Source organism: Tympanuchus pallidicinctus, unplaced genomic scaffold, assembly GCF_026119805.1.
Source record: "Tympanuchus pallidicinctus isolate F22 unplaced genomic scaffold, pur_lepc_1.0 scaffold2, whole genome shotgun sequence".
In the NCBI taxonomy this organism is placed as follows: domain Eukaryota; kingdom Metazoa; phylum Chordata; class Aves; order Galliformes; family Phasianidae; genus Tympanuchus; species Tympanuchus pallidicinctus.
This window is the reverse complement of record NW_026294721.1, coordinates 40,932,947-41,055,276: the sequence shown is the minus strand read 5'-3', so window position 1 is coordinate 41,055,276 and position 122,330 is coordinate 40,932,947. Positions and strand designations below refer to the sequence as shown.

The window sequence follows — 122,330 nt, the reverse complement described above, 5'->3', positions numbered from 1 at the left end:
TGCTTTTGTCCCCATAGTTCCTTTGAGGCAAACATTAGAAATAATTTTTGGGAGACAAGGAAATGTCACCTAAACTTCTTCAATGAATACTTTAAGGAAAATTTTCCCTACATTTTTCCCCACATCATTACACTATAGCCTTTAGCATCCTTAAGAAGCCTTTACCTTTTTGGTGACAAGAAGTGCATCTTTCTATACACTGGCCTTAACACCGGTGTGCTGCCTCCTTCCTCCACTGTCAATATGCATGGTGTATCAGTTAGCAGAGATTAGAAACTTGCTTCCAATTGCTTGGCTTCATTTCAGTGTCTTACAACAGGCTTTATGCACTCCAATTAGCAGTAGCTCACTGAAGGAAAGCCACTGACTTCTGTAACTCAATGGCATGATTAGCTCTCTGCCAATCTCAGCACACATACTAATGCCCAGGCAGCAAAGCAAGCAACAAAGCAGCATCCAAGTTAATGAGAGTCCTCGGAGCATGGACAGACAGCAAGTTTCTGTGCAATTTGCTGTGGCTTTAAGCTATCGTGCCACTTCATGGACAAAACAGAGAACAGAGAGTGGATGAATGAAGGGCAGGTGTTGATACCCTGTACTTTGCAGCAGTGTAAGCTCACTCCATGTCCTCACTGAATTTCAACTGAGTACATTACTGACAGCATTTTTTTAATCCCCCTCTGAGAACACATCCAGACTAGATAATGGGTTGTAATTTCACAGAGTAAGATCAAGTAACCACATTATCAGAAACTGATCAGCCAGTAAATAGTGAAGAACAGAAATACAATAAAGCACAGCCATTTTCCACAAATGGCAGCAGTATAAGCTGGCAAATTCACACTCTTACAGCCGAGATGGAATGCATCTTTCTTTTGTGCAAAACCAGTATTTGCAATATGAAGTTGAAGTTACTTGGAACAGTTTCAAGAAAACAACATGTTGTTTCAAATGTGCAGTTTGCAATGATGCTGAAGTGCTCAGAAAGACTCATTCCTTTGAATGGAAAGATTCTGAGGTTCTGAACAATTAACTCCTGCTTTGTAATCCTAGTTTTTATCTGAAGATCGTGGTGTGGTTGGTCTTTCATTACCTTTGAAATGTTACGTGTTATTTCTTCTCATACAAGAAGCCAAACCTTTCTTAGTATTTTTCATTTCAGGGCTTCATGAATCAGGTTTCGGAAGTGTCTGTCAGCATAACCTCCTTCTTTTACAAACTTCCAAGCTTTCAATTTAGTATGACATTTTTAATATTCAGTCTCAACCTGAAGATTAATCTTGAGCTAAAAGAAAAATGATCAGTCCTTTACTTTCACGTTCATTTTTTCTGACTGAAAAAATGTTTTTGTGACATTTTTCTATCAAATGATTTTGAGAAACAGAATTCCGAAAAACTTGGTGTCAGGCAAGTGAATAAAAGATGATTTTATTTATTTCATTCAAACTGCTGTTCCCTGCCAGTTTTTCTCAGGCTTCAAGTGTTTGGAAAAACATTTCCATGCAGCAACATTAAAAAGCAAGGGAAAGCATGCTCATCAAACTGAAATACTGCTTTTTGTCTGCTTGTTTCTCCATTTATTTCCCTTGTTTAGCTTCTTCTGCACAGCTAAAGCACTTGCCTTGGTGCCATTCTCAACAGGACCCTGATGAAGGGTTGGCTATTAGGTAACATTTCTCCTCAGCAAGAATGGTGATGCAGTGGCAAGGGCTGCCCATGGAAGTGGTGCAGTCGCCATGCCTGGAGGTGTTCAAGAAATGAGATGTGGCACTGAGGGACGTGGTCAGGGGGCATGGTGGGGGTGAATTGTGGGTTGGACTGGATGGTCTGAGAGGTTTCTTCCAATCTTAATGATTCTGTGATTCTAAGGAGTGTCCGTGCCCAAACTCTAATAATATTAATGCCTTTTATTTCATGGTTTTGATATTATTTCTGTCAAAGCTGTACCAGAGATCAAGATCTCCCTTCGTTCATCTTGTTTAAAACAATACAGGAAATCTATCATATTTAAGGCACTGTGAGAAACCTGCTCACCTGCAGAAAGATGTTTCACCTGGGATCAGATCATTTTTCAACTAGGACTGGTTCTATTCTGCTGGCAGCAGAAAATGTCATTGACATTACCCACAATTTGGCAGCATCTCCCACTCAAGATTACCACCTCATCAGACCTCTTGGCACACATGAGGATGGAGCCTGTGGAAGCTCCAGACATTCCCTCACTGCCTTTGTTAATGACAAACAGACACAAACAAGTGTGCATTATGGTCTTACACCACACAGCAACCTGGAACAAGCTGAGAAGAACAGGGTTTTAGGAATCACAGAATCATAGAATGGCTTAGGTTGAAAGGGACATTAAAGCCCATCCAGTGCCCAACCCCCTGCCTTTGGCAGGGTTGATTACCACTAGATCAGGCTGCCCAGGGCCCCATGCAACTCGGCGTGGCACACCTCCAGGGATAGGGCATGCACAAGTTTTGAACATGTTGCCTGGAGAACCTGTTTTAATCTTGAACTCCACGGGGAAAAAAAAAAAAAAAAAAGAAAAAAAAAAAAAAAAAGAAAAAACAGTTTCTATGAGCTCCCAAAATGTTTCTGTGGCTTCTTGCAGAACACCTGTACTCCTAGTGAGGGAACCTTTGTTGCTGAGACATCCCTGATTATCTATGTCTTGTTTTATCACAACCAGCATTTACACAGAAGGATAAAAAAATTCAGAAAATTTGGCAGGAAGAAATGCACTAATTTGTGTGAAGCTAACAAGGCACAGACTTTCCTTATCCTGTAGCAAATCTGGAAGGAGAGAGGCTTGATGTTTGCATTAGTTAGCATATGACAACACAGCGGTAAGCTGTTTGGCTATTAGGATTAGTATACAGTTGCCACAGTGGACTTCCAAACCTTGACAGGAGCCAATATGTAAGCTAAGGATGGCCAAAAGCCAGCACTTGTCATTTGACACATTAGGACAACAGCATGTCACTCAACACCTCTGGAATCAGAGTTTCAGTTTAACAGCTCCTGGTCAGAAATGACTGCAACCAGCTTGCAAACGATTTCCGGATTTGCTACCATGAGGTTACATTGAGCTGTCAGAATTATCACTGCTCTAACAACAACAAAAAAATTGCCGGTGCTGCTGTTAGGCTTACTGCTGTCTCTGCAAAGCATTCTTGTAATTTCTGTAGCCATTCTGGAGATAGGGTCACATAGACAGAGGTGGCAAGGACAGCCTTAGTGGCACCTAACAGCCTAGGAAATGGAATGGATAGATTACAGGTAGGTTATCAGCATGCTTTGACAGGACAGAAAAGCAAGTGAGGTCCAGGGGCACCTCTGAAATTGGTATAAAATACAGCCACTGGGTAGAAACAAAGTCCTTCCTCCATATATGAAGTACTCTAAATGACTGAAGGTGCTGGCTTTATGCAAAGGTGAAATGAAGGAAGATTGAGGAGCAGTGAGGTACAGCTTTGTTTTTTCCTTCCAGACCATCAGCTATTCTTTCATATTTCCAGCACCTCAAGCTGTCAGATATCTGGCAAATGATGCAGATGTATGAGACACAGTTCTTGTGTGAGGCTCTATCACACTGACCGGCAGAGATAAGTTAACAACGGTCATGCATTGTGTGTGCAACACAAAGCCACACTTCACCTACATATTCTGTCTCTCTTTTTCTCTCCCCAGAGCTGCAGAAATCCATGGGCATCGCTGCTGTGCAAAAGATCCTGCTCCAATTTGTTTTCTGCTGTGACTTTCCACTGAGAGCAAACCAAGTACAAGCATCCCACTCAGAAGTCTCTGCCAGAGCCCTTGGCACGATGTCATGCCCAAGAGGAATAAGCTGTGCCTGTAAGTCTCTTTATAGACAAAGAACCTGCTTTACTATTTTTGCTGTCAATACGAAGGAATAGAGTTTGTTCTGAAAAAGGCTGGTTTTTCATGCAAAAGTACAACAGCTAAGAACAGACACAGAAAATAAGTAGTAAAGACACTTGATCACTGTCTGCTGTAGTTTTTCTTTGCAGATTCAGCTAGTGCCAAGCTTCCAGCAGTAGTGTGAACTGTTGGTGTATACTGTTCAGTAATTAAAAGATGGACATTTTGCAAAGCCTCAGGTTGGACAGAATCTTATGGGTTGGAAAGGACCTCTGGAGGTCATCAAGCCCAATCCCGCTGTTAGTGCAGGTTCCCTGCAGTAGTTTTCTTAAGAGCATTTGAATTCATAGCATTTACAGCAAAGCAGACTGAGCACTGGTATATGAATTTGTTGCAGACTAAGCACGGGGCTGCCTGAGCAGGAGGAACCACAAGCTCAACCTAGGAATATTTCATTCAAAGCTCTTCCTTAGCAGACTAACACTCACTTAAAATTAAATTACCAGGAATTCTGCAGACAAGCCTGGCATGTCCCCTGTAGCATGAATCCATGCCAGGCTGAATTCACAGGCACAGACCTGTGAACCTCTCGAATCAGGAGACAAGCTGGGCTCCTCAGGCCCTTGCCTTAAGTTAGTACAGCTGAGATGCTGATAAAGGAGTCAGGTGTCTCTACTAGATAAATGCTTAATGGGTGTTTCAATAATGCACTGTGTAGCACCAAAGGGCAAGTTCTGAGCCAAAAGTTAATTGTTTCCTACGTGGTGCTCTTCAGACTTTGTGAGACAGGATTTTCAACACTGACAGATTCTTACCTGGAAATACCTTTCTAGCTCTCTACTAAGAAACACTACCTAAGAAGGCAAAATCTTCAGCAGCAGCATGTTCCTCATTTTCAGTAGTTCTATCAGCTTGGTCATAAAGAAGCTGAAGATTTACTTGTCTCCCTCCTGAAATCCAGTGACTGATAGCAACAATACAGGACAATATAAAAGTGCCATTGAAGCATCTGTAGCTACTTAAAACAATAGAACAAGCAGAAAGTCATTAGTAAGACTACTAAAAACCCCAAATTAAATTATGTATTTCTCCCCTGAGGAAAATGGGAGATTGAGCACCACTATTCCATAGGCAGAGACCATCTGGGCAGAATTTTGAAAATCGTAGCAAGTGCTCTGGTGTAGACTAGGCTTTTGGCCAGAGGGTGCTTACCAAAAACTGAAGCCCTCAGGGGACTCAGCAGCATCTGACCTGGAGGTTGAGCTCAGAAGCAATACAAACCAACAGGAAACTATGCAGCAGCGGTCAGAAGAAGCTTGGTTTGGGTTGAATAACACCAGCATGTTTATGCCCTTTAGTAGAAATGTTGAAATAAAACACTAAATACCAAGTCCTCTAAAATCTAAAAATGATAGTAACATTTTATGGTATAAAAGGGTTAGAGAGATTTTAATTCAGTTATTTTTAAATGCCTCGTTCAGACATTTTTAGCATAGGAATTAATAAAATATGGCTCTTCACACCATCATGCCCAGGAGGCTGTGTTCTGTACTCCTCCTACATAGATGGTGATAGAAGGCAAATCAAAGCATCTAAGTAAGTCAACTTCTCTGAATTAGCCTGGGTAAGAAACACTGTAAGGTAGAAGGATTAAGGTTAGAAAATCTGACTAAGATCATCCAATCCTACCACCAACCCAACACCATCATGCCCACTAACCATGTCCCTCAGTGCCATATCTACCCTTTAACATGAAGTTGAGTTTGGGCTTGGTGGATATTTCTCTAAATGTCTGACAGCAGAAATCCATAGGGAATGAAGGACCTGATTTGATCAGTGCATGGCATAAATTAGGAGATTAGCAGACTTCTCCGAAAACATATGCAGGATCCCAAGCTGGACATAAGCAGAAACTGCACCTGAGGTTTTCTTAAAAAACTTTCCAGTAGCAGAGAATTCCCACGAGACTTGAGACAAGTTAATTGCCCTGTTCTCAGAGCAGTCGATATATGTATGCCTGCCACAGAGCAAAGGATGAGGCTGCCTTCCAAAGCTATCAGTCACACAAGGTTACTTTTTGCAACTGTACATGCGTACATCTCTGTTACCCCCAACACATTTCCTGTCCCTCCTTAGTGGGCAACCAGGATCAAAATCTGGTCTTTCATTTTCAGCACACAGTCCAATTAACCATAAATAAATATATAAAATAAAAGCCTATTTTGAGAGCTCATTTTTAAAGATGAATACCTACAGGTTTTTTTCCAAAGTAAATGATTGGATTAGGTTTAATTCATCTGCATCAAAGTCCATGACAGTTGCTATATGAGAGACAAACACAATTATCTTTACAAGAATAAATGTAATGAAATCCTAGCTTTCCCTCTTTAAAGTAACACACTCCACAATAAGCGCAGATTTTGGCAAAGCAGCATTCCCCGCCACACAGCACATGTTTAATGAAGGTACTCCTCAGCTGTTTGTTGCTTAACTGAGCCAAAATGAAATGAGCTAACAGAATTGCTAAGGACTCCTCGTCCATTAAAGTGGAAGCCTCTTCTAAAGAAAACACTTTATAGCTCCAATCTAAAAAGTTTGTCAGCTTATGGAAAGGACCGACTGTTCTGTCTTTTCACAAAGCAATGAGAGCAGGAAGCGATAGCCATAAGGAATTCAGAGGGATTTGTGGTCAGCTCTGCCATTGAGATCACTCAGACCAGATGGATCTGCACAGCCTCAGGATCTTTCCCCCTGCCTTGCCACATCTCAGCCATCACCAGCTTTGGCATGGGTGCCCTGAAAGAAAGCTAGTGGCACTTGTGTACCCTGCCATTAATAAGCAAGGTTTTAATTTACCTATTAAAAAATTACAATCTAGAAAGCAGACAGAAAGCCATTTTATTAACTAAATGGAGTATTTACTCAGGGTTGAATAAATGACCCCAAAATTACACAGTCCATCTGAACTCAGAAGGGAAGCCTTTTAGTTTCAGGAAAAAAAAAAATCAAGACCTTTTTGCATGGAAAATCATGTCATTGGAACAGTATGCACTGCAAAATGGAGCTTTAATAGTCAATAAAGCCAGAAAAAGACGGCGCTTGCTACCTCATAGCTAGCAGGTTTTCAAATTATGGAATTCATCTGTCACACTCCACTTAGCATATCTGTATCACTTCACCAAGTACTGCCACCATCAGATAGTTATTTTAATAGTAAAAGAGTAAATGAATAGTGTAAAGGGTAATAGAAAGGGGGAAAAAAAGGAGACAAGAATTAAATCAAGATTTTATCTCTTTTTTTTTTTTTTTTTTTGCTCTGACACTGAAGGCTGAAGATTCCTCTTTAACTTGTCTTTATGTGAGGAAGAATGTAAAAAAGGAGAGATGTATTTAACAAGGCGATTTACTCTGTTCAAGAGAAATCCTCAAGGTTATTTTGGTGGCAGGTGTCCAAAGCTTGCACTGCAGAAGAGTAGGTGTGCATGGAAGAGTTTACTGCATGAGTACATGATTTGTAGAAGGCTAATCAAGCTTGGTCTGATCTCCAGAATGACCGGAGACATGCCCTTAAAAGTCAGACTGCATTTTTACAGCCCTAACTCCCTCTAATAGATGTATAACATCTGCCCTCTTATATACTGCTGTTGTGTACACGGCACCACGTTTACTAACTGGAAAATACGCCTGTGTGTTCTTCACATCTTCCCACAAACCTTTCATAAAGGGTACCTATTGCATAAGAGATTATCTGAATTTTTCAGATCTGATCATTATTTAACAGAACAAGAAAGTGTACATTCAGGGAATATAAAAATGTTTTATTCACTATCTTCAGCTAACTCTTATTTTTCCTCTATCTTAGTAATGGAGTTAATACGCTTGTACAATTATACTCAACATAGTATTCCACGCTCCACCTGCAGATGTATCTTTTTGTCTTTGAACTATCCACAAAATGCATTAAATAATCACCATAAGCCATCTTTTGTTGACAACTTTCATTTTATTGCCCTAAATTATTCATATAAATCCAACACCATATCACCGTATTATTACAGGAAAGCAATTAAGGTAGACTGTGTGATTTGGAGAAAATGGAATTTCTTCTGTTGCATACAGTAGGTGGTTTCCATTCCCTATTTAGGTCACAGTCAGAAAATATTGGTCAGAAGTTTGCAGATATAGTTTGAGGATGGGGTAGAAGCATTGATACTTTAGTAGGGTAGGATAAACAGCAATATGGAGACACACTCTTGCCTTCAGCTTTAGAGCATTTATACTTCAAGACCTTATCTAATTGGGATGCAGCCACTTCAGAATGAAGAGATTAGCCTCCCTCAACACCTGGTTTAATTAAGCTGTGTTGAACCCCTCCCACAACACCTGGTTTAATTAAGCTGTGTTGAACCAACTGCATCTTGAGCTTCTTAGAACTTTGTTTGCACAGTATAAATTATCTTCATCACTCGTGATTTCATTTTTTCACAGATGGAAAAGAGAGCACCCAAGGCTTCTACAGCATTGGTTAACAAAGTTATCACCCTATAAGTTTAAAGAGAATGCCAACTTTAACACTGAACATTGCCCAGCCATGTGTACTTCCATCCTTCATTTTATCACATTCACAACTTTGCACTTAAAGGAGTACTGCAGGGCAAAGTTGAAAAGAGACCATTCAGGTGTCTCAGACATAGCCCTCGGAGTTAGACACAGCCCCAAGAACAAAAATTAGTGCAATTCATCCATGACACATATAAGATGAGCATGATTAAAACATTGAGAACAAGTAACACTCCTTTAACAGAGATATAGACTGAATTTCAGGAACCAAAGCATTCACTGTGTCTCATGACACCTGGAGAGCCAGTGGTAATGTAATACATTTGACTCAAATCAGACTGAGAAAGAAAACCAGCTGGCAGGTGTGAGGGCACTAATAGGCTCTGATTGCCCTAATCAGCCCCTCCTGAGGCAGCCTCCGCCCATGGTCCATGGCTCTATAGAAGTCTGAACCCTCCCCTTCTTTATAAGTGCTGTGTTTGTAGAGGGAGTGAGGTTAGTCCTGTTCTTGGCTGTACTTGAGGTGCTTGTCTTATGTACTGTTTCATTCTTATGTGTTTGCTTGAAGGCCTCTGTGTTGTTGCTGTGGCTGGTTGCTGTTGCTTGCTCTCTTGTGCTGCTTAGCAGTGCAATTGCTCAGGAGAAGCTTCTGTGACCTGTTTTCCTCGCCTTCCTGATTGAAGCAGCTCTGTTCTTACTGCACTCTGCTGTTGGACTCCTGTCTCCAAAGTAAGTACCCTGTATTTTGTACTAAGATTTTTTTTTCTGCTGGGTGTGACTTAATGCCTCTTACAGGGCATCTGCGTGTGTGTGTCAGAGCACTATCTATAGTCTCTGCATCGTTTGATAGACAGTCTTGGGTTGCTTTGTGTTCCTAGTGTTCCTATGAGTATCCCTGGATTGCAAGATGGCAGAGGGTCTTTAAGAGAAATCACCAATCTTGAAAAAGTCTTGGGTAAATACGTAACTTTAGGAAAGAAGAGGATGTTTACATGAAGGTTTTGTTCTGTGTATGTGCTGTTATTTCTTTCTAGGGAAAACAAGTGATGGGAAAAGATTCTTTGGAAGGTGTAAAGATCTCTGGTTTTGTGCTCTTCCTTGCATTTACTTAGCTTTAGAATTATGAGACAGTCTGACAAATCTGATGGAGCACTGATTCCATCTCCTGGTCTCAATAAGGAAAGTCAGAATTTAAATAAGATCTTATTGCCACAGTGAAGCTTACTAAGTCTCTTTCTCCTTCTAAACATCAAATTAGAGCCAAAAGGAATTATAAAGAACAAATTATGAACTGTGTTTTTCCCCAGAGTTTGTGAAATTGTACGAAGATCAGAAATTGATCAAGCTGGCTGCGTGAATTTATTTTAGGACCTCGGGTCCTAGGATAAAATTTGACTTCTGTTGCATTGAATTCAATTACATTTTCACACTGATTGAGAGGAGCAGAATTCATTTCTTGGTGCCTTGCCAAAATAACCATATTCTGACTTCAGTTCTTAAAACTAAGTTGCTGTACTTCCACAGTGATGCTATGAATAACTTTCTTGAGTAGGTGTTAGTCTGAAGGATCTTATATGAATTTCACATCACTTATTAAATTAACTAGAGATTCAGAATGATGGTATTTTTTCTAAGCAGAGCTATTTTAACATTAGATAAATACATTGTGGGAGGTGTTCAGTTGATGGTCAGTCTTTGTTGCTGAACTGCGGTCAAGTCCTAGATGTGTTGTGCTGCTTTGCAGAAAGATCACGTGTGAAGTTTTTTTTCTCTAACTTTCTCACTCAGCTTCAAAATTTGAGGTCCAGTTAAAGACAGGATCTCTCACTGTAAGTGCTGCTGGGGTTTTCAAACAACTTTGAAAAGCTACCTTCCACCAACACAAAGGGAGGAGATGCTTGTGTGTGTAGATGAAGTCGTCAGCATCAGGGCAAGAAAAAGAGGATGGAGTGCACTGTTTTTAAGTGAACCAAAAAGGGTGGTCATAACTAACTTAAAAAGCACTAGAATATCTTTGTTTGATACTAAAACTGCTTTTGTACTGTGAGAGAGCTGGTTTATTGAGGGTTTTTAACTTGACGGGGGTGAAATATGGGGAAGGTGATCTGAAAACGTTATCTTGATATCTTGTTGTGTTTTGTAACTGATGATTTTGTCTTGGTCTTGTAAGATGACTTTGAGAATACCCTTCACTGCTGTGGAATGCAGGTATAGCTGGAAAAGCACTTGAAATTATCCAGTGTTTCTGATAGGAATAACTTTCTGCATGTCTGACTCTTTCCGGTCCTTCATATTTCTTACGGATTCTTGGTGACTTCTGTAATGGAAATTGCATGTGGCATGTCTTTCACACTCATAGATTTATCAAGGTCAAGCTGACAAGTTTTCTTTTCCCAGCCTTTGACTTTATGTGACAACCTGTACTAAGTCTTAGCCACTTCAGGCAGATGACTAGACACATCCCACAAGACCAGGGATGCTTTGTTACAGTGATAAAGTGGCTGTCAGACTGCTGGTGTTAAGTGCTGCTCAAAATATACAGAAAATAATGGGGAACTAACATAAGAATTATAATGAAAGGGGGAAACTTCAGGCTGGATCCAAGCACTGCTAGGAGCTTGGTGACCTTATAGAGAGAACTGTACAAATTCAATTCATTTGACTCTGCATCCCAATGAAGATCAGTGCTGTTTTTCAGGGATCAGTGCTGGCACTGATCACAGAATCATAAAATGGCTCTGGTTGGAAAAGACCTCAAAGATCATCAAGTCCAACCACAACCTAACCATACTACCCTAGACTGACCCTTTTCAATTTCTTTCACTGACAGTGGGATTGAGTGTACCTGCAGCAAGTTTGCAAATGACACCAAGCTGTGTGTTGCAGTCAGTGCACCTAAGGGATTTGATGCTATCCAGAGAGACATAGTCAGGCTTAAGCAGTGGGCTCAGGTATTTTCATGAAAGCCAAGTGTAAGGTTTTGCACCTGGGTTCTGGCAACTCCCTTTGTCAGTACAAGCTGGGGAATGTAAGGATGGAGCACAGCCCAACTGGAAAGGACTTTGGGGTCCTTAGATTCCTGTTCCTTAACAGTACAGAAAGAAGTTAAAAGACATTATCAAACTCTCTCTCTCTCTCTCTCTCTCTCTCAAAAAAAAAAAAAAAAAGTAATCTGTACTTGCTATTCAATCTTTATCCTAAATCTATATCAAGACGGTTCCCTTTCCTTTATGAAAGCTCAAGTAAATGCTCTCAAATACATTTCAAGAAAAACTCCTGTCTTGACTGTTATGACAAAGGCTTTATAGTTTCTTGCTTGCGTCATTCTTTCCCCTCTGAGTAGTTTAGATCAAATCAGCATAAAGACATTTCCTTTGTTACTGGAAATTACTCCAGTTTGCCTTTACACTGAAATGTACAGCAACAACAACAAAAAAAAACTCTAAAAAGACTAAAGCTTATAAGAACTATTTGTGAATGTCAGATATTTGCAGATGATGTTGATGAACTAAACAAGTACACAAGAATAAGCAGAGAGGACAGGCTAACAACACCAAAAAAGCCTTCAAAGATCAAGAGGTTGAAGCTGAGACAGATGAACAATAGTGGAAGTATAAGCTGCTAGGGCACAACCAGAAGAGGTATGATGGCTACAAAAATGACAGTGACCCTCTTCTAAATTCCCTAGCTTACATGGCCTCTCAGAGTAGGTTCTACTTGCAGTGTGTTGCTTTTGTTCCCATGCTACTATTTGGATACAGAAGAGTGGTGGCTACTGAGTTTACAGATGAAGTACAGAGAGGATGGTCACAGAGAAGCAGTCTGTTTCTCCTCTCCTGAACTACCCTCCAATCTTCCACAGAACTTGCTTTTACTCTGCTCAGTCAGTTCCAGCAGTAGTACTCGAGGACTAAATTCTCACTTAATTGAGGAAGGCTGTAGAGCTTTACTGCTGCAATTGTTTAGCAGTTATGTTTCCTGAAGCTGCAATTATCATTGTTAATGCAATTCACTGGGTAATGGAGGAAGTCAGAAAAGGATATGCTTCAAAAACCTCTCAGGTACTACTTATTAATGGCGCTTATTTATGATGTTCCCACTCCTCTCCTCCGTTGTTGCAGGCAGAATTCAGAGTTCACCTTGGTTTAGACCACCAACTCATCTTGTGCATTTGAAGGAATAAGTACTGCTGGATGAGGGAACAAATGCACAAATTAAATAAATGTAATTACAAAATAAAAGCAAGAAGTTTTCATTTTTTGGATCAAACACTGATATGCATGCGAAACTGTTAGCAAGTGCACTTTGGATTAGGTAAAGCATTAATGCCTGTGGGATTTAGGCCTCTACCAAATTCAGGAGTCATTTGGTACTCAATTTATATTGCTTCCATTTTTTTTTTCCCCACTTTGTTCTCATATGGTGCATAGATTCAAGCCCTTGACTAGCAGCTGCTCCTAAGACAGGTGCTCTGCACATTTCATCACGGTCCCTGAAACCTTTTAATTTCATAATCTAGTCAGTTATACTTTCCATTAAAATTCTGTGTAAGAAGAGCTAATGTTTCAATACATTCTTCACAAAGTCATAAAACCAAACAGACCAGCAAGTTGTTTCTGTCTGTGGCCTATAACTATCTGCAACATTCACTGATGTGTTTACAACTACCTATAGATAAGTGGCATATCCCCTCACACTTGTCTTAACCTCCTGCAGCTCCCAGCAAATGTTTCTTTGATATCACATTGGATCATAATTTTGTTAGTTAGAGGGTATGAATTAATTTCCATTTTCTCTGTAGCAAAACAGAAGATGTCTTTTTTCAGTAGCAGTTTATTGCTTTGCTGCTTCTGAATTGGATGGACAAATTCTTGCAGTGCATGAATATGTGCACTGCATAAACCAGCTGCAAACATTCTGATAAAGATGAAAATACCGGGTAAGGAGCGTTTGCAACTAGTGGAAAAGGTTTAGTAAGGCAAAGGTACTTGTGTTACCAAATTTGCTGAAGGAAAGAAAAAGCCGTGAATTATCGAAGTAATTTCTGGGATTAAATTTGTAAAATAGAGCTTTCCTGGTATAATTATTTTGTATGTCCTCATACAACGCCCACTCAATGCTGTAGTGTTAGATTCATGTAAAAAACGAGTACATTTAAGATGTAAAACAACACTGGCCAGAACGCGTTTGAAGATTTGTGTTCATTTGAGGATATTTCATGCTTATGCAAGGGTGCCATCAAGCGGTACAGGAGGAGAACTTGGTAAAGAGCTGATCCTCTACCTTGAATCTATTAAATACAAGAGACTGTGTCTCATTAACTGGAAATAACGAGAGACAAATATCTATATACACTACTGTAACACGGCATGAGATCCTCCATATTTCTTCCATTGCTTCTTGCCATGCCGGAGCTGAAAAGCTTAGAAATGTCTCAGGGATTAATTTGTGGGGATTTAGCGAAGAAGAAAGTAGCTTCCATCAATAAGGTATCTCAGCATCTCAGACTTGAATACATTAATACATATGTTACTACGAGGAAATGTTTCACTGTTGTTTGGGGTTTTTTTAATGGTTTTTGTTTTTTTTTAATGCCAAGGTAACCTAAGCACGCACACAAAACAAAGAGCTGTTAAGGCTCTTTTATGCACAGTAAAATTATTAGAAACTGCTTGCCCTAAGTGTCATTACGAATATGATGCTAGGTGGTCAGAACATATGGGAGGTCTGCACCAGTAAACAAAATCAGTTTCTCCAGCTCAAGATGAGTGGGTGGTAGGAGCAGAATAAAGCAGATCTGCTAGTTCTCATGCTAGTCTGGCTTAAATAAGCTTTTAGCTTTAATATATAGCTACATAAATATGTATACACATATAAATACACAAATACAGTGCTTATGAATGACCACTGCATTTTCAGCTTTGGTAGAGCTGAGTAGCAGATACTACCCCATGCAGAGCTTGCTGCTGGTGACTGCACTTGCTCCAGATTTTTACAGCATATGTGTGATGCATCTGAGATGAATGCAGCACAAGTATAATTGATTTCCTTTTGCCCAATATTAACTGAATTTTTTTAATATTTGCTGAATGAAACAGTAAAACTCTTGAGCAAGCATTCAGTATTTTAATACAGCCCTGAACCATGAATAATAAGGCAGCTTTTGCTAACATTTGGTGATCCTTAAAAGGGTTGAGACCGAGATACCTTCCAGACACAAGGTGTCTATCTCGTAACCTTGAACTCTGCTCTCAAGTTCTTCCCTGCTTTGTACCTGCTGAAAAATAAATGTCAAAAATATCTGCTTCCTCTGATGACAAAAAGTAATGTAACTGTTATACAGTGAGACAAATACTGTGGTTATTGGGTAATGTTAGTGCAAATAATAGTGCATATGTTTGAAATAACAATGGGAAAAAGGCCAAGAGAAGAGAGTTAAAAGCAATAATTGACATACTCAATTATTTTTAAATCAGGACACACGTTATCTGCTCTGCTTTCCATATATTGCTTAACAAACTCACTAATGGGAAATGGCTTTGAAATTTTTGTCATCAGCATAATTAGCTTTTATAATAGCCCTAAGACTGGTGCTCCAGACCCTTCACCTGCTTCATAGCCCTACTCTGGACATGTTGAGGGCCTCCATGAGTTTCTTGTAGTGAGGGGGCCCAGAAATGAATGGAGTAGTTGAGGTACCGAGTACACAGAGGTGATCGCCTCCCTGCTCCTGCTGGCTACGCCATTTCTGATACAAGCCAGGATGCCACTGGTGGTCTTGGCCACCTGGGCACACTGCTGGCTCATGATCGGTTGGCTGACAAGTAACATCTGCAGATCGTTTTCCTCTGTGCAGCTTTCCAGCTATTCTGTTCCAAGCCAGTAGCAATGCATGCGGTTACTGAAACCAAAATGTAGGAGCCATCACTTGGCCTTGTTAAAGCTCATCCTGTTGGCCTCAGCCCACCTATCCAGTCTGTCCACATCCTTCTCCAGGGCTTTTCTACTCTGCAGTACATCCAATGCTTTTTGCAACGTGGTGTCATCTACAAATGTAGTGAGGGCTCTCCCTTATCCAGATGATCAAGCAAAAAGGCCTCTAGAGGGCAGTGGGTGTGTGGAAAGATGCTGTGAAGCCCCTGGGTTTAATAGAAAGGGCTTTGGAGGCCTCTGAGGCACCAAAATGAACTGGGGAGCCCTGAACTGAGCAGAGACAGACTTTGGAAATGCTAGGGATGTGCTGAATGGCATGTACAAGTCCCTGGACAGAGCAAAATAGTAAATGACAGGTCGCTGGGAGGTGGTGAGTGAGGGCTCCCCTCTCCTGAATGCATATCTTGTTCTTTTTCCTTCTCTCTGCCTCTCCCACGTGCCAGGCACACCAGGTCTGGATGAATACAAGGCAGTAATTCGTACTGCTCGAGGTCACGTGCTTTGTGCATGTGATCCCCTAAGATCATTTAGTCCTCATGTGTCCAGCTCCTAGCCTGGCAACCCTGTACTACAATGGCAGCAGCTGTGCCCCTCTCTGTGGCCTGGCCCATGGCATGGGGAGTGTGTTGTGCAATACTGACAAACAGTATGACACCGTGCTTAATTTGCAAGGGAATCATGCCAGTTTCCAGTACTTACAATTTGAAATGACGTTGTATGCAGGAATATGATGCCAAATGTGATGCGCATCAAGTAATACTTTGTAAAGACAAAATTGCAGAACTGAAAGAAGTCTCAGCTAAATATTTTTTTTAAAGTGTGAACTCAAATAGATTCTGTGATAAAAGCTATTTAAGTGATAGAAAATCTGACTGAAAGAAAAAATTCAATGCCATATCTCCATGGTAAGTTTATTAAGCAATATATGGAAAGCAGGGCAGATATCATGTCCTGATTTAGAAAAAAATAAAATAAAAATGCTTTTTCTAAAATCAGCTTGTCTCACCAGCCTGCAGCCAGATGAACTGAAGAAACAGGAAATTCTCTGGAAAAGAATTGGAAAGAAAAGCTCCTAATTTGAAGTTTTGCACTGGTGATAAAAGTACTGGCATAACAGTTAAGGCTTGGCATCTCATTTTTGTTAGAGGTATTGATAACAAATATAATGTCACTAAAGAAATGGCTTTTTATAGGTGCCACTGAAAGACAACAAGATTATGATATGAAGAAAATAAATTGAAGGGATTTTCTTTAGCCTTTGTCAGCATGTCTGGTATAGCTACTGATGTTGCCCCAGTGATGGTTTAAAAAAAAAAAAGGAATTAGGAAATTAATAGAAAATGAAGAAGCCTGGTAATTCATTTTTGATGCAATATCACTGCATCAGACATCAAGGCATTTATGTGCAAAAGCTTTAAACATGGATAATGTCACACAACTCATCATCAAAGCTATGAATTTCATGAAGGCCAAGGGACTGAATCACCACCAATTCTGGGTGCTCTTTGAAAGCACAGATGCTGATTACGGGGTCATCATTTACTTTTTGGAAGGAAAGTGGATAAGTTGGGTAAAATGCTGAACAGGCTTTCTGTTTTGAGAAGTGCTGTGTTTCAGACAATAACAGCATTTGAAGTGAAGCTTCAGTTCTGGCAAGCTCAAGTTATGGCAGATGATGTTATGCTTTTTGATACATTGGCTGAGCACAGTCCTGTGAGCAGTGACAAATATGTAGATGTGTTTAAATATACATGCAGGAATTTGAGAAAAAATTTCAAGTTTAAAAAAAAAAAACCTCTCTTTTTGCAGTTCCCCTTTCAGTCAATATGTATACATGTGTGGCAGATTTTGAAATTGAATGTATAGAGTTGTATAGAGTTGTGCTGCCAGCCTGCGCGCACAGAGCCGCGGCGAGCCCGCCATCGGCCCACACGGTCGGTGCTCACAGCACTTCTGAGCGGGAGCTCCGTTCTTCCCAAGGCTTTGCTTAGAGTCGGTGCTCTAGATATAAGTGGTTCTGCTGCAGAGCCTCCGCTAGGAATCCTGTTAGCGTGGCAGAGCATGGTTCTGCTGAATTCTCTGCTCCATGCGCTGTGATAGCATGGCAGCAGGGAATGGGGGCTGCAGTGCTAGGCTGCGGGTTGGGCATGCTGGGAGTGAGTGTTCCTAGGGGTCTCCTCCAGCCTTAATGACTACATGGTAATGCTCTCATATCTGCTGGAGTCTTATTCTCCTTATTAGCACCTGTATGGAGCTGAAAACAGAAAAGCAGAGTAAATGCTTGTGTAACACAAACCAGTGAATGCTGCTTCCATTGGTTGAAAGGCTAAGGAAAATATCAGGCTTTGCTAAGGCTCCAATTGGCTATATTGGCATGCTATATAGTTTGTACAGTTTGGGAAAAGTGGGGGAGGAGGAATAAGGAGATTTGACTACTGGTATCGTTAACAGTAAAGCACATTGCGTGCTGATGAGCATTCGTATCTACCAAAAAAGTGCAAGTGACACGAACAAGTCATCAGAAGGCAGTGGAAAAGGAAACAGTGGATGCTACTTCCCAGTAATGTATTGTTGAAGTGTCTCTGTTTATGGATGTAAACTAGCCCCAAATGGATGTATGTTTATGGATGTAAAATGGCCCCCAAGTGAGGCTAACAGTCTCTACAACCAGTGAAGCCACTGTGCTAATAGGTAGGAAATCTGGAAGGCGGAGGAGTGCAATCTCATAGTAGCAGAATGGAAATCACCCACTTCTGTCTTGGAAAGGATGGAGATGAATTAAATTGTCATTTCATTTACCTTCTTTTCCTTTGATCTGCTCTTTAGTCATCTTAGTGCAACTTGTAAGGCTTCTTCAATTTCCAGTTGATTTCGTAACAGTTAATTGAGCAATTAACTGCATGCTAACTTAGTGATTATCAACTGTGTTAATTTTGCAAATATCTGCAGATCTAAGATGTTACATCTGCATTCTCAATAAGGCATTGTTTGGATATTACAGAATTGTTCTGCACTTGAACTAAATATTTGATAGGCAAATTGTAGGATTAGACTTCGTTACACTGAACTCAGGCATTATGCTTCTTCGTTCAAGCCAAGTGCCTAAAGGTGTCTTTTGTCAGTCAAGTCAGAGACATCCACGTGCCACTTTAAGCTTAACCAAATAGCACACTGCCAGGTATTGAGAGCTTTGGAGCACAGCCCTGGGTTGGAGCCCAGGGCCCATATATGGAGTCTTTCATATTCAAATAGCTGAAGCAAAGCTGTACGCTGACCATGAACATCACAAGTTTTCAGTGGTTCCTCTAGTTTGAGGAGAACAGACAGGCTAAGAATGTTTCCTGTGATTATGTGCACAAGCCTTTAACTTCTGCTTCCACCATCTGAATAACGCTCCTTGGATAACATCCTCGTACTTCCAGCAGATGGGTGGCCACCACACTTGGCCCTGAGTGGGAAAAGGGCAGAAGATGCATAAGACCCCAGATGGGTTTGGAAACCTGCTCTTGCCTGTGTCAGCAGAGACTCTGTGCCAAGGCACTAATACAATAGCGTCCTGCCCCACTGAGCGTGGGCACAGCTGAACATGAGCATTGGTCAGGGAGTGCCCAGGCACTGCCCCTGTGCTGGTGCAGCTCCTCCTCACGGAGCATTTTGGGGCACAGCCCCCAGGAGGGGGAGGCAGCCCAGCAGCAAAGGGATGGCCACGGCAGCTGAGAAATCTCTCTCCCTGGGCCATGCCTCCCTGCCGTGACCTTCCCCACTTGCTGGGTGTCCACAGAGTCTGCGACATCACAGAGCCATCACTGACTGTACTGTGGGGCACCTGGTGTGTTACCAGATCTTCAACTAGGGAATGTGCAGTGCAGTGCTCAACGTAGGGATCTCCCTCGTGTTTATGCTCTGTGAGGTTTTTCTGTTCCCTGGCAGCCTTGGCCATCCTGGCCACCCTCATGTGGGACACAACTCCTGAGGACATTGGCCAAATCTCCAACCTGTCCTACCCACAGGGCCACCTTTTGCCCTCCTCTACCCAGCTGGATGTAAGCATGGCAATCATGGAGGTAGTCTGTAGGAACTACCCAGCCCTGTGCCTGCTTGGCGGGATGTTGCTTATGGCCATTTTTCTATGTAGCACAGCCAGCAGGAGATGGAAAGATGTGAGTGACACAGGTCAGGCTGGCCCAATGGTGCAAGACTGCTGTGACCAGGGGCATGGTCTTGTGTCAGTAATGCGTGGGACAAGGAATAACAGCCCCTTGTGCCCCTGTCCCTTTCATCGTGCCCCGTGCGCTGTCATTTTCAGGAGATGAGCCTCCTACCTCCACCTTTTGCCAGGACTCACAGCTACAGCAGGAACTCCTACAATCTCTGTGAGGAGTTATATGGATTAGAAGCAAACGTCATCCTACTGCAGAAGATTGTGAGGAGGCTGCTCCTAAGCTACCCAGAAGCTGGTAGAACCAAAGCAAAGAAGAGAAAGAGAAGTGGAACTGGAGGAGCGTCTCTTCTCTGCCTGCGTGCCCATCCAGAGCTCTTAAGTGGTTCTGGAATGGAATCGAGATTGATCTATATGAACGGAGTGAGGGCACTTGAGCAATACTAATTACTGACTTGTATTCATGCTGACCTGGTGTGCCTGGCACATGGGAGAGGCAGAGAAAAGGAAAAAGAACAAGATATGCAAGCAGGAGAGGGGAGCCCTCACTCACCACCTCCCAGAGGCTCTCTGTGAGCAATGGCCCCATCGGCAAGTGAGACCCACAGGTTTGTCTACACCGAAGGAGCTCACAGTGGATGTCTGATGTGGCATGCAGAATGTCATTTTTTAGACCTACGCTCAAGTCTTTATCATGACGTTTGGTGAACCAAAGGGGCCTCCAGTTGCCTTTCTGTGCATAGCAGTTGTCTCTAGAATGCCTTGCAGTTTGTCAAGTTCCTCTAAATTCATCTTGCTTGCACAACACTGCTCTGATTGCACTTATTTTGCGCTCGGGGACCTCCAAGTGCCTTTCTCTTTGGCCTCAGGATTATCAGTGTTTTCCTATGCTTGCCAAGGACCTGTGATCTCTTTTTTTTATTTGTCCGGGGGCTTGCACGTGCCATTCAGCACATCCCTAGCATTTCCAAAGTCCTTGTCTGCTCAGTTCAGAGCTCCCCAGTTCATTTTGGTGCTCCAGAGACTTCCAGAGCCCTTTCAATTCAACGTAGGCTTCACAGCATCTTTCCGCACAGCCACTGGTCCTCCAGGTGTCCATGTGTTTGATTATCTGGACGAGGGAGTTAAACATGCCCTCGCTACATCTGTAGGTGACACCAAGTTGGAGGAAGTGTTGGATCTACTGCTCTTTTCAAATGTTATGATTTGGCAATAGATGAAAGTACTGACATTACGGACATGGCACAGTATATGGATTTTTGTCATTGATAACAAGTACAGTGTCACTAAATCCCTTCTCTTTCGCTCAAGATTTCCGCAGGTGCTGCCGCTAAGCAAGGCGTTATACTGACCGCGGTTCTCGCCGGCGGTACGGCCACTGGCGCGGCGGCCGACACGAGCCCCGGCGGGCACGGGGGGACCGGCGCCACGTGGGCGGTGCGGAGGAACGGCCGCCTCCCGGGGCGGGGTTTTCTGCGTCGTGGCTTAAGTCGGCGCGGGGCGGCGAGCCGGCGTGCCGCCATGCCGTTCCCGGTGTTGTGGGTTCTAGCGCTGCTGACGCCCGCCGTGGCGGCGGTGACGGAGCTGGGAGGCTGCGGACCGTGCGACGCCGCGCGGTGCCCGGCGCTGCCGCCGCGGGGCTGCCCGCTGGGCCGGGTGCGGGACGCCTGCGGGTGCTGCTGGCAGTGCGGGCGCGGCGAGGGCGAGGCGTGCGGCGGCTCCGGCTTTGGCGGCGGGCGTTGCGCCGCCGGGCTGGAGTGCGTGAAGAGCCGCAAGCGCCGTAAGGCGAAGGGCGGCCCGGGCCCCGCCGCCGCCTCCGGCCCCGCCGCCCCGGTCGGCGTGTGCGTGTGCAAGAGCCGCTACCCGGTGTGCGGCAGCGACGGGCTCACCTACGGCAGCGGCTGCCAGCTCCGCGCCGCCAGCCTGCGCGCACAGAGCCGCGGCGAGCCCGCCATCAGCCAGCGCAGCAAGGGAGCCTGCGAGCAAGGTGCGGGGCATGGGGTGGGCGGCGGCGTGGAGCGGGTGTGACGGGGAGCTGCTCGCTTTAGGGCTCCGCGGAGTCCCGGTGTCCCCTGCCCGGAGCCGCAGGCAGCGGCTGCCTTGCTGTTAGGCTTGAGTCTCATTCCAGTAGTAGAAAGCGGTGCGGCTGTTCTCTCTTGTTTTCCAGCGGCGGTGTAAGCGGCACAGCCCCGTGTTAGTGCTTGTCGGTGTTTTGCCCGCGGCTCATGTTGTAGGATGCTCTTGCACGGAGCAGAGGGGATGGATTCAGCAGAGGAAGATTGCGAGCAGTAAGAAAGATAAACATTCAGCTTAAATGGATGTGAAAGTCTCAGAAGTTAAGAGCCAGCATTGGTGTCATTGTCTTACTGTGGTTTGCCATTAAGACAGGTGGTGGATTTCTTCTGAGTTGCACGTAGCTGTCAGTGCTCACAAGACTTGTGAGTGGGAGCTCGGTTCTTCCCAAGGCTTTGCTTAGAGTCGGTGCTCTCGATAGAAGTGGTTCTGCTGCGGAGCCTCCACTAGCAATCCTGTTAGCATGGGAGAGCGTCGTTCTGCTGAATTCTCTGTTCTGGGTATCTGTGTTAACAGATATCTAACGTCCTCTCACAGTCACTACAAGCATGATCTATTAGGCAGGAGGCTTCTTCTGACTTGCCTGCCTTCAGCAGCTCTCACAAGCCTTCATTCTCTGTTCGTGACACTGACAGCTTCTCTGAAGAGGGCCTCAGTTGGGGACAGCACAAGCTGCATCCCTTCTTTGGAAGAGGCCCCTCTGAGTGTGCAGATGTGCAGCAGGGCATATGTATGGCTTAAGAACTGCTGGAATGTACTCCAACAGTATTGTGCAGTGCTATCAGTAAAATGTCACTCTGGGCAGTGACTCTCCTTTTGAATCCCACTATTGGGAGAGCTCTCTCAGGGGAGAGAGCAGAGCAGGAAAAGCGTGGGCTGCTCAGCAGTGGTCCAGCAGAGCCTGTTCTGTTCAGCCTTCTTTTGGCTGCGCAGTCCTTTCTTGCGCTGCTGTCCTTCTTCTGGGGGTATGTGTTGTTCTGTGGCTTGTAACTGAGGCCAGGATTCAGCCCACTCACCTGATGCTTTAGACATCTGGAAGTACTTGGTAGTTCAGAGGGGCTCACAGCAATTAAAGCTGGGAAGGGAAGGAGAGGTGACTTTTGAAACAGTGGCAGGTGATGACATCCATCCCATCAGGCCCTGATGGTACAGCCCTCTGGATAAAAGATAGCACTTTTCTGAATTCCTGGAAAAACGTAAATGCTGTGGAAGGTGGAGCTCTAGCATGCAATCCCTGGGCTATCAGCTTTGTGTCATTTGGGAACAAGAGGGAGCAGCCTTTCAAGTCTGAGTAGAAATCCAGAAAAAACATGTTTGTAGCAGACTGTTATTTATAGGAGTTATTTTTGGTGGGGTTTTTTTTGAGGGGGGAGGGAGGGGAGGGTGTGGTTTCATTTTTTTTATGTGTATCAAGTCAGGGGATGGGGGGGGCTTGCTTTTTGTTTAGCTTTGCTTGTTTGTTCATCCTATTTGAAAGTTTGTCCTAGGGAGGAGGAAATGGAGAGCTCTGACTGCTCTTGGCCTTCATTGTTGTCAGCAGGAAGGGAGGCAGCTGGGGATGGGGCATCCAGCGGAAGAGAGGAATGCGTCTGTTGTTAGGTGCTCACCTTCACCCACCCTTGCACCCCATGCTTAGGGTGGGGTAGGCAGTTAGGAGACAGGACACAAAGGTACAAGTGGGGGAAAATGCTGCTATTCTGTCCTTTTCTCCATTCCTGCAACTGTTTGCCCAAACCTCACCTTGCAAGTAAAGTGCGAGTGACCTAAGAGTCTTGAAACGCATCCTTTGTGATGATCACAGGGATCAGCTGCAGGCATGTAGAAGACTCAGGATCCTACTTCTTGTTTAATTGGGATAGCATCTCGTACTCGTTCTTGCCTTGTCTCCCTCTCTGTCCCACGTGTACCAGGTATTCAGAGAGTCTGAAGGAAATACGCCTCCTGAGGGGGTCAGTCATACTGATTTACTATAGGCAGCACTATGTGGACATAGTAAGCCCACTTATTTAACTTTTCTTAAATGCTGGTTGACTCTCTTGAACAGTCTAATTTTAAGGCATTCATTAAGTATCTTCCTTCCAGAAGGAAGTATTACAGAGCAAGCTTTCATCTCTGCTGCGTGACCACTTCTATGTGTGCTAAAGTTCAATTTGAATAGTAATGTCCAACAAAATTTCCCAGACACTGAAATGTGCAGGAAGTACCACTTGAATACATACATTGGGTTTCACAGAGATTTATTTGTAGAGTAAAACAGCCTATTAGCAAAGAACTCAGAAGGAATTATGAAAGGCTTAACATAGAAAACTCTACTTAAGATGCCCAGATTTCTCAACAACGGATTTACTTCCAAGGAGCTAGAAGTTCATTAAAATGCTATTTGACAAAGCTGACAAAATACAACTCCAGCTTGCCTACCACTGGGTTTTCTGTGCAACACTCTGCAGTTTTTGCTTGCTATTCAACAGCTGGGAACAACTTGGGGAATGAGCCAGTTCTTGGCTCTACATAGTGTGCCTTGACCTTGTCCTCGTGATTCTTTTTCTGCTGCTTGTTTTCCAGACATCCCTAGTCTGACGCCTGTGTCCTTTGTACAAAAATAATGAACCCATGCAGAAAAAAGGATTTCCGTAGCAGCCAGAAGTTCCAGCTGGTGGGTAAAGGAAGTCAGCTGAGAAGAGTTTGAGAGGATGCAGGCAGCCGTCCCTATACTGGCACTTGGCAGGTGCAGGGATCTGACCAATCCTCCCTGGAATGGGTTGCATAGGGGCAGGACCATTGAAAAGGGTTTAAGAAATGGATGTGTGGGAGCCTGCAGAGCTGCTCTGGGTGAGCAGCCAGCAATGGTGAGGCGCTCCTTGTAGCTCCACTCATGCTTTGCCCGTGAAAGGGCTCTGAGTTGGCTCAGAGGCAAACTGACATCACACAGGTGTGCAAGGATGCTCAGGACAGACTCATGACTTCTTTAAATTTTGGCTGCAGTTAATTTTTCAGTGCGTGTGCAGAAGCAATTTACAGGTAGCTAGGACTCAGGACAGCTGTGGTACTTACTGCCATGCAGAGCCACTTGCTGCAAGGAATTAGGATTGTATGGCTCATCTCATGCCAGGCAGAGCAAACCGTCAAAGCGCAAACTCCTATCAAAATGGGAAAAGGCTTCTTGGCATGCTGATCTCTCTGAGCTGAAAAATACCAGGCATGCACTGGTTGACCAAACAGTGCAAGAAAGAACAAATCTCTCTGTGTCATTCTTATCATTAGCTACCAGCAGATGTCTGCTTGAAGGGGCATGTTGTGACTGCTGGAAGTACTGCTTCATTTCACCCCAAGAATGAAGTCTCTGATACTGGTTTCAGCAGGGTCAAGATTTCTGGGTTGCTTCATTGCGACTGTCACAGATTTTTCCTTCCACAGTGGAAGCCAGTCGCCTTGCACAGACACAACACAAAGCTGGGCTTCAGAGGATGGTGTTTGTCAGGGAATTGGTGCTGGTTTGGACCTTGCTGCAAATGCTCCATGAAGGTAAAAATGCAAGGGCAGATAAAACAGAATCACAGAATGGCCAGGGTTGGAAGGGTCCTCAAGGACCATGAATCTCCAACCCCCCTGCCACATGCAGGGCCACCAACCTCCCCATTTTAAACTGTGGGGCTGCCCAGGGCCCCATCCAATCTGGCCTTGAACACCTCTACAGGGCATCCACAACCTCTCTGGGCAGCCTGTTCCAGCACCTCACCACTGTCATTGTAAAGAACTTCCCCCTGATACCCAACCAAAGTCTCCCCTCCCTCAACTTAAAACCATTTCCCCTTGTCCTGCAGTTATCAACCCTTTCAAAGAGTTGACTCCCCTCCTGTTTGTAGGCTCCCTTTATGTATTGGAAGGCTGCAATGAGGACATCCCACAACCTTCTTTTCTCCAGGCTGAACAAGCCCAGCTCCCTCAGCCTGTCTTCATAGGGGAGGTGCTCCAGTCCCCTGATCATCTTCGTGGCCTTCTTCTGGACCCTCTCCAACAGCTCCCTGTCTTTCTTGTACTGGGGGCTCCAGACCTGGACACAGTACTCCAGATGGGGTCTCACAAGAGCAGAGCAGATGGGGACAATCACCTCCCTGTCCCTGCTGGCCACCCCTCTTCTGATGGAGCCCAGGATACCATTTGCTTTCCGAGCTGCAAGGGCACACTGCTGGCTCGTGTTAAGCTTTTCATCCATCAAGACCCCCAGGTCCTTCTCTGCAGGGCTGCTCTCAAGGACCACTCCTTCCAGTCTATATGGATGCCTGGGGTTCCTCCGACCCAGGTGGAAAAACCTTGCACTTTGCTGTGTTGAATCTCATTAGGTTCACCCGGGCCCACCTTTCAAGCCTGTTGAGGTCCCTCTGAATGGTATCCCTTCCGCTACACCCCCACAAACTCATGCCACTTGACCTCATCAGTGCCCTGGTGCCCCATAAAGCTGTATCTGCTCTGCGAGTGGATTGTAGCTGAGTTCTCACAAGTTGCTTTTAAATCAAGAAACATAAATCTCTTCTGCTGGCGTGTTTCATCCAAATTCAGCTGTTGAGATTTTGACATCAGTTTTCTAATTTTGAGGCTTTTATTTGTTGTTTGAAGGTGGTTTTTTTTTTTAATCCACTCACAGAGTAGTGTAGAAACAGACATGTTTGGGAAAGAATGCTGGGAGGAGACACTTTTGTCACGGATATTGCCTTGTGTTCTTTTGATACAACGGCATTAAATTCAAAAAGCTTCCAAGTTTCTTAGGTACCAGAGATCATAGTTCGTATTATATCACATTCTGCAAGCAACTCCTCAGGATTTGTGCTTTTTAATTAACAAGTGGCTTAGATTTAGTCCTTTCCTACCGTTCTTTCTTCCCTAGGATATAAAGGACTTAAAATAATAGCTGCATTTTGTGAGTTTGTTCTTCTTGCTGGTGAAAGAGGATTAGGTAAGGTTTTGCTAAGAGGTTGAAAAATGAACTAAATCCCCTCATTCTCATGTGAAGTTGGTTTGGGTTTCTTTGGTGGGGGCCTTGTGGCAGTGGCCTGCTGCCCACTTTCTCCCACCACAAAGACGAGCATTGAATTTGTGGGTGGATCTTGTAAGCATCATCATGCTGCATCCACAGATTGTGTGGCACAGCAGGTGCACAGTGTGGCTGCATTGGGGGTTTTAGTGTGCTTTAGGGCACAGAGTGAGGATGTGATGGGGTTTGGCGTAGTGCTTGCTTTTCCAGCACTCTGTGCTTTGGGATTTTGAGACAGCAGGGCTGAAGTGTTGTGCTTGTATTTTGAAAAATAATCAGTGACTCTGTGGGTTTCTTTCCCACTGTTGTAGATCAGCGACCTTAATTCCTCCTTAACAGGCGTTTAGTTGTTTGAAAAGTTTTGGGTTCAATGGAGTTTAATACACATTAAGTTTTTATGGTTGCGGTGCTAAAATCTTATTAGGAAGTCTGTTTAGTGTATTACTCAGCAGCTCAGCATATAAGCTGGTATGCTTCTAGGAGAGCACCAGTATGGCTGGGACTGTGCAGTGTTTCCGCTGTCCAAGAGGGATCCCATGTTTTACCTGTGTCTTCATTCCTAATCATCATAGAAAACTAAAAATCAGCAGGAAGGAATGATTTCAGATCAGCAAATTCCTTCCCACGTTTGTTTTTCTGCTGGAAAGGCATGCTGTGTTTAAAAAATGCGTTTAATCCATTGTTGGACTGAAGTTCTTTGAGGTTCATACTAAACAGGAGATTATCAAGTAACGAGTCTAATCAGGTTGGACTTTTCAAAGCCCTGAGTGCTTTACTGTGAATAAATGCTGCCATGCCTGATTTCCACATCTCCCAGCCCTCATAGTGCCTAACAAAAAGGCTTCTGGGAGGAGGTGAAGGTGATTTCCTCTTCTTGTGCTAAGGTGGGCATCTCCTTTGGGCTGGGCATTCTGTTCTCAGAGCTCTTGCTTTAATTCCTTGGACTCTTCAGGGCCTGGTACAAGGAGAGGGAGAAGTAATATCTGAAGGAGGTCAATAAGGATGCTTGTAGTCACACAGGCACTCAGGGAATGGGGAAGGACAGAAAATGCTTGTACTTCCCATCTGCTATTGCCTCTCAGTGCTTTGCCCTGAGAAGGAGCTGCTAAGGGCGTGTGAGCTAGAATTAGCAAATGCTGCTTACAGAAGGTTCCCCTTCTCCATATAAAGGAATTTTGAAGGGAAAATACTTTCCCAGCGACTCAAGAGGTTGTATCAGTCTGTTTCAGGCTTGCAAGAGGTTGCAAGCTGTCTAGCTTTTGCTTTGTTGTTGCAAAATGAGTGTTCCCAGTCTGTATCTTATCCAGGGCTCCAGCAAAGCAGTGCAGCACTTGGGGGGGCTGGCTGGGAACCAGGCTGACACCCACGCTCTGATGTGTGGTACACTGCTTCATGTTTTAGTGTTCAGGGCTTCCCACACACATCTAAATACCAGGGTCCTTAGTGTTAGCCCCATGCCCGTTTTTTGTCTTCAGTGCCATACCTGCAGCTCCTTTGATTTTTATCAGTGGAGTTGTTGCTTTGGTTGCTGGTGCATGGTTTGTGCATTAACAAAGTCTGGGTCCTTTTATCTTAAAGAATGTGAATGTTTTGCTCAGAGAGGCAAAAGCATGCAGGAAGAGGGAGTGTCTAGCTGGATTCCCAGCTGAGGCTTGGGAAGGACAGCCAAGCCCACCAGCATGTCTGATCTTTGCTCTCAGACAATTTAGTGTGAGGTTTTTGGTGCTGACTGTGGAAGATCAAGAATTTAAAAGGCTGAACTGCTGTGTATTGACTTCTAGACTTTATGAAGTATCTTCGAGACTTCTCTGAAGGCCTTACTGCCTCACAGATTGTTCCTTGTGAGTTTGGAGTGGCCCTGTGGGCTGTGAGGCTTTGCTTCCCCTGTGACCAGGCACTTGCCCCTTGGTGGCTGTGGGATTGTCCCTGTTTTTGAAGGTGGGGGCAGAGCAAGTGGCAGCCTGGTGTGCTTAGTTCAGTTGTGGGCCCCACACTGCAAGAAAGTCATCGGGGCTTGCAGTGTGTCCAGAGAAAGGCAACAGAGCTGTGTCTGGAGCACAAGTCTTATGGGGAAGACCAGCTGAGGGAGCTGGGGATGCTCAGCCTGGAGAAGAAGATGCTCAGGGAGACCTTATGGCTCTCTGCAGCTGCCTGAAAGGAGGCTGTGGTGAGGTGGGATCCGACTCTTCTCCCTGGTAAAAGCAGTAGGCCAAGAGGGAATGGCCTTATGTTTTGCCAGGGATTATTCAGGTCAAATATTAGGAAACATCTCTGAAAGAGTGGCACAGGCTGCCCAGGGAGGTGGTGCAGTCAGCATCCTTGGAGATGTTTAGGAACCATGGACTTGTGGCTCTGAGGAAAGTGGTTAGTGGATATGGTGGGGATGGGCTTGGACTGGATGGTCTTAGAGATCTTTTCCAGCCTCAGTGATTCTGTGATTCTAGAGGTGGTGGAACTGAACTCCACACAGAGGGAGCTTCGGTGACCCCGAGTAGGAATGCGCCATCCTTGTGGTGTGAGTAAGGGATGGATGGGCGGGCTGGGATGGGAGCTTCATCGAGGGAGTCACAGGCTCTGCCATATGCTGCTTTAGAAGAAAAGCAACTGAATAATAACCATGGGGACTCCTCTCTGATTGCTGACATAATGCAGATCATCAGCTCTCTGTTACTGGCAGAACAAACAAGCCCCGCATGCACAGGCTCCTCGCCCAGAGTGAATGAGCACAGTGCATGGGCTCTGTATGTAAGCCCTTTCCCGGGCCAGAGAGAGCTATTTATCTTACAAACAATGATGAGAGCCACCGGGAAATGCCTGGAGTGCCTGTGGAGAGCAGCTGATGTCTATCAGCAGTTTATGGTGTCCTGTCAGCCAAGGGAGCGCCTGTGCATTCAGGGTAAGAAGCAGCAGGCTGCACTGCATGCAGCACAGAGCCTCTGGTGGAAAGCAGAGACCACTCAGCTGGGCTGATGTCTCCATCATCTGGGCTTGGTTCTGCTCTCAGTGACTGTTTTCATCAGCTTGTGCAACCTGCAAGTTCCCAGCCCAAGGGAAGCATACAGAGGAAGGTTCCTTTTCATGGGCAGTCCTGTAACTGGAAAAACTGGAGCTCAAAGAGGCAGGATGTAAGGTAGAGAGCATTCTTGCTGGCACGAATCAACTCGTGTTCTGTACGAGGTGGGATCGTTTCCGGTTCCGCTGAGCACACGGTGGCATTGCTCTGTATGTGAGATCCTGTAAGCGAGGGGGGTCACTTAAAAGAGTGAACGTGTTCACATTGTCTGGAGACCATGGAAGGCTCAGGCATTCCCTGCCTGATGTCTCGTTGCAGGGTCCCACTTCTCCTGCCCATTCCTGGGGTAGGGGCTACTTAGGGAGGCTGTGGGAGAGAATGTGATGTGGTGTCAGCTCACGGAGGGGGTGTAACTACTGCTGCATTACTGCAGTCTGTTTGTGACTGTCTTAAATCTGTTGACTTCTTGGCTTTTCTTGTTTATTTTTAATGGAGGATGAAGCCCAACTCCAGACCTTTGGAAATCTGGATTAAAGTAAAATATCCCAGGAGACCAAACTGACTCTTCCCACGGCACTGTTGCATCTTTTTAGGATCTTTATTCCATCTTGGTCTGAGGGCTGTCTCAGATGGAGACAGAAGCCTGTGAATGCTTCCCGTTCATTTGCAACCAAAGACAGAGTCTCACATTCCTCACCATTAGAACCAGATATGCATCCTAAGCTTGGGGCTGCTCCATGATGGCCAAGCTCTTACATGCTTTGGCTGCTGTGCTAAACCAGCCAGAGCTTAGCCATGAAGTGAACCAGTTTAACAGCGTCTTGAAGTCACTGTCAGGCTTTTAATGTAAGATTCAGGGTCTCTTCATTTCTGCAGTGGCAGATTGTGGCAGATTTGTAGCAGCTGATTTGTGGTTTTTTTCTGTCTGGTGGAGAACTCCAGCAACTGGTGATAAAGAGGAAGGTGTTATACTGGGATGAATGTAGCCCTTCCTGCTGGGCAGCCTTGAAATCATCCCTGGGAAGTGTGCCTTGCAGTCAGGGGACTTTGGATGGTTGGAGCATCACGTGTATTTTGGGAGGTCCTTGCAGGGTGTGAGGTGAACTAAGCAGCCTGGAGACTTGCTGAGCACCCCATTGTTTAAGGGACACCAGAAAAACAATAGCTGATGTCCTGAGGAAGTGGCTGTGCTGAGAAAGAGGAGCAGAGTGTGTGACCTGTGGTGGCCCTGTTGTGGGGACAGCTGTGACTTTGAAACACCCCTTTCCTGGCCCATGCCCAACTCTGCAGCAGCACGGCGAGCAGTAGGTTAAGCTAGGTAATGAAGCACTGAATAAATCATTCGCTCAGCTCACAGAATCTGTTCTGTACGAGTGGATTGCAGTATTTGTGAGGAAACCTGGTACCTGGCTTACCTTATTGATTGTATGATGTGGTTTTAATGGTCTGCAAAGGGTGCACAGATAGCTTCTGTGCTGCTGCCTCTTGTTAAATGCAGGAGGACTGGGATACGTCTGTGAGGGTGGATGTGGGCTGCTGTGAGATAGACCTAAATGCTGCTCTGGGGTAGGGTGCATGTGCAGACTGGGGGCAAGGCCTCTTTTTCCACAGGAAATGCTTTCTAGTGAAGAGAAGCCTACCTCTTCAGTGCAGAAGGGGAAAATCAGCTGTGTTCTTCAAGCTGTCAATAAGTGGAAATAAACACGATGGGCTCCATTGGTCTGCACTTCCTCTTATGGGACATTAATAGCCACATTTTGCAAAGTAGCAGTGGTTCCCCCATTAAAGAGGGATAAAACAGAAACACAGTTCTTTCCTTTGTGGGATATGGGTTATGTCTCGGATGTTTTCCAGCCTGAGGGGTAAACATCTCTTAGGCAGAGCTGCAAAACAGCTTTGCTCACGTCAGGCTTTGAAAACAACTCCTCATTTAATTTTAACCAGAAGTTGGCACTCCCTGAGGAAAGCAGAGCTCTGTACTCACCCGGTTCTTTCTCAGACCCCCTCCTGGGAGAGCTGTGCCACCCTCTACAGCCAGCCCCCTTTGGATGAGTGTTGCACACAGGTAGCCTTGGATTCTGCTAGCCAAATGCCACCATCTGTGCTGCTTATTAAAATCATGCTGGGAGAAGATAGCAGCAGAGCAATCTCTGGCATGGGAGAATAATTGAGACCCTTCTGTTTCCCAGGAAGTTTGGAATGAAGGTCCTTTTTCTCTGTGGCGTCTGTGTTGAAGTTGCACTTGGTAACCACGTGGTACACAAAGATGGCACACCAAGCAGGCACCCTCCTCACCTTGTCCTCAAAACCCATCAGAAGTGACAGGCCCCAAGGCAGAGGCCTTGCAATCACCCAGTGCTTAGAATTGTTTCTTCCTCTTTGCAGGACCCTCCATTGTGACCCCTCCTAAGGACATCTGGAATGTGACAGGAGCACAGATCTACCTGAGCTGTGAAGTCATTGGCATCCCAACACCTGTCCTCATCTGGAACAAGGTGAGGACCTTGCCTCTTAATGTCTAGCAAAGTTAAGTTAGCTGAAACTGCTTAGTAAGCAACAGGACATAAAGTCAAAGGAAATTGCTCATAGAAATTCACATCTTTGATGAGGTCTCCCATCTGTGCAGTTCTTTCCACCCCTAAACATCTGGCTTTGCTTAATCTATCTTTAATCATCTCTTTTTCCAAACTTGTGTTGGTCTCAGCACGGAACGGGACTTGTGTTTTTCCTGGTATTCAGAGCGTGTAGGCAGTGTCCCTTGACCTGCTGTCACCCTGCTGACGGCAGTGACGGAGGCAGCTGGATGCAGCTGACCTAGCGTGAGGCACTGGAGCATGGGATAGTTATCTCTGATATAGCAGGCAGCGTGCTGATGGAGGCAGGGTGCTGGTAACACCTGGCTCTGAGCAGGGACCAGTCTTGAGCGGGGAAGATCCTGGTCACAGGACTCAAGAAACTGTGAGACCTGGGCTCAGACAGCAAGCAGCACAGAATAACTCACTCTGGGCACACTGCTGGTCTTTCGCTGACGCTGTGCCTGCCTGGAAGAATGCTAGGCTTGCTGCAGCGGAAATATGTGGGTGCTGTCCCTGATCTGCATCTAGGGTAGGTCATACAGGCACAGAGCATTCCTGGAACAATGCTCACACATTTGATTTTCTGCTGCTGCCACACTAAAATGATGGGATCATCAGGAAAGGTGTGTGTGGACCACAGTCAACTCCTGCTGGCCCCCAACCCAAGCCAGAAGGCAGCTGCTGCAGGCTGCCAAGCTGGATTCATGCATGGGTACCAGCAGCTGTAGGTGGCTGAATCCTTACTGAGTGGGAGCATCACTTAATGGCTTAAACGTGCCTATGGGAGTGTGCACAAATATTCTGTGATCAGTGCGGGGCGTGTTTGCAGTATTCAGCAGCAGGCACACCAAAAGTTGTGCTGCTCTTTCTGTTCCCACGGAGGCAAGGGGAAGACAGCCCTAGTGCACACATTGGAGCTGCACTACATACAGGATGAGATTAAATATCAGCACTAGAAAAACACTACTTCCATACAAAATGTAGTCATATAGATCTAATGTTGATCTTGTTGCTACAAGTTCTAGCGTAAATAAGACCCGAAACGCTCACACCTTTCTGACCTTCTGTTTAGATCATTCAAGGACAGTATGGTATCCAGAGAATGGAGCTTCTGCCTGGCGACCGAGAAAATCTGGCTATTCAGACCCGAGGAGGTCCTGAGAAACATGAAGTGACCGGCTGGGTACTGGTAAGTACTTGTGCAAACTGTTTGCAAACAGTGCAGTTTGCAAACAACCCATCTACAGAAGATGTATTGCAATGGATAGGTCACTTAGAGGAAAAGAATCTCTCTGTGTAGAAAGTCTGCAGAAGGCCTAAGACCTCCCCCAGTCTGAGACCTTCTAGCTTTAGCAGCTGTCTTTGCTCCAGTGACACACACCACCTGCTGCAGAATAACACAGTGCAGAAGCCATCAGCTGTCACAGAGCAAGTTTCTTAAGGTAGCAGAGTACCTGCAGCCCAATGACCAATTGCCACATGTTAAAGGGAAGCAGTAGGGAGGGAGCTGCTCTGCATCCCAGTAAGGGAATTGCAACAGTAAGTACCATGGCTCCCAGCTGCAGAGAATCTGGCTTAGGCAAGGCCAAGTGGTTCCTGCAACACATGCCAAAGCAGAGGGGGAAACAGGGAAGATTTTGAGCCAGTCATTTTGCAGAACTAACTGCCTAGATGCAGAATGTTCTTGGAAGGATTGTTTTTTTATTATTCCTGTTTCCGGACTCTTGCCAAGCGTGCAGGGTTCCAACATAGCTCCAAACTAAGTAAATACTATAAAAGAAAGGGAGTGTTACAGCATGCTCAGTCTGGCCTAGCAAACTGCAGCAATGGTAGGCTGAAGATCAGGAGCAGCTTGTCCCATGCTGCTGGAGAATACCATAATATGAACTAAACAGCTGTTCAGAACAGGCAGAGCAACTGTGCAATCAGTATGGTCTCTAAAGGTTAATAGATACTTTATCCTTTCTGCTAATCCCATTATTTAATTAGGAAATTAACAACTTACTTCTATCATGAGGTATCTCTGCTTCTTCACAGGATACTTACTGGGGAGGGGATGTTTCTTTCCCTAGATATCTCCTCTGAGCAAAGAAGATGCTGGAGAATATGAGTGTCATGCATCAAATGCCAAAGGAGAGGCAACAGCTTCTGCAAAAATTCATGTTGTGGAAACTCTGCATGAAATAGCCCTGACAAAAGGTAAGTAGTGTGGCTGAACATTCAGTAGCTCTCTCCTCTCTCAGCTTACTTAATTACTTGATCCAGAATGACCATTCCTATTTAATACTGTCAAATTCAGATGCAGCTTCCAGTAGGTTTGAGAGGACACTGCCAGCCCATCTCAGTTGCCAGAGTTCCCAGGGGGTTGTCAAGTAACCCAAAATGCTGTAAAGTACTGGAGATTAAGATGCCAAATGAAAAACAGCTTTTGGGTAGATTGTGGGTTTTTTTTCTATAGCACTTTTCATTGTTTTTCTAGCCCTTAATTAGTACCCTTTTTCCCCTGTTCTCAAAACACTTCCAAGCCTGCCCATTTCACCTGGCAGCAGGATTGACATAACCATCCCCAGAAAGAACAGGGAGTTCAAGCACTCCAAATTCTTTAGTCTTTCTTTAGTTTAAATGGAGTGGCTTTAACAGGAGGTTAAATCTGGGTCTTTGTATCCCTGAATAGCTGAAAGGCTTTCAGACAGTATTAACAACATCTGGTGTTGAATTAACAACAAAATGAATCCCAGCATCACTTTAAGCACAGCAGCCTTTACCATGGGTTTTTAGCTCTCTCTCTTTCCAGACATCATTCTTATGGCTAGTACTGAGTTGTGCCACAAATAGCAGGAACTTGTGAGCTAGAATTTAAGATACTTACTGAGAGGGAGAGCAAGGGTGGAGTGCTGCATGTGTTGCTTTGTGGTTTACGTCTTCTGTGCACACAGCTACTGCTGTTTCTTGTCAGCTATAGGAAAGCTCCCAAGTAAGCAGTCCGTAGCTAAGCAATAAGCTGGCAGGCCCCCTTTTTTGGAGAAGGAGCTGATAATATTAATGGATTATTTTCAGATGGAACAGGCTGCTCCATAGCTATATGCTACGCCCTTAGGGAGTCAGTGCCTGATTTCTCAGTGATCTCAACCCAGAAAAATGCCACCTACACCCTCCTGCTGCAATTGGAGTCCTCCTGTGGGAAGGGAAAGAAAGCATCCTCAGATAAGACATCAGAAAAGTCACTTCCCCAGCTGCTGTCCGAGCTCTGACATTAACCCTTGAAACAGTGTGCAGCCTAACATGTTTCTGTTTTTCCACAGATGATGGTGCAGAGCTGTGATCTGAGGACTTTCACTTATGCACCGTTTTAAGTTAGTATTTTGGAAAGCTGCAGCCTCAGGCTTTTTCTAGCTCACTAATCATTCTCTTACCTCCTTTATTCTTCGATTACCCATTTGCTTGCACACTTCCTTTGCAGATATACAAATAAAGAGATTCACGAGTTCAATTACAAATTTTAATTCTATTTACAGGAAATAAACATACTTTTAAAGAGCATACAGCTGATGAGTAAGACTATTTTAAACACAACCTACACGAAATTAAACAAAATCTGCATACTTCAGTCTCACATTTTAAAAAAACCTCTTTAAGAAGCTAAACACTCATCATCCGAGGTGCAATACTCATAGACATCAGCTCTTGGAAGAGGAGTTTGCAGGCGTAGGGCATTCGAACCAAAGATATCTGGGAAGAGATTTCAAGAGTTGTGAGTGATTGATAAGCACTCCTAAAGCATCAACTAACTACCCAGCTTGAGTCAAGTTTTTTGACTGATTTTTGGATGTTTGGAAGTTTTTTTGAATGACTCTATCAAACTGAAAGAGGGTGCATTTAAGTTGGATATAAAGAAAAAAGTGTTTTTACAGTGAGGGGGGTGAGATGAGGCAATTGCACAAATCTCCCAGAGTTGGTGGAAGCCCCATTCCTGGAGACATTAAAAGCCAGGCTTGATGGGGCTCTGAGCAACCTGATGTAGTTGTTCCTGTTCAATGCAGAGGAGTTGGACTAGATGGCCTTTAAAGGTCCCTTCCAACTCTGTGGATTCTATGATTCTGAATCAGGCATGAGAGCATTTAACACGGATTGGTTAAGGACAGCAATAAAGCAAGAGGAAAGCAGAGACAGGCTATAGAGTCTACAAAACAGCTATCCAGAATTAACTTTTTCAACAGGAAAAAAAAAGGCAGCCAGGGGATTTGATCTTCAATAAAAATAATTTAAACAGGGGCACATTTGCACAGCAAAGCATGCCTCCTATGCAGTAACTACAGTTAAGATTTCCAGCATATGTCCCTACAAGCAGCAGTCAGTTCCCAGCACACCAACAAACCTATTTAAAGTGATTCTTTTTATCTCTGCTGCCAATCTGCCTTGACACAGCTCTTTAGCTATGCACACACTATAGAACAAACACTATAAATAATACTGTACGAAAAAAAGCACATGCTATAAATAATCATGAAAAGAAGTGCTACACAAAAGACCTTCCCATGGGAACCCCAATCTCAGGCATAAAGTATCTGCATGGGGACAACCACAGTTCTAAATTCCAGCAATTTGGAGTCTTACTGTTTAATATTCTAAAAATAAGCTCTCCAACTGCTCACTTTTGAAATCTCTCCACTGCAAAATAGTTGAGCAGCATTTCCTGCCAAGTGACGGTCCAACAGTCTAACAGGAAACATCCGAATCAACTAGGACACTGTAAACAAGTAAGTAGCTATGAAGCTAAAGAAGCACTTGTTCTCATGTTTCTTTAAACATTTTCATTTAAACATAACTAACTTCTCCCTTCTGCTGTTCACGGGAGTCATATTTCCTCTGAGTCACTGAATGGTGAAGCCCACACTTACCTGTGTTTTATTTCGGCATCCTCGGCATTCGTACGTGTGAGTCCTTGTGTTTGCAATTGCCATGATCCCACAGAGGTTACACACGTGGACTTGGTACGGGTCTGATGCCTCAAACAACCTCTCTCTCAAGAACTGGGCTGCTCCATGGGCAATCTGACAATCTCGTTCCATTTCTCCAAAACGAAGGCCACCATCACTAGGTACAAAAAAAAAAACAAAACAACTTGAGTTCTCTGGCACCATACATCAGTGCTTGTTGCTACAACAAGTAACCTGACAGAGACGGAACAGCAATATTCCAAGGCAGGAGTAAATCTGGGCATTAATTTTCCCCCACAAATAGAAATGTTGTAAGTAAATGCTAACACAACATTGTTAACTGCTGGGGGCACATGGCTAAGTATTGGTAAAGCAGCTATCAGATACCATACAGATAGAGCACAACACTATATAGCAAAGTGATGAAAACCATTAAATCATCCTCTGCTCCTCTATGCTGGTTTTGACACAGAGACAATCACATACCCATTACTATGATAGGTAAGACAGACCCAACTTGGCAATTTTTTTTTTTTTTTTTTCCAAAACAGCAAGACAACAAGAAACTATGACAACACTGAAAACAATTTCTTCCCTCCTATCCCTTCTTCTCTGGCACAACATCACTCCTTTGCTTCTGGATTTTCTTTATACTTCCTCCTCCTCTACAAGTAGAACACTTGGTTTCTGCTTCTCCTTCCTTCTCAGACTGTTCCAACATGCATCTTCCCAGCAGACCTCTGTTCTCCACTAGCTGCTGTAGCATAGCTGCCTTCCGTGGGGCACAGTCCTTCTGGAACAGACTGCTCCAGCAGCCACAGTTCCCGACAGACTACACACTCCAGTGTGGGCTTCTCTCCACAGAAGCAGCAACTAAAGACTCCAAAGGGAAGAGTGTATAGAAAATAATAAACATCCTTACCGAGATCTTCCTTCCATGGGCTGTCTGTTAAGTATCTGGATGGGCCCTCTTGCACGAGAATGGATTTTGTCATCTACCATGTGCTTCAGCCGCTGATAATATGTAGGACCAATGAAGATCTGTGATGTGATTTTTCGCCCAGTGAAGCCATTGTAGAGGACCTAAAGCAGTCAATGCAGTCACTGAACCATAAGCCTTACTGTCTGCCAAACGTATTAAAAATACAATGAATTGATGTTTTGGTTGTACCTCATTTCCTCTTAAATGATAACCATAATCTGATAGAAGATTGGAAATCTTCTGCACATTGACAGCATCATTAAATGGTGTAGCATCACCAATTTCTCCCTTATTTGCCGACACCTACAGAGAAAAGATTTGCAAAAACTTGTCAGATTTCTCAGCATCAAGCAATACATTTCAAATAATTTTAGCTATAATTTTAATGCCAGAACTTGAGATTCCCTACCCATGATAGTGCCGTATCTTCTTTCGTTATCAGCTACAAAATTTAGCTGAGGTTTTCAAAACTGGACAATATCAACAATTTTCTACTCCTTTTTCTAGGTTACAGGATACATTTGGAATAAAAGCAACAGATATTTGCTGGACAAAATTTAGAAGATCGTAGGTCCTCCAAGAAACTTTTCTATTTGCCATTACGTAAATGGAGAAGAACTGTTGTTGTTTTTTAACTGCATTAGCACTTACCACTTACGTGTATTTAATGCTTGCTTGTGTATATTTACAAAAATATATATATATATATGTATACACGTATATTAACTCATATCCCTTAAAACATGCAGCATAAAACATTCTTCTTACCTTCCCCTGAAGACATTCAATCAAGTGACCAATGGTCATGCGGGAAGGAATGGCATGGGGGTTGATGATGATATCTGGTGTGATGCCTTCACAGGTGAAGGGCATGTCCTAGAACACCAAAACAGGCAGTCAGTACTTCCCAGCACACCAGCTTTACAAAAAGCAGTCCACAGATTCTAACTGTATCTTTAAAGTATTTCAAGGGCCCTGAGATACCACGGTAAGGAACAGTAGCATCCCTTTCTGAACACATTCTACCCAAATTTAAATCCACATTTTGCATGCCAGTACATGTTCCATAGATTACTTACTCGCGTTGGTTTCAATGCTAAAAACACAGAGAAGATGAAATGCTAATAAAGTATTATAAAAAAAAAAAAAAAAAGAATCACTACCTCTTGCCTGTACTGGATACCACAGGTTCCTTTCTGACCATGTCTGCTGGCAAATTTATCTCCTATTTGAGGGATTCTTACAGACCGTACCTGTGAACCATAGGAAAACATTAAATGGGAAAATTAGATACAGAAAAAAGTTGTTAAGTAGAAAACACGTACAGGTTGGTGCTCACCCTGATCTTGCAGAATTTGTATCCTTCCTGGTTAAGAGTTACCATGACCTGATCTACAATACCAGTCTCGCTAGTTCGCAGAAAAGTGCTACAGTCTCTCTTGGTGAAGCGCCTGTTAGTGCTCTCCAGTTCATCTTCGTTTTCTGGCAGAGTTACTGTTTTGCCAATGATGACATCATCCCCAGACACACGTACTCCAGGTGCAATCAAACCATCGTCATCAAGTTTGTCATAGATTGCATGTCTCATACCTCAGGGGACAGAAAAAGTTAAAAATAGATTCCCAAGCTTTTCAACATCAAGACTTGGATGTTCTGTAGAAATTCAACCAGTCTGCTTACAGTTTTAGCCTGTCGATAATAAAATGTCTGAATATGAAGTGAACATCTCAGCTGATGCATCTTCCTATGAACACACACATTTCTGCTATTCAATGTGTCTCAAAGATTGAATCAGCTCAACAGCAATCATCTCTACACAAATGTAAAATCAGTGAACTCAGTCTCCATACCCTGCTTTATCTTACCTTGGCAAGTCTCACGGGTGGGCTTCTCGAAAACTTCCTCTTGGTCATATCCTTTTTTGGACTCCTGCTCTTTGTAGGAGCGATAGAACACAGATCTGAAACAAAGACAGATACGTTCTCTGTGAAACCAGCATCATTTTCCCTCATCCGTACATGCCAGTTTCATTTAAAGCACCATTCTGCCAAGTGTTAAAGCTACTGTCACTGATGACAACCAAAACAATTCACATGCCACACAACCTTTCCTTTAAAGTATTGTTAATCTGACTGAAAAAAAAATCCACAACAAACAAACACATAAATTTCAGATGGCATTTTAATGGTCACTTCTTAGACACTGCCAAAATACCTATAAAATAACATGCTTTATTTTCAACTGGGGAGATGTCCCCATCTACAAAGCAGTTATTGCTCTTAAGGCCGATTCCCATCTTAGAATCAGGGAACCGTTTGAGTTGGAAGGGACCTTTAAAGGTCATCTGGTCCAACTCCCCTGCAATGAACAGGGACACCTACAGCTACATCAGGGTGTTCAGAGCCCTTGATCTTCATCAAATCAATCTCCTATTACTTTTCTTAACTCCACCCTTTTGCAAGCACTTTTACTTCTGCTATCTTGCAATGCTGAGTTTCAATGGAAATCTTTCCATTTTTATAGACTTCTTTCTGGGCCCTTGGATATTTCTGCTATGCTGCTAGCACACTAAAACCACAACCTTTAAGAACAGTATCATTCACATCTAATTGCTCCCATGAATGCAGGAGATTCCTCCAACCACAAAAATCTAAGTCCCATACTCACTCTACATAAGAAGGTGCAAGACGTTTAGTACACAAGTTTTAGGTTCAAAAAAATGAATAAAAGCAGAAATCTGTTGACCAGTTAAGGTTATACAGCTAAGCAGTCACCTAAAATCTAGCAATAATGCACAGTCACATCAGCCACCAGTTGTCTCAACAGCAGTTCCTAATAAGGAGAGGAACATGCCAATCCTCACTCATAGCAACTGTTGTGCTACTGAATACACCATTTTATTACAAAGCTACAATATTGTCATTAAGGAGTTCACATAACTGGCAAGTCACAGAACAAAAACTCAGAACATGTTTTCATTTAACCAGCATAAACAGAACAAATAATATAAAAGACAAGACCAAAAGGGAAAAGCCAGGGATGCGCAGTGCGGAGTCAAGCTACACAAAAGATGAACGATAACTGGCTGAGTTCTGCTAAGACACACATTCACCATTCCTCTGAATGTGAATTCTTCAGTCTGAAAATCCCTCCACCCCCATTTTTAAGGATACCTTGCAGTGCAAGACAAACTTTCCTTGAGCCTCTGGACAACTCACTATAGTACTTCATTCAGTTTTCAAAGAGATCAAAAATTTGAGAAATCACACCTGAAAAAGCCTCTGTCGACAGCAGAACGGTTCATGATGACAGAATCTTCCTGGTTATAGCCTGTATATGATGCAATGGCTACGATTGAATTGATACCTGTAATACATTGAGTGAATACTTTTAAAACATGAACACATATCAGACAGGCATTACTTACAACTAAAATAAGCCCGTCTCTTCACAGTGAACCTGCTCGACCCTTTCCTAAGATAGAATCTCCACATCCCATGTGAAAAGCCATGCTGTATCAGTAAATGCAACTCCGGGCACAAAGAGAGATTAAATTTGTCAACTCAGGAGTGACCTCTTGTGGAGAACCCACACAGGAAACACATCCTTTCCAGTTTTCATTTAAGCCTACTTACGTGGAAAAGGAGTTCTGGCTGCAACATTAGAAACACTGTAGACTAAGCACCAAGCCAACATTTAACCCAAAATTCCTTTTTAAATTGCATAAATTTGCTAAATATTTAGGTATGATGCAAACATTTATGACAGTTTAAACTAAACATTAAACAAAAAGAATGCTAACTATGAACTGACAACGTACCTGCTGGTAACTCTCTAAATCGCAAGTACTCCATGGAGCGTGTTGTTACAAGGGGCTTCTGAGGATAGTACAGAACATGGGCCAGTGTGTCCATACGAACATGGAAGTTTGTAATGTAGACTCCCATTGCCTGTTTACCCATAGCAGACTGGTAGGTGTTCCTAGGAGACTAGACAGGCAAGGAAAGACAGCAACATAGACATTTATATATGCACATGTGGCTCTTAATGCATATACCTGTGGGTTTCCTATCTATCTTATAAGCAAGATGGCAGAAGTGATGCACTGACCTGGTTGTGATCGGGGAAAGGAATAATAGAGGCACACACTCCCAGGATCATGGAGGGGTGAATCTCACAGTGGGTATATGTTGAACAATACGCAACACCTTTCTCCTGCAAGTCATCTGGAGTCATGGCCAGCATCACAGTCTCCTCTTCCAGTGTATCGATGTACTCTACTACACCACTGGCCACAAGGTCCTGCCAACTAATAATCAATGTTGGAAGTACTTAACATGCACATAGAATCGGTCAGTTCAAGTAACAAGAACAAGGATTTCTCTGCCTTATTATAACTACAGCTGCATTAGTTATATCAAAAGTGAATTAAGTTGCCACGCAGCAAAAGCATCTTTGCATTGCTCAAAGCTTTAAACATTTTCTCCTTCAATTTAAAGGAACTTGCAGCTTCCCAGCTGGAAAATTAGATACTGAGTTACATTTCAGAATTGTCTCTCACCTGTAATTGTTATACTCTCGTTCCTTCAGTTGGTCAATATGCCTTTTCTTCAACAGCAACTTCTGCTTCTCCACAATTAGAAGAGGTCGGCAAATTCTGCCTGCATCAGTATAGATGCGGATTTCCCGCTCACGAATATCCCTAATCATTGAGACCTGCACAACAAAGCAAAGTCTCAGCCTGGAATCAGAACTACAGAGTACAAAATAGGATAACAAAGTTCCCAAATTCAAAGGCTCTCCACGTGTTGCCAGCAGAACAGAACAAACATTAACACTCATACAAAAAAAAACATTTCAAGAGATAATTAAGTCTTTTCAATAAGCTTTTTTTCAACTGGTTCCTCTTAACAAATGAACCAAAAAAAAAAAAAAAAAAAGTGTGCAAACAATGCTGTTTAGAGTCTTCAAAGCAGTCCCAATATACTGCCCTCCCTCATCTCCAAAGATCCGCGAAGTCTTGAAGCTGTACCTCCGACACAATTATATCCATCTGACGACGGAGCTTCCTTAGGGTATTCATAAGCTGCTCTGGATCTTTGTGTATTCCTACCCAGCAGCCATTAACAAAAATCTTGGTAGCACTAGAAAGAGGAAAAAAAAAACAAAACAAAACCACAAAACGCTGAAGCACTGTGCAGGTAATAAAAGCCTAATATCTGTTTAAGTAATTTTGTTTGCACATACTCTGCAATAGCTGCTGGAGATATTTCTTCCAGATTTTCCATACTCCACTCTTCCAAGAATTCCAAAATTGGGGATGGCTGAGACCCCACAGAAATGTAAGCCATCAGGGCTAAGTTCTTGACAAGTCCTACTGCATGACCCTAGGAGAAACGTAAGATTTTGCATTTCCAAACCAAAAGACTCCCCATCTTCCAAATCAAGTCCAGAGAATTGTTTCAAGCCCTCGAGGAACTGTACACAAAATATGCTAATAATCTGTGGTTTGTTTCTACCACTCAAATACAAAGTTAGCTATAAAGCTAAGTGTTCATGTCAGTATTTCAGGTGAAGTGCGGGTGATCACTTAAATTGCCACGATCACAATCCCAGAACCATTAATGGTTGGAATGATGACTAAAATCATCTAGCCCAGCCACAAAATGACCACCAGATAAAAGCAGTTGGGCACACAATAAGTACTGATGAAAATACGATGTTCGTTACCTCGGGAGTCTCAGCTGGGCAAACCATTCCCCACAGCGTATTGTGCAGCTGCCTGGGCTTTGCTAGCTTTCCATCTCTACCAATTGGAGAATTCAGGCGTCTCAGATGGGAAAGTGTGGATGCAAAAGTCAGGCGGTTTAACACCTGAATGTAACAAGGAACTCGGTCAGGCAAAGCTTCTTCTCTGTGGTGTTCTGGCAGGTATCACCATACATTAGACAAAGCATCAACAGCTACCAGAAACAATGTATTTGAAAAGAACTAAAATTGTACCTGAGATACACCTGCTCTGGCCTGATGAGCTTTCTTCTGATCACCCCAGTTTCCAGTGGCCAATGAATATTTCAAACCATCAGAAATAATTCTCGTTTTAATTGCCAGCTCCAAGTTGAAATCCTTCCCTCTGTCAATAAACTTTTGTGCGTATATTCTCACTTCCTTCAGCAAATTCTTAAACATTCTGGAGCAGATGTCAAGAAATAAGATTAAACAGTACTGTATCAATTCAGCCTAATCAACGTAGAATGGGAAAAAAAAAGTCACCAGTCTTCTTAGCAGAAGTGATATGTAACAGAGGGAAAAGGAGAAAAACAAAACAGCAAGCACCAAACTAATCTGCTTGAGAACATGCACAATACATGCTTCAAAATAAAGCCATGATCAGATATAAGCTGAGATGCCCAAGACTGCCTATCAGCCTCAATAAATAGCCCGATCTATTTAGAAGCCCAGAACTGGCAGTGACTCTTCTATTAATTATCTCCAAAGAATATATTATATATTTACCCTCTGAACAGAAAAGCCAGCAGTGGCCCAGCAAGATCCAGCCTTTTGTTGCCATAATGATCTCTGTCATCAAGTTCTCTTCTGCCCAGTGCAGCCAACAACAATCTATGAACCATATACCTAAAGAAATAAGTTCATATTTTAAACCATCAGCAGACATTCACAACAAAAAATACATGCCTTTATTAAATACATCAGTGAACTGTTTCCTAAAGCTTGTCTATTTTAGATTAAGTTAAAATACTGCTGCTCTAAGGCAGGTCACTTCAGCACTTGTGTCCTTAGAATTCAGTAACACGCTAAAATTTTAGATAACTGAAAACAAAGTTAGTATTTACATCATGATGGCAATGCATCTTCTGCTACATGTCTGCCCTGGACAATAATACAGTCTGTGTTTAAGCTTGTGAGACTGTGAGCTCAACGTGGCATTTGAAGTAAAATGACAGGTCACCCAACGTTGTGATTTATCTGCATAACAATAAGCAGTGATTAAGAAGATGCTCCAAAGGTTTTAAAGAGTGGGCTTATATTACATACAACTTGTCAATAGTTATCGCTCCCTACAATTTAACTAGCAACCTCTATATATTTTTCACCCAAAGAGATTTGAAAAGGAATACTTGATCATTATCACATCTTTGAATCCAGCAGTGTTGGGAGCCTTCATTCTCTAATTTTTTTCTAACTGTTTCTAATTCTCTGTTTTATCATCATTTGCATTTTCTCAGATAGGAAAACAAACATCCTAAAATTCATCACCAAGTATCCAGAAGACTGAGGTTAAAAACAAACTCATATTCAGTGTGCTTTTCCAAACACGCACATCAGATCTGTCTTCAATGACCAACTGCAGGTGTGACAGCACACTTGAGAATATACCAACATACCCTAGAAAATAGGCCTTCTTGGTTTCACAGAAGTCACTGACACCAACGTGTGGAAGCATTTCTTTCTGCAGGACTTCCTTAGCGTACTTGATTCTCTTTTCCTTGGTGACGCCTGGCTTTGCACCTCTTGATCCAATGAAGTTCAGAGCAACGTTTTGCTCCTGAATGACGAAGGCTTCATCCAGAGAAGGCTTAACCTAATGGACAAATTACAGCAAAACTGTGAAGCTTATGGTACTCGCTGGGGTAGAAACTATGCAGGAGCCTGCTAACAATTATTTTCAGGAACTGCTAATTACTGTTTTCTGGCTTTACTACAGCAGCTCTTTCAAAACATAACAGAGCATGTGGGAAGCACACAAAAATTAGTTAAGGCTTCAGACAACAGTTCTCATTCAAATATTTTCTAGGCCTGCTGCTGATTCAGACATAAATACAGATTTAACAATTAAAGTCAAGGACAGCAGGATAAGAACCTGCCTCTCCAAGTATTCAGTCGCTCTTCACAATTTCCACTGTGATTTGCTCACTCAAAACACTCATTGTAACGAGTAAAGCAGAAAGTTTTCCAGGCTTCTAATAGACAATAAATTAAACTGGAAAATGAACAAAATACTGACTGATATAAGAGTAGCCACAGCTGAACATCGCATAATGTTAAGCTAGAAAATAAGTTATTTAACATCTTACCATTTCCATCATTTCTGGATCTTCAAAATCATAAATGATGTGCTCTAAAATGTCCCTGTCAGACACAAACCCTAGTGCACGAAAGACAATTATGATTGGCACTTCTTGTTTGATATATGGCAACGTTGCTACAATGCGCTGACCAATAGCACTCTTCTTTGCACCCTAAAAAGACAGGGGATAATATACATTAGTCTAAAACGATTTAGCCTTTAAATAAAACACTCTCTCTGAACTCGGATGATGTATTACAAATGCATTTATTCAAGCACTACAGGAAAACAGGACTTCTCAGTAGACTATGAAGCTATTCCAACACTTTATGCAAGTGACTATTTTTTTTTTTAAAACTGTTTCCAACCTCAGAAGCCTGAAGAACTTGAATGTTCTTCCTCATACAGAAGAATACCATTTGTTCATCCGTATGTATCATTTTCTTCCAATTCATACTCAATTTTCCTTACATCAGCTTATATCCAGCTTAGAAAAGCTGTGCAACTCTCCATTTTTATGATTACTCAAGTAAGTGCTCCCTCCTCCTCAGAAAGGTTCAGGTATTTCAGGACACAGAGGGACAACCACTGAGGAGTGCCCCTCCCCCCAATGAAGCGGTGTAAGGATTCTGTTAAAGCTGCTCTTTGAATGCTTGGAAATTTCTCTGCAGTCAGTGCAGTGGAAAACAAGTACCAACACTTCCTGCTTTTGAACTTACGAACAGCACCTATTTCCCCACACAAATCTGATCTGGCACTGGGAAATCACTGCATGATGCCTGGACACAATTATTTTAAGTATGAATTAATACACGAGCTGCAAAACACATCTGAAACTTCTGTCTTTGGCAAAGACAGGGTCTGTGTCCTTACTGTCTTTTGTCAAAAAGCAGAAATGTGTTTGGATATCCTAAAGGCTCATCTATAGTAATTGGTTCTAAGACTTTTAACCCCACCTTACTGTGGCACAAAGAGAGCCATCCCCAAGTTATTCATCCCAGAGACAGGCATTAATCTATGACATAACAGAACACGTTTTCATGTAATTTCACCTTCTCACAATTTACTATCAGAAGAAAATCCTTTTCAAAACTGCAAAGTAAATGACATGAAGACACAGGACAGGATCAAAACCTGCAAAAACAACCTTCAATGCAAGGCCCAGCAAGGGGATTATTACTGCTGAGACATACCTGCCCACCTCTGGCTAGCATGCTAACCCATATAGTACTTGTTGGTCGAGAGGAATTTTCCAGACAAGATCTACACTCTCCCGTGTAGGCATATTTGGAATCTTTTTTTGCAAACACATATACTGTGTTTGTAGCCATTTTCTCTTGAGCAATCAGAACCTGTGTAGAGACAAGAACACAAAAGGACACATGATAATAACAAGCACAAGGTTTCTTCATAGAATCATAGAAACATGTAATAGCTTGGGTTGGAAAGGGCCTTAAAGATCACCTATTTCCATGTGCAGGGTTGCCACCCGCTAGAACAGGCACCAGCTCAGGCTGCCCAGGGCCACATCCAGCCTAGTCTTGAGTGCCTCTAGGGATGAGGCACCCACAGCCTCTCTGGGCAGCTGTGCCAGCATCCTACTGCCCTCTCAGTAAATAATTTCCTTCTAACACATAATCTACATCTCCTCTTTTAGTTTAAACCCATTCCCCCTTGCCCTATTGCTAGGAAACCATGTAAAAAGTCTGTCTCTCTCCTGATTATAAGCTCTTCACAGCATGAAGTCAATTTGCCAAACTCAGTTGGACTAGACTCCACGTTTTCAAAGCTCAGCATTAAGCAAAACTTATGCTTTGTTAATATAGAATAACCAAAATAAAAAGACTCAGAGAACATTCTTCTGAGACGCACTCACCACATCTGCTAAGCATGCTGAGAACTTGGCGTTAATTTTAGCCACAATACTGATAAAGGAAGCATGTCATTATCTGCTTCCAAGGTCAATGAACTAAACCGTGCAAATAAATTCTAATGACAGCTCTGATAGTAAAAGCTAGATTTTTTTTGCCTCCAAGAACAAACACTATTTTTTCTTTTCTTTTGCCATATTGGTCCAGGTGTCAAGTAACAACTGTCAAGTCAGTTTCATCGCTGAGGCACAAGCATATGGAGAGGACATGCTCTGCTAAAGCTGAATGAGGAGCAACAGAGGGAAGAAAGAAACAGGATAAGCCTAACCTTGTTATAAAATGCATCTACACAGCTGTGAACAACCCAGAGGAGACTGCAAAGGAAGAAATACCCTCCTCCTACACGTGATTATGTTTTCGAGTGTGTGATGCTCTGCAATGTAGGAAAAAATAATGGACCTAGAAGAAGAAAAGGTGGTTCACAAAGTCCTAGCAAAAGATTAAGTTAACCTTTCTCAAAGATTAGGACTACCTGCAGTAATTAAAATGTTTATATTCCCAGCAAAAGAATTGGAAATAAGTAACAGAATTTCCAGTGCCAGTAAAGACAACTATGCGAAGTATCATCCCTTACCTTTTCTGATCCATTAATGATAAAATAGCCACCTGGATCCAGAGGGCATTCGTTCAGTTCACAAAGATCACGGTCAGTTAAGCCATTTAATAAACAGTACGTTGATCGTAACATAATAGGAATTTTTCCTATAAAAGTTTTCTGATGTTGTGTCTGTAACTGATCCTCTCCTTCTTTAATAACTGTTTTAGTTATGTCCACGTATAGGGGGGCTGAATACCTACAGAAAAAAAATACCATTGTGTTGTTTATCAGTTACTACTCCAGCCTTTGCAGAAAGCTGACGAATGTAATTATTCTACTCACTGGTAATATGGAGCATTATTATCAAATCATCTGGATTTAATGATTAGACATTGTAATAAGAGCAGTAATGATTACATTGTCAAAATGACTAAATAAAAAAAGACTATCAGTTAGTAACACAGAGCCAGTCCTTCCTTGTATTTTAACCATCACAGAGATGTTTCTTACGTAAGGTTTCTCAGCCTGGCTTCATTGGGCATCATAGGTGACGGTGCTCCATCTCTTTCCCAATGCGTAGGTTTGGAGAGATAGATTTGTTCAAACTTCAGGAGATACCGGGGCTGGAAAACAAGACATTTATCTGCAATAGCCAAACCATCCATCTTAGTTATTCAGGAGCAGCCCTTGAGCTTAATACCCAGTGCATGCCCTCAGCTCAGGGCATGGAAACAATCCCCCTTCAGATGGCTAGCTGAGCAAATCATACAATCAATCCTTGGAGTTGGAAGGCACCTTTAAAGGCCACATAGTCCTGCTCTCCTGCAATGGACAGGGACACCACAGCTAAATCAGGTTGTCCAGGACCTGATACAGTCTTGCCTTGAGAATCTCCAAGGACAGAGCATCAACCACATCTCTGGGCAGCCTGTTCCAGTGCCTGTTCCAGTGCCAATCACTCAAGAACTTTTGATAATTTCTAGACACCTCATTAATAAAAAACACATAGAGGTAACTGAAGGGTCAAAACCATTGGTTAGAGTTAAGGTACCCATACAACGTTGGGTATAAGGTACCCAAACAACACTGTCTTCCTGTAAAACAACTAACTCAAAATCTACTAAGTCAGAGGGAGTACATTAATAAACAGCATATGCCCAGTATATATTTATTGTTGACTTAGCTTTAGACAAAACTGCTAAGTATACAATAAAAAAGGCAAATTTACTTCAACGCAAACAATAGGCTGACACATCAAAAAGGTGTGAGTCTTTGTGCAGCTTTACTCCTATGCATATTGTATTACATGTAATCATTTTCAGTTCCACAGAAATACTTTCACAGTAAAGCATTAAAAAAAAAAGTCAAGAAAAGACAGGTACCTATCAGCAATAGAGAAATTCTCAGGATGTTTGTTTTGCTCTGAGAGCCAATCATCCCTCAAATTCCCACAGCAATGAGATTTTAGAGCTGCACTGTTCTCAAAGCATTCCTTCACCAACTAAAATTTAAGGGTATAGAAACATTAACAAATCATTCTACCAGAACATAAACAAGTTGAAAGACCCTCTACCTTGAATCGCCTTTCTTTGAGCTCCTGTTTCACACTGTGACCACTTGCAGAACAGAAACTAAGCCAAATAAATAACAGTGTTGCCACCTCACCATCTAGAATCCTGCTGAGAATATCTATTACTAAAGCAAAACTTGAGTTCCATGCAGTCACCTAACTGTATCTGAGCCATAAGGACTCTGCAGTAGCACACCAGCAAAGCTACATTTGCTCTAGCACAACTAGATCTCAATTCTCACCCAAACAAACACTTTTTTCCTGGATTTGAAGCAGTAGCTGTGCAAAATAACTTCCACAAGTTCTCATATAAGCACACAGGACACACATTTACTGTTAATTCCCATCTCTCAGCATGGTTGTAAAACACTTTAATGTGCTATAAAACATACTGCCCGAGCTGCACTGAAAATGCAAGGCTGAACATGGAGGGAAGGAGAAACAAGAAGTCACCTCAGATTAGTCCAATCATACTCAGTTTCCTTAAATTAATCCAGCGTTCTCCAATTAGGCAAGAGATCGACAACAAGTAAAACCGAAGGAAAAATCAAGCTTTCTTTTTCTCACATTTAGGCCATACTCTTAAAACTTTAATTGGATTAATAAAAGCAAGAAACAGACCATCGAGTCAAATACTACATTTTGGGCAAAGTTAGGCACATAATACGCTGGAGATCCATACATAATTGCATACAGCTCATACAGCATCTGCAGAACTGCACAGCTAGGGAATGTAGACATAACATACACAGAGTAACAGAGGAAATATTAAGAGAAATTACAGCAAGATTGTCATGGTTCTATGTTTTTTTCTTTGTTTTTGGGTTTCAGTATTCCACATCAAAACATCATGTAGTGTACGGGGCATTAAAGTGTCACTGCCCCAATCCCAGGTACCTATCCCTGTACATTACAGCAGTCATGGGATCTGGCCCTTCCAGGTGGGGGGGGGGGGCGCTCTCTTGCTGCCTTGCAGTGGGTGCTGGAGGTGCTTTCCTGGCCATTCCAAGCTTTTCAGGTTTGACTCGGTCCCGGGAACTCTCTCTCTCTTCTTGTCTGATTTATTAATCTCAATTTCAATTAAATTGTATATATTGTGTTATCTTGTATTCCGATATTATAGTAAAATAAGTTTTCCTCCATAGATTGCTGCCTCTGCTCTTTTCCTCCCTTCCTTCCTTCCCATTTTTTGTGGGACTGGGGTGGGGGGGGAGGGCAGAGGCCAGTCGCCCCTGTCAAGGACATAGATTGATCTGGTCAACTCCGTGACAGATTTTGGCGCCCAACGTGGGGCACACTACTTTTTAGCTTTTAGAACGAATCTCTTTTTCTCTCTGCTCTTAGAGAGCTTCGTTAGGGAGCATTATCAGTAGTTCAGGTTTCTGTGCTGGAAAACCTGACCTTGAAAGATTAGGCGTACTGCCAGTGTTCTGGGATATTTGTAAACTTTGAGCACTACTTCGTCTGGGTAGTGCCTTTTCTTTTTTTTTTTTCCCCTCCTCTTGTTAGCTTCCATTCATTAACCCCTTTTTAGCAGGCACCACTGATGAACCCACTCGTTATTGTGGGGGTGCTGGGTAAAGGATTAAAAGCAACGGTGTTACTCACAACCTACTGGCCAATAATCCAGCTCACACGTATGCGTTGTGGAATTGCAACCATATATAGCTACCTAATGACACTAATGGAGACACCTATATTTTACCTATACGCAATGTGGTACGATTTGAATTTTGACATTTACATCCCAGAAGGAATGGCTAATTTCACAAACAACTACATCCCAAATGGAATAGCTAATTTTACAAACAACACGATGTTCAGACCAGTCTCTGGGTTTTCTTTTCGGTTTGTCAAACAGTTTACGAATCTTGAATTAATATTCATGTTGGTGTGTGTGTCATTAAGTTCTCTGATTGTATTCATAATTGTATTCATAATTGTGAATAATAAGAGGAAGGAGTCTCTTCCAAAACCAGAGAATGATGACTGGCAGGGAATATGGAGAGGTTTAGGAAAGGTCTAAGAAGCATGGGGACCCGCAGTGTCATGGGATTTTACTCTTGAACACCTGTGGGATCCCAAGAAACTAAGCCAGTATTTGAGTCAGGGACTATGCGGCTTACATAAATCTAAGGAGGTACAACTTATTTGGGGTTTGGCTTGTGCTTACCGTGCCCTATATAATACCATTCTGGAGAGAGAGAGTTTCCGAGCTGAGGTTCAAGCCAAAGGGGAAAATCCCCAAGTCAAATCTAATCAATCACAGGAGACACCAGTAACAATACCAGTTGCTCCTGTGGAGGGCAAGAAATGGAAACGAGTGTCTTCGCGTCTTGAACAAAAAAGGGAAGAAGAGGAGGAGGAGGTGGAGGAAGATCCAGGCGAGGGGCCCTCCTCAGAACCACCACCATCACGAAAGGCAAAAGGGAAAACTAAGAGACGTGCAGAAGAGAGTGATGAAGAGGAAGTCTCTATTACTACTCGCCGGCCTCTAAAGATGACTGAAATCCAAGGTTCAAGAAAGGAGTTTACACGGCGCCCGAATGAAACTCTTGTTTCCTGGTTGATTCGCTGTTGGGACAGTGGGGCCCATAGCTTGTCTCTGGATGGTAATGAAGCTCGCCAACTAGGTGCCATTGCCAGAGATCCAGCTATTGATAGAGGAATTAGTCGATGTTCGGATGAGGCTGCCTCCCTCTGGGAACAAGTGCTAATAGCCGTGAAGGAAAAGTCTTCAAAAATGGCTTGAAGATTGCAATGAAAAAATGGGATACAGTTGAAAAGGGTATCCAGTATTTGAGGGAAATAGGCGTGGTGGAAATGTTGTATGACCCTGACTTTGTTCCTAACGACCCACACCAAAACCGCGACCCTGAAAGAGTGAGGACAACGCCTGAGATATGGCAGAAAATCGTGACAACAGCGCCGGACAAATATGCCTCTACACTGATGTCAGCGTGTGACAGATACCAGGAACAACAGAGAACGCCTTTAGTTTATGAATTAATTGTTACGCTCCAAAACTACGAACAATTGCTGTCCCCAATTCATGCTGCCATTGCTGCTATATCAAGAATGACGGAGCAAGTGTCTCAACTGATTAACCGTGACAAACCTGTAGCAGTATCAGAGACGCTGGATGAAGATCAGGATAATCAAAAGAGTCTAATGAAGGAGATGAAGGAGATGAAGGAGATGAAGGAGATGAAGGAGACGATGAAATTTATGCGAGCCCACCTAACTAAAGACAATTAACCTTCCTTCTCACGTGCACTATCAAAAATCTCAGCTGTTAGAGGCAGACGCTCTCCGGCTCAAGTAAGGGATAATACACCGCAAATTGTCTTATGGTATTACCTGCGTGACCATGGAGAAGACATGAGGAAGTGGCACCGTGAACCTACTGCTGTACTGCGAGCACAGGTGAAAGAATTAAAAGGCAGATCAACCACCAGTGCAGTTGCTCCAGTTACCACAGGTAATGAATAGAGGGGCCCTGCCCTCAGTCAGGGGGGGAAAGGGATAATAGAGTATATTGGACTGTGTGGATTCAACGGCCTGGCACATCAGAACCACTGAAATATAAGGCCCTGGTGGACACTGGTGCACAGTGCACTCTGATGCCCTCGAGTCATGAAGGGACAGAATCAATCCATATTTCTGGAGTGACCAGGGGCTCTCAAGAATTGACTGTGTGGGAGGCTGAGATAAGCCTCACTGGTAAGGACTGGCAAAAACATCCTATTGTGACGGGCCCAGGGGCTCCATGTATACTCGGTATTGATTATCTCAGAAGGGGGCATTTCAAGGATCCTAAGGGGTATCGATGGGCCTTTGGAATTTAGCTGCTGTGGACACAGACAACATTAAGCAGCTGTCTGTTTTGCCTGGCCTGTCAGAAGATCCATCTGTTGTGGGGCTGCTGCGAGTAAAAGAGTAACAGGTACCGATTGCTACAAAAACGGTGCACAGACGGCAGTACCGCACCAACAGGGATTCCTTGCTCCCCATTCATAAGTTAATTCGTCAACTAGAGAGCCAGGGAGTGATCAGCAAAACTCACTCGCCTTTTAACAGAACCATATGGCCAGTGCGTAAAGCCAGTGGAGAATGGAGGCTGACGGTGGACTACCGTGGCCTGAATGAAGTCACACCCCCACTGAGTGCTGTTGTGCCGGACATGTTAGAACTCCAGTATGAACTGGAGTCAAAAGCAGCCAAATGGTATGCCACCATTGACATTGCTAATGCCTTCTTTTCCATTCCTTTGGCCAAAGAATGTAAGCCACAGTTTGCTTTCACATGGAGGGGCATTCAGTATACCTGGAACCGTTTGCCCCAGGGGTGGAAACACAGCCCGACCATTTGCCATGGGTTGATCCAAACTGTATTGGAACAGGGCAGTGCTCCTGAGCACCTGCAGTACATTGATGACATCACTGTGTGGGGCGATACAGCAGAAGAAGTCTTTACAAAAGGAGAGCGAATGATCCAAATTCTTCTGAGTGCTGGTTTTGCTATTAAGCGAAGCAAAGTGAAAGGACCTGCCCAGGAGATTCAGTTCCTAGGTATAAAGTGGCAAGATGGCCCTCATCACATCCCGACAGATGTGATTGACAAAATCACTGCCATGTCTCCACCCACTAGCAAAAGAGAGACACAATCTTTTCTGGGTGCAGTGGGCTTTTGGAGAATGCATATTCCAAACTACAGCCTCATTGTAAGCCCACTTTATTATGTGACGCAAATGAGAAATGAGTTTACATGGGGCCCTGAGCAGCAGCAGGCTTTCGAGCAGATTAAACAGGAGATAGCCCGTGCTGTGGCCCTAGGGCCAGTACGGACGGGACAGGGTATAAAGAACATCCTCTATACTGCTGCTGGAAAGAACGGTCCCACATGGAGTTTGTGGCAAAGAGCCTCAGGAGAGACCCGAGGCCGACCCCTGGGATTCTGGAGTCGGGCGTACAGGGGGTCTGAAGAGCACTACACTCCAACTGAGAAGGAGATCTTAGCCGCATATGAGGGGGTTCGGGCTGCTTCCAAAGTAGTTGGTACTGAAACACAGCTCCTTCTGGCACCTCGACTGCCAGTATTGAACTGGATGTTCAAGGGAAAGGTTCCCTCCACCCATCATGCTACTGAAGAACAGCAAAATAACCATCAGGTAGATCGAGCTGCCAGAGTTGAGGTGGCTCAAATAGACCTGGACTGGCAGAACAAGGGTGAGTTATTTCTAGCTCGGTGGGCCCATGAGACCTCAGGTCATCAAGGGAGAGATGCAACATACAAATGGGCCAGAGACCAAGGGGTGGACTTAACTATGGATGCCATTGCACAGGTTATTCATAACTGTGAAACATGTGCCATCATCAAACAAGCCAAGAGGATGAAACCTCTCTGGGAGGAAGGGCGATGGCAAAAGTACAAATATGGTAAAATTGAACGATACAATGGACTGTTAAAAACGATGCTAAAAGCACTGGGTGGCGGAACATTTAAGCACTGGGAGAAGTATTTGGCAGAAGCCACCTGGTTGGTCAATACCAGAGGATCTATCAATCGTGATGGTCCTAACCAATCCAGTTCCCTACACACCGTAGAGGGAGATAAAGTCCCCGTTGTACATGTAAAGAACATGTTAGGAAAGGCAGTTTGGGTTCTTCCAGCTTCTGGAAAGGGCAAACCTCTCCATGGTACAGTTTTTGCTCAGGGGCCAGGATCCACTTGGTGGGTAATGCAGAAGAATGGGAATGTCCAATGTGTACCACAAGGAAACTTGATGCCAGGGGAATGCAGTCAGTAATTCTATGTATATGTATATAGCCATGTGTGTGTGATGCATTTTAATCATTTTTTGTTTATTTGTATATATGTACATATATATTAAGCATGATGTAACGATGTAGAATAAGGGGTGGAATGTCATGGTTCTGTTTTTTTTTTTTTGTTTTTGGGTTTCAGTATTCCACATCAAAACATCATGTAGTGTACTGGGCATTAAAGTGTCACTGCCCCAATCCCAGGTACCTATCCCTGTACATTACAGCAGTCACGGGATCTGGCCCTTCCGGGTGGGGGGGGGCTCTCTTGCTGCCTGGCAGTGGGTGCTGGAGGGTGCTTTCCTGGCCGTTCCAAGCTTTTCAGGTTTGACTCGGTCCCAGGAACTCTCTCTCTCATCTTGTCTGATTTATTAATCTCAATTTCAATTAAATTGTATTATATTGTGTTATCTTGTATTCCGATATTATAGTTAAATAAGTTTTCCTCCACAGATTGCTGCCTCTGCTCTTTTCCTCCCTTCCTTCCTTCCCATTTTTTGTGAGACTGGGGTGGGGGGGGAGGGCAGAGGCCAGTCGCCCCTGTCACGGACATAGATTGATCTGGTCAACTCCGTGACAGAGATAAACATTTATAAATGTTTATCTACCCAAGAATGAACACGATATCAAACGGAGGAACTAAAAGAAATCTCAGTTACTCTCTCTAAGTAATGCTTGCAAACAAAAATAAATGGAAAGGAATAGTCAAAACACGTAACAGATCTGACTCTCTGAACTCCTAAAGTTCCCTTAAATCTCAACAAGGAAGCAGTAAAGTTGAGTAACTGGATGATCACTTTTGGCAAGTGCAGAACAGGGACCGCACCATATGGGGGGCATCACAGTCAACAGAAGTACCACAATCAATGCAGAACATGCACTGTAACCTCACACACTTCATGAAGAGTCCTCACAAAGAAGAGACATTAGATAATTTGGAGCATGGTACCAATGGAAGATGATAAGGGCTCCATTAAAAAACCCAGACATAACTTCTTTAGCCTTAAGCCTTTTCCGCCATGGTAAAGCTACCAAAACCAAAATCCCACCAAAACTCGGTTTTATTTTGGCTAGCTGGCTTGCTCCACTAAACCCTTGTTGGTGAGGCCTGCTCCCATCCTGAGTGGTGTTACTCAGTTACCTTACAGAATCCAAACAGTTTACACTTCTATCTGAGTAAGGACACAGCCAGGAGGACAGATGTACTTCAGTCTCCCAAGACAGAGGTCAAATAACACCCACCTACGCAAGGTGAAATCATTTTGCTTATGAAAACCAATCACCTCTACTCACCGGTTCTTCCACTTCTCCTGTGGCATGCTGGGCTTCTGCTTGTAAATCAATTGGTGGAGCATCTTCAACAATTCTCTGCACAGACATCTGAATAAACTCATCAAAAGAATCCAACTGTTGCCTGACTAAACCTTTTTCATCAAAATAGGAGCTACAGGAAAAAAAAAACACATTAACAAGATACCTTAATTTAATTAATGTATTTTGCCTGCAAACTTAAGATACACTTATTACAAAATCTCTGAAATACAGTAAGAAAACACTTTTCGCCTGAGGAACAGGTTTCATATGTAGATGCTCAATTCTCATTGGTGTTTGAAGACACACTGCAAAGTGACAGACTTGCTGCCACCTCCTGGCTGAGCCGTGTATTCACCCTACCTTAAATTCAAAAGGAAACTTTATCACAAACCTCATGAAAGAGTCTCAACAAGAGATGTAAATGACTTTACTTCAATGTATTTTCTAAGCTGCAGTAAACTGAGTGCCTGCAATTGCAGCCTCCTAATTCTCAGAACTTTCCCCATCCCAGGAGGTGCCCAGGGCCAGGTTGGATGGGGCCCTGGGGCAGCCTGATCCAGTGGGGGGCAACCAGCCTGCAGCAGGGGGGTGGGTGGGCTTTAGGGGTCCTTCCAACCTAAGCCGAGTTTCTTAGCTCGGATACCCTCTATTCCAGCCACACAGATTCCCAGCTTCACTTCGTCTCTATATTTCCCTAGCTTTTGTGTGATCTAGACACAACCCAACACATCCCAGTTATGAAATCTAAGCCAACATTCCAAGCTCTGCATTCTCATTTTTAACAGGATGACCTGAACACATAGGCTCTGTACCACAGAGCCCTGAAACCACTTGGAGATCTCATGCTACCTTGGCTTTGCTGCTCTCTATCGCTGCTGCACACAGGGAAAGACTTCTGTTCAGAAGAGAAACACTTTAGCTTATGGTACCCACTTCTTAACAGCATGAGAAGCCACAGCGCCTGGCTGGTGTTCTGCTGGGAAAGCACTGGCCTGGTAGCACAGCTGCTTCCAGTCTCCTCACATGTGACAGCAATGGGCAACATCACATGTATGGCATGGAATCAGAATCACTTCTTAGAATCATTGAATCATTCAAGTTGGAAAAAAACCACTAGCATTAGCTAATCCAACCTCCTACCCATTCCACCAACTGTGTCCCTCAGCACCATATCTTCAAGGATGGTGACTACACCACCTCCCTGAGCAGCCTGTGCCACTGCATCAGAATCACAGAAATAAAGTTTGAGTTGGAAGGGACCCTCAAAGGTCATACAGTCCAACTCTCCTAAAAGAAATAAGGACACCTACAGCCACATCAGGGTGCTCAGACCCCCCTGTACGTCTCCAGGGACAGGATTTCCACCACCTCTCTAGGCAACTCGTTCTGGTGCCTCATCACTCTTACTCTAAAAAACTTCCTCCTTACATGCAATTTCCCCTCTTTTAGTTTAAAACCATTTTCCCTTGTCTTATCACAACAGAACTTGCTAAAGTGTCTATGTCCTTTCTTATAACCCCCCGGAAAGGCTGCTCTCAGGTCTCACTGGAGCTTTCTCTTCTCCAGGCTGAACAGCTCCAGCACTCTCAGCCTGTCCTTAGAGAAAACAGGTTCCATCCCTTGGATCGCTTTTATGGCCCTCCTCTGAACATGCTGCAACAGGTCTTCATCTCTGCTATACTGAGAACTCCACATCCAGGTGAGGTCTCATGAGCACTGATTAGCAGGCAAGATCACCTCCCCCACCTTGCTGGCCACACTTCTTTTGATGCAGCCCAGGACACAGCTGGCTTTCTCAGCTGCAAGGGCACGTTACTGATTGAAGGCCAGCTTGCCATCCACCAGTTTGTACAGATAGTGGGCGTTGCTACAACCCAGGTGCAAGACCTTGCTTGCACTAGGTTTTGTTCATCCAGGCCACTCTTTCTGAGAAGAAAGAGTTTCTTAATACCCAATCTGAAAATCCCCTGGCAAAATGTAAGGCTGTTCCCAAGAAGAAGAGTCCAACCCCCACCTCACCACAGCCTCCTTTCAGGCAGCTGCATGAGCCATAACTTCTTCCCTGAGCCTCTACTTCTGCAGACTGAACAACCCCAGCTCCCTCAGCTGCTCCCATAAGACTTGTGCTCCAGGCTCAGCTCTGTTGCCCTTCTCTGGACACACTGCAGGCCCGATGTAGTGAGAGGCCCGCAACTGAACTCAGTAATGGATATGCGGCCTCACCAGGGCTGCGTCCAGAGGGCCGACCACCTCCTGCCGGCTGCCAGGCCGTAAGCCTCGCCAACCAGGGTGCTGCTAACCCAAACAACGACCCTGCAGCCCAGCTGGTCGCGCCTCCACTCCCCAAAGGCCGAAACACGCGGCCCGGCCTAGCAAAGCCTGCGGCCTCCGTGCGCCGCGCCGTACCCGTCCCACCGGCACAGCGAGCGGGGCATTACCTAATGACAATCCAGCACGCCTCCTGCCACAGGTCGGGGGTGATCTCGTCATCGTCTTCATCGTATTGCATATCTGCGGGGGAAGCGGGAACGGGTCAGGCCGCGGCCGCCACGCCGGGGCCGCCCGCAGAAATCCACGTGCCGCGAGGGAGCGGCCCGGTAGGAGATGGCCGCTGCGCCCTCACCTTCGTCCGCGTCGTACATGGTGGCGGCGAGGAAGGAGCCGCGAGCGGCCGGGACAGAAGAGAAAGAAGCCGAGGATCCACCACCGAGCACCCGCGGAGCGGTGGCGGCAGGAAGGCGGGCGGCAGGAAGGGGGAGGAGCGCACATGCGCGGGGCCGAGCCTCGCCACTCCCCTTCCTGCGGGCTGCACCGCGCTGCCGGCTATGCTCCGCTTGGGCCGGGTGCTGCTAGGCCGCCTGTGCCCAGCCCGGCCCTGGGCGGCGCGGCGCGGAGCGGCGGCGTGGGGCGAGGAGGAGCGCTTCGTCTTCCTCGAGTACGAGCCGGAACCGCCGCCGCCCGCCGCTGCGGCGAGGAGCAGAGCGGCCGCGCGGAGCCGGGCGGCGGGCGCGGACGGCGCACCAGGGGGGCGACGGGTGCGGAGGGCGGCCGACCCGTCGGTGCCACCGAGCGGCGTGGGCTGCTCGGGCTGCGGGGCCGAGCTGCAATGCCGCGACGCCGCAGCGCCGGGCTTCATTCCGGCCGACAAGTACCGTGGCCTCTGCGCGGGGCCGGGCGGCGCGGCCGGGCTGCGGGACGCCGTGTGCCAGCGGTGCTGGGTGCTGGCGCACGGCGGCGAAGCAGTGCGTCTGGAGCTGCCGCCCGAGCGGCACCGCGCCGTGCTGAGCGCCGCGCTCCGCAGCCCCCCTCGGCACGGCCGCGGCCCGCTGCTCCTCTACCTGCTGGACGTGCTGGAGCTGCCCGACCCCGTGCTAGCGCAGCTGCCCGCGCTGCTCAGCCCCGAGGTGCCCGCCGCGGGGCTGCTGGTGGTGGGCAACAAGGTGGACCTGCTGCCGGCTGACTCCCCCGGGCACCTGGGGCGGCTGCGGCAGAGAGTGACGGCTGCCTGCCTGCAGGCCGGCATCTCCCGAGCGCAGCTGGTGGATGTCCGACTGGTGAGCGCCAAGACGGGCTTCGGGATGGAGGGGCTGGTCAGCCGGCTGCAGCGCTCCTGGAAGTGCGCCGGCGACGTCTACCTGCTGGGGGCCACCAACTCGGGCAAGTCGACGCTCTTCAACACCCTGCTGCTCTCTGACTACTGCAAGTCGCGTGCCCCCGACGTGGTTGGCAGGGCCACTGTCTCAGCCTGGCCAGGTGAGGGGCACCGCCGCCGTCCCTACCTATGTCACACTCGGGCCATCAGCTCTGCTGTGCCATAAGGCCAGTCACTGAATGGGCCCGAGGCGTCAACACTGAGCTCCAGTGCTGTACCACGTTTAGAATCCTCCCCTTCCCTGTGTTGTCCTTGGAGGCCTTGCGGCCTTGGGGTTGGCATCTCCCTGTAAATCTTGTATCCAGAGAAGGGCAACGAAGTTGTGACAGTTCTGGAGCACAAGTCTTATGGGGAGCAGCTGAGGGAGCTGGAGTTGTGCAGTCTGCAGAAGAGGAGGCTCAGGGGAAGCCATTTGGCTCTATGCAACTGCCTGAAAGGAGGTTGTGGCAAGGTGGGAGTCAGCCTCGTCTAGGAAACAGTAATAGCACAAGAGGAAACAGCTTTAAGTTGCACCAGAAGAGGCGTAGGTTGGATGTTAGGAAACATCACTTCTCTGAGGAGGTAGTAGTGCACTAGAACAGGCTGCCCAGGGAGGTGGTGAAGTCCCAGGAGGTGTTGAAAAAGTGTGGAGATGTGATACAGAAGGAAGTGGTTAGTGGATATGGGGGGGGATGGGCTGAGATTGGATTGGATGGAAGAGGTCTTTTTTAACCATATCCATTCTTTGATTCTATAATAGGAGGTGGACTCATGAGCTCCTTGTAGAGCAATCACAGCAAAACCAGGGACTTTGTTGAGGTGTCTTAGGTTGGTCTTAAGTGCCATAGATTGTGAAGCCTGCTGCTCTTACAGTAGCAGTTTCGATGTTCAGTCCTGATCAAATAGAGTTGTCAGCATCGTGTTGGTCAGTAAATCCTCTTATTTGCTCTTTGTAATACAATGTTCCAATATATACAGTAAAATAAGATTCTTAATCATCTTTTTCACCCAAACGCTGCTGGTTTTATTCCAGTCCTTTATATTCATAGAAATGTGCCCTAGGGTCGCAAGACTTTGCTGCTCAGGTGTTAGACAGACCTTCCAAAAATGTACTGGGCAGTTGTGCAGAATCAGCTCAGATGACCCATGTGCCAGCATTAGCATGATTTTAATTAGTGAGAGTGTGCATGAGGCTAACTGTGGGTTCCTTTGAGAAGCCTTTCAGCAAGAAAGCAGATACCAAATGGGTGGTAGCACACTTCAGCCACTCCGGCTGGGAGGAAGACTTTAAGTGGAGCAGATGTTGACACTTAGTTCCAACTTTTTGTTACATGGTTCCACCTATTTTTTTATTTGTGTTCCTCAGAGTTTAAATATGACAGGTCTGGATGTGTCATCTTTTTCTTTTTTTTTTTTCTTCCAGGAACAACGCTGAACTTGTTGAAATTTCCAATTATTAACCCAACGTGTGACAGGATATTCAGAAGGCAGGAGAGGCTGAAAGAAGAGGCACTAAAAACAGAAGACCAGCTAAGCGATGAAGAAAAAAAGCACCTCAATCGCCTTAAAAAGCAAGGTTACTTAGTGGGTGAGTATTGTCTGAATAAAAGGTGATGGAATGTCCTGGTTGAAATGCTGCATTTTCTGAAGAATGCATCTCATTTTGGCAAGCAATTTCTACCCACTCTGTAAGAACTCACTTTCATTTAATTGTGAGAGGAACATGCTGTCTATATATGGTCCTTGCTAAAGTTTTGGGGCTTAAGGAGTGCTATAGATCCCTTGTAGGAGGGATCTGTTAGCATCTTGGCTTTTGAACATGCGCGCAATGTTTTTATCACCTTTCTATCACAGCCATGCATCCCTAATAATCAAGGGAAGGGACAGGTGTCCAACTGGAGGAAATGCAAGTTAATAAATGAATGAACAGGAAACCTTTCACTTTAATCCAGGAAGAGTTGGAAGAACATTTAAACGCCGGGAGAGCTCTGTGGTTGATTTTGACCCTGACGTGCTGTCATACAGCATAGATGAAGATCCATGCCCTATCTCTAAGAAGCATGAGGAAAGAGAAGAGTTCACATACAACGAAGTGAAGGATGCTCGCTGGTGTTTTGATACTCCAGGGATTGTAAAGGAAAACTGTGTAGGTATTCTGTGGCACTGTGCTTCAGGAGGTCAGGGTCCGCTGTGTTTTTGCTGTTTTATTTCTGAATGGTGCATACTGTGATCTCTGTTAAGGAACTGTATGTCAGCACACTTTATAATGCAGAGAAGTACAGGACTGTTAAAACAAGTTTATACCAGTATCACCCAGAGAAATCTGTACTTCTTTAGCTGTGCCACCCTACTGAAAAAGGTGGAGCTTAGGAAGGTAACTGGTGTCAGAACTTACCTAGAAGATGTCTGCAAGATCATCTCTAACTCACTTTGTGCCACTTTGCTCTCTAATAGCTAGTGTCTGGTGTGAAGGTACCTTAGAGCTCTAACTGGAAACTGAGCACAGTCTTCCTTCTTCTGAAGTTGAATAATCATGGAAAACAGTGTGATCTGACTGTACAATTTATTTTTCAGGTTTTGAATCTCCTAACAGAGAAAGAAGTAAAGCTGGTTTTGCCAACACAAGCCATCATTCCACGGACCTTCATTCTCAAGCCAGGAATGGTCTTGTTTTTAGCAGCTTTAGGGCGCATAGACTACTTACAGGTAGGCAAAACAAGGAGTTTTCATAGCAGCAGCTTCATCTTGGTATAGGATCAAACAATGAAAGATAGTCCAGGTAACTTCCACCTCCTTTTTTTACTGTTTTCAAGATGATCATTCTGTTAATAACACACTGCGTAAAGTAAAAATGCCTTGGGATGGAGAGTGGTGATACTTGTTACCAGTGTGCAGTATTTTATATTGTAAAACCGTAAGTGCTTTTAAATGCTGATAAACACTTTCACCTTGAAGGGCTTTCCACGCAGAAGCTGCTCTGCACTGACAGAGGCAAGATGTCAGTAAAAGACAGGTTTTCAACATACAGCAAGGAAATGGAGCAAGAGAGAGCAGTTCGAGGTTGCTTTTCTGTTAGCATGAATGACGTGCACTTTGTTTTATTTCAGGGAGAAAAACCTGCCTGGTTTTCTGTTGTGGCTTCTAAGCTGTTGCCAGTCCACATTACTACCTTGAGCAGTGCGGATGTCATGTATGAGAAACACGCTGGCCAAGAGTTCTTTAAGGTAAGAGAAGCAGGTGCTGTCATGAGCTTTTGGTAGACTGTCCCACCTGGTGATACATCCCTATCTGTTTTATTGTTTTGACCTTCTTATTATTGCCACAGACTGGCATAGTTCATCTAGACTAGGGACAGGGTGAGTTGTCCTTGTCCTGGCAGCAACTTTCCTGCACACATTAAGTATACATAGAAGTGACATAACCCACAAGAAGGCAGCTGGCTTGAGCCAACAGCTGGTTCATGTAGCACATGCTCCATCTTTGCTCACTCCTGAGCTGTGGGCTGCACTGGGCTGGGTTGCTCTGGATGTGATCCCAATTCTGCTCTTTGCAAATTGGAAGTTGCTCCTCTAAGGATCTACAAGCCAGCTCTTTGTTATTTGGATAACAAAAGTTTAATATCTCTGTGCATTGCTCTTCAGTGTAACATAGGAGTACTGAAGCATCTCTAACTGCTAAATCTTTTATTGTTTTGACGTTAGGTTCCAATGGGTGGGAAAGAGCGAATGAAAGAGTTCCCCCCACTTGTCCCTCAGGACATTACACTGAAAGGAACTGGTACCAGTGAGGCAGTTGCAGATATCAAACTTTCCTCTACAGGTAATTTAACATTTCTTTGTGTGAGAACCCTTGTTCTGATATGAGCAACTCTTCCTACTGACTGTGTTTTTGTTTGTTTTTTTTTTTTACTTTGCTCTGCAGGCTGGGTGGCAGTGACAGCTTATGCAGAAGAGGAACTGTTACTCCGAGCCTATACGCCCAGGGGCACCACAGTGGTGGTACGGGAGCCTCCCCTATTACCATATATCAGTAACATCAGAGGGGCCCGGATCCCAGGTACTGCGGCCTACAGAACCAAAAAGCCTCCGTCTCTTGTAGAAAACCTGAGAACTGTGGGGAACAAATAGCACTCACCATCATCTGAGCAAGACAGGATTCAGAACCTTGATGCTTGTTGACACTCAGGAGAGCTTAGACTCATCTAAAAGGCAGACAGGCACAGTTTCAAGGGAGGTCTCGGCAAGATAAATCTGATTTAAGGCACCACAAGTCTAATGTAATTATTGAGCTGCAGCTAGTTCAAGCAAGCTGAATGGCTGGTACCTTGCTCTGTGAGGTGAAATGTTCTTTTCCCTGAGATCAGGCGCTGCCAGTGAGCAACCATATTTCCCAGTTTATTCTTGAGATACAGCACGGAAGCTGAGCTGCCTGCCCTTGGCTGACTTTGCTGCTCAGAGAGCAGGTCTTTTCCTGCACAGACATGCTCTCACAGGTCAGAAACCATCACCTGGTTCTTGGAGCCTTTATGTTGTTTCCAAAGCAGAAGGAGGTAGAAGTGGGGAGAGGAGCAAGGAGTTCTCTGGTGTGGGTATTACATTCCCAGGAGCTTGCAGTTATTTAACAGTATTGACCAAAAATTAGGTCCCCTCAATATCTGAAGCATTGCCCTCCTTCTGGACACAGGAAAAAGGAATCAAAGAAAAGCAGGCCTGCTCAAGTGCCTGACAAAGAAACTTGCAGCTCACTGCTTTGGTTTGGTTTCTGTAGCTTGTGTAAAAGTTTCTGAAACTGAGGATGTACAATAAAAAAAAAACCTTTTCAAGACTCCTTTGTCTTCTGAAATCACCAGAAAAGCACTCGTGTGGGCCTGCATCCTGCAAACTATACAACAGTACTAGCAACATGGCCTGTATTAGAGGAAAACATACCATGCCACATCTGGCAGCCAAAGAAGAGTAAAACTACTGCAGTTCCAAGCTGCCAGGTCCAACCACAGGAGCAGCTCAAGTTTCCAGTTGGCATGTGCACACAGCAGGCAGGTACACAGCTAGTCACACAGACTGCAAACACAACAGTCAGGTGAACACAGACAACACAAGCAGTCTCATCCTGCTTTCCTCTTTGGTTGATCAGAATAGAGGTCTGGGGAAGAGAAAACACCCACCTTGCTACAGCCTGCCTTAAGGTACTTACAGAGAGCCGTGAGATCTCTCCTCAGGCTTCTCTCTAGACCAAACAGCACCAGTTCCCCCAACCACTCTTTGGTTTTCTGGTTCCTTCACTGTTTTTTCCCCTCTCTCCTCCACCCACATTCAAGCAATTCAAGACCCTTCTCATAGTGTGGGTCCTAGAACTGAGCACAGTACACAAGGTGCAGTCTCACCAGAGCTAAGTACAGAGGGGAAAATCACCACCCCAGTTCTGCTGGCCACACCATTTCCATTAAGTGTTCTGAGAGCAGACAGCAGAAAACACTGCTTCAGCTAGCATCTCATTTTTTGTGAAGGATATACTCAGCAGTCCTGAAGAAGTGGACATAGAAAGAGTCACAGCTCTACCAGCAAAACGGGGAGTCAGGAAAAGAGTCTAGACATGGCCTGTTCAAACTAGCTTGATAAATAAAAACAGACGTCTCCTACAGCGCATTCCTGTAATGCTGTAACTGTGGAAAAGACAATATAAAATGCAAACAATACCAAATGCAGGAAGAGTAACTGGAATGCCTTCCTTTGTGACAGCATTAGTCCCCAGCCCAGGAGTCAGCCATGAAAAATTGCAGGCAAGACAATGTGCGCAGGGACCTGTGTAGCAGGTCCCCTGATTTTTGGAAACACAGCCTTTTTCACAAAGATCAGTAGCCAATGCTGAAATTGTATTCAGGAGAAAGGGTTTCCTGCCTGAAACATGAGGATGTGCAGGGAAGAATGTGCCTCCCATGCTGTGTCCTTTTGCGTTCAGCAAGATATGCAAGTGGGGCAGCTGGGCCAGCAGGGCCAGCACAAGGACTGGAGTTACGCAGGTGTTTTAAGTGCTTTTGCAAAGCCTACTCTGTATCTACTGACTCCTCAGGCCATAAGAGCAGACAACTAGCAACAGCCACAGCTAGGAACAACAACAACAAAAAAAATGTGTGCTCCAGACAGATGTAAAACCTCAGCATGTAGGAGGTTTTAATATGGAAGCAATTAGTGCTTAGATTAAAGCACAGAAATACCTTTTATGAGTTCTGAGCTTCTCAAAGTTGGTGTCTATTTTACACTTGCACTGGACAGCCTGAGAGGCAAGACATTTTTTAACATCTATGGACAAGAGCTAATTTAATCTCAAACCACATTTGCTTTTGGCTCCTCTGTTGAGTCTGTGTGTAAAAATGAGGTGTAAAGACAGGACTGGGAGAGTTAAGCCTCCTGGGAAGGCCCAACCTTCATGGCTCAGTGTGCCCAGGCTGGGTGCAATTATGTATAGCTCTGTTAGAAAAGTGAGGAAAGCTGAAAAGTGCATATTCAGCAGAATAGCTCATTTGCTGGAGTACTGCAGGGAGCTCCCTGTCTTCCCCCAGCTGGAATGGGGGACTAGGGGATACCAAACCAGGCCAAGCAAAGGAGTATTGCATATCCCCACTGCCCTGCAAGTAGGAACATGATGCTGGGAGCCTGAGTTGATTTGCTTTGGCACGTGTCCCCCCCAAAAAGGAGGCTTTTTCTCTGCCCAGTAGCTATTCACTTTTCAGCACTGCTTATGCCAAGGACTCCTACCCTAGGAAAAGGGCTACTGCTTTCTGTGGCAAAAGCAGAACAAATTCCATGCAGAGGTCACTTTTTACCCAGGTTACTTTTACCCACTGTTAGTGCTCCCAAAATGGCCTGTAATGCAAGAGTGGTTCTCTGGGCCACAAGTTTCAAGCTCCTGCTTCCTATCCACTCAAGCATATGCTATGCTGAAAACTTGTGCTCCTGAAATCTATGTACCTCTAGGCTGTTCACCTTCTGATTTCCCATTTAAGGCTGCAGGTATCTGTGCCTGCACCTCTGGAGGTGGTCCTGGCTGCCTGGTCACCCACCCAGGGCATTGCCCACATCCCTGCCCATCGTCACCCTGAGATTGCTCACCACCTTTCCTCTTTTTGCCCCAGCTCTCCTTCAGCTCTTTGTGATGGAAACCCAATCACATACACAACTCGTCTATCCCTTCACCTCCAACACAGCCCCTGCTGCAGGCAGCAGCCATTGGAGTGTTCTGTCCTGAACTGTGCTAAAGGACACTAAGAAGGGTTCATGCGGCCCCTTCCACCAACCTGTGGGCAAGGGAGTGGTTCAGCTGCCTGCCTTGAATCCAAAAGAGTCATAGCATTGTCTTGCTGCTGGCCTGCAAGGTACTATATAGCCATGTGCTTCTTCTTCTCTACTCAGTTCTGTAGAAAAACAAACAAAAGTAATTAGGCATAAAGTAGAACTCAGCATAAAGTAGCACATTTTCAACCTGATAGGTTTTACCCCATTTTCTGCCACAATACAAGAAGCTAGTGGAAGATGAGGATGCAGATTTAAGGGAAAATAGTTTCCCCCATTGGCAGCCCAGTCACATAATTTCTATTACAGTTCACTTAATTTTGTCCCTTTCTGGAGAGTGAAAATACAAACTGGTGGTACAAAGGGCAGGGCCTCCTCCATTGAACCAGTCTGAAATAATTAACTCACGCAGCAAAGGCAAAGAAGCAGAGAAGTACTCAAACCTACCACCTCTATGCCATGGCCTCAGGGCATCTCACGGCAGCCCACAATTAGGACTGGGTACAATTCCTGCTTTACCATAAACTTCACTCACATTTATCTATAAGACTAAGCCAGAACATACCCCTTTAATTGAAAACATTTTTTGTAGCCATTAATAAGTAGCAGTGTGTAACCAATGAATATACGGATGTTGTAATCAAGAAACACACAGAAAAATTAGGCTAAACAGGTTATCATGCTAAAGAAAAATGGAAAATACCCATATCCTGGGCTCACTGAGAAGACTCCAAGAGGAGCAATCTCCAAGAGACCCTTCCCCAGTGGTAGTCAGCTCTTAAATGGGGTCTAGGAGAGGTGGAACAAGGCTCCTCTCCTTCCAGTAGCACAGTCTTCACCTGTGCTCCTAGGACTGACTCATTGCTCACCTCAGGTGGTCAATCAGAGGTTCAGGCCGTGATCAACAGTTCCCATACAGGCAGACAGAAGCGACGAGTTCCATAATAAAGTTTATTTAATCAGAACTATGCTTAGGAAAATACACTTGAAAGGGTTAATATAATGCAATTTAGTTTAATTTTACACTACTTTTTGAACAAAAGACTTAAAACATACTTTAAGTGAAAATAGGATGTATGATCTGGCTTGTTTTACATTAAAAACGTAGAAAAGGCCATCATGCACTACAGTAGAGAACATGAAAAAAAAAAAAAAAATTACCTTTGGTTTTATTCAGAGAATACAAGTATTGCACTGTAAAAGCATCAAACATGGTGCAACCAAATGTCATAAACACAACTCCATGCCAGCTTACAAAAGTTAACTAGGATAGTTTTAGAGGGAGGAAACGTATGTACACATGAAACAATTCCATTAGCTATCTGGATTCTGTTAATATGCATGCCACGTATCTACACAACTGCCATTCAAGAAACCTCTTGAATTTGGTTAATACTTCTCAGCTATATTAAATCTGTTGAAATCAGTGACGCTACCCCATCTTAACTGGCCTGGCAGATGTTAAACGTTCTTCTTTTGTCAATGAATGAAGGTCCAGCCTAGATCATCGAAACACAGAAACAATGACTACAGAATCACAGAATCATCACAACTGGAAAAGACAACTAAAACCATCTAGTCCAGCCGTGATTACAATACAATGGATTACAACTGCCTAGCTATCCACTTCTGGATCTTTTCTCAAGGCAGTTACAGAGTGGATAGATCCATAGAGATGAAAACCTCAAACGCCATGTTGCTCAACCAAGGACTGGCAGTGTAGAGCTGTCGCTGTGCTAAAAACTCCTCAACCCACATATCTGAGGTTGAACACTCCTACCATTCTTAGGCTACTGTTGGCAAAACCGACACAAAATAATTTAAGAATATTGAGAAGGACAAAGAAGTCATTGTTTAGAGGGAGCTACATCGTAGTAAAACCATCATTGCTGGTGGCTTACCTAATCAGCATTCTCCAGTACAAATATTCAATATTAGCAATTTCTAACATCTTAGGTACATACGATGCAGTACATCTTCGCTGCTTTAACATAACATACTCCCAAATCTTGGACATAAGCCAGCAGAGAATTCCAACACTGTAACACACCAACAGTATTTCAGGACATTGCTGGTAAGGGTCTCAAAGAGACCTGTCTTCTTAATATTTCTCTAGTCTTATTTTCAGCTCCTAATCTTGAGATAAGAAACACTGCTTAACAGGAACACTGCTGTTTTCAAAGAGTTCTTGTTAGATCAAGCATTAAAACCTTGACCACTTCCCAGAAATCTGCAGTGCAGTACCTCAGAAAACCACACCCTTGTTTTTATCTCATCAAGAGACATTTTAAGTCAGTGTACACCACATTTTCCATTTAAAAACAGAATAATTATCAGGCCAGTCCACAAGTTTATCTGAACATAGCTGAAGTCCTTCAAGTCTCTCATAAGATGGCAAGGGCTCTTTGCAAGGATATAAGGGGAGCTACAATATCTCTGCACGGTACTGGAATTTCCAGCATCTGCTCATGTTACTCACAAACGTTGGCAACATTTACATATAAAAGAAACACCGTTTAAACAAAAAAAAAAAAAAAGAAACACATCTAAGACTATTACAACAAGTTGTTTAGGAAAACAACTAAGTTTCTTTTCTTAACATTTAGCATAAATATAGTTGCAACTTGATCTTCAGTTGCCAATGATTGTCAGAGCCAAGGTAAGGATTGAATGCTATCTAAGCAAACAAAAACTCACTATACAATTTATTTCTGCCATGAGGGATGCCCTCCCTCTCAAGTCTTTGGCCTCCTATTTACCAATCTCTCCCAAAAGGAGAAGCAACGTAGTTTTGTTCTCTATTCATTCAAGGTTAGCTTGGGGGCGGAGGGAAGGGGAGAACATGACATGTGGACAGGGAGGAAAAAAAACAAGGTTTGCTCTAGAAATTTACATTCACAGAACGCACACCGTGAGTACCTAAAACACACTGACAAATACTGAACTAGCTCCACTCCGCAAACAACACCTGCCTCCAAAGTTACTTCTGCAGAGTGATGAGAAGCCACCCCCAATTGCTGCACCTGACAAGAGACCTGAAGACAGTCTTTTGCAGCACAGATGGGACTTTTGCTTTTTCCCTGCCCATGTGGATTGTGTTCACATTTTGCCACTGGCAGGCACGCAATCTCTCTCACGTTTGTGTGTGCAAGAAGAAAATCTGTTTAGAATCAAAAACTCCCGGTACGATATTTCTTGCATATAGACCTGAGATCATAACCTGATCACTTACGTGACCGATGATCTCTCCGTGAGGAAACAGGATGATTCTATTAAATGAAACCTGAATGAATAAGGAACAGGAATTCCTACAGCCTTTAATGCCAGGTTTGCTGCTTACCAGTTAGTCTGTCTTCGTTTTTCAGTGTGTGAGATGTAATTACAATTCATCAAAATCTAACATCTATGGTAATTTTTTTTGTTGTTTTTTAAGCTTATGAAGCTTGACTGCTGTCCATCATAGAAATTAAAATAGAGAAGAAAAAAAAAAAAAATCAAGCAACACCTGGACTTGTACAATTTTCAGACCATTTTCACTGACAGTGATTACTTTCCTGTCTGGTGATCCCAAACTATAAATTACAATTTATTACTCTGTATATGTACTAAAAATATCAGAAGTGGCATTTCTATGGAAAAAAAAAAACAACTGTAAGATAGTGTTTTGGAACTGTGTTGATATCCTTTTGCTTAAGAACTATATAAAATTTTAAAGCTACTCAAAAATACACAGCCAAACAGCTCATAACTCTACGCACAACTAGCAAAACCCTCTGAAAAGAAGAAAAATCTGCAGTGAAGAACATCACAGAAAACTGGCCCATGGTAAGCAACGAATCCAAATGGTTCAAAGAAAGAAAAGCTTACACAAATGAAACCCAACATGCATATATAAAGTGTACATGTACTGCACAAGCGCTATTCCTAAAGGATTTATCTGCATAGGTATAAACAAAAACAATGTGCAACATTTTAAGCCTTTAAAGCAACAACAGCAAAAAAAGCAAAAACTTAAAAATAACAAACTTGCTCCCCCCACAACAGAGTCAATGACACATAACAGTTAATAAGATATTAATCAAGGCAGAGGTTCTCCAAACAAAAGTTGGAAGAACTAACCCCAAATTTTGGCTCACTGTTCATACTAAGGGGATCTGAAATGTATGTTCACAATTATAATTACCTTAAACAGTTACGTTCATCGCTAGCCAACTTCGATTTGTCTTACAAAGTGCTCTTTTATGTGACAGAAGCTATCTTCCTGGTAGAAAAAGCATTGAGTAGTTTTTACCACTTTGAACATCAAGGTACGTTAAAAAGAACTAAAACAAAAGCAGAGGAGAGGGGAAAGAGGAGTTGGCTGCTAAAAGAAAGCAACTGCCAGTGGCTCTATGAACATCCAACTTGTGTATGGTAGCTACAAGCCTTGTTCCTAAAGCTCAACTTATAAAACAAATGCATCAGCTAACAAACTATAAACAGACAGAACTTACAGGACACAGCCTCATACACCCTACCTACTTCTTTAATGAAGAGATCCAATATTTAAAGAGGTCATTACACGAAAACTTGTTCAAAATATTTTCAGCTTAAAAAAAAAAAAAAAAAAAAAAATCCCAATGCAGACACTAAAGAAAACCATGCTTAAAAAAAAAGAATCTACAATATCTGTACATAAGCTGTATAAGATCTTACAAAAGATACACGTGCTCCCAGACCGCAGCTGTTTCTACTCCTGCCCTTTTGTCGCCTTCTCCAGATAATACACATTGACCAAGTGGCGATTGAGGTGCTTGCTGTATTCACCTTCCTTTTTAAACGAGCGGTCACAAAAAATGCATACATAGTTCTCCCTGACTGCTGTGCTACTGGCAGCTCCTTGTGAGGTCTTCGGGCTGGTCTCCTCTTGTACAGAGTGAGCACCGTTTAACCCCGAATCATCGCTGCCTTCTGATATGTTGTCGCTTATGTCGCTGCCCTCGTGGCTGTGGATGCCCTCATCCTCATCCATTTCCTGAGATTCGTTCACTGCCGCGTTATCCAGAGGTGATAAGGCCAGAGCTACTTCAGGGCTCTGCATATGCCCTTCTGGGGGCACAGGCACTCCCACAGCATCTGCTGGTGGCTCTGTCTCTAGGATGCGTGTCTTAGTCAGGTCTATCGGGTCTGGGTTACTCACAGTTTCTGCCAAGCAGGTTTCCTCTGGCTCCTTCCTGGGCTCCAGATCTGGTAATACATCCGCGGGTCCGTCCAGACTTTGTTCAGAAGACACTGCATGAGAAGATTCTTCAGAGTCTTCCCCCGTGTCCATCTTTCTCTCCTCTTTTTCACAGATAGTGTCTTTGCTCTCCACTGCAGCAGCAGGCATTTCTTGATCCTTCTCCTCAGCCTCTGTGTCCGCAACCTGAGCTGACAGACAAAGCTGTCTCTGCTCTTGTACGCAGCTTTCTTTGGCAATGATGTTCTCTCCCTTGCAAGTATGACCAACATTACTGTCTAATGGTGCCGGATCAGCAGGATCTTCCTCCTTCTCCTGGTCGCTGCTCGGACTGTCGAGTTTCACACATCTGTCTTCTTCTGTAAGTTGAGACTTGTCCGCCACCTCCTCTTCTTCCATCTTCTCCTCATCAAGTCTATTGCTTTTCTTACTGTGCTTACTTTTCAGAGCTTTCTTTTTTCTGCTTTTCTTAAGGCAAGAATTTTGCTTTTTAGGTTCCGCCTCTGGTACATCATCAGTTTTCTGAGCTTCCTGGCAGTCTCTGAGCTTAGTTTCCACTTTCTTTTTCTTTTTCGTCATTACGATAGTATCACTCGCAGGCTCTTGCTTTGAGAAAGTTATTTCTGCCTCTGCCTTTCTTTTCACCTTCTTTGTTTTACATGGTTTCTCGGTATTCTTCTCAGTTTTAATATCTACCTCCTTGTTTTCTGAAGTCGATTTCCGACTCCTGGTCGTCACTTGGCGTGCAGGAGCATTGTTCGTTGGCTTCTTTTCCTTTGCTAAGTTCTCTTTTTTCTCCACTTTCACAGTTTTCTCAGTTTTCTTTGTGGGCGAATCCCCTTTTGTTTGCTCCTTCTCCACTTTGTCACCGATGCTCTCAGAAAAGTCAGCTTCGCTCTTTTTAGTCCGTAGCTTCACCTTTGAAACATCCATGGTGATGTCTGAACAATCGGGATGCCTGGATTTGATGTGATACTGCAGGTTACACTTCTTAGATGCCGCGTAGTCACAAACAGGACAAAGAAACTGGCGCGGATTGACGTGAAGCTCAACGTGCTTTTTGAAATTGCTGCGATCCGCTGTTTTGTAGTCACAGTGCGGGCAAGTCAGAGGCTTCGGCCCATTGTGAACTTGCCTTGCATGACGAGTTACTTCATGCTGGTTTGAGGCCACGTAACTGCACTGATCACATTTGAATGGCTTCTCACCTAAAGAAGGAAGGGTGGGACGGAATTGTGGTGATTATTAAGCACAGGGTTGGCAAGGAAATCACTTTGCACTAAGACAAGCACAGAAATATGAAATCAAAAAGAAAATTATATATATTTATATATCCATGCGCCTTTTAAATTAAATACAATCAACATAAGAAAACCACAAATCACAAACACATTCACAAGACACCAAAAACAATATGCAAAAAAAAAAAGAGAGAGAAGGGGCAAGGACTGGGAGGAAGGGGATCCACAACCAAACAAGCAGTAACAAAGTCACAAGTTCTGGCTATGCATACATACCCGCAGAGATCTCTCTACAGTACTATTAGCAAATGGAATCCATACCCAACTGGTCCATTGAATGCATTGTAGAAAAACGGAAATGTAACATTTGATGAATAGAAGTTTCACACAAACGTTTCAAATAAGTCCAACTTTACACAAATTTAGCATACTTCACGTTTGCATTGAAAAGGAAGTAAGGGAAAATGAGCTAGCAAAAGACTAAGCATGTGAAAGATATGCCACTTCAATGATTTCTGCCTCTGTTAAGTTCAGTTCAGTGGAGTTTATCACTGTCTCATTTAGGTCACATTTATGGGTTGGCTGCAGGCCACCGTTGGCAAGAAATATGTAGGCAGTCTAAAGCCATCATGTTGTTACTACTGAAAGCTGCATTTTTGAAATGACTCCCGCATGCACAAGTTGTTTCTGAAATGTGAGGTTTAGTGCACACTGGTGCAGCAGAATCCATTTACACTCCAAAGCAAAGAGGAAAAACATTTTCGGCACAATAACCCAGGTCGAAAAATACTTTGAGAACTTTTTTGCCTATACAAATTCAGCTGAGGGGTGCTACTTAGATCTAAACTAGCATTTAAAAATTTACCTCCAAAACTAATGCATGCCACTTCCTAGGCATATTGAAAAGTCATTCCAGATCCTTTTCTCCATAGTTGTGCTGCCTCTCTGGCAAGAGGGTGGGTGATGCTTGCTTAGGAGTCTAGAAAATTTCATTTCTGCCTGCAGCATCTCTTTATTATTTAATGAAGGATTATTTTAACTTCAGCTGTTAAAACACCAGTGCATAGCAGATCACTAAAGAGGTTAAGATTGCAGGCAGCCTGAGCTGTAGGTCTGGTCTGGTCACGTTCACTATCTTGAGGAGTATAGACTTGCCAAAGAGAGGAGTCAGGACCCTGAACTTCAGGAGAGCAAACTTCAGGCTGTTTAAGGAATTGTTAGATTAGATCCCCTGATCTCCTAGGAAACTGTCCTTAGGGACAGACAAATTGAACAGAGCTGGCAGCATTTTAAGAACATCCTTCTCAGAGGATCAGAGCTCTCCATCCACCAGCTTAAGAGATCAAGCAGAGGAGGCAGGAAACCAGCACGGCTGAGCAAGAACCTACTGGTCAGGCTGAGGGACGAGAAGGAAAAGGGCAGTGGAAGCTGGGATGGATGCCCTAGGAAGAATACCGAAATGCCATTTAGGCAAATAGAAGTGGGATCACAAAAGCAGGAAAGCCAAGGCACAGATAGAACAGAACTTGTTGAAGGATGTGAAAAGTAACAAGAATGGTTTCTTTTGATACATTGGGCAGAAGAGACAGGCAAAGGAGAGTGTAATCCCTCTGATAAATGACAAGGGAGAACTGGCTTCAGCAGACATAGAGAAGACTGAGGTACTCAACAAGATTTTTGCCTCAGTCTTCACTGGCAGCCAGGCTTCCTACACCTCTCACTCCCCTGAACCTCTACATGGAGGTAAGAGGAAGCAAAATCTCTGCAAATGTAAAAGCAGACCAAGTCTGAGACCACTTCATGAGGCTGAATCTGTACAAGTCCATGGGGCCAGATGACGTACATCCCAGGGTTCTCAAGGAACTGGCTGATATGGTTGCCAAACCACTTTCCATCATATATAAACAGACACAGCTGTCAGGCAAAGTCCCCAGTGATTGGAAAAAAGAAAAACAACACTCCCATTTCTAAGGGAGAAAGGAAGACTAGAGTAACTACAAGCCAGTGAGCCCCACCTTTGTGCACGGGAGGATCATTCAGATCCTCCTGAAAGAGACATTAAGGCACGTGAGACATAAGCAGGTGATCCAAGACAGCCAACACAGGGGCAGATTGTGCCTAACCAATCAGGCAAATTTTTGGGATGGTCTGAAAGAGTCTGTGGACAAAAGAAGGCCAACTGATATAATCTACCTGGACTTGCGCAAGTCCTTTGACATGGTCCTGCGCTGCATCGCTCTCTCTAAACTTGAGAGATATGGATTTAAAGACTGGACTATTAGGTGGATAATAATTGGTTGGATGGTCACTGTCAGAGGGTTGTGGTAAATGGCTCTATGTCCAGATGGAGGTTGGACATGACTACTGTCCCCTAGGGATAGGTCCATCCAGAGGGACAAGTACAGACTTGAAAAGTGGGCCTACAAGAACTAATGAGGCCAAGTACTTGGGTCAGGGAAATCCCACATACGCATACAGACTGGGAGAAGAATTTATCTGAGAAGAGTCCTGCCCAAAAATATTTGGGGTACTGATGAATGAACATAAGCTAGCACTTGCAGCCCAGAAAACCAACTGTATCCTGAGCTGCATCAAGAGGGGTGGCCAGCAGGATGAGGGAGGGGACTGTCCTTCTCTGTTCTCATGAGGCCTCACCTGCACTCCTGCATCTAGGCCTGGGGTCCCCAGCACCAGAAATTTGAGGGGCTATTGGAGCAGGCTCAGAGGAGGGCCACAGGGATGCTCAGAGGGCTGGAGCACCTCTCCTAAGAAAGGCTGAGGGAGCTGAGCTTGTTTAGTCTGGAGAGAAGAATGCTGCAGAAACTTAATTGCAGCCTTCCAGTACTCAAAGGGAGCTCATAAGCAAGAGAACTGACTTTTTACAGTCTGACAGTGACATTTCAACTAAAAGAGGGGAAATTTAGGTCTGATGTTAGGAAAAAATTCTTTACTCTGAGAGCAGCAAGCCTCTTCAGGCTCTTCTGCCCAGGGAAGCTGTGGACACCCCACTCCTGGAGGCATTCGATGTCAAGTTGCATGGGGCCCTGGGCAGCCTAATCTAGTGGAGGGCAGCCCTGTACGTGGCAGGGGGTTGGAACTACATGATGCTTAATGTCCGTTCCAACCTAAGCCATTCTATGATTATATGACAGCAAGAGTCCCGTGTGCAATCGCACTTCTGTCAGCATAGTTCACGCCCTCCTTCCCAGACCTTGAAGTCAATGACCATGGGCAAATCCTACTGTTCACCTCCTTCCAATTTGCACAGATTTGGTCTTTGCACAGACAAGAGAAGAAAAAGATAATGAAAAAACAGTTTCCAGGCAGTGTTGACCACACCATTTACAGATTCATATTTAGCACAGATGTGCAGTCAAAAATGTTTTTTTGTTTCTGAAAGCAGAATGCTTCAATTGAAAAAGTCTCAAACTAAAATACTGGCAGGTCCTTTTAAAGCTGCCTATTTTTAATGGGTCCAAACCCTCATCACAAAACAATTAAAACTGCCTTCTTGTCTCAACTATTGAAATTGAAATGACTGTTCAGGATGCTTTCTGTTACTGTTTCATAGGATTAGAACTTCACCTAGGTCTGATCAATTCATATATTAGCAAACCAAGAGCATGAGCTGAGATGCATGTAAGCTCTCCTTAGGGAGCTTAAGGGGTCACAAAGCACAGGTGTGCTTGTGCCTAGCATGATTATGAGAGTAAAAGCTCCTAAGAATGCCATTATTTAATTTAAAAATAAGACTAAGATAACATGCACAGAGCAATGGAAAGAAGGGAGTTCTTGACATCACCGCTTTATGACCAATTATGGAGTATAGAGGCCAGTGAAAATTGCTAATTTGGCTTTTAGTACCACAAGATCAAATCACTCTAAGTTTGCTTATTCCTTCTCAGCATGTCCTTGCCAGAATCAGGCACTACTTTGTATCCTTCTGTAACACTAAGCAAAATATGAGGATTTCCTCTGATGGTCATTTATCATCCTGCTGGATGAAATGAAACCACAGACATCACAAGGGGAGATTCTCGGAGGTTCATACCTTTTTCAGCTTACTTGATTTGAACTGATCTATGACAGCAGACAGAAAACAAGAACCTGCTCATACATTATCACAGTGTTGGATTTACTGCAAAACTACTACAGCAGTCCTACAAATCTCAGGATACACCCTGGTTAGCGAAGAAAAAGACATATTCCCCTGTCACCGCTTTTCTTAATGGCATATATCCTTAGCAGGTAGGAACAACCTTAGCTGTTAAAAAAGAGAAAGGCAGCAAAAGCTCAGGTCACGCTGGAGGAGATGACAACTTCATGTCACACAGAACCACCCCCTTTTCTGAGTCATGCTGCTGCTGCTTACCAACCTGAGTGGGTGCGCATGTGCCTGGTTAAATGTGTCTTCTGAGAGCTGGAATAGGGACACATAGCACACTGATAGGGTCGCTCTCCTGCAAAAACAAAATAAAACACCAAATTAATTACTGAAACACACATGACTCCCATCTTTGGTTCCTGAGCCATACCCGCCAGGCCGTCACAGAACCCCAAGCTGTATCTGAAAACACATTCTCTCTCAAAACAGGGCCACGGTGAGAAGCATACGTCTCAGGTGAACCAGTATGTATCACGTTCAGGGTAGCGAAGGGACAGAATATGAAAGGCACAACCCCACATCCACCTGAAGTCAAACGGCTCTCTGGCAAAAAGAGATTGGAACTGCTACCCTTAGAGAAATCCTAAGCTACTAGAGCTCATTTTTCTACATTCTTTCTGCCAGCACTCTGACGACCCAAGAAGCCAGGTTTTTGCTTCCCCTCACCTCCATGTTTAAGCCTGTGATGTGGAAAACTGCAACGCCTGGCTCAGTGAAACTGTGCTACCAGCAATAGCTTAAGAATAGCAGCAACATTTTGAAGACTTTCAAATCTGCAGTTCCTTCACCTGCAGTCACTGTTTCTGGAGAACTAATGGAAATTAACTTGCCACAAATTTTGTCTTCACAAGAGATAGTCCGTGTAAGTATCAGTAATTTCTTTTCAAGCAAAGGCAAGCCCAAAATAAAGGCGGCCAATTTTAGAATCTGGTAGGAAGATGCAAATAAAAGCACCAGGTTTTGGTTTGTTTGGTCTTTGGTCGGTTTTTGCCTCAAACTTCTAATGCATCTGAGAAACAGAGAATGCCCCGTCACTGCAAGCTGGAACAACACGTTTTAGTTTGGAGCAGGGATGGGAGTGAAGTTTGGGAGGGAAAAGCAAATCCTCACTTGCTGTTTATTCCAGACACATCAGAGCCATATCACTGCGTTTTCCTACACTAGACTAAGCACACAACCAATGTGCTCTTCAACGAGACTCAGGTGTCAGCAAACATCCCATATAAAGACTGTGGACAGTTCTAACTGCAGCGGCAGAGACCTCCAGCCGCCTGGAGGAGAGACCTTTGTAATGCATGCAAATCGCCTGCATTTCTTCCTGCCATCACATCGTTCAGATTAGCACTCTTGATTAAATCAGTGCTTAAATGTCAAATCACCCTAACAACCAGAGCTTGCCCCCTCCTTTCCAGTTAAGATTAAGTCATGTCCCAGGGAGGGGTAGGGCTTTGTCATAAAGGAACGGCTGTTTTTTTCAGTGAGTACAAATCGTGGCCAAAGGTCCTGGAATACACAGTCGAGTGCTATTCCCAGTACCTCACATTGCACATCTTTCAACTTACCTGTAACTTCAACAACGTGGCAAAGACGTTGTATTTTCTATAGAGCACATGAGCAAAACATACTAGACGAAGGTGATGAACGTAACTAATATAAGATGTATGCTATCACCGCTTGAAAATTAAACACGTGGCTACGTTGTGTAAGGGCTGTTTTATAGTGACATTTGCCAAAGGACTGACTGTCATTTTGCAAGCCCGTTGCAAACAAGCCACCAAAAAAGCCTCCCCAGAAGACACTCACAGGAAAAGCTTTGGTATTTGTGGGAGTCCTCAGTAAGTCAATTCAGCTCACTGACCCCCAGAAAACAAACTTGGGAAACAAGAAAGGAGCATTTTATTGCCATTTTAGTGAGTAGCATCAACGAGTCCAAGACAGAGGGGAGAAAAACCACTTTCCTGCAGCACCAGAGCATAGTCGGTGTTTCAGACAACCGACCCAAATGCAATAGAAGACGTTTATCTGCAAAGAGGCTTCTTCCCACACAGAGTAAGTCAGGTGCAACAATCAGGAACATCAAGCTAAAAACAACTCCAGCTTCCTTATCTCCACAACCTCAATTCACCATCTGGCTCCTTTCCAATGGATATTTTTATTACGTTTTCTCCTTTAAAACTATTACCCAAAGACACTTGTATTATTCAGACAGTTTTCATTACAGTCAGTGCTGTTATGTTAACAGTCTGCAAAGCAATCAATTACACAGTAGTGCCAGCAGAAGTGCTGAGCCTGGTGGATCAGCATACTTGCCAGTAGCTCATCCTTTCTTCTTTAGCTTTCTCTTTGGCTTTAAACACTTGGGGACAAAATCTACGTTACTGGAAACAAGACACGTTCCCAAATGAATCCACATATTTGAGAGCTTTTTAATCAAGCAAGAATCGGCTGGAAGATCCCTATTTGCCGGCTGCTAAGACAACCCAGCAGAGAAAGCAAGCACCAGAGTGAACCAAAAAGTGCTGAAATCATCATTCATCTCAGCTTAGTTGGAACAATGAGAAGACATGACAAACCAAAGAACCAAAAACCTAATTTTAAGGAGAAAAGAGGAACTGGATAACAGTTTAACTTGCTTTTTGTTGTTATTTTGTTTTTTAAATATCATTAAGCAATACACCAGTCTTGAGTGTCCTCATCAGCTCAGAGCTTAGCAACTGCCAATGCAAAGAGCTCTGCCCTCTGCCAAGGCTGTGATGCTGGGAAGTCCTACAGTGAATGATTGTCCCAGGTTGCCTCTCTCAGAGCTTGTGGAGAGTTTGAACAGTGTTTTCCCAAACTTGCTCCGAGTGAGTTTCTGCAAATCTCTCTGAGGTCAGAGTTGGGCACTCAACATCAGACTAACAGGAGAACAGGAAGCCAAGACAAATGTAAGGCACCACAGCATGGACTCATGCTTGGCCATGAATTCCTGGGGAGGATTTAGCTTTCTCCTGCTCTTTGGTAATTTCTGCCTGCTTTCTTTCTCACCACCTCCCACAGTACATACAACGAAAACTGGAGAACCAGAGAACAACCATTTGCCCAACATCTCTTACAAGAAACTGCATATAAGTTGAGTCAAGAGCGATTTTAAACAATGCTATCCTCTGAACAACACCACATGGCTACTATTAAGGAGTATTAACACACTGAAAACCAGAGCATACCCTCCAGATCCCATCAGAGCAGACACCAGAACATGGCACTTTCAACCTGGGTCAGCAGAGTGGATGTCAGCAGTGGGAAGCAACCTCCAAAGAGAAGTCTTTCCTTCCAAGGAGGAATCTCAGCATGGTATTTCCCAACTAGCTGCAGCTTACAGAGATGCGGTGCAACCCACTGTTGGCACATGGGCCCATCTGGTATAAATCAGAGCAGAAAGGAGCCCCACACTTCCCTTCAAGACTGCAAACTGGTGGATGGGAGAAGAGGGCAGGAAATCGGGACAGAATCTCTCCCAGGGGCTTCCTATAGACCAACAAACGCAGTATGGGCTCCTGCTGTGAAGTGGCTACATCAGGATTCCACATTGCATACCCTGACAACCATCACATGCCCACTTTTGTCATGCTCTCTTAAAAAAAAAAAAAAAAAAAAGTTTCAAGTCCCTAAACAAGATGTTCTTCATCTCCTCTCAGGCCCCTGAAATGAGAGATTTTCTCTGTCCTCTAGAGCTTGCAGACTGGAGCTCAAAGCAAACTCATGATACAACCCGACAGCACTACATACAACAGCAATGGGCCTTATCAGGGTGGAACAAGCTCTGCAAACAGAAGAATCGTCTTTCGCTTCATTCATTCGGTTTCCCTCTACTGTTACCATACTCAAATGAAAAGAAACTAAAGACTTACCCGTATGAGTTCTAATATGCTGAATATAGTTGTTTTTCCTGTCTGAAAAATAGGAGCACTGCGAGCAGGTGTATACTTTCCTGGGAAAATGGTTTCTCAGATGTTTCTTCCAGTGATACTCACTGACGGTGGTGTAAGTGCATATGGTACACTTGTACACTCTCTCGTTTTCTCCCGCTTTGTTGTGGTGCTTCAGGTGAGCCAGGTAGTGATCATATCTGTTAGTGTTGTAGCCGCAGCGATCGCAGCGGATCGGACCCTTGGAGAAGTCCACTTCTTCCGCGCTGTAGGAATCAGACTCCTTGATCTGCACTTGTTTCTCTGCATTTTCTTCCACAAAAAACTTCTTAGCACTGTGAACTCTGATGTGGTGCACAAATTCCTCTTCAGACTCGGCCTCATAATGGCAAGGCTTGCAACGGAATGGTTTGTTCTTGAGGCTCTTACACTTGTCCTCAGAGCTTTCTGGAGTGCCTGGAGCTTCCAATGGGACATCTTTGTCCGTGCTGGGAGTCTCTGGTGGAGGACAAGCGTCCGGGCCTTGGGTTTCCACATCGGGTGCTTCCAGAGAGCTCAATTCCACATTTTCCGAGGCGCCACGGTCGCTCTCTGCAGCACGGCTATCCTCCACGCCCTCCGCGTCGCTATCTGAGAAGTTGCCGTCACCCACCGTGGTCAGCTCGGCCATCTGCCTCTCCTCTCCCACCAGATAATCGCAGCAGTTGCCATTCACCTCTCCCGTCAGGGCCACGTTGGCCAACATGATCAGCTGCGGGGCCGCAAGCTCGGCTTTGGAAAGGTCGTGCAAGTCATACATGTCGTTGGACAACGCCATGCCGATGTTAGCGCCGCCGGGAAAGAGCCCGTTCCCACCGGACTGTCCCAGCACTTGAGTCGCCATAGCAGCGGTTCTGTCGAGAGGGGAAAAAAAGCACACCTGTAAGCAGTCTCGCAGCGGGAAGGCCTCCTCTTGGCAACACCGCCCGCGGAGGAAGCGCGGCCCGAGCGCGGCTCCGGGCCGAGCCCCGCCATGGCGGCCGGGGGAGCCACGGCCTCCGCCGAAACGCCGCCGGCCCCGCGCGGCCCGACCCGGCCCGCATCCGCCCCGGGAGGCGGCCGGGGGAGCCGGGCCGTGCCCCCGCAGCCCTCCCTCCTCCCCTCCCTCCCTCGCAGCCAGGCATGCGGCCATTTTCTGCCTGCCCACACAAAGCGGCCCTCCCCGCCGCCGCCGCGGGGCCCGTCCGGGCACGGCCGCCCCGAGGAGTCCGGGACGGAGGAGACGGCTCCGCTTCCCGCTCCCCGGCGCGGGGGCGGCTCAGCGTCTCCGGCAAGGTCACGGCGGCCGCTCCCGCCCGTCGCCCGGCGGACGAGCGCCGCCCGGGGCCCTCCGTTCGGGCCCGCGGCGGCCCGGCCGAAACGTCTTCCGGCGGCGGAGCGCGGGCAACGGCCCCGCCGCGAGCGCGGCGCGGGCGGCCGACGCGGCCCCTTAGCCGTGGTGCTGATCCCCCCGCGGCCCGGCCGGGCCCGGCCCCCCCCCCCGCCGCGCGGCCGCCGATCAGCCCTGGACAGCGCCCGTCGCCCAGCCCGGCTCCCTCCCGCCTCCTCCGCCTCCTCCCGCGAGCCCGGGCCCGAGTCCCGCCGCACTCACCGGCGGCTCGAGGCCGGCCGGCCGCGGGGCTGCTGCGGGACGCGGAGCGGGGAGGCGGCGCTGCGGGCGGGAGGCGCCGTGCATTCCAGCACACAGCGCGCAGCGGCGGCACCGCCCCGCCCCGCCCGCCCCCACCGGCGCCGCCGGCCCCGCCCCGACACCGGCACCGCCCCGACACCGGCACCGCGCCCGGCCGCGGGGGGGCGCGGGGGTGGGGGAGGGCGGAAGCGCGGCGGGGCCGCCCTGTGCGTGGCCGCCCTGTGCGTGGCCGAGCCGGGCCTCCGTGCGGCTGGAGGGTGACCTGCGTGCCGTCCGCCGTCTGAGGGGAGCCGCTGGGCGTCTCGGTCTGAGCGCTTCTCATAGAAACGCAGCGTCATTAACGCTGGAAAAGACCTCTCAGATCATCCGGTCCAATTCCCAGCCCGTCCTCGCCGTGCCCGCTGAACACGTCCCTCGAAGTCACATCTCCACGGTTCTTGACCTTCCGGCTCTCTACAACTGTCCAAAAATATGTTGTGGTGTGGGGTCTGCCTCTTCTCCCGGGTAGCAGCAGTAGGATGAGAAGGGATGACCTCAAGTTGTACCAGAGGAGGTTTGGGTTGGATATTAGGAAACATCTCTTCTCAGTGGTGATGCCGGGGCACAGGCTGCCCAGGGAGGTGGTGCAGTCACCGTCCCTGAGGGTGTTTGAGAACCATGGAGATATGGCACTGTGCGATGTCAGTGGGCATGGTGGGGATGGCTTGGGCTTGGACCGGATGATCTTAGATGTCTTTTCCAGCCTTCATGATTCTGTGATTCAAGCAGAGCTGCGTTTCATCTTCTCTCAGCAGAATGCAGAGATGCAAGCTGATGAGACATTCCTTCTCCTCTTTGCACACAATGCACATTTCTGCTCTCCTAGCCAATATGCATACAGCATGTACGCATTGTTATGCCTCAGTTTAAAACACATCTGCTTTAGCCACAACCCACCTCTGTGGGTTGTTTTCCAGTGTTTGGTGAAGAACTGTAGAACCTACAGTTCTACTTTGTACTTTCCTCCAGGAAAGTACAAAAATGGATATCGCTCATTAGCACTTACAGAAATGCCAGCTGTTCTTGCAAATCTTCTCGAATCGCCATACCTACACTTACATGTGCTTGGTTCCTAAAGCCAACGTCATCCTACCAACTTCTATTAGAGCCTGCCTGTTGTTCACTTTACCCAGAAGAAGCATGCGATGTAGTAAATGTTGTGGATTTATTTGAAGGAAATTACTCTGAAATCTTAAACTTGTGTCCTTCTGAGTGTCTTTCTCCAGGTTCCTGGTTTTCAAATGGTTTCTCTTGCTTTCATTTGGGATGTTTGGATGAAAGCTGCACTCTGCTGTTAATACAGGCTGTGCCTGTCATCTCCTCTTTCAACAGATTTAGTCTCACTTTCTAGTGCATTACTGCTATCTGTCTCTCTTCCTAGTTGCCTTATTCACCTAAAGATCTTTGGTCAATGCTCTCCTTACCAACACAAAAGATTTGTTCGCTGGTGAAAAGCTCCTTTGAGCTCTAAGTTGAGTATCACCAGTAAGTCAAGCCTGAGCCATTCACAAGCCCCCTTAACTCCAGTGGCTGCCCCATCAGATTTATAGGCTAAAACTCAAGCTATACAACCCGTTAGCGGCTCCAACACTCAAGTGCTGTCAGTTCTCCCAGCGCTTTCCAAAAATCCCACATGTGTACCCCAAGAAATTGTAGCAGCGCACGGAAGTGGCCGCAGCAAGCATTTTGTGGTTGGAATCCTTTCAGGCGGCTTGAATGTAGATAATTCTGCAGTGAATATGTACTCTGAAAGAAATGAGCCACATCAAAGGTTGTAACGTCTGCAGAAAAAAAAATGCAATAGTAAATAAAAACTTCTGCCAAAACAAGAAACGTTTAACTATAAGATGGATTGTTTTCATTCTGGATGAGCTGGGGAGCAGGGAGTTGGAACTGGGTTGGTAATAGAAAACATACTTCAATATTCGCATCCATCAGTTACAAAAATAAGGGCACTTATTTTTGTAACATTTGTAACATTTGTAACAGTTAAAGAATTTTAAATTATTTGAGATTCCCAATACAACTTCAGTTTTTTTTCCCTTGTGGATAATTTCACAACTGTTTTTTACATAGGTAACCTTTAAGTTCTTTCCATTTGCTATAGGTTGGTTTGTTTACATGGAAGGGCTTTTTTGCATGGTCTGGTTTACCTCTGTTTTGTTTTTAATGACCAAATCCCTGGAAACATTGCTGTTAATGTTATCTTAATAGTACCTTAATGTTCACTTACACAGAGATCTCTTAATCTTTTAGGAAACCTGTCTGACCAGATTTCTCAACTTTGCTACTCTGCAAGTGCACCGATTTGCCGTATCTCTTTATGTTAATGTTCTAAAAATGTGCTTATGTTTGTTGTGTTCTAAAATAACTTAAATGTTAGTTGCTTTGCCACCAGGAAAATGCACATTCCCAACACTTTCTTAAAAAACGCACAATCTTTTCAGGGCATCACATATACATATTCTACTCTATAGTAATGTGCTCTGATGGGGCCGTTTCTTTTTTGTTTTGTCTCAGTGGCTCCTTATAACACACCTTGTGTGCGAAGGTTGCTGTGGGCCAAAGTGTCCAGCCCTGTGCAGCACCACCTGCTTTGTGCTTTGTCGCTATGTCGCTAATGGAAGAAATCATTGCTTTTGAGTAGTAGAAGAAAATTCAGAGACTGCCCATTGCAAAATGTCCTTCGACTTTCCAGATGTCCAAAATAAAATGCCTGTTAAAACAGTCAGGAAAGATAGTTACATGGTAGCCCCGGGCACTTTCTAAACTAGCCTGAATCAGCCATGCAGCCAGCAGCAAAGCAAATGCTATCTGACTCATGGCCACCATGTGCAGAATCTTGCTCCAACAGGAAAGTTTCAGCATCTATGCAGCAATTGGGATAAGGAAAAGAATCCATCAAAAATACCCTCCCCAAAATCACCTCTTTTATCAGCACATTCAGTTTATCTCAATTCAAAGTGCTGGTGGAAATGCCACTTTAGCTCTTATGACCTGCCCTTGCTGGCTAAAAGAGGGCGTAATTCAGGGAGTTTGTGTGAGAAGCAGCATACAGATAGCCAGACTTAGCTGCACTTTATTAGCTCTTTCAGAAACACAAACAGAACAGTTTGTATTTGCTGTAGTTTTGCTGCCTTCTTGGATGGCAGTAGATACTGGGAAAGAGGCAAATTTCTGTTTGCTTTAGCAAAGACATAATTTCATGGAATATGAAATATCACGCTCAGATAAGGCAAAACCTTCTGATGAGCTTTTGCTGAAACTTCCTTTTCCATTTGTAGGGCAACCCATTTCTGTACAAGCAGAAGATTAAAGTATTATTATGTTTTACAGAGCATTTTTAGAACAATGTTGAGTCCTATGGTAAGCCTGTTACAAGTTGCCGTGGCAATGATTTGGCCAAGCAATGTTGGGTATCAGGAAAAAGTTCTTCACCAAAGGGCAGTGGGCATGGAACAGGCTCCCCAGGGCAGCAGGCTCAGCCCCAAGTTCTGGAGTTCAGGGATCATCTGGACAGCAGACATAGAGTCTGATTTTTGGGTGGTACTGTGTGCAGCCAGGAGTTGGACTCGATGATCCCTGTGGATTCCTTCCAACTTGAGATGGACATTCTGTGATTCCATGATTCTAAGCAGTATACCCAGTGTTTGGGTAGACCTAAAACACCACAGCCACTTGACTCAAAGCACAAATACATTCTGTCAAGACCAGTCTGTTCTGAGGTGTTATAAAGGGTTAATTTCATGCCTTCATACCTCTCACTAGAGGTGGCATCTCCTGTTCACATCCCTGCTCCTTTGCCCTGGATCAGGCCTGTGTCCTTCTGTAGGCTGCACCAAGCCACATCAAACCAGCACAAACCCCAAAAACATACAATCTGGCTAACATGGTAGAAACATGATCACACAGCAGTCACATCTGATCCAGATAAAGCACGTATTGCCTGCAGTATGCAGCCAAGTGTGAGCAATTGCAGGCCGTAGCCTGGACATGGGACAGATAGCATGGGAACGGGTGAACAACTGGCTGACCAGCGTCTGTGATTCTGAATTGGGCAGTCATCTGCCTGAGTAAACAGTACAGAGCTAATTCAGACTCTGAATTTTGACGGAGTGTAGGGATTTGTTTTGCTTTTTCATACGTATGGTGGCTTTGGCTGAAGCTCTCAAACAGAAGAGCAGAAACTTGAGAGACGTAGAAGCGTGAGCAGAAGCTGAAATTAAATGCTTTCAAAAGAGTCCCTGTATCCAGCAGTTCCCATTTATGTTACAGCTTCCAAAAGACTTCAAGACACAGCAGGGAGGGCCTCAACGTGATGAGTGCTGTAGACCATGCACACTTGAGTTTGCAGCTGAAAACCGTGTCAGAGGGCATCATCACACCCAGGAATCCTAGCATCCAGTCCTGCACAGCCCTTCCTGCCTCCTAATGCGGGGAAACAAAGTTGCCAGGCACTATGTCAAGGCTAGATTAATTTCGTACTTGAAGTAAGTGCCACAACCTGAGCAGAAGAGCAGCTGCCACGCGTAAACCCAGTTTTAATCGCCTTTCTGTTATGGAAGCAGAAGTTGCGCTGGTGTAACTGGAGCCTCTCTACAGCAGCTGTATTTGAAGCAGGGCATCTTTTCTCTCAGGGGATCCCAGAGTAAAGAACAGTGCTTCTGGTATTTGACAACAGTTTCCTGGATGAGCAGTTGTTTCTTAAGCAATAGCCCTCTTTGTTGTTTGCCTTGCCACTGGCTAATTGACAGCGACAGGGATTATGTAGGGAGGAGAGAGCATGTAATGGGGACATCAAAGCCAATTATTGGGAAAGAGGAACAATAACGGAGGAAGGCTCTATTCAGAAAGAATACATGTTTATGTAGCGAGGCTCGGCCATTCTCACCGCGATCCGTTTTTTGTTTTTTTTTCCCTTCCTTCCCAGCTCATGCTGCCTGTCTGTTCTTAATAACTCCTGCTGAGAAGAGTCTGGCTCATTCACGTCAGGTTCAGCAGTTCCACCTAATTTTCCAAACCACATCTGTTTTTAACCCACCAGCCACTTCTCACAGGGTTTCCTACGCCTGCTGGCTTGGAACATACACATTTGGCACGTTCACCTCATCCTTCATTACGTGCTCTCTTCCTCCTTCCCTAAGTCATTCCTTTCCCAGCCCAAGCCCATCCCCTGCACCTGCTGCAGTGCAAGTTCCAGAAAATATGGAACCCTGATATTGATCCCTATCTGGTAGCAGGGACAAAAGGAGTCCCGGGAATGGACAGAAGGGAAAAGTACTCTGAATTGTGCGGCAGAAGTGGGGAAAAAAAAAAAAAGAAAAAAAAGAAAAAAAAAAAAAAAAAAAAAACAGGAAAAAAAAAAAAAAACCAGAAAAAAAAAAACCCCAAAATCAAACAACAGTATTTCGCTGAGAATGCAGTATCACTTAATTAGTTCAGGTAACTGTTTACTCCAGCCCAGCTTCCCACCCTTTGCTGTTTGCACTGGTGTGACTATACTGGTGGAAAGGAAAATGTAGACTAGGTAAACAACAAAAAAAACAAAAATGGTTTGGACTTTCCACTTCACCTCCAGCAAATTGTTTCATCGACAGAAACTATGTCTTAACAATGATTAAGAATTAACCAATGACCCCCTCTTGTGCACTTCCCAAGATTTACACAGGCTTTTCTGAAAGATGAACTCTTTGTGATGCTGTGGCTTCCAGTGCTTGTTAAGCTCCACAGGGCAGAATACTCATTTACCATCTGGAAAAGCCCCTACCCCTGGTTTTTGCATTTCTGCACCCAGGATGAGCGGTGGGGCTGCAGCAGTTTTAAGTCACAGTCTGCATCAGTACAATACCAGCTAAACGTGCCGATTGACCTAGATGGGCAATTAAGTTTCAAAACCCAGTTATGAATGCATTCCTTTTCATTCTTTACTCTTGAGTACCTGTCCAGCTGATGTCAGCCTAACAAAACTCTGCCCACAAGGTAAGAAAAGAAACAGGAAAAACCACATCGCATCCCTGCCCCCACATTTTCATCCCAGTGCCCATCCGGCAGCAGCCATTTCGTCCCAGTGGACTCAAGCAGCAAGGTAAGTTGTTATGGAAAGTAAGCTTGTGTAGGAGGGAGAAAGCCTATTAGTGAGAAATTAGGCCAATTAACAAGATGAAGTTATTTGGGGATTTCTGAGCCAGTCACAGAATGCCTCCCTCCCTGATTTACTTAACTTCAGTCTTATCTTTGCACCTTTATGGGGTGCTATAGTAAGCAGTTTCGTAAACCAAACAGGATCTGGAGGTGCACCCAGCACTGAGCCAGCGAGACTGTGAAAATGCATGGTTAGGCCTACAGCCACATTTCATGACAATGATGGAAAGAAAGTGGCACTGACAGCCTGACCCAGCAGCTGAAAGTATATGCTGCTCATTTAAGTCACGTACAGATTTGGAGCATGCTGCAGAGACAGAGCACAACAACACTCTTCGCTGCATTGATTGGCTTTACCAGTGCATCCAACATCATTTTCTAAAGATCTCTGGCTGTTTTCCAAAGAATGCTGTCTGTTCCTTGCAATATAAGAGTCAGCATCTGTCCAAATCCTAATTTCTCTTTAGCAGCTGCAACAGCTTAACTTAAGGGCAAGTGTTACTATCTTGGGCATAACTGCTTTCAAGATTCAAACACAGCTTTCCTCTCCCAATTTCTTTGCACTGTTTCACCTCTGCTCACTCAGTTAGAGCCTAATCCACAGCTCCTTGTTAAAAAAAGGAACACTCCACCTATTAAGAAGGACAGCATGTAGATTTAACCAAACAAGTGCACCGAGAGAGTATCAAACCCACACAGCTTGGCTGGCTCTGTAAGATCATTAAGAGAACATGGAATTTGTTTCCATAAGAAAAGTAGCATTTCACTGCTGACAGTAGGTGTCAGCAGCAGGTGCCTGTCCATTGGTGTTGAACAGGACATCTCTGCCTTGAAAGCAAAGGCAAAAACAGCTTTCTGAGCTGCTTCAGCTTACTTTGAGCAGATTCTGACCTCAATTTCCAAAATAAATCAGCTTGTCAGTCTATGTTTCCAACCACATGAATTTCTTTACAGATCTAACTTCACCTGTTATTGATACAAGTACTTTGCAAGTTGTTCATCAAATCACAAGGAGCTCTAACCAGATCCAACCTTATCACACAGAAAACTTGTAGCAGTTCTAAGTATCTTGTTCTCATTGAAGTAGTGAGGAAAGCACTGTCAGTATTATGCAAACCCACAGAAATAAAGTACTCCTCTTCTTCAGGTACAAAATAAAATGCTGATAAAATGTTCTGATTGTGAAGATCAGCTTTGTAGAGCCATTCTACTTCAACATATTTCAGCTACGCTAATCACAGCATTTACAGAAGTATATGGACTCTCTAAACACACACCTGCCTGCAGGTTTGTTTGTTGTTGTTTTGTTGTTTTAAACAGTATGCCTATCAAGTGGCTTAGCTAGCACACCCTAGGCCAGCTGCCTGGTCATAGAATTCTTAGTCATTCCTAAGGTAGGATGGAAAGGCTGTTATCAGGTCTGCTAGCTGATGGTACATCAGCCATTAATCTGCCTTAGTAACTAGCTGCCAAAAAGCACCCATCTGCCTGAAGACTGAAACAAGTTCTTTTTACAGCTATAATCTCCACCGAGTTCAATTCACTGCCTATAAATTTGTTTGCTCTATTGATTTTTCTCTCAACCTTCTGCAGCCATTCACATCTCAATGCACTTTTTGCAAGTACTTGTCACTTAATTACTGAAGAAACATCGACACTCAGCAGGAAAAGAGGGAACTATTGAGACAGAAGACAGTGAGAGATAAGAAACACAGGCTGTTGATCATTTTCACTAGCATTGGCCAGAACGCAGCTACAATACAAAAGTAGCTATCAGAAAGAATATTGGAAAATGGAGAGTATCAGCTGCAGAAAGTAAGTTTCCAATAGACATGATAAGACACAGCCTCTCCAAAACAGCTTTACCCCAAACTGCCCTCGTATGTAAGGAAGGAGAACAAATGCCCGACTGTTTCATTACATATAACATGAAACAACATTTTCTGTTCTGTTGGTACAGACTTCATCTCTATTAGGGGTGTGTGTGTGTGTGTGAGTCTTGCTGTCTGTAGACAGCTAGCCTACTTCTGTGACAGAATCTCTGGTTGATAAGTATTCTGAAGACTGACAACTATGGTCAACTTGCTTTAATTGAGGTGGCAGAAATACAGCAATTACAATTGCCCCTAAGTGCAGAATGCAAAAAGGTTGCACTGTCAGTTTTTATATGCCTGTGCAGGCAGGCATTGCTCGCTACTTTATTCTAGCAATCCATCAGTGAAACAGCATCTACTGCTGGAAATTCTGCCACACAGCTTTACTTTTCTTCTGAAACATAGTGATATGAAGTTATGAACACAGAACATTAAAGAAAAATGCACAAAATACACCATCTCACTTTGTTGAGAAGTCTAACACAACCTTGCACTCAAAGGAAAGAGCAAGCTGCATAGCAGGAGCCTGCTGAACTAGCCAGATGTGACTTGGGAGTTGAGTCACAAGACAGTGATAGAGAATACTTATCTCTGTGTGCCTATTTTCTTTCATCACATGCTTTAGAGGAAGTCGGCTGTAAAACCAGGAGCTTCATTCCTGTAATAAGCTTTGGCTTTGTGTGAGGGTATAAGAGTATTAGCAGAACTATTTCCAAATGCAAAGTAGAATTGCAATTATTATACAAAATGGTTTAACACTTTAGAGGTCCACAAATGCCTTCCAATTATGAAGTTAAGAATGTTACCAAACTCTGTGCAGGAGCAGAAGGCAGACATTCAGGAAGGAAGACCAAGTTCACATGTGAATATGTACTCTTAGCTGCATTCCACGTCCTTCTTATTCAGGAAACTCACCAATGTCCTGGATGTTTCGATCACAGAAGCTTTGAAGCTGAAATTCACAGGCCTCAGTTTAAATCTTATATTGCTAATGCAGCCCAGATTGGTAGGCCATGACTCTAGCAAGAGTTGACACATTTGCAATATAAGAAGCAGATCTGTCAGCTCTTGTCCCAGCCTAGATTCTTGCTATATCCACAACCAAGAACAAAAACAGCGATCATAACTTCAACCTGACCTTGTGAAACTAGGAACTTATTAACATGACAGAGCTTTTCTACAGACTTGAAAGTGAAACTGTGATTTACAAGAACTCATTAACTTCTTTAAATGGTTGAATATTTTGTTACTGAAAACTCAATCAATAGAATAACTACTTGCAGTATTGCTTTGTTGAGATGAAATGCACAGCTTACGAGCTCCGCAGCTGAGGGTAAAGGATGTTATTACACCGATCAAGAAGTTGCTGAGACATGATCAACTCTGAAAAAAAGCCAGTGCCATTCCTGCAGGCTTTGAGCTACTGCTTTAAACACAAAAATGCTCTTTATTCACTTATTTTTATTACTTTATCAAATAGAAGTGAAAAAATATTGTAGAACAAGTTCAGCAGACCAGTGCAACTCATCAGGTTTATGCATGAAAACAGACATCATATAGATATAAATACACATGAAAAAAACATCCAAAAGATTTAACAACATATAATTATTGAGATCACTTCAACCTCCCCAATTAGAAAAAATCCAGTTTCATTGATAAGTAATTAGTTGGTGAATAGAGTACTGACTGTAGTAAGTTTCAGCTCAAATTACAAATAAGCAAGAACTCCACAAACGAAATACATTGCTATACTTGGCTATAAAGATTTATCATATGCTCCTTCTCACAAGACAAAACCTCCCATTATGCCCTTTTTGCATTTGCAATGAGTATCTTCAGCTTATCACGCATTGGACAGGCCATCAAGCAGGAAAGACAGGAGCTGAGATAAGCCAGTTCACAGTAGACATTTTTACAGCACTACTAACACCCGCAGTAAAAAGAAAATAGCAACAGGAGCAAGGCATCTGCAGTCACCTTAATTTAAATTGCCTCAGTCTTCCAGAAGAAAAATCCAAATTAGACAAAGAATCATAGAATCGTTTGAGTTGAAAGGGACTCTTCATGGTCATCTGGTCCAACTCCTGGGCAATGAACAGGACACCTACAGCTACACCAGGTCGCTCAGAGCCCCATCCAGCCTGACCTTTAATGTCACCAAGGACAGGGCATCCAGCAAACCTCTGGGCCATGAACCATACTGTTTCACTTCGGGCTATATTCAGGCTAGAAGTGCCCCAGATTCACATGGGTGCTTGGATAAACTCTAAAACATGGTGAAGCTCAAGTCTGCATGTCTGGGCTCCAATAATCATACAGCTCAGAGAAACATTAACATTGTTCTCTCTAGAAACATAATTTTACTCCTATCCACTAAGGAAAACCCTCATCCAATTAGGTGATTGCACTTAGAATAATGTTCATACAAATTTTAAAAGACATGCAGAAATAGTTTCGAAGAACAGCAACTGTAGGTTTTAGCATGATTCAACATTATGCCTTTTAGACTCTGGATTAAAAAACCAAACCCACTAAATGAAATTAAGCCCAGAACAATAAACTGTTTACCATAATTCCTCATAAGCAACCGTAACATCATCTGTCTCAATGAGGATGAGTTCATTTTTTATTTTTCAAGAAGCCGTTGTGGTGAAAAGCAATAGTGGAGGATCACATTTCCACATGGGAAAGAGAGCAGTTTTGTGCCTTGTCCTTCATATCTCTTCTCACAGCTGCTACTGCTAATTAAAAAGTGGTTAGTACAGTCTAATCACTCAGATGTAGTAACATCAAGGATTTCATCTCCGTTTTGTGCCACCAAATCCTGCAAAGGATAAAAAAATGTCTCAGCTCCATCACAGCCATTCCAATTGGCCCTCTGCAACTCCCCAAAGGGTAAAGCTCCTAAATAAGTCAAACTTATGCAAAAAATTACAAAAGGAAGCATTAGTTGTGCACTGACAGGTCAGAAAAATATTAATTGCAGACAAACTTCTTTTTGTTGTTTTGTTTCGTGTTTGTATACTTGCTAGAGATAGGCATGCATCTAATGCATGCCCCAAAGGAGAAAGTCTTAAATTAACCATGCAGATAAAGACCATCCTAATATAGGTGTTACTATGCTTACTGTAGGTATCCACACAATGCTGCTCTGCTTCTATGATAAAAAGATGTAGCAAACAGTTATGTGCCCATCTGTACTCAAGTCTTGACCAGAATAAAACCAGGAATGCTTGCTGAACCTCACATAACATCTGTGCATTTGGGGCAGATCAAAGTTTCTCAAGCTTTAGGAGGTTAAAAATTCTTGTGGCTTACCAGATGCAGTTCTTGTACTGCTGCCTTGTGTGGAATTGCTGGACTGTCTGTACACTGGAGGTACAGCTGTGGGATCTCCCCATGTATTGAAATACGAGGAACGTGGCTGTGCTCTGATGAGAAAAACAGGGTGGAAAGAATTCATTAGTGACGTTTTAAATAATTAAGGTATAACTGCACCAAACTTAATCAGAGAACTTAATCAGAGGGAGAATTGTAAGCAAGCATATTTTCCAAACATAGAAACCTCCCTTTTTAAAGGAATTAAGCCCTGACAGCAGGGATAACATCTGTAGAACTTCAAAAGAAAGTTGAACTTCATCCTTCAGAACACCTTCAGACAATTGCAAATAATAAACCCTCTCTTCTGAAAATCTGACCTCAGTTTCTATCAGACAGGAAAGTTTACTTGAGATTTTAAGTTAAAATATATTTGGTATTACCTATATCCCTCCCACAGAAGGGAAAAGAATACATACCTCTGCACTATTAACTACCTTCTAAAGATAGGATCAGTAAGACCAATGCATCACGATCTTCAATTCACTGATTTGTTTCTACAGATAATTATTTCATTAGCAGGGGTGGGAGGAGGGGAGGAACATGTTGAAGAGGAGGAAAAAAACCTAAAAACAGTGGACCAAGGACTGTTTTCAAAGAAAAGAAGCCCTAGTTAGAAAGTTTGTTTAGGTGTTTGGACTCAAATGTTTTCAGGCCGCTAATCTTAAATAAGAGGCCACTAAATCTAGGGGGTGAACATCAAGAGACCTGTACGTACAAAATACATACAGTGCTTAAATAGAAGTTAAGTACTTTAATATGTGATACTATCAAGTCAAGAAACCTTCAAATATATCCTAACTTTTTAAAAATCCTTAGCAAGGTTAGCACAGTAGAACAAGATTGACTTTTTAATCCATAACCCTTTAAAATTTTACTTAAAATGAAATTATAGACTATTTCTGCTGTTGACAAGTCATTGTCCAGGTGCATGCTGCTTGACTTTTGAGACCAAGACTGCACAACAAACACTTTATACCTCAAATGTTCACTTCTTAATAAAGGGACAATCTGATAAGTCTCCTGTTGTTACTAGGAAAATACATCACACAGAGAAGGACAGACGCTTCACCACTCCTGCTCAACTTCCCTTATTCCCAGTCCTAAGAACTAAAAGCAATTATATTGAATTTGTTATATTATTAGCTTCCTAGATTAGGCTTGACTTACGTGCAGTTCTTTGGCAATTACAGGAAAATGCTTGAGTGCTGCAAAGTTGCTGCAGAAGCCGTGTATTTTTCTAGTGGAGGCTAAAACTGCAGCAGGGTTGGCCTCTTCTCTCGTGTAACTGGTGATAGGACTAGAGGGAATGGCTTCGAGCTATGCCAGGGGAGATTTAGGCTGGACGTTAGGAAATAGTAGTTCTCTGACAGAGTGGTCAGGCAGTGGAATGGGCTGCCCAGGGAGGTGGTGGAGTCACTGACCATGGAGGTGTTCAAGGAACGTTTGGATTTTGTGTTGAGGGATAAGGTTTAGTGAGAACTATTGGTGATAGGTGGATGGTTGGACTGGATGATCTTGTAGGTCTTTTCCAACCTTGGTGTTTCTGTGATTCTGTGATTCAAATCCCCCCCTTAAACTGTTTCCTGAAGAGTGATGCATGTTTAATGCTTCAAAACATATGGCAATGACCAGTAGCTATTTACTTCAGCACTGAAATGGCTTTTGAATGTCATCCATGTTATGTTTTTCCAAAAATGCAACTTACACATGACTTACAAGTCCTCTGGAAAACTACATTTTGGATTTCTATACACGGGTCATTAGGAGACTGGATAGTAAAGGCCGTTCAGTGTGATTGCACTACGTATCGCAGAAGAGCAAGTGTCAGCCATACTAACTTCAGGAGAGATAACACTGACACAAGAGAACTACTTACAAGTGGCTTTGTGCTTCATATTTTTATTTGTATTTTAAAGCAGTCTGGATATGGACTGCTCAAGATTTGATTTTAAAGTTGCAAGTCAGGTCAGAGAATGCACTTAAAGTAGAATGAAGAACCTCAAGAACTTCAAATCTTTCTCCTCAAGAAAGGTGTTCAGAACGTTTGTGCTGCTAGAGCTACAGATCGTACCTCAAAGCTGTTCTAACGGTAGGATTATACAGCCTGAATGATATACACCTGAAAACTCACAAACAACATAAATGTAAACAATATGTCAGCTGAAATCCTGTATGTTTAATATCTGACAGCATTCTATTTTACCTCTGACTGCCAGCCAAGTAGCCCAGCAAGCCTCCTGCTCCTAAGCCAGTCCAAAATCCTGGTCCTGAATTGGTTTCATGACTGGAACGAGTCCCAAAGCCGTTGTCTTCTTAAGCCAAATGGAAAAAAGAAAAAGTATCAGTTAATAGCACTTACTCCTCAGGCTGTCACAATAAGATTCTCATCTCTTAAACATAATAGCAAATTAGACACTAAACTCTTCTTGTTTTCAATTGATTCTTGATTAAGCTTGTCTTGAAAGGTGCCCTTAAAGTTTGGAAAGCAGGGGGAAGAAAAATAACAAACAGAAGCAAGCTAACAGAGGTAAAGATTTTTACGCCAGAAATTAGCTTTCACTGTATCCCAGTCTCCATGTTTACAAAACACAGTGAAGTCAGATCGTGCAGATTTCATAAACAGACAAGTTAGATTAAAATTGGAAAGAAAGTGAAGAAAGACTAATTTGCTCAAGCAGGCAGACAGGGGAACAGAAATCAAGTATCATAAAGCATCACAGGAAAATAATCCTGACTTACATTATCAGTTGAAATCAGACTTCTATGTGTGACTTGATGTTGGATTTCATTTTGAATGCACTAAGACAAAGATAAGCTCACCTTGGATAACACACCCATTAAACTATGCTGTGTTAATCAGGGAGATAAACGAGCTAATTTACTCAAAAGCAGCATGGCTGAACGCTGATTCAGAAGTCAATCTTTTTTGTTGATAAAACCTAGAGTAGATTCAGGACCACATCAAACCACTAATACAAGAAAGTAATTAATACAGTCTAGCTAAATGATTTCACAGGAAATATTCTGTCTGCCAAGGGAATTTGAAATGAAGCAAATTAAATATTCAGATCAATAAGCGAACTACTTCACTTTTCATTATCATCCCAATTTTCAAAAACAGATGTGTGCCTGATACAGTCCTATACACTCTAAGGCATGCTTTTACTCCACTGTTAAAACTAAAGGCAGATAATTTATCCTCACGTGGTTCCCAACCAAGTTTCTCAATTTTCAAAATCAAATAAGAAAAGGTATTTTCAAGGCTCTATTCTTGCTAGATTTCAGACTCCTGTCCACCTAAAGCACATTAGTTGAATTAATTCACAAGGAACAGGGCAGGAAAAAAAAGAAAGCAATCCTTCCCTTTAAAACTAAAGCCACATGCACACTGAATGTTTACTTTGGTTTGCCTATGTCCAGTACAGCAGAACTCAGTATTGACCACAATACCACCAGAGGCAAGTGGCACGCATACACAAGTCTACTCACTGGTGCACACACAGAATAGAAAGGCTGTCTGAAATATCCATTCTGAAATCAAATTGCAAAACTCACTAGTTAACACAGATTCATAACCCAACCCCAATTTTCTGCTCCAGATACGTAAGAGAAAGCGCTGCAAACGAGCCACACAAGTTTATCAAGAAGAGCTATGCTGGTACCCCCTGTTGGCAAGTGGCATGAGTAACCTGCTCAAAAGCGTTAACATTAGTTTGTTAATATTATTCAAACATGAGCTTTTGACTAAGTAATCTTAATTCTTTCTAGCTATTGCTTGGTAGGACCACTCCTCTAGTTCACAATAAAAATTAAAATTTAAAAAAAAAAAAAAGGAAAAAAATTGAGATCACATGTTCTTGTTGCAAGGTAATTTGAGTTCTAGTGCCATCAGGATCACACATTTGTAAGGTTAAACAGTCGGACACCAGATGACTGAGTTTCACTTGCCATTGGTACTATAACTACCAATCACAGCGACCAGTTTTCTGGGAAAAGAAAAAAGCTGCATGTTTTCCTAGCAGTCTTGCCACTACTTCTACAATTTTCAATTCCAGGTGAAAGACACCACGCAAGATGCAGGTCCAGCATAGACTGTTACCTGCTCTGGGAACTAAATCGTTTGACCACTGAGATTATAGCAAACCACGTGTTAAACTGAGGACTGCTACATAATATTCATTTCTAGCAAACTATTTATGAAGAAGCCAACAGTCAGATGAGATAACACAACAGCTGAAAGAACATCCCAAAGTTAAGATCATGTTTGTTTCAGAGCACTAAATAATGGCTTATAGCCCTACCTGTGGAGCTGAACTTAAAACCAGGAGGAGGAGGCGCCTGATGACTCTGCCAGAAAGGACGAGCGAATCCACCACCGTCACCAAAACTCTGCTGGGGCTGTTGGTTACTAAGGAAAAACTTGTATACACCAAAGGCAAGGATCAGTAGAACAATTACAAAAATTGTTCCAGCACCAGAATGAGAAGAATCCTTTGTTGATGTGTAATAGCCAGAACCAAAGCCTCCAGAGTTCTTTGCTTTCCATTCACCTTCCTTCGTCAGCTCTAACCTGAACAGCAAACTGCAGGACCCTCTTAAGATGTAAGGATCATCTGGGTAATTATAGCCTTCACAGCTCACTTCAATTTGTCCAAAACGAAGAGTGTCTTCCAAGTCCGCTTTGCACTGCCACTAAAAAGTAAACACAAAATCAAGTAGCAGCTATTTCTCCAGGGATGAAAATATCTGCCTGCATTCCCAAATGTATGCAGACAAAGCTGTAATCTACAAGGAAGCATATAAAAAGTAATAGAATAAGGAACTTCTGAGCTCTCCTATTCTGAAAAGGGTTTGGAATCTGAGAATAGCTAGGAATGTTTTTAAAATCTCTAGAAGTTAAATGATTTAATTGTTTAGAACACAAGAGTTACAAGTCAATTTCTTCACTGGACAAGTTTTTCATGTATTCCTTTTCTAGGATACAGCAGCACTTCTGAAAATAATCTACCCAGTCTATGACAGTTACTTGAGAAATGTCTCACCCATGCAGACCTGATGACAGCTACAAAAATAGACCTTGGAAGCCGGAAAACCAGTGCACATGATTATATTTATGTTCAGACCAATATAAAAAATAAATCATGTTAGACATAACTAGGGATTCAATGGTGACAATTAGCAATAGATTGTGATTTTGCAGCTGAATATACATGAATTTCTCAGTTTCAGATTCCCTTGAGTCATCTGAACTTTGGTAAGAACAGTACCTGTAACAAATATACACTTGGAAAAATGCAGCATTCCATTAACAATTCCATATAGCACTACCCACTGCAAATTCCGATTGGGCTGTACTTTTATGATACTATATCAATTACAACAATAAACTTCAGTTTTGATTCCTGGTCAGTCTAATGGCAGGAGGGTAGGTAGTGTAAAATACAACAGCTCTTTATTGAAATACCAAAGTAAACTACTAACACACAAGAGCAAGCCATAGAACCATTTGAGTTGGAAGGGACTCTTAAATATCATCTGATCCAAGTCTCCTACAAAGAATAGAGACGCCTACATCAGGTTGCTCAGAGCCTCATCCAGGCTGAGCTTGAATGTCTGCGGGGATGGAGCATCCATCATATCTGTAGGCAAACTCTTGCAATGACTCATCATCCTGAAATCTAATTAACTTGGAAGTCATAAAAGTTTCAACTTTTTTTTTTTTTAAGGGGCAGAAGTGACATAATTAAATATTTGTAATCCTTTACGTTCTAGAAATTGTGAATACATTGGTCAATACTGAAGCAAGGGCATTCTCAAGGGTTTGGTTGTATATATTCAAACAACATTTCAACTAATACCAATGAAGGTTTGACTGGCAGTGCTTTTACATTAAAACCTTCATGGCTAATCCATTAAAAAATTATATATATATACATACACATACATGCACGCACACACAAATAGTGTTTTCCATATTTAGAGTAACCTTTAGCTGTTCTCTAGTATAAAGAAAAGCAACACTCTGGCCGGTTGCTTTCTCTTTCTCTTTCACAAGTTACCAGCCCTGTATGAGGAGGGTGCCATATCAGTTTAACTGACTTTAACCACTGTTACCTGCACGTCGTAGCCATCCCAGCCTTTGTTGTAGCACTGAACAACCTCAGGGATATCAGAGCATCCAGCACTGCCTCCAGTGCACTGAAGCTGAGGGACCGCAGCCGTTCGCCGGGCTGTGGTGTAGCGGCCCCGGTGCAGAGTGAGCACCTGCACGTCCCGCAGCAGAACCCCTGCAATGGGCAGCAGAAATCAGTACGGCCATATCCCGCCATCCTACCCTTGGAGGCGGAGGGAAATCGCACGGAGCTCTCTACGCCCCCCAACGCGTTCTGTCCCACCCGTTACCACGGCCGAGCCAGCAGCAGCCGACCTGACCGAAGAGCCCCTCAACTCCCTCAACGAGAGGCCTTCCCACAGCCTCCACTCCTCAGACCCTCGGCCCGTCGTCACAGCAATAGAGTAGTGGAAAAAAGGCGGCCGCAGGCCCACAGCTCCTTCCACCAGAAGGCCCCCAGGCACACTCCGAGTCCCACAGCTCTCACCTTGGTGGTCCCAGCCCCACGCGGTGCCGGCAGCAGCGCAGAGGAGCAGGAAAAACGCAGCAACTGCCCCGTCAGCCGCCATGACAGCTCTAAGGCACACCCACACGAGTCAAAGCTCTTCCCGGTGCAGGGCGCTGTTCATTGGCCGGCCGCGCCGGAAGGGGCGGGAACGTGGGTCGGAGCACAGCCCATGGGAAGGGGAGGACAGCGGAAATGACTTGCACACCGCCCTCCTCTTCCAGGGGTGGGGGTGGTGACGTAGTTCCGTTTCCCGGCAGCGGGACGCGCAGCGCCATGGCCGGCATCAAAGGTGTGTGGGGTGGGAGCGGCTGTAGCACCCAGGCGTCTGGAGAGGCAGGGTGAGATCCGACCAGTGCGCGGTGCTGGCGGCTAAAGCGGCAGGGCCAGCCCGTCTCTGGGGCTCCTCTCTAGTTGTTTGCAGGCTGCAGCTGATCGCAGTGCTCACCTGTTCTGCGTTTGTGTTTCCGCAGCTCTGATCAGCCTGTCCTTCGGGGGAGCGGTGGGACTGATGTTCCTGATGCTGGGCTGCGCCCTTCCTCAGTACAAGTAACGTGTCTGCTTTTTGTAGCTTCGTGTTCTTTGACACGTCTGATTGCGGAGTGGTTTGGCTCATAATTAATGATTCATCTTGTGTGTGCGAGAGGCTTGTTTCTACGCTGGGTAAAGCAACATCTCACACAGCTGCAGCTGCTGTCAGTCTGCTTGTCCTATTGATTGCTGTCTCTGCTTCCTAGAGGCAGGAAGCAATAGACGAAGAGCATGGAAAGTCAGCTCAATGGTTTTAACTCTTTGCAACTTAAATCAAAATCTTCCTTATTGACTTATTCAATATGAGATAAATATCAAATTTTCTAGTTGTCATTTACAGTTTTCCATGTACATGACTAGCTCTCCTATGTCAGCTCTCTTCTATTATAAAATCTGGGCTGGTGGCACAAACTCTTAGCAATGAGATTATTACACTGTCATACTTCAAATAACACGATTTAAGTTTCACTGAAACCATGCATAGCTACATTGATGTGCCTGGTGAGCTGTGGGCAATAAAAGATATGATGTTGGTTGAAAAGATGAAGCAAAAAAATACATATCTAGTGGTTTGGAGCTCTATGGCTTCTGAGCATTGGCAGAAAACAATACTCTGATCCCATGCGTATATTCAAAGTTTACATGTAAAAATAAGCTGAAGACTTTGCAAAGGTCTCTCTGCAGTTCAGAAGTAAAGCTGACAGGCTAAACTTAGCTCTTAAGATCATCATGCGAGGTAGTGTTAGATTTAGGCTTGCTCAGTGAAACCTTGCTTCATGAACATCTGAATGAGGCCTCTGTTGCTAAGATTGAGGTCAGCTGGAGCATGGCATGTTGGATTAATATAATTTTATTTCGAATTGAAGGGATTGCTTTGCTTGGGCTTGTGCCCATCTTTCCCAAATACGGGAACTGGATGGGGAAAATACCTCACATTGATTTTTGGGAAGAGCAGAAAGTAAGCGAAGTTAACGTTAACTTTCCTTCTTTCTTTTTCAGCCAATACTGGCCACTGTTTGTTCTGTTCTTTTACATCCTTTCCCCTATCCCATACTGCATAGCAAGAAGATTGGTAGATGACACAGATGCTACGAGTAACGCCTGCAAGGAGCTGGCTGTATTTCTTACAACAGGCATTGTTGTCTCAGCATTTGGACTGCCTATAGTGTTTGCCAGAGCAGAACTGGTTAGTAGCATTTCAATCTCTGAAAATATTCTTTGTTAGAAAACTTTTTTTTTTTTTAAGTGAAGGTAGAACTTTCATGCACTGTGCAACTGTGCAATAGTTGCCAATTGCTTTATGTGGTTGTGGAATAAAGTCAAACATCTGATGTGCAATGCAGAAAAAAAATGAGCAAGAAAACTTAGTAGGCCAGTAGCCAAATACAGAAGTTCACAGAATACCTTGAAGGCAATTTGTAGAATAGTTGAGTTAAAGAAGACTGAGTATAACAGTGCATTTTTTTTTAAGAACATGTGATTTTTTTTCTGATTTGTCATTATGTCTTTCCCAGTGCACGACTTTCCACTAGCATTCTTTAAAAGATGACCTTGACTTGAATTTCAGAGAATACTAAATCAAAAACTATGGAATGTACATCTCAGTCAAAGAACAGCCCAGCCAGTCAGTTTGAATGCCTCACACCCTTTGGCTACTCTCCTTGGGAAACATTCACCTCTTTTTTTTTTTTTTTTTTAATACAGCTTTTTGTTATTGTTACTTGTACATCTGCTGATGTTTTATAGGCCTCCATCCTTGGCTGTCTTTATAAACAAACAAACCAAAAACCCAACAACAAAAAAAAAAACAAAACAAAAAACAACCAACAATCTCCTGTGGCTAGGAAGTATAGCTGAGCTCTGCAATAACTTGATGCTGTTGCCTAGCCTCACATTACTGTTTCTGGATGTAAGACTAAATGTCCTTGCCTGCTAGCTGGCACTTTGAACGAGGCTAGAAGAAAGTGTAGTGCTGCTTGACTGACCATGATTTGGTCAACCCCTTTAAGCTGGCCGAACCCAGCTTTCTTGGCATAATCAGGTACCATTGTCTTTCATCATGGATCTGTTGCTGAATTTTTGTCTATAACATGACATGAAAATGTTACATTTTGTCTTGTCAGTGTTTTGTTCAGGTATATCTAACTAAATTCCACTTGTTCACAGATTTACTGGGGCGCATGTGCACTTGTTCTTACGGGGAATACAGTCATCTTTGCTACGATCCTAGGATTTTTCTTGGTCTTTGGCAGCAACGATGACTTCAGCTGGCAGCAGTGGTGAAAGGAAGATAGAGAACTATCACAGACATCTTGTCATTCAGTGGCCATCCATACAAGTGAGAGAATGGGCAATAAAGAGAAGTAGTGTAGCAAGCCTCTCCAGTATTCTAGACACTCCTTTTTCACCTTGTTTGTTCTGAGTGTACTACCATTTTGCTGATGGGTTTCTAAGTTTTTATCAAGTAAGGAGATAGCCGATTTCATTTTTACCTTTAGTATGTTTTAGGTGGTCTCTTAGTTTGTCATTCTTGTTCTGTTCAGTGTTTATGTGAAGCTTTAAGGCTGAAACAAGAATGTTAAACTTGCTTTGAAACCATGTTTTAAAGGTGTTTCATTTTAGCATTAATACAGTGCTTCATTTCTTCTAATGTGGCGATTAAATTATATACAAACTGAACTAAGGTAAGCAATTGCACACCACCACTGTCAGTTACAGATACACAGCTTGTTATGATTTTAGAAGAGGCAAGGGTGGGTGTGTACCAGTTACAGACTTTTTCTTCTGCCCGTACCTCAAACTGGGTGATGAATGTTGGTAGCCTCCATTTAAGGAAAAGGCTGAGAAGCAGGTGGAGTTATTTGGGAAAAGTCCTCAATTTAAGCACCGCTAGCACTTTACCTGCTTCGTTATCGATTTTTGTGTGGATGTGACATTCAAATACTCTGTAAATGTGGTAATATTATGACATGCAAAACCAAATTGCGTTGTAGGGGGAGGGGAAAAATGATATATAAATTCCATTTTTTTAAAACAAATATCTTTTGAATTCTATTTATAATTGTTGTATTGTTTTGAGCTTTTATGTCAGCTTTTTACCATGAAGAGGGTAAAATGTTCATTTATGGAACTACTGCTACATGTTAATTTGAAGCATATACAAAACTCTTCCCCTTCCTCTTTTTAATTTATTTTATACATACTATGAATGGAATAAAACTTTTCAAATGTAAATTAAAACTTTATGTTAAACTTGTTTAAGAATTTTTTTTCTTCCCCCCCTCTACACACACTTTTATTCCTTCACACAGTGCTGAAGATGTATGACTTTTGGAAGTCACTGGCTGAACTGGCTTTACTGACTGTTCATGCGATTTGAGTTAATAAGGTTTAATAAGGTTTAATGTTATGTCTGTAATTTAGACTTGCGTTCTGTAATATTACACATGTATCTTCAAGTACTTAAGACATTTTTAGCATACTTTTAGCATACCTCTCAACTGTCTGGATTTTTTTCATTAAAGACATTTGCCATTAGACATTTCATCTTGAGGTAGTGAACGAGTGCTAGTTAACCGAGTTCAGTTGTACCACAAACACTGGTAAACTTGACCAAACCTACTGCTAAACTATATTTTAAAAAGTTCTAAGAAATTTACTGTGCATAAAAGCTGCTGATTGCTTAGATATTACATAACAGTGGAGCAGAATGAAAAGGCAAAGGATAGCAGGCCTTAGCTGTAATGTTTGTACACAGATGTAAATAAAATACAAAGCTTGAGTATCTGAATACAAATAGTAATCATGGCAACTTGTTTGATAGGACCATGAAACTTCTACCAGCAAGTAGGGGCAGCACTGCTACTTTGTAAATGTGATCCTGTGTATAAAATCAGAGCTCAATTTTATCCATACCAGTAGAGGAATAAATAGGTGTCAAGTGCAGAAGCCAGTCAGCACCAGGAAATATTTCAGCCATGACTACTAAGTGCTTCACCAAACTGGCTGCAATGGTGACATTCAAAGATGATGAAGGGCTGTAAAATCATTCCCTGACATTTTTTGATGACACTTCTGCATCTCCAACCCCCAAGCAATAGTTTAGAAAATTCTTTTGAAGAATATACTGGCTAAGTTGGCAGTCTTTGCTCTTCCAAAGGAGGAATGCTTTAGATTGGCACAAATCGGAGTTTACTGTCTCCTGGTCTGTGGTTAGTAGGATTGGTTGAATCAATCACACAGTTCCTGTGCTGCTAGCCTGCTTCTCAAAGGTAATGCTGCTCAGAATTTTCAGGCTGTAGAACCATCTGTGTCCTTGTTGGACTTTTTTTTTTTTTTTTTTAAATGTTGCAGCATGACATTCTTTCACTTGCACACCAACTTCACTCAGCCCAGCTCTGCTTAATGAGCCAACAGTTGAGAGGTGTAATCTTCCCTCATAGCAGGCACTGAGACAGCATTGCCACCCTATACAGCTTTGAACAACAATTTTAAATGGCAGTCCGAGTTCTATACATTTAATCCAGAAATACTCTCACAATAAAGAGTGTTTTGTTTCAAGTACTAATGGTGCACTTTCTTTCTTTAACACGGTTGTCAGTCCCGCTGAAGAAACAGCAGCAGGTGCCTCAGTCCTCAAGTGAGTTTGTTTCATTTGACCTCAGGTACCGGTGCTGCCTTTCCTTGAAGAGATAAGGCCACTTTACACGTGCAGACTATCAAACCCCTGTTCATGAGCTCCCCCTGAAAAGCTGGAAGGCCGCAATGAGGTCTTCTCGAGCGCAGCTCCCTCAGCCCGTCTTCACAGGAGAGGTGCTCCAGCCCTGAGTATCTTCGTAGCCCTCCTCTGCTGTGACACAGACCCATTGATTCATCTTCTAACGCGCACCCTGCTCCTGCTGGCTGAAAGCCGCCGCTAGGGGAAGGGAAACGCTCTGAGAAACGGAGGGAGGAGCGCGGGCAGCCCTTGCCCACGCTCGGGACGTGGCGGTGCGGCCTTTCCGCTTCCGGGGCTCTTTCCGCGGCAATCCTGCGGGCTCCGAGATGGCGGCGGCGGCGGCGGGGGGCCCCGGGGCGGCAGCGGCGCTGTGGAGCGAGGTGAACCGCTGCGGCCAGAACGGTGACTTCGCCCGCGCGCTCAAGTCCGTCAACAAGAGTGAGTGAGAGAGCCCGGCCCGCCGCCGTGTCGTGTGCTCGTGCTGCGTTAGGAAGGGGGGCTCGGGGAGCGGGGCTGCCCTGGGAAGCCTGGAGGGAACCGAGCCGCCCTCCTCTGCCTGGAGCGGCGTGTCGAATCGGCCTTGCTGGGTTTTGATCGTGCTCACCCCTCCCCCCGGAATTGAAGCGCCCTGCATGGACGCGGAAAAGGTTTCTAATGTCATCACCCAGCACTGCCGAGCCCACCGCTGCACTACGTCCCTCAGCACCACGTCTGCAGTACCTCCACCTGAGACAACGCATCACACCCTTTTGGTGAAGATGTGTGTCCTAATAGCAGCATGTCCCAATAGCCAACCTGAACCTCCCTTGCAACAACTTGAGGCCATTCGCTCTCATCCTTTCGCTGTTACCTGGGGGCAGAGGCCCACACCTCACCACAGCCTCCTATCAGGCCGTTGCAGAGAGCCATGAGGTCTCCCCTGAGCCTCCTCTTCTTCAGACTGAAAAACCCCAGCTCCTTCAGTTGCTCCCCGTAAGACTTGTGGCCCAGACCCTTTCCTCCTGACCATGCCTTACGTGGCACTGAGACAGATTTTGGCACTGTTCTCTGTCTGGAAGTGAAATGCCAATGAAAAGTTTGCTCAGGTGTGTACAGCTCCTTCAGTGCAGCTCTGTTCCAGGCAGGTTACCATAGCAGTCAGTTCTGTTCAGTGCTTGTATTGAGCTCTTTCATACTGGCAGGGTTTTCTCATGAGCAAGCCATGCCAGAACCCTTTTAAAATGATGCAGCTGTTAGATGTTTTTCTCCAACTTAACCAGTGTATGACACTTTAAAAACTATAGTCTGTCTGCTAGTTAGATCCTTCTGTTAAAACTGTTTTCCCCTCCAGTTCTGCAGATCAGCAAAGATGATGTGACTGCACTTCAGTGTAAAGTGGTATGTCTTATCCAGAATGGGAGCTTCAAGGAAGCCCTCAGTGTAATCAACACCCACACGAAAGTGCTGTCCAGGTGAGTTGTGTCTTAACATAACATCTACAAAATATTAAATTGTGAGCCCCTGATAAGTCCTGCAGCTTCAGCTGGAGGGAACTAATCAGTAACAATAAGAAAAAGAAAAACAAAACAACCCAAGAGCAGGAGATGCTCAGAGCCATTGCAGTTGGGGTTCTCAGTAAAATGCTGATTTATTCTGAGCATGAGAGATGCCTGCATTAATCTGAGGTGGTCTACTGGCTTGTTTTTTATCTAGTAACAGAGATTGTCCTCTATCTGGTTCTAGGTAGTATCTACCTCCATTAGTTGATTTTCCTTATTGATGTGGGTGAGCACCATAGTTAATGGAGGGAAGGAGATGGTTTTTGTGGGAGCAAAGAGAAGAGGGAGAAGAGGGAGAAGCCCTTACTAGTAGCAGCAAGCTGTTAGCTTTGCACAGCCTTCTCACCTGTAATGATGTAATGGAATGTACCACAGTAATCAAGGTGACAAAGCCTTTGGCTACAGCAAATGAGAACAAGCCCAAACACAGCAACTACAGACATAGAAATGGAAGAAAAGAGCCACATACCTTTGGAAGACCTCAGATAGGTAGGAATCCCCAGAGAGAGATACCCTTGCCTCCACTGCCAGCCCTTAAATGAAATCTGGGAAGGGGTGGATCCTGGATCTACCTCTTCCAGTCACTCAGGTGGATTGCATGCACCTGAGCTCCCCTTGGTTGGCCCTGCCTTCTCACCAGGTGCTGAATCACATGTTCAGGCCGTGACTTAGCATTTCTGCTACATCAACATACTGCTCTTTGGGGTCATTTTCTTTGCCATACTGACGGTATTTCTTTATCAGGACAGTGCAAGCCCTTTGTATGTGTTCTCCAAATCAAGACCTCGAAGACAACTTGTGTTTTAGTACAAATCAAGTTTCTGTATCCCTTTTATGTCATTAAGCAGATTTAATTCTCTTCCTAATAAAGATACTCATTGTGCAATGACTGAGATAAGAATTGCTACCCAGGAACTGTGTGGCAGCAGCAGTTTTCTGTTTCAGATACTGTTTTTGTTAAGGAGCTTCCCAGAAAAATGCATTGTAGTATTGAAGTAGTGAAGTGCTTCCATATTTATATTCACATCTGAATAAATATTGTCATCTTATTCACAAATCACTTCTTTCCTGGGATGAAAGGAATCTAAGTCTGTAGCTTGTTTTTCTATATAGGATGGAGAGGAGAAGTAATTTCCCTAAATTTAACAGGCTTCAAGTTCTCCCTCTTATAATCACAGAATCATAGAATGGCCACGGTTGGAAGGGACCTTAAGGATTATGAAGGATTATGGCATTCCTTCCTTCCACCATATCAACTGCACCACTCAGCTTGGTGTCATCAGCAAACTTGCTTAGGGTGCACTCAATTCTGGCATCGATGTCATTAATAAAGATGTTAAAGAGCACTGCTCCAAGACAGATCACTGGGGCACACCGCTTATTACCAGCCACCACCTGGACACAGAACCATTGATCACTACCCTCTGTCTGCAGTCTTTCAACCAATTCCTAATATGCTGGGTTGTCCATCCTTCAAATGCACATCTCTCCAATTTGGAGATAAGGATGCGGGGCAGGCCCATATTAAAGGCCTTGTGCACATGTCCAGGTAAATGACATTGGCCGCCTTCCTTTTGTCCACCAATGCTGTCACCCCATTATAGAAGGCCACCAGATTGGTCAAGCATGACCTTCCCCTGGTGAAGCCATGCTGGCTGTCTTGGATCACACACTCATTCCTCATGTGATCTAGCATGTCATTCAGGAGGATCTGTTCCACGATCTTCCCAGGCACAGAGGTGACACTCACTGGCCTGTAGTTCCCCAGGTCCTACTTGCTCCCTTTCCTAAAATTGGGAGTGATGTGACCCTTTTTTCAGTCATTGGGGACCTCACCTGACAGCCACAACTTCTCAAATGTGATGGAGAGTGGCTCAGCAACTACATCAGCCAGCTCCTTCAGAACCCTGGGATGCATGTCATCTGGCCCCGTAGACTTGTATACAAGTTCTTGCTTGCCAGTACCACCTGTCTCTGTGTCCTAGGGAAGGTGGTGGTTCTTTTGCTGTTTTGAGGTTGTTTAAGATTTTCACAGTACTCAACAGATAAATAATTCAGTAACCTGTGATCACGTGCTTACCTCTGGTGTTTGGCTTTTTGGGAATCTAGTAGTCTGTGATTGATAAGGGCTGCTTAAACAAGTGTGTTCAGGTGGGCAAAAGCTGTTGCATGAATACTGCAGCCTGCTATTAACCTTTGTCTTGTCTTTGCAGTGATGTTATTGCCTTTGAGAAAGCCTACTGTGAATACAGGTTGAATCGCATTGAAAATGCTCTCAAGACCATTCAGAGTGCCAGTCAGCAAACAGACAAACTGAAGGAGCTTTATGGACAAGTGGTAATAACAAACTTTTCTTCCTGGTGGCAGTTTTGTATGCTGGATGCCTTGTCCTCCTGCACTCATTTGGGACAAATCTTCTCTTGGTTGCCTGAGAGACTATTAATTTAACTTTTCTCATTAATCTGGAAGAAAGCTGTCTGAGAATAAAAACATTTAAATTGCTGCTTCTGAAGAAGCTATTTTAGGAGTAAAAATTCTGGAGTCTCTGTGTAGGTATCTGTTCTCATTGCTTGAGTCCTAGCAAATCTCATCTATAGAAATTTGCTCTTACAGGTAGATGCAAACATTAGTAACGTTCAACCTGAAACATATGATGCTCTGCTGCAGCCAGCCTGTGAGGAGGGAGAAAGAAGGCAAGGAAATGCTGTTCTGATGGCTAATCCCTTGCTGTTGTCAGTTGTACAGGTTGGAGCGTTATGATGATTGTCTGGCTGCATACCGGGATCTCATCCGCAACTCCCAGGATGAATATGAGGAAGAACGAAAAACCAACCTCTCTGCTGTTGTGGCAGCACAGAGCACATGGGAGAGAGTAATGCCAGTAAGTGACTTGCTCACTTGTTGATTGCCTCTTAATTTGTTGTGCAGCGGAAAGGAAAATACTTTGCACTGTGGCTTAAAATTTGCCAGTTGCATGCCCTTGTAAAATTGCCTCTAAAACATAGTTTTCTGTAGCATACTTATTTTGCAAGGAATAGTTTGAATGTATCTGAAAGCTATAGCTTGTGTCTGTAGCCAATACAGATCAGCTGGTGTTTATGTTTGCTTTTCATGCTAGGAAAACTTGGGCCTTCGAGAAGCTACCTATGAGTTGTGTTATAACAATGCGTGTGCATTGATTGGACAAGGAAAGCTGAATGAAGCAATGAAGAAATTACAGAAAGCAGAAGGTAAAATCATAATAGGATGTTAAAAGCTTTGTGGTCTTTCTAGGCATACTTAAAAACAGAGAGAAGGAAGTTTTAACTCTTGATTAACGTCAGAATTTTTTATAGGTGTCCAGATGGTTCTTGGCAGATCTGGTGTTAATGTAGAAGCATTCCTCTGCTGTTTTTTTCCAGAGCCACATTACATGTGGCAACATCTGGCTCTCTTTCACACCCCTGATGGAGGTTGAATTCTTTTAAGCAGTTTTTCTGAAGTGGGCAGTAGATTTAAGTGTCATCTCTTCTCATAGATGAAATGCCTCATTCTTAATTCTTTGTTTTGTGAGTGCATATATACATATTTATGTGTATATTTTATGTGACATCACAGAATCACAGAGTGGCCACGGTTGGAAGGGACCTCAAGGATCATGAATCTCCAACCCCCCTGCCACATGCAGGGTCACCAACCTCCCTATTTAATGCCAGACCAGGCTGCCCAGGGCCCCATCCAATCAGGCCTTGAACACCTCCAGGGATGGGGCATCCACAACCTCTCTGGGCAGCCTGCTCCAGCACCTCACCACTCTCTCTGTAAAGAATTTCCCCAGACATCCAACCTAAATCTCCCCTCCCTCAACCTCCATTTCCCCTTGTCTTGGTATTATCTACTCTTGTCAAGAGTTGACTCCCCTCCTCTTTGTAGGCTCCCTTTAGGTATTGAAATGCTGCAATAGGTCACCCCACAGCCTTCTCTTCTCCAGGCTGAACAAGCCCAGCTCTCTCAGCTCTGTCTTCATAGGGGAGGTGCTCCAGTCCCCTGATCATCTTCGTGGCCCTCCTGTGGACCCAAACATGTGTGGTCTGAATTAGCCATGATACCAGTAATAGAAATGAGGTTTCCTTTTTCTGTGAAAAGCGTTTTTTTTCAGTAGGGTGAAAGGGAGATTGTGGGGTGTGGGATTTTTTTTTTTATTATTTTCCTTTTTTAAAAAGGAAAGCTGCTACAGAAAATGAGTTTTTCTGATCTATTTGCTCTTACTATTTATCTTACAGATAAATAGGTCAGTTCTGCCCTGATTTTGCTGATAGAATAGCAACTCTCCCATACAGCTATTGTATTGCGCAGGTGCAATTCTAGGCATTAGTGAATCTTTATGCATGCTTTTATAATATTCCTTTGGAGAGCAAAACAAGTAACATTCTGATGAAGTACTTGAGAAAATTAAGTGAAAGTTAAGTGGTCTGTACTGAAAACTGGTAGAATTGCTTCCCTGTAAAGGGTGGGCTTTGAGCACCTTAATTGACTTTGGTAGTAGTTAATACTAAGATCTATTCCTGATGGAATAGATCAGCAGCTAGGTTCAAAGAAATTTGTTCAGAAAAGAGAATGAGTGTGTGACTCTGCTCTCAGTAGGCAGCTTTGGGAGAGATGGTACCTCCTCTGTTTTTGACGTTTCTTCAGAATAATCTTGTCTTCTCCTTCATGGTCACTGTCATCATCACCAAACCTGTAGACTCAATTGCCTTTCATAATGCTACAGAAGGTTTGGATTCAGCATCTGCAAGGGATTCTTGGAAACAGCTTATGCTTCTAGGCCTTTTTTTTTACCCTTAAATCTTCTAAATTTCATTCTTCCCTTTGTTTTTCTTCTAGAGCTGTGTCGCCAGTCACTCTCAGAAGACTCTGTAAGTTATTGATGTTGTTATGGAAAGTTTGCTTTGCACCAACACGAATGAGGCTGAGGTCATGCTGTAAACAACCACATTGGCCAAAGCCAATGTACAGTGTTAACTCAGCAAGACTTGCCACTGCTGCTGGTACCAACTTGCGAGGCTGGGGCAGCAATTGTAGCTGTTGCAGAAGTGCAACACAGCAAGCTGTTTGCTGCTATGTTCCTTGTGTTGTTGCCTGTACTGGTGCAGGCAGTATGGATACAGTTTGAAATCTCCCTGTGTCCCACTTATGCTGTGTATGAACATGCTGAATGGGTGATGGGAAACTTAGGTGACTTGTACTCACTGCTGTTGCTTCAAGCAGAGGGGCGGGTTCAGTACACAAACTAAAAGCACCTTCAAACTCTTACAGTAGCAGGTGAAGCTTTCTTTTTTTCTAGTTTAACCCAGATACACTTGCATTTGTACTGCGGCTTTACCTGTAGTGGCTGGGGTTCTTTGCTGCTTACATGGCTCAAGGAAGCTCATAAACATTTGCCTTCAGAATGCTGAAACCATGGAAGAAGTGCTGAGAGTGCAGGTTGTTGTGGTTTTTTTAAATTTTACTTTTGCTTTGATTTTCTCTCAGGATGTGACTGAAGAAGACATTGAGGCTGAACTGGCCATTATTCATGGTCAGATGGCATATATCATGCAACTGCAGGGTCGTACAGAGGATGCTCTACAACTCTACAATCAAATAATCAAGTTGAAGTAGGAGCTTTTCTAAAATAAGTGCTTGTTCTTCCACCTGTAGAGAGACCACTGCTCAATAATAATGTGCTTTCTCCTTTTCTTATTTGCAGGCCAACAGATGTAGGACTGCTTGCCGTCATCGCAAACAACATCATCACAATTAACAAGGTATAGAATTTCCTTGCTGCTTTCAGTGTGGCCCTTTCTTGTGGCTGCTCAGCCTGTTTGTCTGCTTCATAAACAGGAATGACTTTTCTTCTAAACAGTAGTTAAATCACAGATTCAAAGCCTTTTTCTTGTTCAAGGAATGTAGTGAAATCATCTAATCGTGTGTGATTTTTCCCCAGGACCAAAATGTTTTTGACTCAAAGAAAAAGGTGAAACTGACCAATGCAGAAGGTGTTGAGCATAAACTCTCTAAGAAACAGCTTCAGGCAATTGAATTCAACAAAGCTTTGCTGGCAATGTACACTAACCAGGTAGGAGAAACTGATCTGCAGTAGTTGGTTACAGGCTTAGCACCTTCCACGGTAATTTGACTAGATAAAAATGGGTATGCAGCCTATCTGGCAGAAGGCATGACTACTTGGCTTAGGCACATAAGTGGGGAAAAAAATATCCCTTAAAGAACAGAGCAGCTTGTTGAGTAGTGACTTGAGTGTTGCTGCAGCAAAGGCAATACAGAGATGACTAGAAGGAGAGAGACTGAATGTGTCAGGTTCTTAGATCCATCTGAACTGCTACTAGGAGGTTTTGTTCTTGGTTCTTTATATCCATTTCAGGGTATTCATTGCTAGCATTTCATGTTGTTAGGTATAACTGGAGGTCAGGCCAGCATTAGGTGCTTACAGAGATCGAACAAAATGTATTTTCTATTCCCACCCCACAGGCAGAGCAGTGTCGCAAACTGTCAGCAAGCCTGCAGTCACAGAGCCCTGAGCATCTGCTTCCTGTGCTAATCCAGGCAGCCCAGCTGTGTCGTGAAAAGCAGCATACAAAGGCCATAGGGCTTCTGCAGGTAGGTTAAGACAAAGTACTCCTTTTGTCTTGCTCCCCTCAAACTTAGCTCTATGTGTTTTCTTCTGTGCTACTTCCCTTTGTTTTGTCTTGTTTAAATTTCCAGGGATATCTGACTGTGCTTATAATAGTTTAGTTTAATGCTGCTGGAAAGCATTTACACCTGAATAAACCATGCTTCTTTAAAAAGGAAAGTATTCCCTTGCACCTCTGATATTTGTAGATTTCTTTAAGGGTAAGCAGTGGGTTCTGTGGCTCTGCTTGCAAGCAGTCTACAACAGCCCTTTTGGGGAAGTAAAGAGTGGTCTGGGATTGTAATCAAAGAGGACAATGGGACACTGGCAGTTTGAGGCTCTCTTCTGCTGCATGCTGAAGTCTGCCTATGCTGGAAATATTCCCTTGGTTCTTGCCAGCTTTCAGTGACTGAGCATAGGATCTGGTTGACCAAAAAAGCATCTTGATGCCCTAGCACATGTTGAGTTGTTCTATCCTTTGATCCTCAGGACTTTGCAGAGCAGCACCCTGCCAATGCAGCTGAGATCAAGCTGACGATGGCCCAGCTAAAAATTGCTCAAGGTATTCAGTCTCCTCCTTTGGGAAAGTGTCAGCACACTATAATGATGTGAGAGTTGGGGGAAAACAGTCTTTAGGGCAATCTCTGCTACAGTCACTGTTGTGATAGAGTGCAGAACAGAGATGCATTCAGTTAGGTATTCTAAATATGGCTCTATGGGGGTATAGAGCTTATAGCTTAGTGCCTGAGTGTTGAGGTTACATAGATCCCTGGCAGAGCTGCCCACAGTTTTTGTGAATCATAGAATGGCTTGGTTTGGAAGGAACCTTTAAGATCATCTACTTACAACCCCCTGCCATGTGCAGCGTTGCCATCCACTAATCAGGCTGCCCAGGGCCCCTTCCAACCTAACATTGAACACCTCCAGGGATGGAGCATCTACAACTTCTCTAGACTACCTGTTTCAGCCCCTCACCACTCTGAGTGAAAAATTTCTAGTCTAGATCTACTCTCTTTTTAGTTTAAAGCCTTTCCTCTTTCCTGTCACTAGGACTATCACTGATCATGTAACAGGTCAGTCTCTCTCCTATTAGAAGTTCCCTTTAAGTGAAGGAAAGCTGGATCCACTGGAGATCTCACTGGAAAGTGAGATCTCTCCTGAGCCTTCTCCAGGCTGAACAAGCCCAGCTTCCTCAGCCTTTCTCAGAAGAGGTGTTCCAGCCGTCTGATCATCTGTGTGGTCCTCCTCTGAATCCCCACCAACAGCTCCACGTCTTTCTTGTGCTGGGGGCCCCAGGCCTGAATGCAGCACTGCAAGTGGGGCAGCACGAGGGCAAAATAGAGGGGCATGATCCCTCCTTCGCTCTGCTGGCAGCTCCTCTTTCGATGCAGCCCAGGATACTGTTGGCCTTCTGGGCTGCAAGACACATTGCTGGCTCATGTCAAGCCAGGACTGACAGGATTTAATGTATTTTGGGTCAGGAGGCATCCTGCAAGCAGTGTGGGACTTCCTGGTGTTATCATTCCTGTACACAGTCAGACAGCACATAGTTGCTTCTGGATGAAAAGAACCTGCCTGCAAAATGCTGCTCCTGAACCCTTTCAGACTGTGCCAAGAGCAAGAATGGGATCTCTTATGTGGAGGCTTTTGTCCTTCATTTCTGGAAATGAGGGAAATGTTTTTGAGAAGGGGATTGTTATGTCCCTGTTGTTTACCTTTGGAAGTAGTGGAAGCTCACAGACTAGTCCCTTGCCCTGTCCAGCAGGCAGGGTGAACTGTGACCATGGCACTAAGAGCATGTTCTTTTCTTTCTAAAAAGGCAGCGTTACCAAGGCCTGTATGATTCTGAGGAGCATAGAAGAACTGCAGCACAAGCCTGGTATGGTAAGCAGAACTCCTTGCCCTGAGTAACTCTAGTTGTGTTTAGGGTATAGAAAAATAGGTGGATCTGTACCTCATGACCTTGGTGCTAATTTCTTTTTTCATGGCTCTTTGGGTAGAGATGGGGACAAGAAAAAGGGTTTCTAGTGAAACTGTGGCTGATGGCAAGCAAAGAAGGTGCTAAGACAAGGAGGTTCTCTGTGTGAATGCACTCCTAAAGTTGTACTGCAGGGGAAAGATTGGTGGGGATGTTTCTTTGGAAGAACCCAGGTAGCAAAATCATGCCTTGGTATCCTGCCTATGACAATAACTCCTTTCTAGGAATAGAGCAGAAAGCTCACATTGACCATTTTAGGAAATTTCGTAAATTAACTGCTGGCTCTCTGGTTACAGACCATTTCTGTGGGGATCTGCTCTAAACTGCTCATTGAACATTTGCAGGTGTCTGCATTGGTGACGATGTACAGTCATGAAGAAGACATTGACAGTGCAATTGAGGTCTTCACACAGGCTATCCAGTGGTATCAGCAATTCCAGGCAAGTCAATACAGAGGAGGTAATGCAGTCATTTCTAGCTAGCATTGTGTCCGGCTCCAGCCAGTTTTAGGGTTCCACACAACACCATATGGTATGGAATGTCCCTTAGGCCACTTTAGGTCAGCTGTCCTGGTTCTGTCCCCTTCAAGCTCCATGTACCCCCCCAGCTCCTCTCTGGCAGGACAGTGTGAGAAGCTGAATAGTCGTGGACTTTTTGCTCAGCAACAACTAAAGCATCAGTTTGTTATCAAGAATATTATCATCCTATACATAGCACTATACCAGCTACTTAAAAGAAAATAAACTCTCCCAGCCAAAACCAGGACAGCTAGTCCAAGTTCAACTTTTCCTGTTGTTGCCCAACCCCAGCAGTTCACCCAGTTGGGATTTTGGAGACCTATGAGTATTTTGTGAGTATTTGTTTTATCACTGTTTTATTATTCTAAGTGCATTGCAAAGAGGGAGAGTGAGAGCTGTGAGTGTCCAAACAGAGCAGTCAGGCTTTATCCCCTATTAGAAATCACTGTGGAGTGAGCAGTCCTGCCTCACTAATGCAAAGTTGGTCTACTGCTGTATGACAGGGTGCTAATTCTGTCCTCTATAGCCAGGTGTCTGTGGTATTAAAGGCAATTAGAGCTGGGCTGTATGCTGTGAAAGCAAAGAACTAATTACAGCTGCTCTACCTTTCAGCCAGAGTCTCCTGTCCATTTGTCACTGATAAGGGAAGCTGCCAACTTCAAATTAAAGCATGGCAGGAAGAAAGAAGCAATCAGCGACTTGGAGGAGCTCTGGAAGTGAGTTGGGTGGTTGCTGAAAAGGGATTCTTTGCCTGTAGACCTCTGCAAGCATTCTGGTATCAGGTGGCATCTGACAATGCTGGTTTGCCATCAGCCCTTCTTTAGAGTTCTTTTATACAAGAGCTGCCATTCAAAGCCATATTTTTGAAGGGGATAAGTCATTTGATCCATAGGTGATGTTCACTTGAAAACCTGATTGATTTATCCTGGAGGCCTGCTGCGTGTAGTGAAGGTTACTTTAATGACTGGGACATGTTGTTTTCTAGTCTGCATAAGCCATGGATATCTAAGTTTCATTTTTATTATTTACCTGGTGGGATTTGAGGAGAGTGGGGTGTCTATTAAACAGCCTTAGCATCTGTAACTTGCAAAGAATTTTGTTCTTCATTGCTTGCTTAATGATACTGTGATGATATCTGCATCTCTCCCTGTCTGCATAAGCGATGTGTGGAGATGTGCTCTGGCAGAGACCACAGACTGACATGCCTGTCCCCACAGATAGCAGATGTGGTACAGTAACATGCAGTGTATGGTGATACCAAGCTCTGGAATGAGTGTGTGACTTGGTTTTTCTTTTTGTTCTCCAAAGGCAAAACCCAAAGGATGTGCACACTTTGGCACAACTCATCTCTGCCTACTCCCTTGTGGATCCTGAAAAAGCGAAAGTGTATCCTTTTGACAGTGGTACTTGTGGCATTTGGGCATTGTTTCCTTGTGTGGGAAATTTAACTTGTGTGGGAAATTCAGACTCACTCTCTCGTGAAGAAAGACAAGGAACATTTCCAGTTGCACATCCAGGTCACGTTTTCTGGAGCTGCTTTATTTCCTAGATGGTTGGTTGCCAGTTGGTATCTGAACAAAGCTGGGTGTTCAGTGTTTATCATACTTGGTTGCCTCTTGTCAGTTGCATGTTAGCCTTCCTGGTTTGCATTCCTAAACTCTTCCTTTGTAGTCTTAGCAAACATTTGCCTTCTTCAGACACCCTGTCGCTGAAAGTAGATGTTGATGCACTAGAGAACTCCCATGGAGCAACCTATGTTCGGAAGAAAGCTGGGAAACTCACTGGAGACAATCAACAGAAAGAGCAAGGGTACAATGCTGCTTTGGCTCTGGCATAGTCATTTTTTGGAAAGGCAGAAGAACCATACCTGTTGTGATGAGAGTATTACTGTAGCAGACAGGCTGGTGTGTAACTGCAAGGAGCTTCAGGTAGCAGCAGACTAAGCTTTTAGAAAGATGGGGATGTTTGGCTTCTTCTAGAGATAGCATTTGTTTGACTTGGTTTGTGCTATGTCACAGTGACTGTTTTCTGCCTTCCTTTTCAGACAAGGGGAGGTGAAGAAGAAGAAGAAAAAGAAGAAAGGTAAGTCGTGTTTCCCATCTTCTGGTAGATCCAGAGAGCTGGCCAGATTGTTTCTTTTGATAGGCAGCCTTGAGCTCCTTGGCAGCTGGAGCCCTTTGCTAAGTCTGGGTCTCACTTAACTCAGGTGTTCATGATTACACCTTTTGTAGGGGACATTTCTGCACAGAAGTGAGAAGAGCACCTTGATAGAAGACCCACAGTGAAATCTGTTACGTGTTTCTGGGCTCTGTGTGCTTTCTGTTGATGCTCGTCTAGTGAGCTGACTCCAATCTCATTGCCTGGCACTAACTGTTCTGTAGGAAAGCTGCCCAAGAACTATGACCCCAAGGTAACTCCTGATCCTGAGCGGTGGCTTCCAATGCGAGAACGTTCGTACTATCGTGGCCGGAAGAAGGGGAAGAAGAAGGACCAGGTTGGCAAGGGAACTCAGGGTTCAACCACAGCTGGTTCCTCTGAACTGTAAGTACCCATTGCTGGGCCTGGTGTGGGAAATGACTCCTGGGTGGCTAGGAGGGGTGTTTTTTCCAGTCTCTGTCATCTCACCAGCTCTGGGTAGCACAGTTGAAACTGTACTTTGTAACTCAAACCTTCTACCAGCTGCTCTTCCAGAAGATCTCTGTAGTTAACTGAAAACCAAAACGATTTAATAGACATGCTTGAAGGTATTAAAGTACAAATAAAATGGAGAAGGAAATGCTTTTAAAATAATAGCAACACAGGGATCTGCAAGTTCTGTATGACAGTTCCTCATTTATACAGCTGTCTCTAAAAACTAAGGCATTAAATGCCTTTTGTGGTACTGTTGGTTTGAGCGGTGTTTGCCAGGAGAGCTGGCATAGAGATGCCTATATGCTCAATGGGGGAAAGAGGATTTTGGTCTTAAACCCCTGTAATGGAGGGGACTGAAAGGGTTCTCTTGTATTGCTTGAGCTGTTACCTGTCTATTCTAAAGCTGAAAGCCTTGCTTTCATTGTTATGGACTTCTAGTGTTGAATGAGCATCTGTTAGAAGTTGGTTGCTTGCCCTTGGAGACACGTTCCCATCACACATTGCTCTCCTACTATCTACACTGAAGTTCATCTGAGATAAGCAACGTTTCCTTGCGTGAATGCTCTCACATCCTTAGGTTTTCTGTTGCTACTTTATAGGGCAACTACTATTTTTTTGCTGTTAGCTTTCTTCTAAGCTGCTGCTTACAGTGCTACATCTTGCAGGTGGTTGTGAACTCATGTGGTGTCTTTTTTTCTTGTCTTCTCTGTAGGGATGCCAGTAGGACTGCCAGCAGCCCACCTACCTCCCCTCGGCCAGGCAGTGCTGCAGCTGTATCGGCTGCAAGTAATGTCATCCCTCCCAGGCACCAAAAACCTGCTGGTGCCCCAGCCACCAAGAAGAAACAACAACAGAAGAAGAAGAAAGGGGGGAAAGGAGGGTGGTAGAAAGCAGAATGTATAACGTGCACACATCAGTAGGTGATGTTGGTTGTATAATAAAGGTCAAAAAGTGGTGGTGAAAGACTGTATCCAAATCTTTGTTGGTGCTCCAGGGGGAAGAAAGCTGATAGAGGGCACCACATGACTCACCAGGTTGTCTTCCTCACACTTGTACCTACTGTGGCTTGTCTTCCTCCTAAACTGTTAGCACACAGTATAAACCAGACTAAGGAGCCTCAATGAGCGTGTCTGAGGGGCTTCTGCATCTCCTGCTCTCAAACAGGATGTTACGCAGGA

The 122,330-nt window shown here is 44.1% G+C and overlaps 7 protein-coding genes across 10 annotated transcripts; 4 read left to right on the top strand and 3 right to left on the bottom strand.

The window, feature by feature from the left end:
- Window positions 1-20,842: 20,842 nt before the first annotated feature.
- On the top strand, window positions 20,843-38,322 carry IGFBP7 (insulin like growth factor binding protein 7; the record flags this gene model as incomplete). Its single annotated transcript, XM_052682988.1, has 5 exons — window positions 20,843-21,524; window positions 32,038-32,147; window positions 33,301-33,417; window positions 34,301-34,427; window positions 35,531-38,322. Coding segments are annotated over 5 exons (1,056 nt in total), but the record flags the coding sequence as incomplete, so codon positions are not given.
- POLR2B (RNA polymerase II subunit B) lies at window positions 35,714-60,162 on the bottom strand. Its single transcript, XM_052682981.1, has 25 exons — window positions 60,038-60,162; window positions 59,853-59,925; window positions 57,394-57,544; window positions 49,216-49,328; window positions 48,742-48,961; window positions 47,430-47,588; window positions 46,244-46,408; window positions 45,554-45,750; window positions 44,664-44,783; window positions 44,151-44,337; window positions 43,878-44,021; window positions 43,395-43,534; window positions 43,180-43,291; window positions 42,709-42,863; window positions 42,258-42,456; window positions 41,968-42,136; window positions 41,417-41,513; window positions 40,013-40,107; window positions 39,487-39,737; window positions 39,311-39,400; window positions 38,916-39,023; window positions 38,337-38,450; window positions 38,088-38,248; window positions 37,127-37,322; window positions 35,714-35,957 (listed from the first exon to the last, which is right to left on the bottom strand). The coding sequence occupies exons 1-25, from the start codon at window positions 60,054-60,056 to the stop codon at window positions 35,868-35,870; spliced, it is 3,525 nt and encodes a 1,174-aa protein (XP_052538941.1). The 5' UTR covers window positions 60,057-60,162; the 3' UTR covers window positions 35,714-35,867.
- Window positions 60,163-60,224: 62 nt separating this feature from the next.
- NOA1 (nitric oxide associated 1) lies at window positions 60,225-65,869 on the top strand. The gene is made up of 7 exons (XM_052682983.1): window positions 60,225-61,167; window positions 62,469-62,633; window positions 62,998-63,191; window positions 63,620-63,751; window positions 64,153-64,269; window positions 64,747-64,864; window positions 64,967-65,869. The coding sequence occupies exons 1-7, from the start codon at window positions 60,240-60,242 to the stop codon at window positions 65,170-65,172; spliced, it is 1,860 nt and encodes a 619-aa protein (XP_052538943.1). The 5' UTR covers window positions 60,225-60,239; the 3' UTR covers window positions 65,173-65,869.
- A 3,397-nt stretch (window positions 65,870-69,266) lies between these two features.
- Window positions 69,267-84,606, bottom strand: REST (RE1 silencing transcription factor). Its single transcript, XM_052682982.1, has 4 exons — window positions 84,497-84,606; window positions 82,849-83,759; window positions 79,170-79,253; window positions 69,267-74,760 (listed from the first exon to the last, which is right to left on the bottom strand). The coding sequence occupies exons 2-4, from the start codon at window positions 83,747-83,749 to the stop codon at window positions 73,064-73,066; spliced, it is 2,682 nt and encodes an 893-aa protein (XP_052538942.1). The 5' UTR covers window positions 83,750-83,759; window positions 84,497-84,606; the 3' UTR covers window positions 69,267-73,063.
- A 1,114-nt stretch (window positions 84,607-85,720) lies between these two features.
- Window positions 85,721-102,712, bottom strand: SARAF (store-operated calcium entry associated regulatory factor). 3 transcript variants are annotated; one of them, XM_052682282.1, is made up of 6 exons: window positions 102,573-102,712; window positions 102,088-102,260; window positions 100,275-100,665; window positions 98,177-98,285; window positions 95,911-96,023; window positions 85,721-86,355 (listed from the first exon to the last, which is right to left on the bottom strand). In XM_052682282.1, the coding sequence occupies exons 1-6, from the start codon at window positions 102,652-102,654 to the stop codon at window positions 86,150-86,152; spliced, it is 1,074 nt and encodes a 357-aa protein (XP_052538242.1). In that variant the 5' UTR covers window positions 102,655-102,712; the 3' UTR covers window positions 85,721-86,149. The 3 variants fall into 3 exon arrangements, with proteins under 3 accessions (XP_052538242.1, XP_052538243.1, XP_052538244.1); XM_052682283.1 differs by having other exon boundaries at window positions 98,177-98,282; XM_052682284.1 differs by lacking the exon at window positions 85,721-86,355 and adding an exon at window positions 94,004-95,416.
- Window positions 102,713-102,744: 32 nt separating this feature from the next.
- Window positions 102,745-106,377, top strand: LEPROTL1 (leptin receptor overlapping transcript like 1). The gene is made up of 4 exons (XM_052682294.1): window positions 102,745-102,882; window positions 103,064-103,139; window positions 104,121-104,307; window positions 105,288-106,377. Exons 1-4 carry the CDS (start codon window positions 102,786-102,788, stop codon window positions 105,402-105,404), a joined length of 477 nt encoding a protein of 158 aa, XP_052538254.1. The 5' UTR covers window positions 102,745-102,785; the 3' UTR covers window positions 105,405-106,377.
- A 1,754-nt stretch (window positions 106,378-108,131) lies between these two features.
- Window positions 108,132-122,102, top strand: SRP72 (signal recognition particle 72). Of its 2 annotated transcripts, none has more exons than XM_052682273.1 (19): window positions 108,132-108,276; window positions 109,169-109,289; window positions 111,590-111,713; window positions 112,114-112,257; window positions 112,495-112,606; window positions 114,240-114,271; window positions 114,888-115,012; window positions 115,105-115,162; window positions 115,342-115,473; window positions 115,884-116,012; window positions 116,515-116,587; window positions 117,845-117,909; window positions 118,348-118,443; window positions 119,134-119,237; window positions 119,830-119,907; window positions 120,193-120,330; window positions 120,566-120,603; window positions 120,903-121,062; window positions 121,865-122,102. In XM_052682273.1, the coding sequence occupies exons 1-19, from the start codon at window positions 108,165-108,167 to the stop codon at window positions 122,037-122,039; spliced, it is 2,016 nt and encodes a 671-aa protein (XP_052538233.1). In that variant the 5' UTR covers window positions 108,132-108,164; the 3' UTR covers window positions 122,040-122,102. The 2 variants fall into 2 exon arrangements, with proteins under 2 accessions (XP_052538233.1, XP_052538234.1); XM_052682274.1 differs by having other exon boundaries at window positions 118,348-118,447; window positions 119,138-119,237.
- Window positions 122,103-122,330: the final 228 nt, after the last annotated feature.

Excerpts from the sequence above, each read along its gene's own strand:
- POLR2B (XM_052682981.1), bottom strand. Across the intron at positions 48,962-49,215 it reads GCCAGGCTGAGAAACCTTAC|GTATTCAGCCCCCCTATACG; the intron begins GTAAGAAACATC and ends TTTTTTCTGTAG. Across the intron at positions 39,024-39,310 it reads GTATCCAGTACAGGCAAGAG|GACATGCCCTTCACCTGTGA; the intron begins GTAGTGATTCTT and ends TTGGTGTTCTAG.
- NOA1 (XM_052682983.1), top strand. The coding sequence starts at position 60,240 with ATGCTCCGCTTGGGCCGGGTGCTGCTAGGCCGCCTGTGCCCAGCCCGG. Across the intron at positions 61,168-62,468 it reads CACTGTCTCAGCCTGGCCAG|GAACAACGCTGAACTTGTTG; the intron begins GTGAGGGGCACC and ends TTTTTCTTCCAG. Across the intron at positions 62,634-62,997 it reads AAAGCAAGGTTACTTAGTGG|GAAGAGTTGGAAGAACATTT; the intron begins GTGAGTATTGTC and ends ACTTTAATCCAG.
- REST (XM_052682982.1), bottom strand. The coding sequence starts at position 83,749 with ATGGCGACTCAAGTGCTGGGACAGTCCGGTGGGAACGGGCTCTTTCCC. Across the intron at positions 79,254-82,848 it reads GCATATTAGAACTCATACGG|GAGAGCGACCCTATCAGTGT; the intron begins GTAAGTCTTTAG and ends TTGTTTTTGCAG. Across the intron at positions 74,761-79,169 it reads GCACATGCGCACCCACTCAG|GTGAGAAGCCATTCAAATGT; the intron begins GTTGGTAAGCAG and ends TTCCTTCTTTAG.
- SARAF (XM_052682282.1), bottom strand. The coding sequence starts at position 102,654 with ATGGCGGCTGACGGGGCAGTTGCTGCGTTTTTCCTGCTCCTCTGCGCT. Across the intron at positions 100,666-102,087 it reads GGGATGGCTACGACGTGCAG|TGGCAGTGCAAAGCGGACTT; the intron begins GTAACAGTGGTT and ends TTTACTTTTTAG. Across the intron at positions 98,286-100,274 it reads TTTTAAGTTCAGCTCCACAG|AAGACAACGGCTTTGGGACT; the intron begins GTAGGGCTATAA and ends ATTTGGCTTAAG.
- LEPROTL1 (XM_052682294.1), top strand. The coding sequence starts at position 102,786 with ATGACTTGCACACCGCCCTCCTCTTCCAGGGGTGGGGGTGGTGACGTA. Across the intron at positions 102,883-103,063 it reads CGCCATGGCCGGCATCAAAG|CTCTGATCAGCCTGTCCTTC; the intron begins GTGTGTGGGGTG and ends GTGTTTCCGCAG. Across the intron at positions 104,308-105,287 it reads TGTTTGCCAGAGCAGAACTG|ATTTACTGGGGCGCATGTGC; the intron begins GTTAGTAGCATT and ends ACTTGTTCACAG.
- SRP72 (XM_052682273.1), top strand. The coding sequence starts at position 108,165 with ATGGCGGCGGCGGCGGCGGGGGGCCCCGGGGCGGCAGCGGCGCTGTGG. Across the intron at positions 109,290-111,589 it reads CACACGAAAGTGCTGTCCAG|TGATGTTATTGCCTTTGAGA; the intron begins GTGAGTTGTGTC and ends TTGTCTTTGCAG. Across the intron at positions 120,604-120,902 it reads GAAGAAGAAAAAGAAGAAAG|GAAAGCTGCCCAAGAACTAT; the intron begins GTAAGTCGTGTT and ends ACTGTTCTGTAG.